The sequence below is a fragment of the Leptosomus discolor genome, chromosome 8 (genome assembly GCF_034619465.1).
Source record: "Leptosomus discolor isolate bLepDis1 chromosome 8, bLepDis1.hap2, whole genome shotgun sequence".
Taxonomy (NCBI): Eukaryota; Metazoa; Chordata; class Aves; order Leptosomiformes; family Leptosomidae; genus Leptosomus; species Leptosomus discolor.
Window position 1 is genome coordinate 30,233,403 of NC_141398.1, and position 144,179 is coordinate 30,377,581.

At 39.5% G+C, this 144,179-nt stretch overlaps 2 protein-coding genes across 4 annotated transcripts; one reads left to right on the top strand and one right to left on the bottom strand.

Annotated features, from left to right (window-relative positions):
- Positions 1 to 14,587: 14,587 nt before the first annotated feature.
- On the top strand, positions 14,588 to 15,424 carry PPP1R3G (protein phosphatase 1 regulatory subunit 3G). The gene has a single exon (XM_086469483.1). The coding sequence runs from the start codon at positions 14,588 to 14,590 to the stop codon at positions 15,422 to 15,424; it is 837 nt and encodes a 278-aa protein (XP_086325609.1).
- An 8,104-nt stretch (positions 15,425 to 23,528) lies between these two features.
- LYRM4 (LYR motif containing 4) lies at positions 23,529 to 113,230 on the bottom strand. 3 transcript variants are annotated; one of them, XM_086469139.1, is made up of 4 exons: positions 113,124 to 113,230; positions 91,501 to 91,621; positions 24,450 to 24,648; positions 23,873 to 23,906 (listed from the first exon to the last, which is right to left on the bottom strand). In XM_086469139.1, exons 1-3 carry the CDS (start codon positions 113,207 to 113,209, stop codon positions 24,478 to 24,480), a joined length of 378 nt encoding a protein of 125 aa, XP_086325265.1. In that variant the 5' UTR covers positions 113,210 to 113,230; the 3' UTR covers positions 23,873 to 23,906; positions 24,450 to 24,477. The 3 variants fall into 3 exon arrangements, with proteins under 3 accessions (XP_086325266.1, XP_086325265.1, XP_086325267.1); XM_086469140.1 differs by lacking the exon at positions 24,450 to 24,648 and having other exon boundaries at positions 23,529 to 23,906; XM_086469141.1 differs by lacking the exons at positions 23,873 to 23,906; positions 24,450 to 24,648 and adding an exon at positions 68,111 to 68,189.
- Positions 113,231 to 144,179: the final 30,949 nt, after the last annotated feature.

The window sequence follows — 144,179 nt, forward strand, 5'->3', positions numbered from 1 at the left end:
AGTGATGGATTGTAAAAAAGATCCCACTCAGACTTGTTTTTCAGGGAAATTGTGCCAAGCTGCTCCCCAAAGCAACTGTTTAAGCTAGGAAGAATAGTGAATGCTAACCATGGGCCAAGTTGCTGTATTTGGTTTAAAAAACCAAACCAACCAACCACCTGATCTGTTTCTTTTAGTTAAAACCCCCTGTGATCTGGGAAACCTCACACTCAGTCTTGTGATACTACAGCAGGAGAAGAAATGAGAAGGATGGCTCGTCTGGCAAGGTTCTGGGGAGCGGGAGTGTATTTCGTCTATGTTCAAGCAGAGCCTTCACCTCCACTTGCCTCCTGAGGATCAGACTTTGGCTGGGCCCTGCGCGATGATGGGGAATTTTCATGCGCTTTCTCTCACCCTCTAAACAGATCAATTGTCGTTTGCATTACGGCCAGTTCGAGGCACACGCGCTCTTACAAGACGCCTGTTGGGGCACACTGCTCCACAGTGTTTGAGGAAGGGTTGGGAATCTCTTCCGTGTTCGTACATCCTTGCAGAAGGTAACAGACTGTGGCCGTGTCCCCCTGGTTGCTCCTGCATCTTCTGGGAAGTGTCCTAGTGAGCACTTCCACATCCACGTCGACCTTCCATGGGCCATAAATATGTGTCCCTCTCCTTGTCCCATAACAAGATGGGAAAACAGTGCTGCCTTTCCTGTTGCTAAGGTCTCCTCCCCCAGCTCTACAGGTAACAGGCACCATTTTTCCTCAAATTGACTAACTAGTTAAGGTGATCCTGTTAAACCTGTTGTAGCCGTCTTATCCTCAACCTGTATGTAATTTGTCCAGGTATATGAATTGGTCTGCTAAAGGATATTAACTGTCGCTGCAAAAACTACCTCGATAATATCCTTACAGCATTGTATGTCTAGGAACATGAGTGCTGCTCCTGGGATTGGAGCAGATGACACTATAATGCACCATCTTTAAGATACAGAATGCAAAGCAAAGAGAAAATAAAACTAAGCATTCCTTCCTGTATGCAGCTTTAAAAAAAGAAGTAGAAATTTAATGTTCAAAGTAGGGTGCATTTTCTCTTAAGATCAGTGCAGAGTAATTCCTGTCACCATTCAAACTTCCAGTCTGCTTCAAGGAGAGGATTTGCCACTCCCACCAATAAATCAGTAACATTTCCTGTACCTGTTTTGTGCACTCCTTTGTATGTTAATGTGTATTGTTAATAAGTGTGTGGATTGCAAGACCATTTTTTCCCTGCTGAACTGTTTCTCTTACACCCCCAAATCATTAAAGGTCCCATTCACACTTCGGCAAACACACATGGGGCTGGCAGTAGGTGTTTGGACTGAGGATGGGCAGCAAAGTCTGGCCCTGCAAATTTAGTGCAGTAAAATTTCAATCATCCTTTTGCAATCCAGCATCAACGTCATGTGGTTGCTTGTTTCAAGCAGGGAGAAGCTGAAGATGGTGCCAGCAGAGGAAGAAAGCCAGAGAGAGAGGAGACTGTCCTCTCAGCCAGCTGGAAGCCTGTTTCTGTATGGCTGGATGTCGAGCTTGCCTCAGCCACCCGCCTGTTGATCAAAAAGCAGTTACTGGAGTGCCTGGATGCCTGATTTCTCTCTTTAAAGAAATCAAGCAACAGAAACTGTGCAGTAATTTAAAATAACCTAAGATTAAAAGAAAAGCTACATGTTCCCAGGTAAGAGTAGTATTTTCAGGAGGATCTAAGGATTTAGGGACCAATGTGCATTGTCAGAAGTGAAGGAGACAAGTTTAAATCTGGAATTGTACATTTCATTCATTTGAGCAAGAGTCAAATTTGTAATCTAGAAATATGCCAAAACAGTTATTCTTGAAAACCTGGTTAAGAATGATTTTTTGCACATAAGACCCTGTTTCAATACACTTATTTTTTAATAAATCCTCTTCTTCCCGTTTAACTTAATTCCTATTATTAGGATTAAGAATATTTACATACTGAGTTGTTCAGACGTGTATTTTACTATATTTGCAATTATGGACATGGACTTTAATAGCCTGCCATATTATAAATCACTTTCAAAGATACGACTTAATGTTTCAGATCACTTTCACTTAAAAACTTTAAAAAGTGTTGTTTGCTATTAGCAGGCTGTCCTTATAATTTCAGTTTATATTTTTAGTGCTCAGACTATTTTGTAGACTGCTCCTGTAATACTTGAGCATTATTTGTACATTGGCATTTTGGTGCCAAAGCATGGTATCTTCACAAGCAGCGCTGAAGTCAGCGTGTGTACTCCTGTGTCACTCAGAAAGCATTCTCACACTGAGACTTAAATGTGAATTCACACTTTTAAGTTTAGGTTTCAGTTTTTAAGTGCTGTATGTGAAGTCTTTGCAAAATTCTTTACATTAATGTTCCAAGAATCCCACAAACGCCTATTAATTGTGCATGGTATATATATTAACAGGCTTTGAGCCATTTCTCCCCTGTCACCTGGAAGTTCCAGTGTGATCAATGATTTTCATGGAGCCCTTGAAGAGAGGGGTAAGGAACAGGAGCCTGGTTACATTCATGTAAAAATCTGTAGGGTATTTATATCACTAAAATATCATCCCTGCCCCCACCCTCCAACTGTGCTTGACAGCAGCTGATACTAAACTGGATCAAGTGATGGAAGCCAGTTTTGTTCAGAAAGTATTGCAAAGACTACGTGAAGGGTAACTGTCAAATTAGTATAAATACATATATGACTATAAACACATGAGAGTATATGAGACCACAGAAGCATATATAAGAGTATAAACATGTCTCTGTGTGTGTATATATATATATATATATATATATATGAGTTGAAGCTCATAACTACAGACGTGACATGATCTTTTTCCTCTGGTCCCCATGATTTTTAAGACTGGAAGTCTCCCAAGCACCTTTTCAAGAAGGAACGCACAGTAAGATACCATGTGAGCAGACTGTTGTAGTCTGCTTTCCTTTTTTTCCTTGTTCTTCCCTGGGATGTTCATACATGTAGTGTCATTTGCCATTTGGGGTTTTTTCCCTTCTGTTTTTTTTTTTCAGAGTGACTTTAAGGCCTTCCTGTTTCTTGTTTTGAGTCCGTATTTTAAATGAAATCTTAAAAATGCCACTTTGAAAGACAAGCAATTGGTGAATTTTGGTTTAAATTTAAATTTTGGTGAACTTAACCCAATTGTTTTTCCTAGAAATGCAATTTTATCCAAACAGCTGGGGCAAATGTGAAATTTCCTCCATTATTTTTTCATGTATAAAGTGTTTGTTTAAGAAAAAAATTGAATAAAAGCTCTGCCACTACAGATCAGCTCTTTACCGGAAGTCTAAGGAGCTTCTGCATCATTTATGGTTGGACTCAATGTTCTTAAAAGTCTTTTCCAACCTGGGTGATTCTATGATTCAATACACAACCCATTCACGGCAAACCAGTTCCCAGTTGCCATGATGGGAAGGAAAATGATTTCTTTCTTTAGAGCCTGTGTCCTTGTATTCTGCCTGCTAGCAGCCAGCGTTCAGATGAACTGCTTGCCAAAGTTGCTGCTACTGCTTCTGGCCAAACATGTTGGGGAACAGACAAGCCTTTGTACAGGACTGGGATTTTGTTATAGGTGAAAAATCCAGACAAGAAACTGCACCAGCCATTAAGCAAGCAAGCAGCAAAAATTGGATCAATGTGAAGACACGGCATCTCAAATAAGCTTTTAGACTTCACTGGTTGCCTGCAGGATTAGAGCTCTCTAAAGAACATACTGAAAGGTGTCCACCTTTACTGCTTTTATCCACTGCACTTCAATGTGAAAAATAAAGAAAGCAACTTGGTTCTTGTTGCAGTTTGGTGCCAACACTTTATGGGTCTTCCTGTTCTGTAATACGAACTGAATATGACTACATGGGTTCGGTTGTAAGCCATAATGATAAGATACCCCCTAAACATATGGCAGGAAAGAGACATAGAATGTTACACAGAGTCATTAATCGTCAGATTTGAAAGTAAGACAGGCTTCACAGTTAAATAAAAATGCTCTGCATTTGGCCAAAATAAACCTTTTGTTCTTGAAGCGAGAAGGAAGGTGATTCTTTTGGGGAATGGATGCGTCCATCTTATGGAAAGAGTAAGAAATGCCATTTTTTCTTCACTTGGGGGGTAAGTAGAAAACAGTACATACAATTGAGTGAAATGAGGTGCAATCTTTAGGACAATGGGTAAAAAAGGAAAACTGAGAAAATTACTTATGAAATAGGCCTTTGAGGTTAATTTAATTTAATCACTGAATTCATTCAATATTCAGAATGAAAATCAATCCATTGCTCTTAAACTCTTGCTCAGTTCATTAGTTCATTCTTCCCCCTTGGTTGTTAAGCTGCTCTTTCTCATGATGCCAGCCTGATTAACAAATCACTCAAGATAACTAAGGGCTCCAAGTTTTGGTTCCCTAAGATTGGCCTGGCTACTCCTGATCTTGTTGCGTTATCCTCAGGTCTGCAAGGAAGATGCTCGGATGGAAAGGATCTGGGTAGGACTGCTTATATCATTAGGACATAGTGGTATGTAGGGGAGAGGTACATGAACTACCAGGAATCGATTTGTAATTGGGACTCTACAGTCTATGATTTACTGAAAGAATTCAGAGTTATATCCTGCAGTCATTTACAGCAGCGTAAGTTTGGAATTACTCCCTTAACATCAGCGAAGTTATTCATGGTATAAAACAACGAGTCCAATGTGATGAGCAGACAGTGACCTACTTACTGCTTTTTGGATCAGGATAACGTAGAGCAATTAAAACTTCCCGTTCACTTTAATTGTGCTCATGCACTTCAGTTGTTTGGATGGGAGACAGAGCAGGGTGCGAATGGCACTGCTTCTCATTCAGGAACATCTTTATTTCAAAAACAAAGTGTCTTCTTCAAACTGAATTGGTTTTGAACTCCTTACAGTGTGGCTTCTTCGTGAAATATTTTCAAACTCAAGTGAGCTGAGTCCTTCTGCTTCACCAAGTGAAAAGATAAACAACTCAGTTTTGGCACCATTAGGTTGCATTTACAGTCTATCATATCATGGAGACATTAGAAATGATATACTGAATCACGGAAGTAGCAGCCTTTAAATGTCTCATCAGTTTGGGAGTGAAAAGAAATAGGAGACATGGGATTTGTCTTGTTGTTTTAGTTGGATATGAAAATGGAGACAGAAGGAGAGTTACAGCAGATTGGTAGTCCAGACACCAGCAAAGGAAACATATTTAGCTACACTTATTGTTAAATATTTACTGTATGGTAATGTGAACTATGTATTATCTGCAGATGGCTCATAGATGGAACTGCCCTGAATGGTACCATGTCGGTACTGGGAACAAAGAGCCTAAAAGAGCTTTATTAAGGTTGCAATCCCAGTTCATGATGATATGAATCATGATACCTAATCTTTGATAAGGCTTTAGAGCCACTATCACATACTACTTACATGGCTGGAGGATTTGGACTTTATTTGGTCCAAATTGCAAAGAATGCAGGAAGGGAAAGGATGGCCCTGCCATGGAGGCGAGTGATTTCTAGCCTAAAGGGACTAAATTTTATTGCTGCTTCTGGCATAAAGCACCTCGCAATGCTGTGCAAATTGCCTAAACTAACTTGATTTCCTATTGCATGTTGCTAACTTTCTGCCCTGAGAACCCAAGCAGTCAGATTTCTGAGGTACTGAGCGCTTACAGCTCTAGCTGAAATCAAAAGGAGCGATGCTCTGAACCCATCAAAAATCTTCAGTACTGATACACAACCTCAAAAGTCAAGTTGCATGCTTCCAAAATGAGCACTTAGAATAAGTGGACACTTTTGACCTTTACCTCTCCGCAGTGGTAAAATGGTGAAATCAGGAATACTTCATCTCATTGTACTCTACCATATCTGGAGCACTTGGAAGGTACTGTGGTGCTCAGCACTATGGAGGATCCCATGAGGAAATCCGATCACATCTCCAGAGCAGGACTGGAATACTGTTCAATAAATAAGGCCTACAGCTACACATTGAGCAATGTAGAGAAAAGCAATGACACCACCATTGAGTAGCTGTCCATCTTGTGTGCTAATGAGACAGTCCCGAGGGAAAAATGGCCTAAGAATGCTTAATTAAAGGCTGTAACCTAAATGATACACTCAAAAAGGCTGCATTAAGGTTACAAAGGTAGTGTGACTTTGGGCAATTTTTAGCATATCAGTGCTCCAATCTGTATTCTCAGCATTCTTTTAACATGGATTTTTTGTGGGTAATTAATACTAAGCTCCATCTGCTTTTTAGAAAAAGGTAACGATGCATTGATTTGATGAAATGCAGCATATATCCACATCGAAATGTGAGCACTGCAAAAGTAGACAAAGTATATTTTATTTACCTGAGTTTGCAGGACAAACTTTATGTATATCTGTGTTTAAGATCATTGTTGTTTAGCACAAACTTTGGCTAGGATGCTGTCTTGAGAGAAATTGCCATGCGTTCTTCACGGAACAGTAGCAGACATGAGTTTGCACATGAAACTAGGCATAGAATTTCAGTGGCTAAACCTAGTACCATTTAGCTAATCAGCTTTATATTTTACAATGTTTATAATATTTCATAACATCAGCTTGGGGGAATATACCTCCCAATCCTGCAAAGCAGTGACTTCGCTGAAATTGCTCAGATGTTGCATCTACGTGTATGTTTGCAATTAAATACTTGCTAAAATTATTTGTAGGCTTAGGTCAAATTATCTTACTTGTCCGTCATCATCACTGCAGTTTGTTCAGCAGTTCTTTGCAAATTCCCAGTACAGGCGTTGGTCAGCCCGATCTTTATTTTTTCTAAGCTGTTCTGTGCATCAAGGTTCCTCTTGTGCATTTTCAATGCGTTCAAGAAGTCTACCATTCTCACATCTCAGGTGGTAAGACTATAGTGGAGGCAGGGAAGCAGCTTCCTAAAATATAGTCATTTTATTACACAAAAACGTGTGTTTGGTTTTCATACTAAGATGTTGCAAATCTGTTACAGCTAACAGTTGAAGATTTTTTGAAAACAGGAAGTAGCGTCTTTTCCAACAGAATTGGTCATTGAAGAAAGTTATAAAACCAGATTTGTTTCCTTACTACGAGACACAGCAATAACTTTTTTTAATACCTCTGTAAACTTTCCATAAACTTTTATGTGACAGGTTCAGCAGTGACCCAGACTTCACACGCTGCCTCCTCCATCCTCGAACCACTGATTCCTGCTGTCTCTTCTCCCCACCCCAGGCTGCAGCAGGTTACCTCCTGAAGTGTGCTAACACACCCTTTCATTTTTGTTTGATGATCTATTTCTATCCTAGATTAGCATCCTGGCAGGATCATGCATGCCTTGTATTGAAAGGCTTCAATGCTGGTTTGCTTCAAAGAGAAGAAAATCCTGATTTTAAAGTGTTAGGCAATACTGGCTCAGTTTGCAGGGCAAGTGATCATTTACACAATTTCATTTTCTCGTTTGGTTGTTGGAGAAGAATGCATTTGCAATTAAATGAAATTTAAAAGCAATTACAATCAACCACACCACCAGATGGAGCTTCTTTTCTGCCTTTCCCACTGAAGGTGCTGAAACTGGGACTGAATTCGCTGGGACTGTGGGACTTAACTGTATTTGTAGTCAGTGAAACAGAAAACTCTCTTTCTTTTACTTCCGGTGATGCAGGATTGCACATGCCCGTGTTCATATATGGCTGTTTCCATGGGTTTTATTTGTGTACTGCTAATGATAGCTATTGTGCCAGCCCTTTGCTTTTGCAGGGTTGGGCTGTATCATGCAGTCCTGTTTCTTGTTCATGCACTTGAGAGTTTTCAAGTATAGGCTTACTTGTTGGAATGGTACAGTAATATTAAAGCAGCACGTATTTCCGCTCTTTTTTTTCTACTGTAAAAACTATTAACATTCTTTAGAAATGCAAATCTCTGTGCAGACCACTACATAATCTATTTTATTCACTGAAATTCAACTCTGAAGACTTCTTTTGTGCTTTTAGCAGTATTGTATTGTGTTACAGATACCTAGTTGCTGGTATATATGTACAGCAACTGAAGTGACAATGTTCGTAACTCATGAGAAGCAATATAAACGACTGTGATAAACATTCTCTGTCTTACAAGATACACTCCATCAGGTACCTGGTTTGCTGTCTAGTATCACAGCTTAGCAATTCAGAACAAACTGTAACTGAGGCAGTCCTGGGGAACTGCAAACCTTTTTCAGCAGTTTGGAAAACTACACATTCAAGCAAACAGTTTTTAACATCACGTTTATACAGCAAGAATACTTGGAAAGCCTATTCCCGTGTTTTAATCCAAGTGAAAGAAATGAGGCTGACGTACAATTTACCCCGTTGCAACTGCTGGACTGAAAAGGCTGGCCTGCATTTGCCAGGAGCTACTAGAACAGGCTCTATTGCACAACTCCATTTTCCCAATAGACGGGGAGGTGTCTGAGCTGATGAGGTCAGGTTAGCATTCCCTTATGCCACGTCAAACACAGCTCTGAAGAGCGGCAGAGGTTTTGTCAGCTGACGTCATGAAGGTCCTTCTGACCAGCCAGCCAATTCTGTTGTCCTAGGGGAGTCCAAATGAGTTCATGCCAGTATTGATTTTGAGGGAGCTACACACCTTGCTGCTTGTGACCAAGACAAACACAGAAATACAAAATAGAATTAATGTGGGTACAAGTTCATGTCATTTTCCAGTTTCATGTCTCATTGCCAATGGGCAAAAATCTGATGCCTCAGAGGGGAAAAAAAGGGGGAAAAAAATCTAATGCCTCAGACATCTAATGTTCATGTGCTAACAACTCAAAAAGCTGGCCTAGACATGTGTTGTTTTGTCATTTATGTTTTCTGTACTTTCTAGGAGTTAATTTTGGGGTACATGTCAAGCATTTGGAATTTTGGAGTGTCCTTAGTCAAGAGGTAAACATATCTTCTGTCTGAATAAGCTTCCTTGTAGAGTTTTAAGAAGACATTTGCTTTAGTTTTTCAGAGGCAGTCTGCTAGGTGGCAGAGCAGGAGCAAAATCCAGCAATTTAAGACAGACGGCAAGAAAAAAATTTATTATTTTAATAGCCGAGCAACAGTTTTGGGGGTAGAATGCCCTTTATATCAAACTACTCTCAATAAGATGGAGCTTCTTTCTGACTGAAGTCTGAAGCAATATCCTAGCATAATGTAGGGCAAATTATACTTTTCCTAGATTGCTAAATAAAAAATATACATAGAGTGTTTACATGTGAGAACCTGGATCCTAGTGTTCATCAGAAGCCTTTGAAAGAGGTGTGGTTCTGCAGCTTTCTGGAGATCCACGTTAAAACAAACAAAACCCATAAAACAAAACCCTTTTCAATCCCTGTGCTGTGAATAGGTTTTGGAGCTGAAACCATTTTTCTCATTGATAATCTGAATTTTTCCCAGATTGTCTCTTTGGATTAAATTGTTGAAACGCAACAGTAACTCTCTCTATTAGGATGGTAGCTTGTACATAGGAGGGGTTTTTATCATAATATAATTTACTGATTAAAAGTCTGACAAATTACATAAGATTTTCAGTGTACCACATGAATATAAGAAGTTTAGATAAATATTTTGTAAATATCAAAGGTATTAAACCAAATCTTGACACCTCTAAGAATCACAAGAACCAAGCAACACTTCAGAAATCTTAGTGAATGGAAAGTTTTTGTGCAACATGCTTTTGTCATAGTTAATGCCAACTCCAGTCTGAATTTAGTGTTTGTTCAAGCACTTGGACTCTTTTTCCATACAATTTCTGTAAAACAGAAAGTAAAAAAAAAAAAAAAAAATTAATCCTTTGTGCCATGACTATATATTTGCTTGTCAATAAGAATGGGCTCAATTTTATACCAGACACAGAGAAATCTCAGATCTGCTGAAATCAATTATGAAACTCCACCCTTGAAGAAGTTAACATTTCACCCAAACGAAGGGACATTTCTTGCCTTATTGCCAAATATTCGGTATTAGTAAATGAAAAGGATATTACACATCATTACAGGAAACACAGCCATTGCTGTAATTCAGGAAAACTGAATAAATGTATTTTCATATGTTTAAAGTAATCTCTGCATCCCATAAGGAATATCAGATGCAAGTCTGCTGAAAGACAAGACAAAATATACAGCAGACATCTCTAAAAGTGATTGTCTGAGAGACTCCAAGCTCTAAAGGATTTCGCTTGCTGAGGATCCTGCAGAAATGAAGTTTAAATCTTTGTATTTAAGATTTGGAATCTAAAGTAATCACTGCCAAATACTTGTTTCCATTTCAGTACTTTTTCCATTACAGATCTAATGCATGCCTTTTTGGAGTACAGCTGCTTAGTTTTCCTGCATAAAGAAGAAAATTAGGTCTAACAATCTAACTTCTGAATAATTTCTATTCAGAATGCATAGACCCACTGAGTTTTTCATTCAGTGTTTGACCACCCTCCCAAACATAGTAAACTGAAATCCTATCCTTATTAAAAACACAGAAAAGCTAGGATTTCCCATGGGATAGGGAGCCTTTTTTTTTTTTTTTTTTTTTTTTTTTAATAATTGAGGAAGCTATTAATATCCTCCATGCTATTTTTGTACAATCAACGTGACTGTTAAAATTGTGATGAAGAACTACATGATTTTCAAAGTGAAGCAAGAAGACCATTCATAATGAATGGTGCTAGAAAATGGGAAAAGATGTTATAATTTTGTGTATGAACTGTGATAATCCCTGCATATTTCTAAATCCCTGTAAATTGTTTCATAGTGTTTAGGAGTTATTACTCATTCACGTTTTCTGATAAGCTATTGTCACAGGAGATTTTCTTTGAAAAGACTTGAGTGGGAAATTGGAGAGATTTGGCATATTTGAACTAGGTACATCCAGAAGTAGAATACTTTCCTCTTGGACTAACGGGACAATCTGCTCATTTTGGATTTGAAGCTTGAAGCTAATATTAAAAGTGCATAAAAAGAACTGATGAAGAGTGTTTGAATGGATTACATTGTGTGGTTGACTTGAATCAACCAAATATTCCAGTTTCTTGACTCCGGGTGTCTGCAAACAAGTATTTTCCTGTTCATTTTGTGTCCAAATGATGATGACTATTGATCCAAGCAGTTTACCAATTTATTAAATTGCATGTCAAGCAGAGCTCCAACCCCCAATCTCTGATCTAACGGGTCCTGAGAAATGCATACCCATGCAATCATAGTGAGAACTGAGAAAGCAGTACTGTGCATCGCTTACCAGTGATTTGTGCATTCACTGCTTTTAGGTCATTCCAGCAGCCATCTTAGGATGGAACTGCTCCTGCAAGGTGTGTGTGTTGAATGCAGGATGGGGACAAGGTGGGCAGCTGGGAGGCAAGGAAGGGGGAAAATGAAAGAAGAAGGTGCTGTGTTGATCCTGTAGTTTATGACCTTAAACATAACTGGTCAAAGCTCAGGGAATGCAAAAAGCCTCCTGACGGCGAATCTGCTGTCCCTCTTTTACTAGGAAATCCCTCTGCTTTAATCTCAATGTTTTCTTTAATAACAAATGTGGTGAATAGTACTTAGAAGCTTGAGACTCTGGTGGCCCTGTTCTTTTAGGAGAATCCATTTGGAAATACTTAAGAGGTAACACTAAATGCCTCCTTAACTAATGTCCACTGGCATAGTTTGTCATATAGTTGAACGTCTATGGTAAAGGTTTATCTGATTTTAAATTACTCCCTTTCAGAATGGTAGCAATTGATTACCACTAAAAATCCAACTTCACTTTGTATGCTGTTAATTGCCTGATTTCAGTTCTTTTCCTGCAATAAGGATTCCTGTTGCCTTTGCTTTTGCTTAATTTCTGTGAGCAGTAGTCCTTTTTGCAGGCCTGTCACCCAGAGTTATGGAATATATGAGATGTATATTAATTGCTACAATATGACTTAACTTTTATCAATATTTACAGTAAGTTCCTGCTTTTGCTGTCCCTTATTTTGTTTGAACCTTTCACATTCCTCTGTAATTTCTGGTAGTCCAAATGTTTTTGCCTTATCAGCAAATGGCACAATTTTTCCCTTTGCTGCTTAAAACATTTGTTAATGATCTGGCAAGCTGAGAAAGTATGAGTTAGTGGAATAAACACCACATGAGGAAGTAAGGCATGGTTTCTTCATTTCTGTTTTTCCTCATCATAAAATAGACATTACTTCAAGAAAGTAAAGCAGTAGTGTTGTATTTTATCTAAAGAATCTTGAACATATTGTAGGTGCTAAGCACCATTACCTACACAACATCTATACGTTTCACCTTTCCAATTGGTAATTTGAAGTGCCACAAGCCTTGGATAGAGGGGTCATGAGGTCTCATTTCCAGGCATCAGTAAGAAAGTGCCTGCATTGCAACCTGTGAATGCTAACAGGAGGGTCGCCCAACACCGTTGTCCACTGCTCTGTTACAGCCACCAGCAGGTTGGGAGCGATGGTGAAAGCAGGTGAAATGGGTGCCTTCCCTGCGAGCAGTCATCTGCAGGAAGAAGACCATCATGCTCCTTCTTCTTGCCCTGCACCACAGACCTCAGCCGAGTAACTCAGGAGCATGCTCTGTGGTTTAGTACCTTCAAGATGAGGCTGGTTAGTTCAAAGAGCTTCAGTGGTGGCACACCAGCTCACTGGGACCGGACTAGGTGAAGCAGTGCTCCCACACAGAGTTCAGCCAACAGCCTGCCGAACGTGGCTGCTTGCAGCAGAGTGGTGGTGATGAGCAGTTGACAGCAAGCTGGCGTTCGTCATGTTTTCCATTAGCACAGCTGGTGCCAGGGAGAATGTTTGTCCTTCGTTCCTCTTCTTACAATGCTCTAAACCGAATTACTAAGAAAAGTCGAGTGCACGGCCGGAAGCTGGAGGAGTCGGCTTATTTGGCACTTCTAAGTAACTGTTTGCCATTCAACAATTTGGTCAAGGTGCAGTAAGAACATCCTCACAGCAGTGTCCGCTAAGGAGAACTGTTCGCTGATGTTTCTGCTGCTTTGACATTCATTCCTCTGCGAAGCCCAGACTGCACACTCAGTTGAACTGCACTGTATTCACTCATGTTGGGAGGCTGCTTTTATGGCAACCAGACTGATGCTAAAAATAAAACAAACTATGCAAACCAAACAAAAATCCATGATAAATACATAGTGGGAATGTATTGCTTCAGAAAGTACTGTATTATTTGCATATGCTTTTTAGTGTCTCTTCCATGAAAAAAAGAATGGAGGGAAGTTTAATAATGTAGTATTTTTGCAATCCATGCAAATCACCCCCAGGCAATAGCAGTGGCACACACAGAGTATAGAATTAAGTTTGGGAAACTCTCAGATATGGATCTCACCATACTACTAAAAATATCTTGTTATGAGGATGGTGTTTACTATACATCGTGTTTAGAAAATAAAACTGAAGGGATTTTACCTCTCTTTGTTTGTTTAAAAGGTAAACCCTGTATTCTGTTTTTCCTCGATTATTTTTTTTTAAAACTGGAAACTTTGAAGGCTGGCTTCCTTGAAAAAGGGTGCATGTGCCCACGTGTGTGCCTCCTGAGCCTTTAGACTTGATTTTCCCCAAGTAGAGCCACTGCTGATACCAAGTGTGGGTAAAAAATGGTTAAAGAGATTTTCTTAAAAATATATCGCGGTTAAAAAAGTTAATGCCTTTGGTGTTCCTGTTAGCTTTGGGGGTTTGTCTTGGAGCTCAGGTCTCATCGCTTTTCTCTGCAGTTCGGATGGGTGGAAAACCATTTAAACACAAAAGCCGGGGGGGTGGGGGGTGGGTGGGTGGTGGTGGTGGGCTGTCTCCCAAACTCCTCGCTGTAGAGGATGGACAATTGGCGACGAGCACGGCACCCGGGCAGGACTCGGGGCAGGCTGCCCGCCGCCTCCCGGCCCTTGCCCCAGGGGCACGGCGGTAACTCCGCGGGGATGCCGGCGTGGTGCTGGGCCACGTCCCGCCTAATCCTGGCCCTCTGGGCTTTTCCTTCGGGCTAGCTCCGATGGGTGGAAGCCTAAATAGTGATGATGATATTGGTAATGATTCTCATAAGGATGAATCCTGCTGCAGCAGCCCGCCACTGACTCTGCGGTTGGGAGCGGGCGCGGCGCCGCGGCGGCAGCGGGGCGGGGGGACACCACACGGGGAACCCCGCCGGCACAGCCGGCCCCGCGGGTGCGCCGCTCCCGTCCCCCCGTCTGTCCCCCAAAGCCCATAAAACGCCCGACAGCGTTGCTCGCAGCTCGCTCCTCCGCACCCTGGTAACGCCGGCCGCCGCGGCGCGCTGCGGCCCGGAGGACGTGCGTTGCCGCCCGTCGCTGTTTCCGTATTGCCCGTCCCGGGAGGTCCCGCCCCCGCCCGGAGCGCCGCGGCGGCCCCAGCCCCGCGGGGAGGCTCCGGGCTTGGCGTGGGGAGGCGGGGGGGCGGGCGCGCCCCCCGCCCGGGGCCTGCGGCGGGGCCGCCGGATAAAGCGGTGTCGGCCCGTCCGCCTGCCGCCACAGGGGCGGCCGGGACGGGCCCAGTGGGGCGCCCCGCCATGGCGAGCCCCGCACGCCCACGGCAGGAGCTGGCGGCGGAGGAGCGGCGGCTTCGCGGGGCGGCCCCGACGGTGCCCCGCGACGCCAAGCGGGAGGCGGCGGGGGAGCGGCTGGTGCTGCGCCGCTGCGGGCGGCCGCCTTCCCCCGGCCCCGGCGAGCGGCGGGAGGAGGGGGAGGAGGAGGAAGAGGAGGAGGAAGCGGCGGCGGGCGAAGACTGCTGCGGCAAATGCAAGAAGCGGGTGCAGTTCGCCGACTCGCTGGGGCTGAGCCTTGCCAGCGTCAAGCACTTCAGCGACGCCGAGGAGCCGCAGGTGCCGCCCGCCGCGCTGTCCCGCCTGCAGGGCTCGCCCGGCGAGGAGCGAGACCCGCCGCCGCCCGGCGGAGAGCCCCCGTCGCCCGCCCTGCGCCTGGTGCCCGAGTTCCCCGACGGCGGGGAGCCCAGCGCCGAGCGGCTGCGGCGGCAGCGCGTCTGCCTGGAGCGGCTGGGGCGGCCTCCGGCTCCCACCGACGTGCGGGGCACGGTGCAGGTGCTGGGCTGCCCCGGCCCCAAGGAGGTGACGGTGCGCTACACCTTCAACGAGTGGCTCTCCTTCGTGGACGTCCCGGCCGTGCCCCTGCCCCCGGCGGCCGCCGGCGACCCGCCGGCCGAGCGCTACAGCTTCAGCCTGTGCGTCCCGCCGAGCCTGCGGGAGGGCTCGGCCCTCCACTTCGCCGTCCGCTACCGCAGCGCCCAGGGCGAGCACTGGGACAACAACGGCGGCCGCAACTACACGCTGCGCTGCTGCGGCTGCCCCGCCGCCGGCCCCGCGCCGCCTCCCGCCGCCCCCCGGTACTGAGCCTCGCCGGCCCGGCGGGGGGAGCCGGGAGGACACGGCCAGGCGGGGGGCGGCCGCCGCAGCCCCCGGCCCAGCTCGGGGGGGCGGCAGCCGGGCGCCGAGGCACTCGCCCCGGGAACTACCCGAAATCTGGTGGTGGGGAAGCTGGCGCCTCGGTCTTGACAGCGAAACGTGGATGGATGTGCGTAGGCTCGCGTTGCTGTGGCTTGTGGAATCGTTTTCCTTTTTTCTTCCTTTTTTTTTTTTTTTTTTTTGTTTGTTTTTGGAGAGAACAAGGAGACTGAGCAGCGTGGGCTTTGCTTTTCCTCTCTTGAAGTGAATTGTTGAGGTCTTGATTTGGGCTTGACTTCACTCACCTGATTAGTCAGAGGTGCACGGAGAACTTGTGTGACAACTTAGTGGCGTGTTTGCTGCCGACTTAACATAGGATCCCATTTTTCCCATTCTCACATCGCATTTCAGAGAGACAGTACTGCAACAGCAATGGTGTGCCCTTTTTTTTAAAAAAATATTTTTTTAGTTCCATGGACTCCGTAGCAACACGATTCACTGTTGTGAGCACCTGTCAAACTCCTGACAGGCTTGCATGCCCGTCCGGCCTTTGCCGTGCCTGTGGCAGCTCTGAACAAGAGGCTGTTTTGGGGCTGGATCTGGGGCTGGACTGGGCTGCTCTGTTTTTTGTCATTCAGCACGCTTTGGTATCACTGCCCGCCTTCCCCAGGCTTGTGCATAGATGCCCAGCCAACAGGGACTTCTGCAAAAATGTTTTTGCTTAAAATAGACTGGTGACTTCTTTTCACACAACTGACAAGTCTAAAACTTGGACAAAGGAAGAGTTAAGATATTTGCTGACGCTGAGTTTATCAGGAAAACTTCGGTAACACCTTTGAGTAATGCACTGTGAAGTAAAAGATGGTGTCTGTCTCACACACAGTTCTGTATTTTCAGATTTGGGGAGCAGTGACTGATCTGGATGACCTCACTGAGGAGCGATGCTGCGATATAGAGAGGGTGTCCTCAGCAATGAATGAAAACAAGTGCCTTAGTTCAGCTCTCCTTATGTTACATTTTGCACCACATTTCTCAAGAATTTATAATTTATTCAGCTTATTTTGCTACATATTTTTCAGTATTTGTATGTTGCTGGGAAGGGTTTGTTGTGCACACAGTTGGACTTTTTAGCGCTGGACACTTGAAATGATTTCTGTAGTCTTCCCTCTTGAATTGCAAGCCTAGAGGTTGACTACTACTGGTGTCCCAAGTCCTGAAATGAAGCAAAAAGTACCAATGAAAATGGGTTTGTAAGAATAAAAAAACTTGAAAAAAGTTAAAAAGCTCACCATTACCAATCTTTTTCTCTGCTTAGGAAAATATAACAGGGTCATTCTTAGTTTTGCAACCTGGTTGTGCCCCTGCCCAAACGTGTGTGGCGTGGAGGGGATCAAGCCGTTGGTGTGCCTCATGATAGGGGGGCATTGCCCTTCTCCCAGCAGCAATGAGGGCTGTAGCTGAAAATGACTGTCGTCCTGGCAGAGGCCAAGGCAACTAGCCCTGTCAGTCCACGACGGCCCCGTATGCTCTTGTAGTGGGCATCTTGTGCAGAGCTCTGATGTGAGGAAGTTTTACTAGCACAGGTTTTGGTCCAGTTTTGTTCTGGCTCTTTTGCAGCTTCGACTCAGTTTTCTTCTGATACAGTATCTCAAAAAAATAAGTAGATAAGACATTGTGGGAATGAAGAAAATGTTCTGACGTGGATATATGTTCTTCAGCAAGACCCTGGGAGATTGTTTTCCTTTTTAAAACAGCATCCTGTGAGTTTTCTCAGGTCTTTGTTTCCTCTGAAGGTGTGAAACACCTTAAAGCCCATTACGAGCACCTCAGAAAAATTTGCTGCTTCATGAAATTCCCCGTACTTGAGAATTTCAGATAACCCGCCTCTAGAGAGAGCTGGTAGAGCATTGGAGCTAGAAGCAGGGAGTTTATTGGGGAAAAGATGTGAAGCAGAGAGAGCTTCAGACTAAAGTTCCTGCAGTTTTGCTAACACAGGCACTGCTTCTGAAACACAGCTCACCCTCCTTCCCCTAAAAAACCCGTACGTGAACTGTAGTGTGAGAACATGGCCAAATACAAAGAGGTGTTTAATTCCTTCACAAACCATCTTGCTGTTCGACTAGTGCCAATTGCTTTGAAAATGCCTCTAGTAAAAGCTCTATGCATGCAAACAGAAGTTCTTACTGGTGTTTTCCAAGTTACATGTAAACTCTCACCAAGACCATGAAAGGTTTTAAGGGAGAATAGTGAACTCTACTTCTTCCCTGCACAAGTTTGCTTTAAAACTGTCATTACAGGATGACAGGATATCACATGGAATAACGTGGCACAAATTAGCCTTTCTTCAGATAGTTGTGTCAAAGAAATGGCATAAGCTGGTATGTGATGCTAACAGCATTGAGATTGATTCTTCATTTAAGTACCATGCAATATTTGGAGCTTCTGGAGGCCTCTCCTTATTCTGTGTTTTGTTTATTAATTGCTTCAGAGAAGAAGGAAAGTTTGCCAAAAAAGAGGAGGGAAGGGATCTCTCCTTAAGCAGGATTTAAAGGAGTAGCCACATTCTGATGGCTGTACCTTGGTAGAGGTGAGGAGCTGGTACCTCACAGAATGCCAGCTAGCTGTGCTTATTGCTGAGGGGCTAGGAACCTTCTCTGGTACGCTGTAAACTATGGGCAACGGGTGCAAAGCATCAACATCCAGAAAATGTAACATTTATGTGTTCTCTGTGCATGATCTGAAATTCAAAACACAAGAAAGTATTTGCTGAGACTAAAATGCTTTTGAGTGCTACAGAAAATTGGTGCTAATCTAAAAACCTGCAAAACATGTTAATTAAAGCACAACGTTTCTGTGCTTAGATAACAGGTAAAGTGGTTTTGTTTAGTATTGTGAATTACTTTTTGTGAAAGGGGGAACCTCTCTCAGATGAGAATCAAACACACTTTTTAATAGATGGTACATTTTTGTACTTCTTAAGATTTTATAGAAGCATCGATTTCCAAAGCATGTTTCAAGGACTGCCTACACCCAGTTCTCTGTGTTGTCATAGATGAGGTTACTGGGGGCTACAGAAATGTAAGGCCTTACCAAAGATTACACTGGGCAGCAGTGTAAAAATCAGAGTGGGACCATCATAAGAAATTGTAAAGATTTGTTAGCACACTCAGAAAAACTCTAGCTCCAAAGATTTTAATTTCATATAGATTGCTGGTTTTTTCCCCATGGATTAAGGGCTTAGGGGAGAAATAGCTGCCAAATGGTTTTATAGGTGTATATAAAATCAAACAGTTTAATATAGTTGAAACTCTATAGTGGGTAACTGTAAGGACATCAAAGTTAGAGCTTCCTTAAGCAATTTTTTGCCACTGACACCCTTAAATTCAGATTTAAGTGATTCAGAAAAGGACTGTGAAGGTAAATTTACTTTGGTGCCATGAAGAATGGCAAACTTGCATGCAAACTACTTCTGTTTTATTTAAAGCTGGGTCTTTCAGTCAGTACTTGAAAAGCCTGGCTTCTGCTCCCATTGGCTTCCCTGGGATTTGGATCCAGCCCAAAGTACTGCAGGAAGGTAGGGGAAACGATCTAGGTTTAATTGTCTATGCTGTTCAGAGTCTTGTGTTACAGGGTTAGGATAACATGGCACTGATGAATGTTCATCTGTCAGGAGTTCAGAATCTGCTGTCTATGTGTGGCAGTAATTAAATCACCTTAATTGTTTTTCATGATTCTTTTTAAGAGAGGGAAAATTACTTGCCTTGGATTAGCATATTGCCAAAGACTAGTATAAATATTTATGGGCTGCACTCTTTCAATAGAAAGCCTGTACATTCTTCACAGGTCTCCATAGTTCTCTTACTCTGGACACAGAAGAGTAGTCATTTGAATGCATTACTTACCATTGCTTCCCCCACTTGTAAAGCTTCAGTAGATATTTGGCTTAGCAGTAAAAAAGGTGAGTAGTTCAGAATGAAGCATCTCTTGCCATACATCGATATTTAATTTCCAATGTAAGTTGCAGAACTTACTTTGAAGGTGCATATGCTTGTGAAACAGGTTTGAGAGTTTGGAATTTTTTCCTCTTACAGTTGTAGAAAATACACAGTGTTGGAAGAATTGTTGGCTTCTCTCTCTCTCTTTTTTCCTGCTTCCACATTAAGGGCTCATGCACTATTCTTATATTCTAAAATACTGAAAAAAAGAAGAAGTAAGAATGTAAACTGTGAGTAAAAGAGCTACATACCGTCTTCCTTTTTTTATAAAGGTCATCAAGCAAAACATTCCTAAGAGTATGAAATAATTATGCCTGTGTTAAGAACCATGGAACAAAGCAATTGGTGTACCCCTGACTTGAATAATGCCAGGATTTCACTGTAGATCGTTATGGAAAACTCAGGAAAATGTCAGGGCACAGCTCTTTCATGGCTCTGTTTACGTGTATGTATGGTCCGTGCTGCGTATCTGGAGAGATGCATTTATGTTGCGTTACAGGAAGTAAGTTGAGGGACTGGTGGTTCTCCATCGAATTATTCTTCTACCTGTTGACGTTAGAGGGTGAAAGTAATATTTTTAATGCCTGGAAACTTGGTGAAGTTTTATATAGAAATACCTTTCTAGAAATGTGAGCAGTAAGTTAAAATCCTTCTTGGCCTATTTCAACATTGTATGTGAAGTGTTCACGTGCTACTCTCTTGGGTTGCTTTCCTCCAGGACAGCTGTACCTCTGATATATACCTTGGCATTTTGAAATATACAGTTTCTGCTTTCAATTGCAGAAAATCTCCTGAGAAGTTGTAACACACAATAGAAATGCCTGTCCTTTGAACAGTTACTAAATACTAAACAAATTATTGTGTTCCCCCCCCCCCCCCCCCCCCGCCGAGTACTGTTTCCAGATTTATAGTGTACAAGTCATGACAAACTTCAGTATATGCAGACATTCAAATTTTGGTGCATACTGCTGAGGTTAATAGTTTGCTAGAATGTTGAGATCAGGAACAGGCAAATGTTTTAAATGTAATACAAAAGCAAGCTTGTTTTGCTAAGACATTGCAGCTTTAGTACAGATATTTATTGAGCTCCCTTCTATTCTAAGGAAAAAGGATATATTTTTTGTAATAGTGGACATTGTACATAAGTCATGGGATCATTCCTTTGTGTTTTAACTATTCCTGCTGTTTACACTGCTTTGACAAAATCCAACAAAGCTCCTGACAGTGTGCCAACAGAGAGATTTAATGAGTATTGCAACGTAAACGGAACTGGTGAAGCACAGAAGGTGCAGCCATAAGAGCACAGCAACTCCGAGGCTGGACCACAGTGCTAGCTCGCCGGTTCACTGCCTCCATCAGCAGCAATGAGCATATGCCCAGGGAAAAGTAAGAACGGGGCAAGTGGATATGAACATAATACTAAAGTCATCCCAGCCTACAAATATTATTTCTGTACTGGACTTCCTAAGCCAGATGTGGGTTCTAAGTATTTTCCTTCCGTAGTTTGTAGGATTTCAACGATAGAGCATTTGGTAAGCTATGTTTTTATACAGAACTGGATATGTTATGAAAAAATTACTTAAGATGAACATTAGGCAAGGAAAAAATAATATTTCTAGGTATCCTCCAATCAGATACAACTGATATACACATAACTAACACTAGTGGAGGGTGCAATTACATGTGTGGGTAAGGAAACACAGAGATCTGTCTGAAACAGAGAGAGAATAGATATCTAAAATGCAGTGATTGTGTTGGGTTTGAGTAGTAGATGCTAATACCTTTGCTAGCTTTGCACTTCTGTAAACAAGTTAGATAGTATTACCAGGCTTTTGGTCCTTAGCAGCAGGAGTTATCTTACATTACGTTTAATAAGTAATGTATAAATACTGTATAGTAAGCTCATGGTTAATTTGGAATAAGAACTAATTTTTCCTTGACTGAAAACCATCTTAACCTCTGCACTAGAGATTGGGGAGAAAGGGAAATTACAGAGCCTGATTTTTTTTTTTTTTTTTTTTTTTTAAATTTTTCTTGATGGGTCCTCTCTGTAGAATGGATCCTGAAGGTTACTACTGCTCCTTGGCAGGTATAGACAGCTAAGGGACAGAGAATCTGAGTGGTGACCTTGAGACAGAAAGTAGGAGCATGAATTAGCAGTAGTGCTGTATCTACCACCAAAACTTAACAACAGAATTTTCAGGCGTTAATGGAGAGGTAATCTCCTTCATACTTTTGAGGGAATTAGTAAGAAATTTCACATTTTCCATGACTGCACACATGTATGACAGCATGTACCATCTACAGCTGTATTCCTGTTGGAAACAATGATAACACTTTTCTGGAAAGGTTTTGGTGTTTTGGAAGAAATAATTATGTATTGAAAGGGCTTCTATTTGAAAACAACCCCTTTTTTTTTTTGTAAACATGGTGAAACCTTAGATCTAAATGGTAAAACTTACTGATGGAGTTGTTCCTCTTTCTAAACTAGGGCTACACTATTTATAAGGGCGTTTATGTTATTTCCTAGCATTTGTTCTCAGATCTTGAAATGGTATGCAGCGCTTGATCCAGTAATTAAGCTGTTTTAAACAAGGATTTTGCATGTAGTGTTTCCAGGGACCAAGTTCCTTTGAATGTAAAACTGGCAGCCTCCCAAACCTGTGTCCTCTAAAAGTGAGATGTTATATTTCTTTGAGTTCACCGGAAGCTTAAATAGTAATCGAACCTTTCTTCCCCTACAGTTTCACCATTAAGTGCACTTAATTATCCAGTTGTGAATCTGGAGATTTAAAATACAGAATCTAATGTATTTTACCTATTAGAATAATTAAATGCCATTTTAATAAAATGCTCACTAAAAGCAATTTACATTGCAATACTTACACACCTAATAAGAGGAGAATTATTACTGTATTTGCCTTTTATTTAACAGTGAGAATGGAGGCTACATTTGTAGTCTCAGGTAGTCACAGTATCTTATTCTGTACACCATATTGTTAATGGAATGCATTACTATACATTTCACTCTAACTACACAAAATTATAAAATACCCTTTAAATGGTAGTGAGGAATGGGAGTTTGTTCTAAATTAGACACTTTGTCTATCCTCTGCTTTACTAATATTATCACACGGCATGAACAACACAAAACAACAGAAGTTCTAAACAAAGATGAATTTTGGGAAGCAAGGAAAATAAGGAGAGGTTTTTAAAGGCCACAGTGTCAACTAGTTTTGAGTTTCTGTTTCTCTTAAAAAACCCACAACAATCCCCTGAATAAAAAAGGGACGCTTTATTCTGTATGCCTTTAAAAAAGCTTTGCACCGCTTAATTTTTCTGCAGATTTCTAACAGAAAACAAATTTAAGCACAGCAATGACTTGAACTGAACCTGATGAAAATTTTTGCTTGCTTTTTTTAAAGCATATTACCTTAAAACTCTTGATTATTCTACAGATTTAATAATCACCAATAAAACGCTATCCTGAGTATTACACTTTTGCTAGGCAAAGCTTGCTTCCAATTCATGACTTACAGCACTGAGTTATTGTCGCAGGTTCTTTTTCTCCTGCAAAATCCAGGAGCTTTGTGAAAAAGGGAAACCTTGCATAAAGTGATGAGGTGCTTTCTGCACCTCAACAAATTTAGAAAAGGACTTGTGAAAATATATTTTAAAGCTTCCAAGCCTTGGTGATGCAAGTTTTACATTCTGCTATTCTGATCTGTTAATTAATTAAAAGTAGGATGAGACTGGTTATTAACTCTTGGAAACTAAAGAACTAGTGACATTTTTGTGTTGCCTCCTGAAATGTCAAGGGATGCTCTTTAAAGAAATCACACAATGCAGTTTGTAATACTTGTAAGTATCAAGGTCCAGGAGGTGAAAACTCTGTTCATCTCTGGTTTTAATATTTAAAATGAACTATATATTTAGTCATTTAATTCAGATGTATGTTTTTAAATGAAGCAGGATCAATAAGAACTTAGTAACTGGGTGAGGGGTTTTAAATCTAACATACCTTGCGTGCTCAATGAGAGACAAGGTCAGCAGCAGAATAACGTATCTGGCTACAGGTAGTTTAATGAAGTTTTATTGTCAAAGTAGGGCAGGAACTATGCCATCACATGGGACATAGAAGCACACAGATTTCAAGATTACTTTACATGCTATTATAAATCACAGCAATGTATTTTAGAACATGTGAACCATTAGAAAATAGTACTTTGGTTGCCAAAAACTGAGTCTCTCAGGCATTTCTTCTGCTGAACAGAAAAGATCAGACATGTGCAGTGTGTTTGCGCATCTGTATGTGGCACTGTAGGATGCTGAAGATGGTCCAGTGTTGCTTCAGGATCAGAGTCTTCTCATAGCTATGTGTTTTCTGGACTCTCAATAACCAATTTCTGCGTGGAATACAGTTGGCCAATAGTAACCTGAAATCAAACAAAAATATCAGAAAGCCGAAACCAGAAAGTAAACAGGTTATAATTTCAGCTTCACAAGAGAAATTAAAAAAAACCCCAATAACTAAGTAGTCCATATATTAAACTTTTTCGTAATGATGTTTTTCTTGCTATAAGCATTCTTTTGTAAATAATACTGTTATCAGGCTAGACTTTAAGAAAAATAACTGATACATAAAATACCTGCATATATAAAATCTTGAAATAATGACATCGAGGAATACTGTTCAAAGGCTCATATCAAATGTTAACATTGGAAGTTACTACAGAGGAAAAGCAAACAGGCTGTGTGTTTAGAAAAATGAAAAGATGAATATAATGAAAAAGAAAAAGGTGGATATAGTCAGCAGATATTTCTTATTATGCTTTTTGGGTAGACAGCTTAGATACAAATTGCATGGTATGGTATTGTTTTCCAGTTTCTTTGGAACCCTAATTTAATTTGTCTTACAAATGGTGAAAAAAGTTATACAGTTAGTTCAGCGGTAACATTTTACACACACTGGAACTGACCTCTTGTTGATGAGATGGTATTCACACCTCATACGTTTGTGCTTTCTAGTGCAGTGAGGAAATGAAAAATGACAAAAATGCAACAGTGATGCTTTGATTCCTCTTGTTCTTTAGTACTTTCCAGTCTGCACTGTAACACTGGTAAATTGTAGACAGAATCGCCATTGGTGGTAGTCACACACAGCTCTTTGCTTAACAGCTGGGATGTGGAAGGAAGGTTTCATGCAAGTAGGTTAATGTAAGTGGGAGAAGACATTTATTTTAAAAGTATGAATTTTGGAGTCTAATTTTTAATATCTATTATGCCCTTTCTTGCCCCTACTTTCTCCCTGAGGCCTGGGTACACAGTAGCTCTGTGTCCTTTTCACAAAAAAAAAAGTTCATATATTTAATTATGGAATTAGGACAAAAAAAAAAATCTAGATAAGTAATTACACTAAGCGCAATGTTATTTAGTAGAATTTAATACTGCACAAACTAAGCCTGAGAGCAAGCCAGGCTCTCAAAGTAGTAAAAAATTAGGGAAAGAAATTTTGGCATTTTTTGTTTACCATTTTTGAAGGAAAAAAATCCTCATGAGTCTTTAAAAATTTCTCATCTATGCCCACACTCACATAAAATGTAAATAATATTGCCTTTTAGGAAACAAACAATTTCATCTTGATAAACAGCCTTATCTGAAACTTGTAATGCATTGATTTTAATCTTGAAATATTTATTACAAGGGAGCATTTATGAGCTATTCTTAAAGGAACAGAAGTTCTCCTTGCCAGTAAGTATTCCCCTCTTATGGCACTCTGAACTAAGTTAGTAACAGCATATGAACAACTCTGATTATTTCTGAAATTACTTATGAAGTATGTTGCATACAGAATATTTAAAACAAAAGCTGTACACACTGTGGCATGTGTTGCCAACAGAAATTTTAAGCTGTCAACAAGCATTAACTTATCAAAGAGAACTCGTTGCTCTGGGTTATGTGGCAGGCTATGCACTTTAGTTGCTGCCTTACCACAAACCATGCTGTAGTACTTAATTTTTGTATACTGTGTTTTGGAGCCTAAAGAATCTTTAATCCTTTCCCACACAGTACAGCAAATTTAATGGGAGGCTCAGAGGGATTACAAAAATGCTGAAACCTGAAATGCATTTTTTTTTCTCCACCAACTGGGGAGATAGATGAGGCTGAGTACGTGACTTCTCAGTCAATCATATTCAGCTGGGGCAGATGGCTTTGTAGGAGAAAGGTACGAGCTGTTGTTTGCTGTCCCTGTGCCAACAGGTGACGTTATCTACTGCTGTACCTCTTGACTCGAACGCAGTAAAATCATAGATGTGTGTGTTCAACTGCTTCCTTAGTGAACCACAGGCATGCACACATTTCAGTGAGCGCACAGCCACCACTGCTGAGCTGTCTGCCTTTGCCGGGCTGCTGCAGCTTGCCTGCGCTGGTGCCTCCCTTCCAGAAGCTATGCCATGACATTTTAAGCTGAACTTTGAAACGTAAGGATTTTTTTAAACCATTATCCTTGAATTTCTAGCATTATGATCAAGCCTTTCCCATGCACTTTAGACAAAACAAATAGACCTTCCATTTATAGCTGGTGAAAAATTCACATCTATAAACATCCACTGCCTCAGCAGAAGGACCGCACTGGTATTTACACACCGACACTCATTAACCCTCTGAATCAAAACAGCGTTCTTACAGTGTTCTCACCGAGGCCAAGTCTAAAGAAAGCAATTAAGCAGCAAGCATTGCTGTGGATCATTGTCTCAAATTAAAGACTGGAGTGGCTATCTATTGTGTTTTTTCATCATGTATGTTTGTAGCTTGTACACCACATGCCATTTACTCTTCTGGTAGGTGGCTGGAAGCCAGTGCATAGGTCAGTGTCAGGGCATTTTCATTAATCACAGGAAGCTTTTGTGGAAAAAGGCTCTACCATTTGTGCAGCTACTTTGTTACCCACAATTTTATTTACTGCTGTAAGGTAACGCATTGCAATTAAATTCTGAAGGAAAGAATGCACAATAAAGAACCACTTTGTCATCAGAAGACAATAAATAGAAATATAAAGGAAAGGCTGCTTTTCAGGTGTTACAGAATTATTTGCTGTTCAAATTCTGCCTGCAAAATTATGTACTTTAAAAATAAGTCTGACCAATCCAACCCTCAAAACCTGACAATTTGTCCTTGTTCAAAGATTTAATACAAATCTATACAGTCAGCTTTTTCTTGTGAACTTGAAAAACTTAACCTTGCCTTCCATCTAAATCCAGGAGAAGACTTAGGGCTTCAGAATGGGATTTATCAGCAGATGTAACTGAGACAATGAATGGGGAAAAAGAAATTACTGAACAGTAAGCACCAGTTCATCCTGTAACCCAGCCATTCTCTGGTTATTAGGTGTTGGTGTGTTCATATGGAAAGAGTACTTTTCCTTGCTTGTGGCTGGCAGTAGCAATCACAGGGAGAAGCCACATCATGGAATCTTTCACCACTATTGGTGAAAAAAGCAAGTAGGAGAGGTTTTCCCCAGATAAAGGAATATCAGAGATGTGTATGGGGAGGTGCAGTAAGAATTCAATAGTAGAATTAAGTAAGAAGAATTAAAGAAGTAGAATTAAATATTGAAAAAAAATAGCCCACTGTCCTGAAGACATCAGAAGAACATGCTATCACCCTAAAAATTCAACAGATCTAGTCAGATTGCCAGCTCTGAACTCTGTCCTCTAAGTGGTCTATGGCTGGCCAATGCCTGGCTCTCAGGGACACCTGTGGCTGGTGAGCAGGTTGTGTGTAGCTTCCATGCCAAGCCACATGATAGATACAACTGCAATGGGACAGTGGTGAGCTGGCAGGTAGCCTGAATCCTAGGGGCTGCCTTCCTGTCTGACACAGCCAGTGGAGTAGATCCTGCAGACCCATTGGCACTGCTTGCAAAATACTACTAGAAGATCATCTTCAGCTTTTGAAGGTATGTGGCATATCTTGTGGTTTTTAGCCATATGAAGATTTTACTTTGCAGCTCAGAGTTGAGGTAGAAGTGACTGCTTCTATTTCTGCAGGGCTGAAAATAAGGTGACCAGCTTTTAAAAATGTTTCTAATTTGCCTCGGTCATTTTACAGTGCATGGGTCTGCTCTGAAAAGTATGACGGCATCTTTCCTTGCCAGCTCTGTATATAGTCTGTCCACTTTAATAATCACCACATTTATCCCTCTTTATTTGTTGGCTCTGCAGCACAAAGGTGGCTAGGCATCTCTTTTTCCCGTGTGCTTTACAGAATTGTAATTGCGTGATGAATAACCTGTGAGCTCTAACAAATCCTGCTGAGCCCTGATAAAGATACTTTTTCCCCTCTGTCACTGAACTACTCACCATTGTTTTCTTGCCAAACCTGACAAGCTACATGCTTGGCTGAGGTCTCACTGACAAATTTCAGTATGAACGCTCCCAAATTATTCAGGTAAGTAGCTAGGCAGCAGACCTGAGGAAAGGTGTGTCCAAAAGCAAGTGGCAATGTACAGCCAAAGCGTTCACCCGCATAGGTGGATCTGGAGAAGGATGTCCACAGCTTCAGTAAACAAATGCAAAGTCAAAATGTAGTATCTCTTAGCAGGATGGACACATGAGAAAGAGAACAATTCACATCTCAGGCATTGAAGGAATCTTAGCACCTTGCACAGCTGATGACATCTCAATTGACTTCCCCACTGCATAGAAACACCATCTTCCTAATAGCAATCAGGGTACATTCTTGTGTAAATCAATGCAATATGACTACAGACCCTCATAATGGTACTTTTACCATCGCTTTCTAAGTTAGGTCAGTATGAGAGTCGTACAGAGGAGTTTCCCTTCTCTGTCCCTTCATGTCTCACCCCATTTGTAACACAAGTAAGAAAATTAACAGGTTTTGTTTATTTAATAACTCTCCCCTAATTTAATATATAGTTCCTGAAGTAATCTCTAGGGAACAATCTTCTGCCCTCAAAGGCAAACCAACCCCCGTGCATTTTTCATGCCACTGTTTATTTTCCAATGGCAGACAAAAGCAGAAGCAGCCTAAGAGGAGGCAGTGCAACAGTCTTACTCTACGTAGAATCACCTTAGTGGCAAACACAAGGCCTAAGCACGTAGAAGTGCCACCACAGCATAGGAATATGAAAACATTCTAAGACACCAATTCCTTCAGCTCTCAATTATTCAAAAATTGATTTCCCAAGAGAGGCATCACAGGAGAAGTAAAAAATGTTTGTTTTTCTTAAAGAAATGCAGATGATGGCTAAAGTTGATGCACTACAGATAGTTTATAGATACACACTAATATATATATATTAAAAAGCCACAGCCATCTTCTCTCATTTGTTGCAAATTGACTTGCAGGGTTTGAAATGGTTACCTTATTACAGCCAGGGATCATGTATAAATATATCTATACCACACACATACACATATATATTTTAAATCAGATTGGTTTGTCCTGTTGCACCTGAAAAGCTGACAGGTCTACCTCACAGGCACATTGCTGAATCTTAACTAGAAAGAAAAATCCCTGGTGACACCGCAGTCATATCACATATACTGCTGCTAATCTTGGCCTGTAACACCACACGAATAAGTTGCTCATTCCTATTTTCTTGCACTATGATTATAAAATGCATATTAAGTGAATGCTAACAAGAACAGAAATGTACAAGAATAATGATTAATTTTAAGAGCCGTCAACAGTGTTACAAGTTGATTACCTACTATCTTTCCTGTTGGATGATGCCAACCAATTTGCAACCCTATTGCAAATGTAAGTGAAGTGGTTATTATTTTTAAGAAGCATTATCTTTCCTCCCCACACCACACAGATATGCTATACGCAGCACACTATCATAAATATTTTTCCTATTAACTAAGGCCAGTGTAATGTTTTTTAAATTAATATGGACAGCAATTTTTGAAATGATCTTGTATTGCAATAATAAACACACCAATGTGATACATAGTAATTAAAAAAAAAAAATAAAATCAAACTGAACCAAACACTCATCAGTAACTTCAGTGCTTTGCCAAATCTTTGCATTGGTATTAAATGCTGTAGCAGCAGCTTTATTTATTTTTGCTTAGGAAAGAATTTGAAAAACTGCACCTGGCTCCTTAAATACACAGCTTACTCTAGTTCTTCAGAGCTGGAATCAACATGGAAAAAACTGTATGATTTTGCATTATTTTCAGTGATTCCGTTTGTCTACATGGGAATGGGAAAGGAAGTGAAGGAAAGCACAGAACTGAGAAGTTAGAACTATCACATATTTTACTTCTGCCTGTGTTTTGCAAATGCTGTTTTCTTTGTTCCTTAGCGCCAAAACATCATCTACAGCCACTGCTACATGAAGCTTTTGAAAAGGCAGGCAAAATTAATTTATAGCTAACATTCCTCTGGCTGTCACTAAATAGGAAGGTGTGAAGTAAAGTAAAGCAGCTAATAAGAGGGAATTTACCTGGAAGTTATTTCTCCTAATAAAGATAAATTATGTAATTTCGTTAGAACCATAGGCACTCTATCTTGGTACACCTTTATTCAGCCTATCAGAAACAGGATGACGTATTTATTTAATGCTTTTATTAATTTGTTCTGTGGGTCTCCCTCAAGAGATACTCTTCAGTGAAAATAGCAGAGAATCGTATCTAACCCAGCAATGATTAACGCAAAGTACCCTAAGCATATATGCTCATATGTATCTGTATATGATGATCTACAATAGCAAGGCATTCTTCTTTTTAAATGCTGGTTATTTCTCAGTTAAAAGAGCCTTAGAGCTTTTTTTTTAAACCACAAAAACATGCTACTATCCTTACAGACAATATGGGCATGACAGACATGGCCTTTGCTCCAAATAGCTATACACTTGCTATAGCTTGAAATAACAAGTAAGGGTCCTCAACAGAGAAAGAAAAACATTGGAAAGCCAAGTGGACAAGATCATGTGGTCCTTCAGTAGAGTCACACTGTTTCATTTCTTTCATTTCCTGCAAGCCTCTAAAGAAAAAAAAAAAAAAAAAGTATGGCAAAGAAAATGCCATCTTAAAAGTACATAGGGCCCAAAAGCAGACGGTATGGGCAGCAGCCTGCTGCAAAAGGGAAGAAGCATTCCTCCGCTGCTGCAAAGGTAATCTTACAGAGATGTCTGACAGTGGGTCACGGGAAAGCAAGCAGTGACTGATTTTGGGTTTAAACAGTCAGGTGAAAGTTTGATACAATACACATCCAAGGAAGAAGCAGATCTGTAGAGGTAACACTCTGACCTGGTGTGATCTTTGCACACTTTCAGCATCCTAGCAATCTCCTGGCTCCCACCAGGCTCTCTTCCTAATTGCTACCTGCTAACATATTTCAACATCTTGCCTTTTCTCTCTCCTTTACATATAAAAACTCCACCTCCACAGGGCAGCTCAAACTCTTCAGAAAGCCAAATACAGAAGAAGAAGGTCTTCTAAAGAGTCAGTCCTGTGTGGGTAAAGGGGAGAAACTTAATACGGGCTGATCTCAACACAGCATGCAGACGAGAAAAATCACTCAGTTAAGATTTCGAGCGTGGCAAGGAAAGGAATACAAAACATTAGTACTTGAAAATACAGAGACAAAGACCTGGATAACATTGTGCTGAGTGTGTATAACAGGTACTCTAGTAATGCTGAGACATTTGGTATGTAAATGCCCACACCATTCACAGAGGACCCTATGTTTTGTAGCAACTACATAAGCAGAATTCATGAAAGCCAGTGGGAGCGCCTGCCTTACTTTTGTCAGTAGTATAATACAACAGCCACTGTCACAAAACACACATTCTGCACTATGTCCAGGAAAATACTGTAATGTTTGTGTATCACACATACCTCCAAAATACATACAAAGAAAAAATGGTCATTATAAAAGGAAAGTATTTCACTGTCCTCTTGGATCACTAACTGAGACTTTTGGAATGAAACACTGAAGAAAATTTAGTCCTTATAAACAGGTATGAACAAATAATAAATATGCTTACTGAGAACTGTGATAAAATAATTTCGTTAACACTAATAAGCATTCATCCTGTGAACTACTGCAGAACTAAAAGAAGCTGTTTACGCTCAACAACAGTTACAATTTAAAGACCACGTTGTCACAACATTTGTATTTGAAGTCAAATGCTAGAAACGCAACACACAAAGAATCAACTTTAGCCTTACTTGTCATGTAAACTGGGGAACGTAGCTGCTGGGAAGAGCTGCAAACCAGTTACACAAGGATGTATATGGCATGTTTGTAGGTTCGTGTCACTCAAAGTTACTTACCCACCTGTGCCCCCCCTGCCTTTTTTTAATACAGCACATCACCTCCTACATTTATCCTCCCGCCTAGTTCCAGAAAATTTCTGCAAAATGTCTGATTTTGTCCCAAACCACTGGAACTTAGAAAGTTCCAGAGACAGCGAATGGCACATGGACTTTTAATTAAGATATGCCTGTCTCAATGATGATTGTTTAAAGCCTTGAAAATCTTGCATGCTTTATCTTCAGCGTATATTTAAGTGAACGATATATAAATTAAGTGCAAGGCATCAAAGCACACACATAGGGAAAGGCTGAACAGGTACCAAGGTACTAAGGACTGAAAAGCAAGACTGGTTGGCTGTAGTTTTGGGAAAATGCATCTGAGGGTCTTTGTACAAGAAACTTGCCACAGAAAACGTCACCCAAATCAAAAGTAGTTCAGGAGTGTTTATGCCCAGCGTGGTGAGAACAGCCAAAGTCGATGATTCTTCAGAGAAGGAAATGCTGCCAGTGTAGTGGCACAAGGCAATACAGATTGCTCTAGAAAATGCGTTTGGTTTGGCAGCATGGAAAACCTTGGTCACCTGCTGCCTTTGAAGGCAGTAGCTATTCTGACCCCAGCTGGGCCTGTACCTGCTTCCATTCAAAGTTCATTCCTGTAGTATCTCACATAGCTCAACAGTCACCCATGCACATTTGCTACACCTCCACTCTGATTTTTATAAATAAGAAGTTTTCACAGTATCTGCAGTACCAAAGCATGTGACTGCACATACACCTGCAATAATAACTCAGTAGGACAAATGGTACATGACGTGTTATGCTTGAGGACTCTCCAGTGGGAGCTGAGGGGACACTGCTCCTTGCAGGATCCTGCCCAATATTTTACAGAAAATATATACAGGTAACAGAACTAGAGAGGTTTAATTACTCTCAGAGCTCAGATCTTAGATTACCTACTTAAATGAATTAACTATAACTAGTAGGAAAACTGCAGCAATTAAGACAGGTTGGTATAAACACCTACGACAGAAAGATGCACCAAATAAGGCAAATATTTTTTTCTTCCAAGCAGAACATACTCTGTACATCTGGCAAGGCAATACAGTATTTTAACTAAAGAAACTTAGATTTATGTTTTTATTTATTCTGAATCTTATACAAAACACCAAACATAAAGGGGAAATCTTCAGGTGACTCAGAAGTGTAACACTTTTTAACCTAGCAATTTAAATTTTCTGTTTTGTTAATGGCCTTTGAGCCCCAAGAATATTTAAAAAATGCATTTTTATCCACTACTGAAGCTTTATTTTAGGAGATGAAAGACATAGTGAGCTGCTAGATTTTTACATGAATGGATGCTAGCCACAGTTTAATTATCTGGTGGCAATATGCCTGGTTCCAGACTCCAGACTGTCCTAGTGCTGGTTACAGGATGGCATCAGGTACACTGCATTTTGTAAAACTGCCAGGTGCTTTAATACGATTTTAAAGTAACAAGGCCTCTCAGCGTATTGGAAAAAAAAAGTCAATCCTTTAACATATACACTTTTCCAACACATAAGACACAGAGGAACGCCTTTTTTTCCTGTCCTTCAAGAAGGCTAAACCCAAGGATTAAACTTAATTTTACATGAGGAACAATTTACTTTAAGGTTCCAATATATCTCTTCCACTGCACTGATGTTACCTTAAACACGCCTCAGATGTCATTACAGGCTGAGCTTTTCTCTGTAGACATTCAAACTACAAAATTAAATTTGAAAGAGCAGAAATAACTAACTGAATTTATCTTTGGAAATACACATATATTTTCTAAAGATAAATTTTGTTATTGGATGATTTTGATTCAGTCTGTATCTTCACCCAGAAAGAAGCACCCAATCTATGTAAATATTTACATGTCAAGTGTCTATTGCAGTGTTTAGCTGATCTGTAAGTGTATAATGAAAGGCACAAGTTTTTATTTTTCTGCATTAACAAGACTTCCTTTTTTTGGCAAAATTCTAACATTACTAAACTACAGTCATCTGTTCCTGACAGAATCACAAAGATAATTTCCTTGTTTATCTGCCTTTCTCTGATGGAGCATATCCAAGGATTTCTTTTCTTCTTGCTCAGCCATCATTCTTGGTTTAGTATCTCCAAATCCCATACCTGAAAGTGACCCAAGCTTCAAAAAGCTTTTTTCTTCCCCCCCCCCCCCCCCCCCCCCCCCCGCCCTTTTCAAAGAGTTCCAGTGAAAACAACCCAAAACACACAACACCCTTGTTCTCACACCCTCAGGGTGTCCCTTTAGCTTTTTGGGAATCAAAGGCATCAGCATTTGGAATTTCATCTGGAAAAAAGCATTGCCTGGACTGTCTACAATCTTCAAAAGTGGAGTAGGGAGCAGATGAGAAGAAAGGCCATTGATGTTTTAGGACTGAGGATGGATTTGTTGAATTTCAGTCCAGGTTTGTTACTGTGAGTTGTCACTTGCTGTCCATTGTACCACGGACACCCCGAGATCAATTCTCTGGTTCAGCTCAGTTTCTAAACTGACACCCCAGCCAAAACCCATGACTTTGATCTACTTTATTAAGCAGTCTCCACAGAGCTGTAACCACAGTGAACCACTTTGTCCCTCCTGAAGACATTCCAGGTGAAGGCAGGTGGATTTCTGTCTTCCTACAGCCTCTCCCACAGGGCAGGAATCACTACCCCTGCCTCTCAGCACTGAGGCAAACACGCTTGCAGCACCACACAGAGCCGAACCCAAGCTCTTGTGCTTGAACCTGCCCAAGTTTAGGCCAGTGTCCTGCTGTCAAACTGCTCTCCAGCCAGCGAGTTCATGCTTAGCCAGTTCCATACACAAATAAGTTACTTTCCCAGTGCTCCTCAGCCCAGCCCTTTTTACAAACACTAAGAAGAATTAACAAGGGAGAAAATAATTATTTGCAAACCCTCCAGCTTTTGAGCAGGAGGTATCTGTATTTGTGTGGATATAGGGTATAGTTTACATTAACTTTTTTAATTGGATTAAACTATAGCAACACTTTTTTTTTTTTTTTGGGCAAAGAAATTACTGGGTTTAGCACAGCTGGTAAGAGCTAATTCTGTACAAAGAGTTCTTTTCAGTAGTGTGGGTGGCAAAACACTTTCAGCCACTGGCTTAATTAGTTTTTCCTTCTTTGCAATAGCACAGGACAGTTTGCAGAAGAAAAATAAAAAGAGATTGTAACAGGAGATGTGGTATAAAATAATCTTGCTCGCTCTTCTGGCTTTGCCAATTCTGCCTTATTTAATGTCACACTAAATGGAGGCTTGCCCTGGTATTTCCCAGCACAAGTAACAATTAGGATTGAGAGGTTAGTACTTATTCCAAATATAGGCAAGGGAGCAACCTCTCTTCCTCTGCACAGGACATAGTAGAGCATTCCTCAAATCCCTGGCCAAAAGCAAAGAGCACAGCAATGGGAGTGCCACAGAGGGCTTTCCCCTCAGCAGAGCTACCATAGGGCTTGTGGGTGGCTTGTTTAGCAAGGACTGGGAAGCCTGAGCTGCTAACGAGACCCTCTCCCCAGCGCAACCTCTCTGACACGGATCATTCATATGACAAAAAACAACACGGGTGCCAAGTACAATCATTTCAGCTTCACTGCTCCCAGCGTACAGCACTCCCACTGCAGTGTAATAACCCACTGCCACAAACAAGCACTAACTTTAACACACAAATACGTTCCTTTCCATATGAGCTAGCCAAAAGCACTCGGGCTCTTCCACCAGCACACACATCGACATGCAAATGCTCTGCAGCTGTCAGCGAGACACAGCTCCTACCAGACAAAAACTGGGCTTGCAAGATCCATGTGACCTTCTGAATGTCAGTGAGACAGAGGGTGAAAAGCCAGGAAGGGCACAGATGTTTGTATTTACCTTCATTATAGGCTATGTAGGAAACAGCTGGAAATTTTTTCTAGCTGTTTTGTTTTGAATGATGTCTCCAGAGCTGTACCTGAGTAAGTTACAAATCTATTTAAAAAACAATCCAATGTTTCTCCTAACTAGCCTGAAGAAAGGCAGGATTATGAAAAATTTGTTAGGAAAAACTGAACGTGCAGGGGAAAAACAAATTAAAACTGAAGGCATGTTTTATGCAGACAAACAAAATAATCAATAAATGAAGAAACTCTCCAGATATCATCAAGCAAAAGCAGGCAGTGAAACTGCAAATAACAGTGTTTACCTGTATCTACAATTCCTGTTTTTTCAGGAAGTTATTTTTGTATTTGCTCATTCATTTCTTTTGGCAGTAAGGGGAAGACAGAGGGTTACTCCTACAGATAATATTAGGCAGACTGATTAAAAACAATAAAAACTTCTTGTAACGGCCCACTGCTCATTTATGATATGAGCAGCCTGATACTGAGAATAATACTTTCTAATACATGCCTCTCCGTAACAGTTGTTAGAAAGCCTATGGAGTTTTAGCCCTTGGAAGGCTGTTGATAAATCTTGAAAAGATTGTTTAAACATAACTAGCCAGTTAAGGGGAATATATTGAATCTAGGAATTTGTCAGTGAAGAATCCTAACAGAAATATTTCTAATAGAACACTTCCAGTTTTTGTGACTTGACAGGTTATAGATTTCATCATTTTTCTTTCAATTTATCTGTATAAAAACCACTGAAACAGAAAGGGAAACTGACTATAGACAGAAAACAGTGAAGCTACTTGCACAAAAGCTACTATGAGGGACAAACAGAAAGCAGAGATTCCTCTATTACCTTTCAGTACTAATAATCTCAGAGTTACTTTTAACAAAAGAAGAGCAAGATTAACTGGCAAGAGATTAGAAGTGATTCTTTAATCTATATAATGTATTATGTCCTTTAACGTACATATGCATCCAAAAAATATCTTGTTCATTCTATGCTAGCTTGTTTATATTGCTATTAAAAAATACCAAATAAACCTTACATATAAGCCTGTGTACAAAAGAAACCCCCCCATTTGGGAAAAAACAGAAAAGTGAGCCAGTAGATGGCATTGTGGAACTTCAAAAGAGATTCCAGAAAATTCCACTTAAACATGCAAGCCTAAGTACGTTTAACCATTTACTGCTTAACCAATGCAATATTTTGCTCCTGATCAATGCTACACATGCACAACTGAACAAACGAAACCACACAATGTATCTGCACTGTCATACTAGCCCTGAAACAAATCTTTTATGCTCTGGTTCCCAAATCCAATTAGCTCTGTATGCTATATTTACAATCCAGACCTGAAAAGATGACCCTTATTTTATAACTAATGTCCCATAAGCCACAGCCATCAAGGGGATACCAGAAAGGATGTGATTAGTTGAAAAATATTTCCTAAAAAGTAATCATATACAAGATCTTATCATCAGTGCAGATGACATTATTTCCTACCATACAGAAACTACAGCAGAATAGATATTATCCCTTAAAAACAAATTTCTGGAGTATTTTATGAATACTCCCATTTTCTTTCAATTAAACTGTTGATACGCCCTCATAGCTAGGGATGAGAAGACTGTAGCAACCCACCAGTTTCTTGTGCAACACAGCAGTCCTCTGTATTGCTAAAACCACTAAAAATTGAAGCCATTTTGCAGAACCCAATGTACACAAAAACTCAGGAATTTACTTCAAGAATTATATTCCCTACACAGGCAAACTTATTTCAACTGAAGTTAGAGTTGCAATTACCAGTAGTTTATCTGCACGCTACTTTATAGACACACCTGCTTTACCTTGACCAGCTCTGAGTAGCGTGTGGGACAATAGACCTCCGGAGGCCTCTTCCAGTCTCAGGTATTCTACAAGGCTTATATATCAATGCTCCTCATGATATTAGTCGTTAGGAAAAGGTCTAGTTTCACTGTGGTATTCATTTTGTCAGCAATTTCTAAAAATCCTTGTATCATAACAAAAAACTTACAAGATAGTGTAAGTGAATCTGCCTACCTTAAGGGCTTTTAATTAAATTCAGTAGTGCACTTTAAGTGTCCAGTTGTATGTATTTGTATTTTTTCCATGCCACTTCTACTGGAGCAAACTAAAGTAGTCTAGTTTTCCTGATGGAGAATTTCAACTTCAGGTCTCCATTGCCTGATAGACTAATATTTGGATTAAGAAACAAACAAGCAACCAAAACTTTGTCTACAAATTACAATAATAGCTCAAATATTTTTCCAAATTTAATATGTGCAAAAACATCATGCTCACTTCAACAAAGCTGGTTTTTATATGTGGAAATTCCCTTCTTTTAATTATAAGTAGCTTTTAAAGACAGAAGAATACAAGAAAAATGTTTCTTTCATCCCCTTATGAAGTTACAAGCATTACTGTGACTATTTACAAGATGAACACCTCCTTTCTGGAACGGAGGTGGTCAGGTTGGACTACAGCACCCAGGAGAATAGGGGAAACAGTTCCTTCCTCTTACCATCACTTCTTTCTAAGTGATCCCATCTGTAGGTGTAGATGACAAGTGTCATAAACCCCAAAGCGTTTCAAAGAGAAAAGAATGGCATAAGAGAAAAGAGAACATAAGCACTGTGGTACTGGACCAATTCAAGGATCCATCTTTTCCAGTACGTCCCCACCACCCACTAGAAGTTCCTCAGGGAAAGCGAGCATGAATATGACACATGCATATATCCTTCTGCTGGAATGCCTTCTCCGCTTCCAGCGACCACAACTTTTTGGCAACTTCAAGGACGTGTAGCTACAACCATAGCACCATTTTAACAGACTTGGTTAATTTGTTTGATCCCTGCTTGAACTCATCTACCTGATGGCCTCCCCAGCATGCTGTGGCAATGAGTTCCGCCTATAAATGTGCACCTTGCACTTCTTTCAAACTCTCAAGCTTGATGGCTGACCATATTCCTTAGACCTTGTCAGACAGCAAAACAGTAAAAAAAAAAAAGTCACTCTATTTTTATTTTCCTCAGAAATATTTTTCTCTTGGGAGAGCTTTCATGTTAAGTTCCTCATGGAAAGATTCTGTCCTTTCTGTTCAAATATTCAGATACCAGGAAGGAGGATAACAGCCTGCTCAACCAGCTAACATCCACATGGTCAGGAGCAGAGAAAGTAGGACTGATAACTGACATCATTTCTGAACAGGCTGGGAGAGCACCTTGACACCTGCAACCGATCTGACAGTAGAAACCCATTCAAGTAGGAAAAGGTGACCTGACTACTCTTACTATTATTAAGGCAGAGTCTTTCAGAGTGCCCAGCCATGTCTAGTTACCACACTCTGGTTCAGAAAGTCTGCTGTATTGGAGTGGACCGTTGGAACAAATACAGCGTGACCTTGCAAGGTGAACTCCAGAGTGCAGTGGCTCACAGGCAAAGGAAAGCATCCTTCACTATCTTATTTATGATGTGTATTTGGTCTTGGATCCTGTGAGGTTCAGTGCTGGGGACTGCCACAGAACCAACAGGAAAATGATACTGAGTCACCCAATGGTTTTGCCTTCCAGGAAATTCACATGCAACTTAAAATTGTTACAGGCCTGTCTGGCCTGCACTGAACTGTGATTTGCAGGGGCGCTACTTACATGCCAGTGAGAAAGAAATTTGGGTATTTTCTTGTGCTCATCGATTACCCTCTGCTATCACGAGAGTGCTTGATGAGGAAGGCAGCCTGACCCATACAAGACAGACACTTTTTGTGGCAAGATTTGGCTGTTTCGCGCTTGCAACTGAATCCACAGAATCCAATTTCCTCTCAAACACATACAAGTGTTTAAACTTTTTGTCCTTTGGCATACTTACAAGTGTCAATTCTTCTTGTGCAGCCAGCGCTTCAACAGAATCAGAGTTGGAGCATATGCAAAAGTATTCATACTCTGATCGTGCCAGGTGGTATTTCTTCAACCCATTCAGTGGTTCCTGGTATAGCGTCCAGCCGCTACTAAACAATCATGCTGTATCTAGTATTTGTTTGGTTTAGGGAATGGCAATTATAGCTAACCCCAAAGACGAGAAATTTTTTGAAAATTTCAAAATCCACATTGTAAACAATTGGTATAAATTACTTTTGAAATTTTTTTAAATGGGCTTGGTGCTGATTCACGAGAGCTGAGGCTATTGTTTAACCCAGCACCAGTCAAAGGGGATTTTCTCAGACACTAAAAAAACAGTGAAAACTGTGGTTGTGCCACAGGCTTTCATTGCTCTTCCAGACCAAAATTATAGTCAGGAAAAATAATATCTGCCCTTACTTGCACAGACATAGGGAAAATTTGTGGTGGACTTCACACTAACATAGTCTCTGAAGTTTTCTGCTGTTGTTCCACTTCTTATAGGACTAGCAACTGCTTGTGAAAGAGCAATTTCCTAAACCATATCCACCTACAACCACAGAGCATCTGGACCCAGCGGGGAGCTCAGTCTTATGGTTCCCTCAGGTTGGAGGCTCCCCACTGACAACATCTGTCCAGAAGAAGAAACAGATGGCCAACTTCTCCAGACTTTGCCCACCTGACCTTATGTTCTTTACACCAGTCACTTCGGCAGATTTAAAACAGGCTGATAAAATCCCTTGGGTAAATGAAAGAGTTAATTATGTGACAATACCTCTTGGTCCTAAACACTGGGCTTAATCACTGGGCTTCTCTATGCACTTTTACTAAAAAAGCAGACCAACAGAAAATGTATTGTCCTCAAGATACTACATTTGCTAATTAGCTGTACAGTTCCACAGTTAACTGGCAGCTTCTTGCCATTTCTGAAAGCAGTCTGACAGATTTTTCCAGGCACTCTGACACTGCCTACAGCAAATCTATGTGAGGTACAATGATATCTACTACTCACAAGTAAAAGAAAAAGCTCTCAACTTAGCAAGAACTATGTTTCTTAAAAAAAAACAAAAACAAAACACAAACTGGTGCCCATGATCTTCTGTACAAATCAGCATTTATGGACTAATATTTCTCACTTGGTTGTGAGCTCACAATCCAGTCAGTAGTTACATTAGAATATACCAGCAAGTAGAAAATACAAAGAAGTAGTTGGCCAGTTAGCAATTTCTTTAAACTGCAAGCATGCAAATCAAATTTAACCAATAATTCAAAATTTTCTAATCTTGATTTTTGAGCATGTATATTCTTCCCTCTGTAAACTCATTCTTTAACTGCATAATTAGTTATAGTAAAATTCTTTCAAGTGACGTTTAAACTATTTACCTAAGCCTAGTAAGTTTTTATGGTTATATTGTGCTGGTATTAGCTTCTGAAGCTGTCTTTACTTTTACCGCAAAGTAAAGATATTAAGTTCTCAGTTCCAAGAGATACCCAGCAATCACTTACATGAGAAAACCAAATTAATCACTTCTCTGGAAAGCTGTAGAGCTTAAGTGCATGTCTCTCTGTTTAGCCACCAGAGAATCAATTCAGGAGAGGAAAGTTGTAAATGTTTCAACTACAGGATAAGCTTACACAAGATGTTTTAAGTGATGAGAGAACCATGATAATCAAACCATGAGACCCAACCACACAGTAAAGCAGTTTTCCTAAATTCACATGTCCACAAGCTGTCTTTTTAAAGTTCAGACAGGACAGACCAGCAAGCTACCACAAAATAAGGGAAGGTGTATTGAGTCATGACTGACTCCCAGGTGTTCCTCCCCATGCAGTGGCTAGGTACCTCATCACCTACCTTTCATTACTGGCCTCCACTTTCCAGTGCCAGCTAAAACTACCTTCTGCTGAACACAGGGCAAAAGCCACGCAATGCAACGGTCACAAACTGAGGTCACTCCTTTTCTTCACAGTCACACTGTAGCTTGTCCCACGGGGTAGCAAATACCTGACCATCTCTCTCTAGTTTAGATACAAATCCTCTAACATCTATAAATTTGAAGCACCTGCCACAAAAGCTTATACCTCACTGTGTGACTTTGTCCCAGCTGATGTTAAGGGACATAAATTCACTTTTTTTTTCAGTCACAGAGGGAAACATTGGATTGTTAAAGGTTATTGTAAGAGACAGACTAAAATTCGCCCTAATTACTACAGCCTGCCTGAGTCAATATGCAAGTGTTACAAAACTCCCTGTGCAAATTGAGGAAGGATGATAAATACTGTGCTTCCATCAAAAAATACTTTTCCTTTGAACTTCTGATTAGGCAATAATAATGTATTAACCATTTTAGGGAGAAGCTTTCTCAGGAAATAGAGTGAGAACACATCTGTTGCTCAGATTATATTTGACAATTTCTCCTTAGGTCCGCCTTCCCACCACCCAGCTAAACTCTGATGCCTTAGATCTACAGCGATGTCAAGTTTCCTTTCATTAAAATGGCTACAAAGAACTACAGAACAACTTCTTAAGTCATGGTCTAGTTAAAAAAGCACAGAGCAAAATAATCTGAGCAGATGCAACATTTAGCTTGGCTCATGTTAGATCAATGAGTTTTCTACTTTATGTTTTGGATACCTGGAAAGGGTATTCTTCATGTTACTCTGCTTTTCTTAGAAAAACAGGTGCAGCCCCTGCAGACGATACAGCTTTGAGTAACCCTGCCAAAGAGGTATCACTCTTATATAAAGGACCGTGAGTAGTTTGTTCATGCCAGAATCTGGTCCAGGCGGAAAGAAAAGTTGGGTCACTCTGGATCTGACAGCCGACTTGAGGTTCTCGAGTACAGGTTTCTACGGCAAAACTCAGTCAAACACACAGAATAAAATGATGGTGTTCAACAGCATCCAGTGTCCCACCTACAGTCACTAGTTTCATGGTAAGGAACTGGGAGAAGGGAAGATATTTCCTAATGTGATAGCAAATTATCTCTTACAGGTCTGTTCATTTCACCCATTGAGAAGGCCAGAAGCAAGTACTAGTAGGCCACAGCTAATGCAAACAAATAAACCAAACCCAAACCCAAACATCAGTCAACATAACACAAGAAGAAACCATCTTTTGGAAGGTAAAAAGTTACTAGCAAAAAAAAGCAATAAATTAGAAATGATCCATTATTTTCATAGGAGGCAGGAGCTTTCCATGTATTTCAAAACACAGTAAGACCCCTTGAAGTCAGACACCATTTACTGCTAAGTTAAGTGATGGGAAAGAAAATGCTACATATGAGTGTCCAGAATTTTAACACACTGCATTTGCTTTTATATGCATAAAGGACCATCTCTACACTAAAGTGCTGAGAACATCAATTTTTACTGAATGTGTTTTGCTTCTGCTGTAAAAACATAAGGAGGAAAAAAGTCCCTGGCATAGAGATTTGGTCTCTTTGTGCCAATAATGCTAGTCAATATTAGCATGTAAGTTTTTAATGATTCGCTATACTGCTTGATTATTCACTCCCCAAAAACACCTTAATTAGCAGAACTATTGATTTTACAATGTTCAGTCCTACAAGCTTAAGAAATATGAGCCGATAAACCTAGTCCTGAATAATAAAAAATTAAACTGATACAGTAATAAAATTGTAAAAAAAGGAAAATGTCCTCCTGCATGCAAATTGAGTTGCAGTAGATAATGTTTTAAATAATTTTAGTTTGAATCCTGCTGAGGCAATCATTTACGGAGTGGTGACTTGCTTGGCTCCTTTTGAGAGGACATGATTGTACTGTTGCCACAACATACTGTCCGGTTCAAAATATTCTCCCCGAAGTATAATAGAGTCAGAGCACAAAGCAAATGGTGTCAAAGGTCTAGCTGACAAGCTTTTCCTATAAAGCAGAAAAGCCACCTAGTCCAAATTCATTTTTAAGAAGGACTGAAAGATAGTGCTTTTTTATTCAGCATAGACAAAAAACCCGTCAACAATATTTTCCAGATTTCTACCTGTCCTGGGTTACAGTGTAAAATGTGCCAAAAGGAAAAAATATTCTATTACCATCTTCAGGAGCTGTTGAGACCAGGTGGGGCGGTGCTCCCTGCCTCCCCCCTCTGGACTATCTCCTGTCAATGGGCACAACAATGCCTTATCGCCTGACCCATCGGTAACTCGCTCCTGGGCTATCTCCTGTTAATGGCCCATCAAGGAATTGCCTCACGACTCCCCATCCCATTGTGAGATGCTCCGCCCGGGGAGGGGGGGGAAGGAGCCAAGTAGTCCATGCCAAATAAAAACGGAGATTTTGAACACCCTAGCAGCCTTCTTCCACTGGATTCCCAGAGGAGCTTTTCCCCCCACTGGAGTTCCAGAGGACAAGAGCTACCTACCTACCACTGGACCTTCGGAGGAAGACCAGACTCTTTTCCCTGATAGCTACTTCAACAGAACTACACCCATCACTTCAGGAGGACTGCAGCCAGCATCTTATCGGACTGCTACTGCCACCCTAACAGGGTGTCAGGTTGTATTCCTGACTCTGTCAGTGTAAACCAGTGGGTTGTTTGTTTTTCCCTGCCTTGTGTTATATATATATATATTAGTAAAGAACTGTTATTCCTATTCCCCATATCTTTGCCTGAAGGCCCGTTAATTTCAAAATTATAATAATTTGGAGGGAAGGGGGTTGCACTTTCCATTTCAAGGGAGGCTCCTGCCTTCCTCCACAGACACCTGTCTTTTCAAACCAAGACACTACCTAATAAAAGTAAACTTTCTCCTTCTTTTTTATATGAAAAGGAAATTCTAAGCATCTTTTCAAGTCTTAGAAACCACAGCATACTTACAGTCAATAGACATATGTTTAAAATAGCAAAGAGAACTCCACTCTTCGTAACTAACTCTAACAGACAGACTCTGAAGTCTGAAGGGACAAGCATAATATGTCAATGTTACCTTCTGTTTTAGAGCAGCCACGGCATTACCAGTAATTCCTGAGATAAAGCTGTAACTATTTAAGCTGCAGAACCTTAATTTCTTTTAAATTCTCTATTTGCACAAGCATATTTGAAATAAAATGTTAGCCACCTTCTATAATAAAAAATTAAACACTCATTAAGTGCCCAGAATGATCATTTAGTGGAAGATACTTGTCACTGCATTTGTTTTAGTAAAAAAAAACCCAACAATAAACACACTCCCACCTCAAACACCTCCCATCTTCCTCATTTCTTTAAAGGCCCAACCTACATCGCTAGGTCAGCACTCATAGAAAAGGAGGGAGCAAATGTTTTTAAAGTAAAAATAACACATTTTAATCCATTCTTCCTAGAAAGTAAATGTATCTTTCAGAAGAGATAAAAAGCATGTCTTAGCTGTAAGTCCTTATGTAAAGAACTAAAGTAAATAACTAAATCCTAGCTAATATTTGACAGTTGCTGCCTTATGGAAATACTGAGGTCTGCAAGGATAGTGGCAGAATGATTAAATGGTAAAACAGTATGTCAGCTGTTGAGGAGATTAAAAACCAACAACCTGTATAACAGCAACAACAAAAAAGATCAACAGGACAACATCAAGTGGTAGCATCAGCATTACCAGAAAAGTGCGTAGAAGAGTCTTTAGTTTCTATTTCAGCATCTAAGCGAGTACCTTAATTCTCAAGTGTCCTGAGGTGTGAAAGGCAGCGAGATCTAGTAAGGTTCAGCCCATTTAACAATTAACGTTTGTCTAAACATCAACTTGGGAACTGGGTTTTTTTTTTCTCCTCCTGTTATTTTTAAAGAGAATTTTGGCACTGCTGGTGTTAGCAGCTGGTTCTGAGTGTCAGGTGCTGGAGGATGCCCCCTCCCCGCTGCTGGAGAGTGGCAGTCCTGGAGCTTGGGGCATCACTGCTGGGAGAGAGCTCCTGTGGAGCAGCCCCACGCCTGCTGCTCCCCAACACTAAGGGTTATCAGCTGGCACTGCAGGTGCATTGACACGTCCATAATGCTTTTTATGAGTCATACACACAATGTAACACAGTCAGGACTCTAAAACAGTGCGGCAGGGCATACACTGGCACATTACCTTCCCACTTGCAAGAACCAAACTCTGGTTCTTGACTCCTTTGCTTCTCCAGAAAAATGTCTCACACGGTCAAAACCAACTAGTGGAGCAGGCTACGGAAGGTATTAAACCCCTCCTTAACTGCATATGTACAAGAGACAGTTTAAGTGAGTTTTCTTATTGCTGCCCATGCCCCTTCAGTTCCACCTCCATCAGAACAGCTGTTCTAAGTCCCAGTGCAAGAGGTAAACTAGGGGGACCATCAGTATAAGCACAACCCCGAGCAGACCTGCCCTAAAAGATGTTTGATAAAGAGCTGTATGGACTATCAGCATCAGTCAAGAGCTGATACATGCTCAGTCTTTCCCTGTTGTCAACAACAGGCAACTGTGAGAATGGTTGCCAGAGAGCAGCTGATTTTGGGAGTTTCTGCATGATGGCTCTAGGCTAGGCTAAGAACTCAACTACAGCCACCCATGGGCTTCCCATGGATGCTGGCTAGTGCTGGGTTGCAAGCAAGCAACATTGTAGCAGCTCAAGCTTTCAACAAGCTGTTTCAGTTTTTCTTCAGACTTTTAGCTTCAGGTATGTTTTTGTTTTCCTTTCATTGACTTTACATCATTAACCTTCTCAATATTGGAACTTGCTTCTGTATGTGAATGGTACCTTCAAAGTTCATCTAGCACCTGGCAACAGCGTCCTCAAGGCTGCTAATAAAACTCCTAAATGCTTTATTTGAATGGATGCAGCATGCTGCTTGTACCGATCTTTTTTTAGCTATTTATCAGAAAAACCTTGACTTGTGTTCCTTAATTAGTAGAATTTACTGAGAAATTAATACACAGGACAGGTAGATGCATAGACTTAATTAATAAGGCAGCAAATAATGTAAACAGAAATAAAATATTACCTGCTTAAAAATAATTAGGTAAATAGATTCCTATGGAGAAAGCAGTTTTTAGGTCATAATCGGTGCAATTGTAACAACTGAAATGGACTGGGTACTGATTTGCACCTGTTACTACAGCTTCCAATTCACACTTTTTTAGTGTCTCGCACTAAACATTATGTAGTGTTTCCAGCACTACAATCTTTTTTCTTAAATCAGTAATTTGGAAAAAATATGTTCAGTTCTGTGAAGCACGTTTCATTATAGGTAATTCAAAACATTCTGCCAAATGGATCAGTTAAATTTCACAAGTTTGCTGTGATGTAATGCAATAACACCACCTTTTTTTAACCCCTACCTTTACAACTTATAACTTTCCAGTACAAAACTCGACTATTTGCATGTAAACAAAAAATGATTTTTCAGCTGTCAGGTCCACTTGACATCGAGAAGAATGTCATCAGCACTCACAAGCTACTGTTAGTTCCTGCTGATCAGATCTATGCTGCTGTCTCTGAGTCAGGATACACAGGGTAAACTGACAAAATTTCAGGAAAGTGAATCAGAGGACCCAAGCGGTGCACAAATGAAGGTGAAATGTTGCTATTTTGTCCAAAACATTCATCACCAATTATAACTTTTGCCCTTACAGATTTTTCTGTTGATGTAAGTTCCTGATCCAAAAAGAGCAAAAGAACAAGGCAGAGGCTGATCATTTCTAATCTGGTTGATGATTTACCACTGAACATTTTAAGACAGTGATCTGGTCAGGTCACTACTCCATTATCATTGTCCTGTTACTGAATGTTGTAAGAAGATGGGTATACTAAGGAGAGCTTTCAAGAAGGCCAGCAAGAAGCTTCCTAAACATTATTTTCTAGCAGCTGCAGAACAACTTAGAAATGTGCTCTTCTATTACAACCATGACCGCAATAACATGAATACAAAGGCCTTGCAAAAAGCACCAAGTAAAAATGACCGGTGGTGTCTGCAGGAAGGAAGCAGCTTAGGCACTGACCTTCCAGGCACACAGTCCTGTCAGAGCTCCTCTTCTAATCATGAAAAAAGTTAAAACATGCAAAATAAAACTAACATCTCCAGATTTGTCTCAAGACTTCAAGCATTGCTGCCAAGTTACACACCTGCACTGGCAGCTAAGAATTCCCAAATTTTGAACACTTCCAGTTCCTGTAGAAGATGAGAGGTTGTGGATGAATAATGCCAGAGGCTATGCATGTATGAGGAGACCACGTACCTCACCGATTTCTACAAACTGCAGCTATTAAAGGATGATATATTGTGGACAGGAAATGGGGAAATGACTGCATTTGTTATTAGAAATCTCTGTCCTCACAAAGCATGCATTGTTCCATATGGTATTATCCCAGGTGAGCAGGTAGGTATCTAATGACTAGATTTCCTTGCAAGCTCAGGTTCTTGAGTATGAGATTGATGGTTCAAAAACACAACGTAGAGCCACGTGGAACTACTGTCATTTTTCATAAAAAACAAAATCTGTTTCTCTAAGTTATAATGTACTGATACAACCTTCCAGCAGTCTCTCAGGTTGAGACAGACAAAAAGAGAACACACTTTTAAAGTGTTACTTCCCCGAAAATCTTTGGTGTTTGAATGTGTACTCTTAACACATTGATCCATGTCAGGAATGTAACCAACAGGCAGCAGAATAAACCCCTGCTGCCTTGGCTAGTTCTTGCAGTGCCAACTCACTGCATGGCTCAAGTGGCTCAAATGGGTCCCCTGTTCTTAATCTTCATGAAAATCATGAAAAATATGCTGGAGGACAGGGATGTGTGAAGTGTTCTACGCTCCTGGTCTACAGATTCACTTTAGGCTTTTCTGTTACCCAGCATCAATCCACATTATGATGAAGTGGACATGCAGTTATTTATTCAGAAAATTCAAACCTGACAATATGCAAACATTTATTAAAGACAAGGGTGTGGAAACAAAAGAAAAACCACTCTCTCAAAAGGCACCCCCCCCCTTCATCTCACCTTTTCCTTTCCTTACAAGGCGACAGACAGGTTTCCAGCCTTTGTCCATATCCCTCCCTTCCTGACAAAGGACCTTAGTTTTTACAACTGGTTCATGACTGGGAATACATCCGCTCACCCCACCTCCGTGCAATGAATGATATCCAATCTTTCTCTTCAGCAACGCATAACTTATATTACTTTTAACTTTCATATTGTGTGTCAAATGTATGACAAATGTTGGTGTCCTGAAATCTAGCAGCATTTTATTATGCAAAACTAAACAAAATTTACCCTGTAAAATACCAGTATTTTATGTCAAATATATTAAGAATAATGTCATACTGACAAATACACTAATCTTCTTAGCCTTTGTAAAGGAAATGCAGGGTGTTCCGACTCCATTAGGTCCCCTCACCTTTCTGACCTTCTGTGTTAGCCATAAGACCGCAGCTGCAGAAAGTACAAACCTCTGTACAGGTAATTCTCTGCTCACATAAACTAAGATGCAAAATAGTACAACCAATCTGCTTCTTATATATGTTAATTGAGTAGCTTAAACCAGGTTACATTTAATAGGTGATTATTAACACACACCTCAAATTCCCTAGGTTATTTTCCCACTTTATTTTGAGTAAGCATAAAGTGGCCTTGAAATAAAAGAAAAACACCCCACAGCAAAGCAATAAAACACAGAACCATACAGCACATCTGATAAAAGAATTCTAGTTCAGCATGGAAGGAGAAGCAAAGAACAACCAAACAACTTTATTTCAGAAAAATCAAATTCACAACTTAGAGCAGAACTTGGGCAGGTCTAAATTGACATTTTCTGCAGCAGAAATATTGCCTAAGCTCTTTTAGAACTTGCTTGTGTGCCAGAGGAAATATTTTCATTTCATTGAACTTGCTAGGCAATTCCCCAACACAAAGTGCATGGTAAAAACACTCTCCAGCAAAATCAAGCCTAGAATATTTATTAAAAACCATTTGCAATCCATGAAAACAAACTAATTCTGCATGCATTCAAACTCTGAGCTCCACTTCGTGTATTAAACAGCACAACAGAACCTCATCTAAAATAGGTTTTCATATGGGAGAAGAAGAGGTGGTGGTGAGTGGGTGCTCTTCTTTACATTATTGCTGAGATTTGATCTGAGCCACCACTGACTAAAATTAACACACTTCATTTCAAGCTTGTTTGGATGCACACTGTGCTATGTTCCACTCTCTACGGTAGAATTAGCAGCAGGACTTAGAAGCATTATAAGGTATTTTCTTATGAGAAAATAAAGGACATTAGGAGATAAGTTGTGATTCTGTCTGTACTTTTCTCTCTGATATACCTAACATTGTGCAGGCCTAAATGACTACAACTTTCCCTCCGCACCACCCAAAATTAGGGTATATATACTTACCTACCACTGTAGCCTCTAAATAATTTCAGTATGGAAGAGGATCTGTTGTTGTGGTGGTCTTATACAGGACAGCTTATGTAATAATACCATTACGTTCCAGGTCCTGCTACTTTGTAATACCCAGTCAATTTAGAAAAAAACCTTGTTCTTACATTACAGTTAACAATTCTTTAAGATCCATCAAGATCACATCCTGTTCTTCTCTGACTCTGTGGCTGACTCTATTCTGTTAAGTAGAGGGAACAGGAAGCTTTTACATGACTGAACAAAGAATTATTATCATCCAGTTTCACACCATGGTTGAACGTAATGTTCAACAGTATTTATTTAAGAAATACTTTTCTGAAATGAACTGAAATCATAGTGACTGCTGTTCTTTAGTTTGCTGACAATGAATTTCACTCATTCTTGAGAGATATGTAGACAAAATAGGAGGTTTCCTACCATACACAAATCCAGAAGCAACATTTATTAGCGCTAACAATGGAAGACAGCACAAATCATGCCTGCCTTTTGGAGGCTCTTTTCTAGGATTTTTGGTGCTGAGCCTTTGTATCACACACAAAATTAATAGCAAAATGGCTATTACTGTCTTCATGGTTAAAGCCTGGTTCTTACAAAACCAGAAAGCTTGTTTATATGCTTGCAAATACTATGGAGTTCAAAAAGACAGGCTTCTCCACCTCTGCTCCTCCAAAAGTTTATTGCTTAGTCTAGAGTGTTTACAGCGTGAATTGGCTGTGCAAGGTGTTTTTCCTCTTGTTTTGACTACCCAGAAAATGTGGATACAACTAGTGAAATGAAATTATAAACTATTTATTTATAAGTGGACCAAAACTTTCACTTAAGAATACTGAAAAGAAGATAGTGAGGAGACAGTAGTGCAGAAGAAGGTACTTGGCAAATCTACAACTGAATCAATATAAAAACTACAAGTACCATTTTTAAGCTCTTCACTTACAATGTAAATCCCTTATCCAGAACCAAATTAAAGTAAAAAGAGTTGCTGGACAATGATGCACAGATTCTGCTAGAATTCGACACTCCTGAAACAGCAACGTTGCAGTTACTGATTGCCAGTGTATACCTGTAAAGCATCAGCTTCAATAGTGTACAAAAGGCAGCAACTTAAACAAAACATCGAAGCATCTCCCATGGATCTGCTCTTCGAAAAGATTTAAAGCCGCTGATTTGCAAAATGCAACACAGTATTTTAACTATGGGGAAAAAAAGCTAAGGCTTGTTTGAACTTGTACTAGTTAGCAAATAGGAATCTAATCCCCCAGGATGATTTGAATAAATATATATATTTTTTGCAAAGGCAACATAACTGTAGTAAAAAATTACTTCATACCAGAGGATGAACATAAATATTTCTGAAAAATGAGTAACTGTAAAACAGTATCATTATAAGAAAGTGCATTCCTCAACAATGATACTGATGACACTTTCCAAACCATGTGTGTGTAAGGTATCCAGGCCCAACTAGTGATGATGCTTTCCAAAACATCTAGTAATATTAGAGGTTTGCTGCTTGCTGAGATAAATGGCAGTAAGTGAAAGGGACAGCAGAGCTTTTCAGGTACAATAATTTTGAAATTCAGATGCTCATCTCTCAACACATTGCTTATTTAAAATTCCCAAGAATCAATATGCAAGTGTACTTTGGAGCACTGTAAAAATTCAAAAACTGTTTGAGCTTCAGTCTGCCTTTACTACTACTACAAACTCCTGAGACTATGCGAGAAAACTGCCGACTCACATTTGCATCCAATAGAAACAGACTGAAATTCACGCCAAATAGATACACCTTTGACTGAAACTCAGCAGGTATTTTACACAAGGCCTATACAGAGGCACTAACATAGACATCTTTCCAGGAGCTCTTATTTTTCTTTCTCCTAGCATGCTCTTAACAAAACAAGCAGCACACAATGCATTCAGCTAAACTGAGGAAAACCACAGTATTTCTGTCCTAGAAGGTACAAGGCGCAGCATTAGTTCAGTTTATTTCTAGTTACCAAGGTCTCATCACACAGCCGCTGGTGCTGAAACGTGCCAGATACAATATATAAATGGAGCTGTGGTTGCACAGCCAAAATTCCAGCATGCTCATCATGGGCAAAAATAACAGCAGTACAGCTTAGCAGGAAAAGCACGTGGGGAATCAACATTTTATAGGACAAATAAGAACAGTTAACAGCGGTGGTTCAGCCCTACTGAAACTCGCGTTCATGGATCTGTACATTCATTATTATAAAGGATGTACTTTTCAAGAAGAGCCTTGTTCTACAGACTTAGTGGGGGAAAAGATGGAAGTTAAATCCATTAGCAAAATTCCCATGTTCTTTATGTGGGATCAAGTTTTCTTTATCGGATAATCTTTTAATTTGGTTGTATACTTTTTTGATTAAATTTGAGAGATAAAAGAAATTTAAAAAGAGATAATTCAAACTGTTCTTAGATTTTCTAGAAACACAGAGGCTGCTTCAGCTCAAGACAAACTGACTGCCTCAGCAAGCTCAAAAGTATCCATGTCTCCAGAAAATAAATTTAATGAGAAATTTTCAGATTTACAAGCTTTCCTATTCACACCCATTTACCTCTCTGCCACTGAAGAACGAGGAAACACATCTATAAACCAAAGAGAAACTACCAAACTGTACCAATAAAAAGGAGTTTTAAGAGCAAGACAGAGGCCTTTAAACGGTAGATGAATCAGTAAGACTGTGGTACTTCATGAAGACTAAAGATCAATAAATGACCCTGTATTATTCCAGCAATGCTTGTAAAGGATTTTGCTAGCATTCCAGAGAAGATGCAATTACAGGGCCGATCAGTGCTGTGGAACTTTGTCACACACTGTGATAAAGCCATGCTTTTTAACTCTGCAGCCAAAAAACTTGAGAGATTTTTGCCTTATTCCTTGCAGTAACGTAAGAAGCATTCAGCACCCATGATAAAATGTCGGCTAATCATATGTACTGTGCTCTAAAAAGAGTCTTGATCAAAGCATTGTACAGCCCAGAGTCTTCCTAAGTTCCGCAGAAAGTTTCAAAGGTTCACTTACTACGAAAGTTAAGCTGGTTCTGTGTTATAACATGTCATTAGTAGGTCACATTTTGATCTTCTGATTTACCATATAAAAATTGTCATCTTCATTTACTGTCAGCAGGAAATCGGCATGCTACTTTTGTGATAACTCCATAAGCCTGACAAGACTGAATTTTGGCAATGGTGGGCAGAAAACGACAGCCATGCTACTGCTTGCTTACTGTGCTGAGCTGGCAGAAGTAAAACAGAAGCCACTGAGAGAATCTGCATCTTCTTTGCTGTCGATAAATCCATTTCATGCAGAAATGCACATCTGCATTTGGCAAGGGCTCTACTTAAAAACAAAACCATAAGTGTCATTGTTTCAGTGGACATTACAGAAATGTAACTCCCCAAGTGAATCTGACGCATTAATAACACCTCTAACTGCTGTCTAATGATTTCTGCAGACATGAAATTGAATATTTTAGTACTATTTTCAGTCATCTGTGCTGCTTTTTCTTTCAGCTCAGGTTTGCCAAAACATAATGAAAGTCCCTGCGTTTTATGCCATCACATGCTTCTTAGTATCAATACGCCAATTAAACGTATCACTGGTGTCAGAAGTACTAACTGCTGAACTCTCACACTGGCAAAAGCACAATTCAGTTGTGTATACAGGTAGAGCCTGCTAATTATTAAGCCATCCTCCTACTCTACTTTAAGGTTTCTCTCAATAATAAAGGGAATTTGGAAGAAGTTTGCCTAGAAGTTATAATATGATGATAGGACTCAGAAGGCCATCGCTAGTTCCTTGTTCGACCATATGCTCTTGTCACTGTGGACAAGTAAGTCTTTTGGATTGCATCTACACTGAGGTTTCTGAGGTTTTACTTTGCACATGGAGTGCACTTGTAAAATGAATTTCTTCATCCTCCATTGTGGCCCAGCATCTTGGAGAGCCTGGGCTGGATTCTGCTTCGACTAAATCACCTGGGAGATCCTCTCCAGAAGTACGCCGAGTGTGCTCCAGCAGTGACAGAGCATTAAACCGTCAGAATTAGACAAGAGCTAGTTCACAGTAAAAACCCAAACCCAAAGCATGTAAAATGCAGTCATCAGGTTCTTGACACAAAATATTTTGCTTTCCTGATATATTTCTACAGATCTGTTGTGTGCATTAATACTGACATTGTCTCAATTTTTTCAGCTCCCCTGATAGCCTGTATCTTTTGGGGATGGCGATGTTTGAGCCCACACCTATTTGTGCTGCTGGTACCAACTTCAGCAGGTCCTTCCATCACCACCTGTTACTCCTTAATTACTACGATAAATACTTTCATGACCATGAGGTGAGCAAGGTAACTTTCTGCCAAATAGTAAAAAAATAGACTGGTGACTGAATGATACCTCTCCTCCTCCACAATGATAAAACAAGTTACTTTTCAGCTGGATCAGCTTTATTGATCTAGATCACTGTTTTGGCTTCACAAATTGAGACACTATCACAAAAAAGGTGAGGAGCTGCTTATTTTGACACTGAAAACATGCTAACCAAACTATGGCCTGAAGCATAGACATAAATGTGCCACAAAACCTTCCAAAACAGACAGGAAAGTTACATTTATAATACTTACAATATTTAATCTATTCACATTAGAGATTATTCTAATTACTAGCACAAAAAGCAGTGACACAATATACAACCTGCAAGTTCAGAGTGAAAAGCAAGAGTTCAACCAGCAATGCTTTCAGAAAGATTCACCAAACCTGCAGAGGTTTCTCTTTGGAACAGGTCCTTGTGAACAAAAATTATTATTCTCTGTTAATACGTAACCAGCCGTCAACTCTTGTTCTCCTTAGTGATATACTATTATTTTCCCTCCCTTCCCTGCATTCCTCGCCAGTTGAGCAAAATGAATAGCATGTAAACTAAATAAGGGAAAAATTAGTAAACAAACATCTTTATGCAGATAAGCAGTATTACCTGAGGTAGTGCACCCAAATTTATTTGCATACATAATTACAGTAAGGCTGCTGCAAACTGACAAGTCAAAAGAAGGCTAACTCACAGGCAGCAGCAACGGGATTGACAATTTATTCACTGAAGTAGAAAAGGATTACTTAGAAGGAAAAGACTTAAAAGATACATATGGAAAATAAAGTGATTTGTTCTTCCCTTTTATGTTGTTCCTTCAAAGAATGGCAGATAAAACCAGAACTAATACATACAGCTGAAGGGCAATTCTGTACGATGCAACTGTCACACACAAATGGTGTATTTCATTGCTTTGGTAGAGATGCATTTGTGAGCTGCAATGGTGCTGAGCGAGCCTGCAGCTCTCCTCACAATTTCCTGGATGTGTACTTTTTTTTCCCTGCCCTAGGGCAATCACTTTCCCCACCCATGCTTTGCCACTGACGACTTTTCCCAAAGCTAATTTACAAGCTGTTTTTCACACACTCATTCACAATGCATATTTCTATCACAACACAAACTGTAGGTATACATCAGAGTGGAGTAAGAAGCTCTAACCTTTCAGCTAAGGTACAGCAGCTGACTGCTCCTAGTCTACCATGATGCAAAATAAAGCAAGCTTACTTAGGTACCAGAAGTTTTTATTTGCCCTGCAGCAGGCCAGAGGTGTACCCGCAGCTGGTTACTGCACCTCAGCTGGGCTAGCAGCAACTTTCAGCAGAAGGATGGGCTTCACCAAAGAGCTCAGCTGTTCTCCTTTGTCTATACCCTTAAAGTTCTTCCCCAGCCCCACCTCTCATTCAGTACAGCAAAGTTTAAATATTTGTACAGTGCCTTCTGTAACTAAGCAAGCTAAAACTACCAAACATAAAAAAAAGAACAATTTATAGTAAGTGAAATGAGGATCTGGGGAAGGAGGAAGACGGAACAAAGACAAGTACAAAAAATGAGGAAGACAACTGGGTTCAAAAATATTCCATTATGTCAGGAAAATATACGTCTCTATTAAGTGACATGGTCAAAATTTGCAAATTCATCAAATATCACTCAAGCAAATAAAGACAAAAATCTGTGCCTAATAGAATTTTTTACTGAACATGGAAAAGTTAGACTAAAGCATAATTGTAGGTTCAGCAGACTGTGATCTATGGTATTGGGCTATTGGCTTGTAGGGGCAGATTAAAAAGAAATTTCACACAGTATTCCAATACCTATGCTAATATCATTGACAAAGAGAAACATTTTTGCAGCATCTGGCACTAACTAAACTGAAGCTGCTGATACATTTTTAATATGCAATGTTATCTCCTTTCAAGCTATGGCCCAGCTGAAAACGGTCAGCAGGAGAGGAAAATCTTAGTGCTGCAAGAAAGGTTTCTAACAATTTAATATGTGGCACCGCTTATTTCAAGTTAGTCCTGGCAGAATTATTACTTCAAAGCAACTCCCTGTTGCTGTCTTTAAACCCTGAGAAGCGACAGCCCTGAAGCTGTCCCCACTCTCGTGGCCTGGCTGACGTTTCTCTCTGTAGCAGTGAAGTCTACCATGGGCTCCCCCTCTGCCGCTTGACTCTCTGCCATGAGCCGCTTGTAAGTGATTGACCCTCCAGTCTGGGGGCTGCACAGACACCTGCACTGAGAAACTGACCTCCTGTTTCTCTAAGGTGGAACTGTTTATACCAGCACTATCACTGAAAGATGCTCTTTGTGTACTTTTGATTAAGCTTCAGTTGCATCTCAGAAGATGAGGGATGTTATTCCACAGCTTATAAAAATCAGCAGCTGTCATTTGATACACATTTTATCCTGTTACTGGCTACTAGTGTCATTCAAAAAAAGCAGTCATGCCCCTTCCTGCATTTTCCCCTCCCCACTCTGCTCCTGCTGACACCAACATCCATACAGCTGTTTGGTGATGTGACTGGGAAAGTGGCCAGGCTAACCACCACCACCACTCTGGCATCTGCCTGGAAAAAGCTGCTTCCTAGACAGCCTGATCCCCTCTTCCCAACACCAACTACTTAACACAAGGGACCAGGCAGGACTGTCATTTCCAGAGATAGTGCCAACTTAAAGCTCTTCTTCAACTACAGAGCAACGGTTGCAGTCTATCCCCATGAAATTCTTCTTTGGTTTGAAACACATATCCTGCATTTTCTCCCCCAAGCTGCTGAGTGACTTGGCTTAATCCTACATCACAGGCATGTCTCAGTCAGGCAGCTAATTGATCTCCCTTAAGTGTTCAAGTTTCCGTTTGAGAGCCAACAAAATTCTTCAGAATACCTCAATACCAAATGTACTACACAAGATCTCATTTTTAACTGTGTTCAAACAGCAAGAAGAAAATGTGCCAAAAGAAACAGTTTAAAGCTATGGAGAAAGCAATTAAAGCAACAGCTACACTACCAAACAAGTTATTTCTACTACAACAAAGATGCTTTTAAGGAAAAAAGTGCAGCAGTTCTATATGAAGTATAGCCAGCATGTTTTGCAAACATCAATAAAGCAAGCAAAATTTGTGCTCTTGGTGACAGCTGTCTGTCTGACAGTAGCAGGAGCCTTTTCATTTCCCAATATACTGGGTACTACTTTACATTAAACATTTTTATTAGAACAGCCACAGCTATCTTCTATGTCTGACCCGAGAAAAAGTATGTGGAAAGCACTATTGTGTAACAACATTAGATCCTTGCTGTGCATTTTTGTAGAGGTTTCTTCAGATCACTACAGGCCATTAACCTTTCACTTCAGGTAAGTAATGAACAATGACTTTTCCAACAAAGGAAGTCAGCTGTTACCAATGGCAACTCCACTTTTAAATACATGCACCAACCCCCTGTGCATGCACTTGTTATTTTTTAAAAAATCAATTCTGGTATGAAATAAGAAAGGTTCCCTTCGGCTTCGCCTTGAGCAGATAATGAACAAACCCTCAGTGAAGCCTACTCCCAAGGAAGTCTTCCTTAATAGCACTGATTAAAAATAAAATGAAGTTTTCTACTTAGGAAGCAAGATGTATTGCTTCCCGCTTTCCTTCACCAGGGTATCTTGTAACTGGACCAGTGCTAATTGGACACTTCAGCCAAACAATTTAATTTAAAAAGAAAAAAAAAAAAAACCTCTAATTTCCCTTGGTTTCTGACAGAGTTAGCGTCATTGACCAATACCAATATGCTGAACTGTGAAATCAACACAAGACCTTAATTACACCAGTAGAAAGCACAGGAAAACCCTGATGGGGTCTTTTTCACTTTACTATGTACTAGATTATTGCACATCTTCAAACAGACACACAAAAGCGTCTCTTAAAGAGCCTGCTCTGATTTAATACGTCTTGTACAATGGCAGGATGGGCTGAATAGGTGCAACTACTACAGGTTGAAAAATGTCTCTGACATTGGTGTGATTCTGTATCTATATCAAATCAACCATAAAACAGGTTAAAATTTTTTGCCTGACATCAGAGCATATAATTTACAAAAGAGGTGGTGAAATCTGACAGATTCAGGACAGCAAGCTAGAAGAAATAGACACATAATTAAAAAAGTAGGTTATTTCTTAGGCAGACACTAATTGGGAAAGACTTGCACCTCTCTGGTTTTTGTTTATACCTAATGGGGGTCAAACCCACATAAATAACACCAGGCAGCTGAAAATCTTAAGTAGCTGTGGGAATGCAGTAGCAACTTATTTTTCCTTTCCCACCCTGCTTCATTCTACCTGTTAATTCATCCTTAACACTTGTGCCCTTAAGTCTTCTCTTCCTTTCATTATTCCTCCTCTTAACAGGGCTTCCTCTTCTCCAAAAGCAGCAGCTGGGCACTACCTTTCAACATCTCATTTCCAATACGAACTCCCTCCATGAAGCTGGCATGCACCAGCCTGTCTCAGCAGAACATGTAAGAGCCTTGGAGAGCTGTTGGAGAACAAAGGAGAGAGAGGGGAGACTCTGCCTTGCATCTTCTAATGCTGCCTTTCCCTTTGTACTTTTTGTGTGGCAAAACCACTAAAAAGGTACTGAAAAACTGCATCCTACTACTTCTTTCCGTTAATTCCATATATTTGCCTTCATAATTAGATTTTGTTTATGAATTTTAAGACATTTTATTTCATGTTAATAGGATGATAGTCTTTAATCTTCTACAAAATACTTGTAATATTTTTGTGGCAGCAATATGTAGTTGCATAATGCCTCGATGTATTTTATTAAGCTTCAATCATACTTCCTCAATATTCTGCATGCAGAAACTGGTACCCAGCAAACTACTGATTGACTGCATTTCTAGATTCTGTATTGCCTCAAATACAAGCTCAGTAAAGACTTTAAAAAAATCATAATTAGAAGCCCCAAGAGATCAGAGAGACTGCTATTCTAATCTGTTATGGAAAGACAGATTCAGGAGAGATTTCTGATTCTAGCAGTATAAAAATCACAAGCACAGAAAGCTCCTCTTTTCTTTTTTTTCCCCCCATAGAATAAAGTACATAATGCCAACATATTAAAAAAATGTTAAAAATGCATAACCGCAGATACAAAAAATGACTTGACATTTATCTGCCAAATTAAACAGGGCTTACAGCACATTTTGTAGTTTTAGACCTTCTGTCATATAATTTAGTTTCAATCAATCACTTCTGTATACCTGTAAAAGAAACAGTTCCACAGTGAACCTCTGGATTCCACATTCATCATTGCTCTGAAAGACCATTTAATTACAGCAAGTATTAAATACATCACAATACTCCCCCAAAATTCCTCTGCATTCTCCCCAGAATTTTCTGCCATGTTCTGTTTTTGTATGAGACCCCTTGTTCCCTACTAACATTTTTTAAATCCTAATTTTCAATCTAATATTTTTGCTAGCATCATGGTAACATCAACTAATACAATGAAATCTCATATTAAAGATAATGAGGAGTAAGTCAAGTTCTTATAAATCAACTGTTCCTTATGTGAACTTTGTTTTAGCAGTAAACATACAATCTCAAAAAAGAAGAAAAACCTCTTTCTACTTTGGCATGTCTTTAACAAAAGACATTGCTTTGCTTCGGAATTTTAAAAAAAGTACATGTAATTACTGAATACTGTCTCTGTTAGTATGGGTACAATCCCATGAAATGAAATGTTATATTGGTTTCTCGCTTTACATAACAGGGATGTTAAAATAATTTGTTGTCATGCAGAAAACAAAACAATGGTATCAGGTTGGGTTTTATGTTACCCACATTGCCCGGTAATGATTAGATTGAGTCTTTCTTTTAACACTACTTCTCTGCCTATTTCCTTGGTCCTCAGAGATGCCTTTCCAGACTGAAACCATGAAGTAGTCATATAGCACTGATTGACAGAGCGCTGTTAAACAGTTTCATTTGTTCAGGGCATTTTGATTGGATTGCTCAGCTGTAATGATCCTCTTGATGTAACATTATGGTTCTTAAAAACCACAATTCACTGCCACAGCAGCACTGCTATGCCAACGTGATGACCATTACTGTGAAGAATTCTCCGTTAATTAAGAATCAGAAACAATCACAGGTTTCACTGTAAGCATCTTATAATGCCACACTGGATCTCTGAATTTATTCCCATTCAAGTTTGAAGCATTTTGTTTCAGCCTGCAGAAACCTTTTAGCATCGGTTGCCAAGAGCCACATTATAGCACCATTAACAGACATTTTCTCAGGTATTATTAAGGGTTAATACAACTCTACTGCATAAGGTAAAGCAGACTTGAAACAGCATGTATGTATTCATTGGGCTACGATGCATTCAAATTTTGTTCATAATAATAAAGAGAAATGGGTAGACTGGGAGGCTTTATGGAAAACTGCTCTTTACTTCCAGGCACACTCTATAAACCAGAAAGCCACTGTTACCAAATGTAGAGGATGCAGGAGATTCTCTAAGCAAAATTGAGATCTAAACACAGTAGATATAGGCTTAGCAACCTGTGAGGTGAAACACAGATGTTCTTACAGTATTACAAAACCAAATGCACACACACACAATAACCAACTCCAAAACATACAAATATTTTTGTGGAGAAAGTGACCCTACTTCTATAAGGGTCACTGGAGATATAAGTGGTGCTGGCAGCAGACAATGCAATGTCAATACCTGTGGTGTGATAACTGTAGATGGCTTGCACACCTATCAAAAACCCGGGTGATCATCAGCTAGTAGTTCAGTGTTGCCAATAGTTTCAACGGATGCCAGATAATAGCAATGAACGAGAGGTTGGTGAAGGAACACAGAGCTCTCCCCATTCTTCAAAGCATCTGCCACCCAGTAGGTGATGTAACAGCCTGGGCATCATCAGGAATACCTGCCTGCGTGGACATGACTCATGTGACAGTCATACCACGGAGGAGAGTAAATACCACAGGGTTTCTCTTATACACACATCATCACAAGGGCAGCAGGCATTTGTCACGACTCACTGAAAGAACTATATAGAACCTGTGGTATCTTGCTTATTCTACATCAAAGCTTTCTGAAGAGGTGTGCAGAACTAGCTAACTTCCTTGTGTACTAGAACAGTTATGCTTTTCACATACACGAGGAACAGTATTTTGCTTCTTTGCAGAAGTGCAAAAATTGACTCAAAGTGAACATTCAGGGAATTGCCTAACGTGGAGGCGGCACCCTTCAAACCCATTTTTAGAAAACCAAACCATGGCTGTGATTACTTTCCTCACATGGTAAGAATGACACCCTCTTTTCTTCATTTTGCCCCTCTACATATTGATTTTGGAATATTATTTTTTTGTTCCCAGTTTAGCGTTTAATGCTTCCTAAGTGACAAACAGGGTGCTATGGGGAAAGGAGCTTTACGTTAGACTAATATTCTCAGCCAGCTTTGCCCTTCCCTGCCTGGCTATATTTACAGCCACACCTTACACTACCGAGTTTTAAGCAAGCACAAAGTGCCTGCAACCATTTGCTGCTGATGCAGAACTCTTCCCCTACAGTAACACAGCCTGTTACACCCACTTCAAACAGGGGTGGGTGTCCATGCAAGAGGTATAACAGGGTAACAGCTACATGTAATGTACACACATGACCTCTGCGTTAATTCTTGGTTTTGCTTTGAGAATTATTATTTTTTTTTTTTAAATTTAGAAGAACAGAACATTAAAAAGCCAAAAGCTCTTCCCTTACCCACAAGAAAAGACTTTCAAATCATATACAGTATTACTCACTTGAATCAAACATAATGTTCCAACATGTCCTTCCCTAACTGAAGTGTCATCTATACTACATACTTTATAACTGAGCATAACGAGTGAGAGGAATTTTTGTACGGCATTAAGGAAAATGTGACCAAGATTAAAAGGGAAGCAATGAAATTCTGACGGCCCTTCCTGAGCTGAGCACTGGCAAAACACTGTAACTTCCAGGGACATTGCTCTTCCACCTACATACAAGATTGTAAAGGTATGAATGATGACTGATGCTTCCTCACCAGCTTGAAAGATTCTGGAGTGAGGATGCAATCAGAGGTTTCTGTGACGGAGCAAGAAAAAAAGTGACATAAAATGCTTGATGATGCTCTGGCAAAAGAGAGGCAACAGCCAGATGCCACTCCCTCTGCAGGCAGGCATGGGAGTATAACTAGTATTGAATATAGAGTATGTTAGTTTGTCCTTTCTTCCTTCCCATTGTAAGCAGCCATGTTCTGCTCTGCTACAGATATCTAGAGCTTCAGAAGACTCAGGAAATTAAATATTCTGCATTTAATAGTCTATAACTATTTCTGCTGAATGGATTGTCTCCCCTACACAGTATAATGCAGCTGAACTCCTGCACAGCACAGATTCTAAATGCTTGATGGAAACTTGGAACAGAACAACACTGAAGGATAAAGGGTTACCTTACAAGCTCTAATATCTGTTGTCATTAGAATTATCAGTATGGTATTTGATGTTTGACTCTCAGAGAATATTAAAAGCCATAAAATATTTGAGTGGAAAACTGAACATCTAAATATGCAAAGAAGAAAGCAAAACCATGCAATGAATTAGAAGCCAAAACACGACTGAGAATGTTAAGCCTGTACTGAGAATGTAAAGTTTTTACTCTTTCACCTTCTGAGTTTGGAGGTAATGGAGTATTTTTAAAAATGTAAAAATACCAGACAAGTGCATTTATATGGCTATTTATAAGGTTTAAAAACAAACCAAAACCCATCCTTATAATAAATCATATGGGCACAGTATTATATTAACTCCATTAGAGTCACATGTGAAACAAATCACCTCTCAATACATCTGAAAATAATATCCACACACTTTGTGAAATGTGTGACACTTGGCTTTTCAGATTAAGAGGTGTAAAATTACTTCAGTTGCATCTACCTATAAATAATTTGTTTTTAAAAGCATTTTAAATAACACCACACTTCATAGAGCTAACGTCTATTTTCTCAGTTGAGAGAACTATCTGAAATAACTGGAAAGTTTAGTCCTTTGAAGAGATGATCGGTTTTACGATATGACTGAAATGTATGCTACAGGTTCTCTAATGAACAGAGGAATGAGAGCAGGCTATGAATGGTTTTTATGGACACCACATCTCTACAAACACCAAAGAGCAATAAACAATCTTTTTCTTTTCAGTAACTTACCCTACACGCATTTGCAGTGGGCACCCTGAGGAAGTAGCTTACATGGAAGGGGGATCTTGGTTTCCAGGCATCTGTAGGACAAGTTTGATAAATGTGGCATCACCCACAGACAGCTCTGTGATGCTGTAGAGGTTTGATGTCTGTGATCTCTGGACAAGGAACCAACACATCCTGCGCATGCTTTGGAAATTCCCAGCAAGCAATAAGGCAATCTTGCCTATTACAAGCAGCAGAGGAAAGTCTCATGATGGGCCCCAGGGAGGAAGGGGAGAAGTCACTGTAGGCCACAAGTCACAATGCCAGAAGAGGACCACATTTTGAGCACTGACAGAGAAGTGATCTGTGAAATGAAAAAAGCTGGAGCAAACTGCTGCAGCTGCAACAGGGCTGATCAACATTTTGTGCACTGATGGTGTGAGGGATTGTGCTAATAGAAAGTCTAGCGGGACTGACTGACAGAAGTGTGAAGTACTCTAGCTCCATCTCCTCTGGGCATGGCAGAGTTATCCAGCACCTGCTGGCAGGAACAAAGGAAAGAACAGTGCTGACAGATGGAAGAAAGAAACAAGATCCTGCAGTGTTTGTGGTCCTGCTCATCAAGCTGGAAGTGAGCTGGAAAAGTGACAAGACCCCTGGTCCTTAAAGTTCCTTAGTAGAACTGACTCAGCTTAAGTAAGATCTCAATTTGCCTCAAGGCTTACAAGCCTTATGAGGCAACTTGCAGGGCCACTAAGTCTCAAAGCAAGGCCAGGAAGGAATGCATCTCAGCAGACCAAGACTCACTCCAGCACAGGAGGATGCAAGGTCACTTCAGAAAACACCAAACCTGTCGTCTTGGACACCAGCATGAACACATCCAAGAACGAGGCTGCAGGAGATACCTCTGGCAAGGGAGTGGTGCTTGAGCAGAGGCCTAACGTCAGATACACAGCATGTGTAAAGAGGAGAGAATTGCTCCTAGACTACAAGAAATGGCTGAAAAGGAATAGAGACTGAAAGATCATAGCAGAAAAAAAATCAAAGCAGAATGAAAACAGGAGCCCCCTGCCCCCAAACTCTAGCTCCAGCCCAGGGCACTTGAGAGGAACTGCAATGCCCATCACAGAAGTTTTGCTTTGTACAAACTGCATCTGTTTATTATTATAGTTACCAACAGGACATTGCTGGGGAATACTTCCCATGGCTGATTGCACTTTTAATGGTACACATAACAGAATATCTAGAATGCCAAGTTTGGTAATGACCACAACAAATGTTTTATGCAAAAAACGGAAGAGTAAAAAATAGTTCCTGTAACTGCTAACAGCCTCACACACCACAGACAACAGATCAGTGAGAAAGCTTCAAGTTTGGAAAGAAACAACATCAATGGGAGAAAATAAGTGTAAAAAGATGTCCTCTTGCTTTTTTTTCCCCTTCACTGCTTTGGATGTACACATTGTCAGTGTTTAAGTGTGCACGTGAGAGTGTGAACATAGGGTGAAATTCAGTAGCTATGCAAACAAGTTAATAGGACTTTTAAACCACTGAACTATTCCTCAGCTTCTACTGTTTCAATTTCACATTCCTTAAAATTGAATAAATCCAATACCAAACCATTAAGTAATTCTGTACCTGCCTCAATAAACAACACTTGATTAATGTTAAGAAGAATGACATGGGATGGTATTACCTAGAATACTCATGCAGTGCAATATATTTTATCCATCCTACTGGAAAAAAAAAAATACAGTTTTACTGAGAACAGCACAGTCTAGCAACGGTAGACCCTCAGACTGGAAACTGGAGGATGAACTACGGTACTTGTGACCTGTGTGAGGGCTCCACAGATCTGCTGGTTTGTATCTCCCCCAAGTGGTCAAACGAGTTCCTAAGTCTGCCTTAGAGAAGCAGCTTCCTCCCTATCTGGGGCATCTTCCACAGTCAGATGAAAAGGCTAGTGGTGGACTAGGAAAACTTCAAAGCCGAACAAAAATTTTATTATGAGGATAGAAAGCACAGGAAATGCTCAGTCTCAAAAGTAACTCACTTACTCCACATATTTCCATATAACCCCTAAATTTAATTCCTAACTCACTTTCTAGCATACAAGTGACTAAACTACAACTTGAAATAGTACCCATGTTTGACAGTTTACAAGTGGGTTTAATCACCTTGGTACAGATTTACTAATAATTTATAATACAATTTACCTTTGAAATAACTAATATTTCAAGCACCTGACATGAGAGGTCTGAACTAGTATAATCCGATTGCAATTAATAGCCTCAAACCACTCAATTGCAACCTATCACCACTACTCAATCAGCACTGATTACAGTTATTTTCAATTTTTCTTTAATGTTTCCTTATTAGTAAATAAGCAGATAGCCTTCACCCTTTTAGTTACATGTATGTTTAAAAAGTGGTGAAAAGGGTGTGGAAAAAGAAGAGGAAATCCGTACTGTTATTTCAGCTGTACTCTAAATCTGTTAAAAGCACTAATGTGGCTGTAGGACAGTTTAGACAGGATATAGACTGTCCTCCACTTTGGTCTTTTCTTCAATCATTAAAGTTTACTTAATATTAATGAAAAATACTTTGTATACCTGGAAGCTAAAAGCCTCTATTCACAGAATAATTACACCTCTGGCTGTATCATAAATTACTTACATTGTCAGGGCAATATGCTTATAACCTTATCTGGAAGACCAATCCTAGATATGAGAGATTTGTTTTCATGCCTAATAATTAGTAAAAATGTTTTACTGTTTATTTAAGTTATAAAGAGTGCTTTTTATTTATGGTTGTCAAATATTACCAGGATCACTAGGAAATCTTTCAAAGTCAGTGAAAAATTTGAAGTAGGAAATTTCCACTGGTGTTTGTGCTTACTGCTCATACACACTGAATTTCCCAAGAGATATGTATGTAATTTTGTGATTGATCTTCCCAAAGAAAGGTCTAGGTGGAGGCAGCTGGCTTGGGCTGGGAAAAAGCAGTCACCAAACAGGCATCTTTCTCATTATGACAGGCGAGGGTGGCATTGAAGGTGATACTAAACACTGTTCTTGCCTTGTCAAAGCTGTCCCTGCAACTGGGATGAAACATGCACATCTTTCCACAAACTGAAGTTGCAAAGTACATCTTAACTTCTACTTCCATTGGAAAAAAACCCCACCAACCAACCAACCAAACAAGCAGAGTTTTGTGGAAACGACTTCTGAATTACAACTTTAACTTTAGGTGTAACCTTATGGATCCACTGCTGTTTTATGCCCACAACTTTATTTTTGATTTCTTATGGCAAGTGCTGGATTCTACAACAGCTAAGACTAAGGAGCTGTTTTAGTTAAATTTCCATTCTCACTCTACAAGTTTTCAGAAAAATTCATAATGTTTTCAGAAAAATTCATGATGTTTTTTGAAATTCCAGTGTTTATCTGTTCCCAAAGCAGTATTTTCTCCCGCAAACATGAGCAAGATCCTTCCTACATCTAGTTGGGAATACAGTAAAAGGCCCATAAACAAAAACATCCTTTTGATTTTAAAAAAGATTTTAAATATTTTGATGTCAAGAAATAAGGCTAAAACAAATATGCTTAAAATCTGAAAGCTGACATGGACAGAAATCTCTCCTTAAGTACTACTAAAATGCCACTTTATACACCGAGAACAATCTGTAGCACATACACCAGAGAGCAGTCATACGATTACTTTTAAGAGGGAACAACGGAAACCACAGGTTTGACAAGCATACACTGTAATCAAATTAAACATTGCTTTTCTGCTTTGTATAATTTACATATACAGAATTTGCTTTTTAAACAATATTGGCATTTGGAATTTGTGTATATAACAACAAAAATACGCAACATTATTCCTGCTCAAGTTCCCTAGCTCTTTGTGTATCTATACAACAACGTTACCCTTATGTCACTGCAGTTGTTGTAAAGTTTCTTTGTAACCAGTTCCTGTGTAAAGGAATTGAGTGTACAGGTAAAAGAACAAAACCAAAAATAAAGTCCTTAATGCAGTACAGTTAAGGGTAGCTTTTAGTTCTGTAAACCGAATCAATGCTGATGCTTGTTAATGTGGTAGTAGAAAATAGTATTAGCACCAGCAATGCAGTGATTTCCAACCTACGTCAACTGCCCTTCAACCTTAAGAAAAAACAAATTTGAACAGACCACCAAAGAGAACGACAACTGGATCTCACTTTGTTCTCATTGCTCATAAGCTGAGTAACAGCTGCCCTTTGTGTTTGTCCTTTCGTGTATCAGGTACACAAAATAAAGACAGACCTAATTCTTAACCAACAGCATGCCCCAGTACACACTGTACAGGGGACTTCATGCCACCATACAATGAATACTGGGCCATGGAATTGGCTGCACAAACTGTAAGGTGGGTAAGTGGCTTTTTAATATTATTATATTGCGCATTTCTCCTACATAAGTTTTACAATGTGTCTGTATATTAACCTAAAAGCTGTGCAATATAATAAAGAAAAATGCCACTTACCTGACTTTTGATAATTTGGTCTACAAGAACTCAGAGTCTCACTAGTATGCTAAATATTGGGGTGTCATAGGAGAGCAAAGAGTCAGCCTTTTGACAATGAAGAATGTCGTTTAGCCTAAAAAAAAAAAAAAATTCAAAGGTTTTTGCTTCTCTAAAGGCCATATTAATTTTTCTGTTAAGCAAATCATTTAAGTTTTACTTCCAATGAAACAGAAAGTGTTTCTGTCACTTTCTGCTGCTCTTTCACAGGTGTTTATGCCACATACCATTTCTATATTTCTTCAAAAGAGATCCACTAATTTTTCCTAAACGTAATTTTTCTGCTGAAAAAAGATACCTCCAATACATACACCACCTTTTAAATATATTTAAACCATGTTCAGGGGCAGGAACAAGGTTAAGAAAGTTGGAAGAATTTCAGTCAGACACAGAAAATTACTGTCAGTAACCAAAATAATTGTTTCTAAAACTACAGAAAATTTACTGTGGCTTTATAACACGAAGTGTTCAGACAGGCTCATATAGGAAGAATAAAAAACCCCCCTGGATTTAGAGAATGCATCAGGCCTGCAGGTGTCTTGACACAGTATGATAAATAAAATTAATGAAAACACGACTTATAAAGGGCAGGACAAAAAAAAAAACCCAAACAAACAACAAAACCAACACCCTAACAGAAGAAAACAAAACCAAAACAACATACCAAATTCCAGAAGACTGAACTGTGGTGTGCTGTCAATAAAATTTACACATCAAATTTTGTTTAAAATAAAAATCACTTACCCTTTACATACACACATTACAAAGAGATTTACTGAAATACTGATATATTAAATAACAGCAAGCGCTCTTCAGATCCTCTTAGTGCAATGAAAGCTGAATTCGTGGGGAAAAGTCAGTTCAATTTTCTGCAGAGGTATAACATACTTTACTTGTACTCAATAATGAGGCTAGACAGACATCTAACACCCAAGTCTTCATCATCCTTTGATAAGGCATAAAGAAACCTCAGGTATAGGACATTGTATGGAGACAAAATTCAGCCACTTTTTGACTGAGGTCAACTGAAAGCTGCCTTTCCACATGAGATCAATACAAAAATGATTAACATTTCTAGTCTGACGTTATCTGTGATTGTGGTGATTGTATGATACTGTTTATTCTTCCAAAATAACAGTATGGTTTACAATGCTTTAACTTCATTCTTATTCCAAATATCTCCAATTCAAATAAACAGACCTCTATCATATAAAATTGGGTTAGTTGTTTTTTGGGGTAGACTATCATATACAGTTCCACACAAATTCACAACAGAAGAAAGAATAAAATATTACTCAATGCTAAACATCCAGAAAACACCCACTGGGCCTCTGTAACGTCTGGCCAAAATCTTCCTGCATTTGGTGCCTTTCAACAATAGTCAGAAAATTAACTACCAGTGCTCACAAGTTTTTAGAATAATTTGCTGGGTGTCTATTGCTTATTAGGGTTTCTATCCCCAGAAGCTTAATGGAAGCATAACTCAAAATTGAGGAAGAACAAAGTAACCTTGAATTTCTTCACAGATTACATAGGAACTAAACCAAACTCTTTAGGATTCTTGAGAACAAATTCAAAACACAAATGACGTTTAGAACCAAACCACTGTAAGCTCTCTAAAGCAAAGCTGAAAATGTAAAAGACATCTCCTAAAAGAAAAACATACTCATAGCATCCAACACCAAAAAGCATCTCCACATTAAGCGAGCCTTAAACCATCTTTGTCATATATATAACTGAAGGATTACTTGTATTAAAAAGGGAGAACCCAAGACAACAGGTAAAGATAAAAAGGATAAATGATATTCTACACCACCAAAGTTTGTGGCAGAACCAGAATTAAAAGGTGATTCTTCTGAACTTCTGTTCCTTGAAACTAAACACTTGATTATCTCACAGCCCTTGCAAGTTTCTTAGATATCCAAAAATGAACATGCATAAATACACACAACTTTCCCAATTCAGCTATAGGGCAAAGGGATTACATTATTTTACCCTTACATCTACTACTTAAACATTTTCTTTTGTCTCAGGAGAGACCTTCTTTCCAGTTCTTCATATTCATTCTTTAGCCATAGCATTGCTCTCCATGCATCCTCTTTTTGGTGACCACCATTTAGTACAGGTTACTGCAGAAACATCTATAATTAATCTAAAGTTGTGTCACAGGAGCATGGTCCTTACACAGGGGTTTCAGTCTTCCAGATGAAAAGACTATGCCAACAACTATTTATACCACAGGGGAAAAAATCTCAGATTGTATATTAAGAGGCATGTTACAACAGCACCTTTTTGTTGCCTTGTAGTAAGTGCTCAAAGACAACTTTGAAAGAAACGTGTTCCCATGAGAAAGGGCTATACACCAAATACATAACTCTCACAATGCCTTTGAAAATTCTGAGGCGAAGAATGCATTACATGCCTTAGTCATTGTTTTCCAAAACACTTCTGATTAAAAGAAAGTCTGAGTTTAGCCAATGGTTAAAACCATCAAATACTAGCACTAATAATTTGTAAAGATCTTACAAAAAAATTCCCAAGCAAAGCAACCTACAAAAGACTGAAAACTACAACAAACCTTGCCACACAGTTTTAATGGAAAAGATCACCCAATTCTTCCACAATACTACAAAAAAAAACCCCTATCACAAAATCTCTAAACACTACAGGACTATTAAGTATTTTGGGCTTATGGTTCTAGGTCTCAAGGAGGTTGCGAGGTGTGGCTATCATGAAGGGGAATTTCCTTCATCCCTCTGATGTGATCCCTGTGGGAACCAGAAGTTCATCTCACAGGGAGTCAAGGAAAAGCAGTCCATCTGCAAAACACAAGTTGGTACTGGCATCCTTTTCATCCTTCCCACCTGTGCATGGTACAGGACTTCCTCATTCCATGCCCAAGCCCTGGGATACATGGACCCTCACTGGCTCCAACTGTGGAGTAAGTCCTTGCTGGAGAGGGCAGGTGTGGGACCAGGACAGGCATGCAGCCTCCTGCAGGGCAGGGAAGCAGAAACACTGTCAAGGTGGGCTGAGTAGCACCCTGAATTGTGTAGAGTCGCTGCCTTGTAACTTTGGTATAACTCAGTGTCACATAAAGTTGGAACTGGTTTGGCGCCTTAGTAGTCTTACCATCTGCTACATAACTGTAAGCTTCTCGCATTTTAGTTCAGTTAGTAATGAATGGTAGAAACAAGCCAAAATAACTGTGTATTGGTACCTACAGCACAGGAGGACAGCCTGCTGACAAGAACAGACTAAATGTTCCTAGAAACCAGAAGCATAGTGCATTTTTGTACTTACTACAACAGCAATGAAATGCTTAATTCTAAATATATATTACCACAACCCAAACAAATCTTGGAAAAGTGATCTTTCCGTTCCTGCCATCTCAAAATCTTCTGATGCTTTCACAACCACAGATAAATAACAGTAGTGAATTTTCAAAGAGGCCAATACCTCCAAAACCTGAATCTCAGCTAAAACCCAGTGGAAAATTTTTGCAATAAACGTGTTTCTAAAAAATGGTCCAATATATCAACATACTATTGCGCAGATTTTTACTAATGGTGTTTTTCTCAATGGGATATCAGAAACAGCATTTCAGCATCATTGTAGTCACAGTTTCCCGAATGTGGTAACAGAGAAAAGGAACGTTAATGCAAGAAACATCATCAACTCTTTCTTTCTCCTCTTCTCAGGTTTTCTGGCACTTCAAGTGTGTTGTTACCTTACTTGATCCAAAACCAATATAAACGTGACCTGGAGACACAGATTGGCAGAAAGCCGGTTGGATCAGGGCAGATGTGGCTTCACATGGCTTCAGATTTCAGGATTTACAGCCCTGCCTCTTACAGAAACCTTCTTTTGACCACAAGCTACTTTCTTTTTTTTCCTTTTCTTTTAAAGCTAGGATTGAATCATAGAATCATCAGGATAATAAGGTTTAAGGTTAAGGTTTACAATTATCTGGAGGTGGATGAGCACACACATGGAGCACCCAAAAGAAAAGAGAACGCAGTACCTAATTGAGGACAGACTACCCAAGGCATTTAAGATATGAGGAGAATTGCAAGAGCTACTCCATGGAGGTAAAATCTCTGCATACAGTCTTCTCCATGATGAGCACTGAGCGCACAAAAAGCATGTGAAATGTTTACAGCTTTGTTTGCTTTTTAACTTCTGACTGATCCTGGGATTAACAATCACACCACGAAACCAAAGCTTTTAGTCCCGTTGATCCTATGATGCAGGACTTCATAGTCATCCCATATCTGCTCCAAACCCTAGCATTTCCAAATCAGAAATATCAGCAATTAATAATTCTATATTGAAAGAATCTCCAGAATAAACATTGCTTAAACGGATCTCAATAACATCATAGAATTTACGTTGTCCCCCTCAATGTGATTTCTACCAACTACCCCACTTATCCAATACTATAAAAAAAAAAAAAAGAAACAAATAAAAATGCCCTCATTATGTTGAAGAAATGGCACTGAAAGATTCTTTGTGTTCAATCAGAAGATCAAGCTCTCAGTTCTTCCAAAAGTTTTAGATGGGACTGGAATGTATTTAATGTTTTTTACTACAAAGGCATTCTGACCTGATGGGTTCACAGTAGTAAGCTGTTCAACACCGTTCTTAAGAGATAGAGACCAGTGAAGAGAGGAACATTTATAAGTAAGTGTAACCATACCACAGGTTAAAATGTAGGGTTGAAACACAAAGTCTTTGAAACACCAAATTCAAATCTATTCAACTCAACTTTCTGTGCAAGAAGGAGATGAAACTGTCTATTACTTAGCGCAATAAGGGACATTCTGCCTAGAAATAAAAAACCCTGCGAAATTTCTGTCTCCATATTCCCAAACCCACCAGATGTCAACTTCAGTGAGTTTGCTTAACTACTGCATCCAAACGCCATGCTGGGATATCCCATATCCCACGTTGCGTAGTTTGATGTGCGATTGTAATAGCTAGGGTAAAATTGTTATGTGGAATTGAAATTTTTTGCAAGAGTGGCAGGGTTTTAAAATGTTGTGTCTAGGCTAGTAAGTGTTAAATACATGCCATTTGACAGATCTGAAAGCAGACTGATTCACAAGTACTGTTACAATTTGTACAACACTTCAGAAGCTTCAGACAAATGGCAGTTGATACATACACATCGCCAAGAATTGATAAGAATTCTAGGTTTTATTTTTGCTGCTTTACAAAAATCCATTAAAGAGACTTAGCACTACTTCACAGCTGAGATCTACAGGAGAACCAAGGGAAAGGTCATCTCAACCACAGAGGTTTTTATCTAAATAATTCAAGCCAGATTAGTAGTTTAGTTGAAACAAATCATGCTACCCAAAGGGCTATTTATTATTCACTCATGTTTCCATTTCAAAATCCAAATCAAACCTGGATTTTGGAAGACTTCATATCTCTATGACTGAAAGTCAAGTTTGGAAAACTAATTCCAGCTTCTACCATCATGTGATGTAGATTCTGATCTTTTCAAAGCACAGTCTAACTACTAATTATAGTAGGAACTCTCATGCACAAATGCCTCATTATTTAATGTACAAAGCAACAATCTGATCATGTCTTACAATGATTCAGAGCAATGTCTATCCTATCTCAGAAACCGCAAGCTCAAACCACAGTAGGCTTCAGAATCAAACTTTCTGAAGTGTTTCAGGTCAGTAACATCATTTCATCTCAGGACCATTCTGCTTTAAAGTAGCTGCGTCGCATTTCTGGTGCTGGAAATTAGTTCCCTCTGCCAGTAGCAGGAAATATAAATTAAAATGTGTATGTCATAAGTAAAAAGCACTGAGCAGTTATTGATCAGGAGTGACCTTCCACCACATGCCTGCATGTTGGCTAGGAGAAATTCCACGCACTGCAGAAGTGATGGTTTTTATCACTGAAGTTTGTCAAATGTGCTGGCACTGCGATATACATCCTACCAGCACCATATGATGCATGGCTGAGTAGATTATCAAGAGTAATTAAAAAAAGAAGACATGATAATCAATAAGAAAGTGGGTGAAATGTTATGACTGAAGATCATCATCTGTTGTTTTTTAATTATTGAAGCAGATTGAGCACAGGTATGCAAGCAACACTATGCAATATCAAAACTCCCTGCATGCTGTGGGGTAGCCCTGATCAATTCTGCTTGCCATGGAGGCTGAAGTGGGGCAGAATCCAGCTGCACGCGTTTCAGAACTGGAATTGCCTTTTTAAAACATCTTTTGTTGCTCCTCATTTCCAATCAATTGCACATGGGCAAGAAGACATATCCAACTGTACATATGTTGGCTGAGTATGCAAATAAGCAGCTGAATGTCCATGTCAGTAATTTCCTTCTGCGCAGAGACTGGCTTGCTTGGCAGCAATAAATGCCATGGGCAGAGAACTGTAAATGTCTGCATGTGGCTGGAGATAACACAAAAAATACTGTGTGCATGACACTTTAGGTAAAAAACTCTAGGCCCCAGGGAAAGACAGAGCACAAGGGGAAGATGATAGACCAGGAGGGTCAAGATGGGCAAGTGTAAGCCAGCTAGGGTGTGGGAAGCCAGATGTGGATACCAGGCAGCAGCATTCAGCTATGGCCAGGTTGGTCCTTTGAAATTGCAAAGGTCTGAGCTACTAGAGATGCTGAAGTAGGGGAACGCGAATTATTATTTTATGTCCACAATGAAGAAAAACATCTAGCCCCATACCTAAAGACACCTAAAAAGCCCCATACCCCAAAATACTAATCGTGATCTAGTTACAAGATTTTAAAATACCTTTACATTTGTTAAAAAGGACCAGTGATGATGTACACAGCTCCTAACATGCCACCACCACTTACAGAAACTAGACATTCTAGACAGCAAGCCTGATTAGAAAAAGGAGGAAGTTGCATCTAGAAACTTAGTGTACAGCAAGTGCAGCTCACAGAGATGATACTGAAGCTGCACTGAGTCTCTCACAGTCACACAGACTTATAAGGAGAAACACAATCAGAGATCTGCATTTGCATTTACTTATCGTACTGATCTCGCTCCAACAAAGTAGTAACAGATCTACCAGTAGCATACTAAGCATAAATTTACATTCATACAAGAAATGTCACATTAACAACGCTGTTCTGAAAGTCACGTTGAAAAAGAAGATGTGGCATTAATCTACAAGTGCAAGACCCCAAATACATATGCCTCACTATGATGGGCTGCAATTTGTCATTTTTTTTTAATGAAACATAGGACAGTGGGTATTCAGTGTCTCTCCCCACACACTTAAGAGAAAGTCCTTTAGCTGTACATCTATTCCAAAACCCTAAAAGCTCCAAGTCAAAATGAACTAAATATCACATGTTTAGGAATATCAACTTCTAAGAACTTAAGAGGCTGAATCTAATGCATACAGGTTGGATAAGAATTAAGGAAAGGAAAACCAAGTCCCAAATCATTCTGCGATAAGAGAGGCTATGCTTTTATTCCCTTTGTTGAAGGGACTCAGGAAAGCATTGCTATAAGAACACATTAAAATGAGAAGCAAATGGCATTTAAAACAGCTTCACTTCCTACTTAGGACAGACCTGAGAGCAAAGGGAGCAAGCATGTAGGAAGGAGAGTGCTTGAAGAAAGAAATAAAAAGCACAGTAGCTGGCACTTCTCTGCAATAATATTATCACCCCGCTGAGAGCAATTACAATAGCACAGACAGCCCTTGCTTTATTGTGACCTTATTGAATTAAATCTGAGGAAAAAACCTCCGAGATTCAGCAGGGAATTTATTAGAAAATTTCAATGCCAACTTAAATTTGATCCAAAGGCCTCAATATTAAAGGTCATATCCATTACTATACGATGGGAAACCTTGGATCTCTCTGTTCTATGTTCCACCCTTTCTCAGTTTTGTTTTGTAAGAGTAGGTCAGACTCTCCTTCTCTCAGCTTCGCAGCACTCTGTATTACAGGTACAGCACTGCTATTCACATTTTAAAAAGCCTTAGCCAGCAAGTTAAAGAACTCCAGTCTTACCTTAAAAGAAAAGTTGGAAACAAAACCAAAAAACAAGCAGCACTGATGAACCTAATGTGCTGTAATACAGCTGGATTTTACCATCTTACGTGGATATACAAAACGTGTAACGTGATCTTCACTGAATTATCTGCCAGTACTTCTAGATCAACGGTCATTATGACAGGAGTCAGGTATGAACTGACTACTGACTTTCACAGAATGGTAAGAGCTGTGTAGTGCTTTTAAAAACTAAATTTTGCACTACAGATCATCACAAACCTTTGAAATCAGAAGTACCATCACTGAAGTCTGATCAGCTGAGCTTCAAAGGCTCCAGCAAGCACAACAGTGGTAAAGGTTACTTGGTACTTCTTCAAGCCAAATCATTCCCCTGCCCAGAGCTTTCAGCTTTACAACAGGCGATGCACATGCTAAGCACCTGTGAAAAATATAAAGTGCACTGTGTAGCTCATGAATTACTCCGCAATGGAAGTATTCCCCACAGATCTGCAGGATAGCTATGTGAAGTTACTCTTCATTTAGCTAAACATTTTGGAAAGAAATAGAAACAAAAATGGCCTGTACTTTACCAAAAGATGAAAAAGGCTACAAGTTCTACTTTTACACTGTATTGATTTTTTTCAAATATATAACTGTATTAGAGGGAAAAAGCTCATGTTGTCAAATGTCTATGTAATTTTGGAGCTTACATTCTAGTGACTTCAAGAGTACACTGAGCGCTTAAGCGCCCATATTAGTCAGCATGTAAACACAAGTATGGAACCTCACTATCAATCTGCTCTGATACCTTCTGAACGAAAGAGCCATCCTTTCATTTCAGCCTATTTGAGTATACATTATTGATACTCATTACACTCCTTTCTCAGCAGCCTCAGTATTCTCTCAATGTAGGATGTCTGAGGAAAGGAAAAAGGTTAAAAGACAAGTTTCTTGCACCAGGCTCACTTGGGTTTCAAAATATATCTCACCTGATGACCTGGTAGCAGCAATTTCAGTCTTGCTCAAAAGTACTGGAAAATCTGGCAATTGAACTAGTTTAACCCACCATTCAGGCTATGCTGGCATTAAATATGTATTTGGAGGACACTGCATGAAAATATTTTTTTCTGAACTTAATTCACACAAGATTTTACATTCTTCACGCTAGCAGCCAAACTAAATTTAGTTTCGTGCACATCTCTGGTATCTTAGCAGGTTTAAAACCAAAGGGGCAAATACAACTTGAATGTCACTGAAAGGTCACCACTTCTTAAAGACTTGTGTTCACATGTTCATACACCAGTCCAAGTTTAGTCTTCTAGTCACGGATGGAAATGACCTCTAGCTCAGAGCCTGTGCAGCAGTATCTGGGCTGACATGCCATACCAGCTGCACCCCAGGATGTCTGCTTTTGAAACTAAATACAACTTATCCACACCAGCACCCTACTGCAAAGCCGTCTACATGCAACATGAATGTACTTAATCTGCCATGCTAAAGAAAGTGTTGATGGTTTTGTCTTCTGAATTGCTTTACCCTTCACAAAGAGATTGATTACACATCCTTGCTTTAATGCTATTTGAGTTGGTAATGACTGTAATCTTGTTCGTTAGATAGCTGCATCTAATCAGTCTTGTCTCATTCAAAAAAGGAGGTAGAGGCTTAATTTATTACTTTTAACATTTGCAAGAAGTCAACAAAATGGCTGCTACACTAAAACCGAAACATTTAATATTTTTAATTTGTCTTTTCATATAAAAGCTACCCTTGATGTTAGAATACAGACATCTTAGTTTTGTATATGGACAACAAAATCTCTGGGTCTGATTTATTTTTATTTTTAGGATCTGGGCAATGCATGATTTCTTCAGTTAGTAAGAGAAGGACTGAAATTACAGAAATAGAAATTTCAGTCATGACAATGGGTAGGATGACAACAGGCTTCACGACAACGTTTAACTCACCTGTTTGTAGGCCATTTTTCTCTCATACAAGTTCAAAGAAGTGAAATAAAAACTATCAATCTATTAACAATAATTCTCAACTAACAGTATCTTATTCGAAACAGAAAAATATAGTATTTTAGAGTACTAAGCTAGAGTACTATGTGAGGATGGAGCTGGGATGGAACAAGAAAGGCCAGAGGAACAGGAATGTGGACATGTCTGATCTTGAATTGTTGAAATGACAGGGAACTTTGCTACCTGCGTCAAGATTTGGATGTTTAAATCAGTCCTTTTGTCTCCTAGGACTGAGACCCTGGTGAATTTTTTACTCACCCCTTGATAAAGGGGGTTTGTTACCCTCAGGTATATAAATATTCTTTTCCTACTGTTTCAACTGATGGAAGAGGTTAGTCATATTCATTCTCCAGCTCTCCCAACTCCTCACCAGTTGTTCTTTCCCAAAATAAGCATTTATTTTTCTAATCTCATTTTCAACTGGCTTTCACTTAACTAGAAAATAGCAGCATTAACTATTAAGTCTTTCTTCACCGCTCATCAGCCAAGGTTTTTAATTCTTACATTGTCTTCGGTGTGGCACATAAAACACGGTAAGACTAACACAAACAATGTGGTCAGCATTCTGCCAGCTTTCTAAGCAGATTTTCTTCTCCAGTTTACTGCTACTTGGATCTAATGGGGACAGAGAACAGATGGGTAGATGATAAAAGGATACTTCAGATAGACAGTGTCGTAAGACTAGGAATATCATGATTTAATTCCTGCTATAAGCATATTTTGGGAACCTAGGAAAATTATTTAGTTCCCTATGTACCAATGTCTTTAAATAGCTGCTTAAACAGAAGTAGCATTCTTCATTTCCACCTCAATATACTAAGGACAGGTATGTGGTAAAACACACAGTTAAAATCAGGCTGCCTTGATCTCCCAGAGCTCACTGCTACTTCTGTAAAGGAGCAGCAATAACTCTCTCTGCCGTCTGCCTTGCTTGAGTGGCTGAGAGAAGGGAAACAGCCCCAGCCCCGACAAGTTCCTTGGGATGGCACAACAAATGTACGTGTATTGTCATACTCACAAAATTATTAGTAATAAAACTAGCAATTTGAAAAGACTTGCTTCCCTTTTTTACCCATACCATACATGTGGTAAATGTATTTTACTGTCAATGGGTTAGTTCTTCAGTTTAATTCTACAGCATGACTTTGCATACCAATTTTTCCTTCTCCTCCTCCATGAGCATACATACAAGTAATTTAAAAGCAATTTACAACATGTCAAACTGCTTAAGGAGACACTTAAAAATCTAATGTATGAAGTTAACCATTGACATGATTTATTATTGAAGTTCCACTGTTATAACTTGACAATTAAGAAATATTGATAAATGTAAACACATTATTGATGTCAATTAAAAAGCACAAGATTGATTAACCTCCCAGAGGTATACTGGCACAAGCAGTTACAGAGTAATCACCCCCAATAAGTATTCACTACTGACAAAAGTTCATAGAAATTAGACTGCTGTGAGACAAAAAGTACTTTCAATTAAAATTAAGATCATTTTAACACATAACCAAAGCATCGGGTCAACAACAAAATTAACAGAATTACAAACAAGATCTGTATTAATGTGAAAGGCTAAGCGATTAGGTCACATAATGCTCTCATTAACCATGTACTCTGATGAAAATATAGCTAAAAATTACCAAAGCAACTGCTCAGCAAGGGATTTACGCTCATAGGAGGAAGACTACGAATGTACTATTTAGCCACTACACTACAACATTCATAACTGCCCTAGTGAAGGACAAGACCTTGTTTACAGGGTGAACAGCAGATCTTTGTTTCAAAGTACGTATTTACCTACATTCTACAGGTGACCAAATTATCAAGGTGAACTTAAAACTCTGCTTAGTAATGGTTCACTTCCTGCAAAGCCAACAGCCTAGGAAGGACGTTCAGGCAGTCCATACCTTGAAGGAGGGAAGCATACATCTGACACACCCCAGAGAGAATAACAACGGGAATCAGTCAATTTGTGATTTAAATATGACTGGAAGAGTTTGGGCTCCTTTTTTCATCATCTTTTTACTTGCTTTCAGAATTAATGTACTGGCATAATGCCTGTCACCAAGATGAAGGGCACTGCAGCTACAGCTTTTAATGGCCAAAAAAACTCCAGCTCACCTCAGAAAGCACAGAGCTAAAGACAGCAGCAATGCACCAGTACCAAGGAGACTGCGTAAACACTAATTAAACTTCTCTCTGCACTCTTGTCTAGCAAACAGTTTTCCCTGCTTAAACTTCCAAGGGCTGGATCAGACATGCTGATATTGGAGTCTAGCAACTTTCTTCCCTAAAGCTTGGCTTTCATCACAACTTCATGGATCAAACATTTCCCTCAAGTACAAACAGCTCACTACAGAGACACTAGACAGAATCCAAATTACTGCAAAAAAAGGATAAAATTAAAACATAACACATCAATGATAAACCTTCTTCGTTTGAAAGAGCTTTATGTGAAGGCCACACATATGTTTATGTTTATTGGCAAAATAAAAGCAGATCACTGTGAATTTACCTAGCTGCAAATTCAGTCAAATGGTATTAGTGATGGAGAACATGATTGGTGCTATGCTAAATCACAGGGGTATTCTAGGGACCCCCAGAAGATTACAATACACGCAGACATACCAGACACTGGGGACCATGAAGAAGGCTTCATTTTTTTCTCTCTCTCTTTTCTTTTTTTAATTAACTGTTTGGTTTGTTCTTTTTTTCCATATTTTTATTAAATGACAGTTAACATTGGCGGAGTTTATAAACAGGTTTCATTTTCACAAGTAATTTTAAAATAAGAAAACAACCGGCACCTTTGCAACTGGGATAACGCAAGAGTTTTAGTGACTGAACCAACAGAGGCAGCATGAAGATAATAAGATGGGGAAATAAAAAGTGCTTGTGAAGTCAGACTCTTGGACTAAATAGGACAAATAGAGTTCTTTGCAGGCTGGCCTTATACAGAGAATGAAGACAAGAATAAATTCTTTAGACTTCACAAACTATCTGTGGAAGAAACAAAAAAATGCATCTGATTTAGAGTGGCAGGGGAAAGAATTTATATATTGTATTTTCAGTTTGCTGAGAGCAGTGCCATGGCCACCTGAAAGGCCAGAAAAGAACGTGAGTAGCTTAAAAAGGAGCTAAAACGCTCCCTCTTCCCTTCATTAGCTGAAGGGAAAAACTGTAACTATATATGCTGAGAGAGTGATGACTGAGCACGGGCGGAGAAAACGTCGTTATGAAAACATTCTACCACAGCTACAGGACTAGATGACTTCACAGATAGCGAGGGCATCAACACCAACATCATCATCCTGAATTACAGACCGCAGTTCAAGGGCAGCAGAACACAGTCCTGGGGATCTGAGGCACCAGACAAATGTGCCAAAGCTCCTCCTAGAGGGAAGTGTGCCTGCTCAGTTGCAGTGCCATTGAACCTGACACTCTCTCATTTCAATAAGCAGTACAAAACCAGGAATAAAAGTTTTCTCAGCGAGGAAAGCAAAATAAACCAACAACAGAATGAAAAGTAACGAACAAACCGTGGGAGATAAAACAGAGATCACTGTTGTAATAACAGCACTGTTATTTCTTACTTTTTTCAGAAGTCCTCAAAATAGCAATCCCTTCATTTCCTCAAGGTCTAGCTGTAGTTAAAACTGCTTTACCCCATGATAACACCACTTTTGAAAAGGGATGCTCAAGGGAGATCTACGTTCTGATGCAAATCTAAGTCACAACGCTTATGCAAGGCTTTTACGGGGTTATACATGTCATAAATAACACAAAGCTGCCATAATTCTCTTTTTCCTATTCAGTAAAACAGATCCTCCACAAAAGTTCTGCTCTGCAGCAGATGCCACACAGCAAGAAAGACAGAAAGCAGCTCAAAGGTTAATATATTTTAATGCTAGAAACTCAATCTTCAAACCCTTCCTCAACCAGCATCACTACAAATCAGATCGGCAGGCATCAACTCAAGATCACACAGTCAGATTAGAAACACGGCAGAAGTCATTTGAGCTGTGATTAACACTACTAGCACTTAATTTCTACCTTCCCTCTCTTGGCAATATTTTATATTTATACTAGGACACACATGCACTTGCTGTTACTCACCTCATTTGGAAGAGGCCCCCTTGAAGTTCTGTTCAACAGCCACCTGTATGAACCGTATTTACTCACTGGGCAGAAGCCTTTGAGACACCCAAAAGCAGAAAGCATGAGGGACAAGTGGCAAATGAAAACATCTCCTTGAAAATGTGAGCTTTCCTTGCTTCTAGAGCTTTCTTCAGCACAAGCTGGTTCAATCAGTGCTGTTACCTGTTTCAAGAAGCTACAGCCTACCCAGGCTGATGAAACTTACTCTTTTCCATGTGGAAGTTTACACCTAGCATTTACTTGTTCAGATGTGACATACTGCCATACCAAGCTACTCACTAGAAAGTATGTCCTTCTCCTGTCCTTCAGACAGCCCTCCTCTGTGCATAGCATCAGATGCTCAGAGCTCTGGACGCATTATATAACTACTCATTATGATAAGGCTCCAACCTCACTGGATTAGCCACTAAATACATGTAACAAAAATAATGACAGCTCTTTATGACAGATAATTGAAGTATTTTAAAAGCAGCTGCCAACACTCAACAGTTGTTTCTTTAGGAAAGGTTATTGCATACATCAAATGCTGTGTTTTACACTAAGTCTCTTCGATCAGAAAGACAAAGTCTCATTCTATCTCTGAATTGCCTTGCTTGTAGCCTAAAGGTTACTTTCAATGCAGGGTCTACTTTGGTATCTAATATGGCAGGCAGAACCTGTCACTTGTAATTTAGTCAGCAGGGCAAACAGCAGCAAATCACTAGTGAAAAAATAATCTTGCTCTCCATCAGGAGAGTTAAATGAAAGCCTAAGGAGTAACACCACTCTGGAGACTCACACAGGTGTAACCTGGAGAGCCATGTCACCTTAAGAGGGGTAAAATGTCTGTTATACCTCGCACACGCACGTGCTAGAAATTAAGCTGACAGGACAGCTCTTGGCTTTTGGCATCTGTTACAGTATTGCATATCTCCTACATGCTATGATGAAAAAGCTATTCGAAAGGGCTGGCTGAAGTGGACCTCACTGCTAACATCTCCTGTGAAGGGCCGAGTTCTGACTCACCTGGGTTTCTGTTCAAATTTACCAAACGTTTTTCAAAGTCACTCCTCATATATTTGTCTTTGTTCCTCCTCCCCCCCAAACCTTATGGATATTTACTAGACATAAAATGCATTTACTTTCATACTGGAATACAAAACCAGTATAACCTCTGAATTTAATGCCTCCCTATTTCAATTTCAATTTCAAGCTTTCTCTTGTTTACTAAAAGACAGGTATTATCCATCCTATGTTATATCCTCCTCCACTTGCATCTGTGCCTCTTTCCAAGTGAAAAGCACTGAAATTTAACATTTGTTAAGGATTTCTGTGCTTTCTTGATCATATTCTTCCTTGTAGGCTACCGTTATAAAAGAAGAAATATACAACTGTATACTTCTTCGGTTATGTTTTCAAATCACACAGAAAGCAAACGCAACCTGAACATAATAAATAGGATCTAATGACCTTGGGAGGAAAAAAAAAATTCTCAAAATACACCCTGAAAAGCTTTGGAATTAAAACAAAAAATCCCCCTAATGCCTTCTAAAAACCAAAGTCAGCTGATTTAAATTCAGTGTTTGGCTTTGCCACAAGCTTCCAACATAATTTTGGTAAATGCACGTAGGGAATCAATCAAGCGAGAGCTCACGATCTACTAAAGCAATTAAAAACTGACTACCAGTATTGCAACAGGCTAGGAGCAAGAAAAGTGCAACAGGCTCGCACTGACCATTTCCTAAATTGTAGATGCCATTGCAAGTATTTAGAAGTGTATAGATGCTTGATTACCTTCAAAAACTGATACAGTGCAGTCATTTGATAAAACTGTTTTAATAGGATTTTTGTTCATTGTTTGATTATGCCATTCACCTCCTGTTCTTCTTCTGTGAATGAGGCATTTGAAAACTCTTTCCTGCATCTACACTTGCTTTAATAAAGCTTTAACTAAATGGCTCGAGAGGTAGGAATAGTTCTCTCTGTGCATAATGTTGGCTCTATCTTGGTTGGAACGCACAGATGCAACTGTAATAAACAGAAACATATGACACTAGTAAAAAAGCGGCAAAATTCCAAGGATGCTCCTCTTAGGTAAGAGCTGTAAGTCTATAAACTTTTGTAAAAAACCAGCTATTTGCCATTGTGAAGCTGAAAAAAAGCAAATCAAATTCAAGGAGCTTCTCAAGAAAAGCACTAAATTAATCTGTGATTTTAAAACTTACTTGTAGTGCTGAACTTGACAAGAGGAAACCATATTAGTGCTCCAACACAACTGATTGCCAGCAGGAAAACATGACTTGCCAATATCATACGCATTCCTCAACAGTAGGTGTGGGTGCTCCACCCTGTACTCAGAGCGCTTCAAAGAGCTTTTCCAGCTATTCTTTCCTCTTGGCTTCAAAACTGCTGCTAACATAATCAATTACATTATACAGCATTTTGCAACTTTCTTATATATTCATAAAAATTAGACAGAAATAGGACTCGTAGCCTGAAACTAAAACTACTAATAAGAATTTTCATAATGAACCTTCTTCTGCTAAGGGCATCCAGTCCACAGTGCTTTGCAGTATAAACACAGGTATCTTCAGATACACAGAGTATTCTTGAAGGTTGAGAAGTTCCTTGAGAGAGTCAATTCCAACGTCACTCACAACTGTGTAAACTGGTACCAGTCCCCTGAATGCTCAACAGTATGTTTTCAGTCCAGAACTACATACACCTTGGCATTTACTATTTTACCTGCTATTGCTGCAAATCAATCACAGGATTACTAGAATCGAACTATGGAAAACAATGGGAGTATTTGCTGATAAAGGCAGAAAGGAGGAACAATAAAATCCAAAGCAGGTGCAATAAACTAAGGTACTTCTACCTTTTGGTTTTTTAGAGTACCTATTGAAATTGCTTGTCTTGCTAATATTTAATAAAAGTGCTTTAATATTTATACTATTTTGATTAACAGAAATACGCTTCCTTATGCTGTGGCTATACTATTACCAGTTTATAATAACACAAGTGATGTATTACATTCATTCAGCATCATCTCAACTTCCATTCAACTGTTACTTGAATCTATGATATTGCCAGGGTGAGACACTACTACTGAATGCCTCAAGGAAGTGCAGTACTTGGCTACAGACAGCTGCACTGGCAACTTGGCTTGCTAACAGAAAAGACCCAGAACTGTTCATCTGTTCTAATTTTACACAAATTTCAAAACAAGACCTTACTAATCATTTTTACTAGAATGGCAAATACAGAGAAACACAAGAACACGAGACCGAAATCTCACACTAAGTATGACATGGGCTTTTATCCAGGCACAGTCATGAAGCATTTCATTAAAAGAAGTGGAGGTAAAGTTACTACAATCAATGAATATTGCAAGGATTAGAATGTACTTACAACATGCTGCAAACATGAAAAATGCTGCAAGTATTCAATATTTATCATTATCAGTGGAAACAGAGTTCTCATGCTTCAAAACCATGTTCCTTCATTCTTCTACACATCTGAAGGGAACAGTAAGAGAGCTCAAGACTGAGCAAGAACAACTCAAAAAAAAGTTCATCTGTTCCCTTTGAAAATGCCAATGACCAGTCTGTATAGGAAACAGATCCACACATCCTAACTGTCTAACCATTCAGGGTGCATCTCTTGTCTTCCTGCTAAAGGTTTGTGCAATCATGATTCTCACCACTTTGGATTATTTAAAGGGACAAAGGCTGCAAAATATCAAAACTGTTTTACTGAAGAGTACTGTGCTTGTGTGATGTCAAAAATAGTACAATTGATACTTCAGAGCCTGCCAGGAAAATACTCATTCGTAGCTGGACAACAAGATGACTGGTAGTTTCCAGCTACAATCTAAAACTGAGGAGAAAGTACTGTGGAGGAATATGTAAGAATGAGATGTCCTATAAATTAAATCAGGGTTTTAATCAGAGCACACAGATCTAATATAGCTTTTGAATTTCACTTTTATATTTTCAGTTCAAAACTTAAGGCACATCACACCACAAAAAAAAAACTAGTGAATACTTCAAAACACTCAAAATTAGCCTGTCTTCAAAGTGGCTTATATAAATCTTGAATCTCAGCAACAGTAGCAACATTTCACGGCAAATTCTCCTACCACTAACATATTCCAATAGTGATGTAAACTCACAAATGAAGTTATATTAGCGTGGCTTGAGAATGGCTGTTAGGATAATCCTCAAAGGACCTTAAGTCTAAACCTCAAAACTTTTTAAAACCCTCTATTTCAAACTTACTTGTAACAATGCATTTCTGATAATGCCCTTCTTTACAGGGAAGATACCAAAAATTGTGTTGTTTACACAGTATACACATAAAAAGAATCTTCACAAACAGCGTTGAGAAAAGAATCAGTTGTTCCTTACTTTAGCCAGACTATTTTTAAATCAAAACCAATAACAAGCAGAGGAGGACTACGGCAGAGATTAATGTTCCTCCATGCTTTTCAGCTTTATAAAGCTACTTTTATAACATTCAAGCAAATTGTACAGTGACTGACATGAACAAAATGACAGTAATCTGTCACTATTTCACATTTCCCACTAGGCTGATTCGAATAGTTATTTATGAACCTTACACTTCAATGGTCACTTTGATGACTGTACCATAAATTAGAATGCAAAGTGAATATAAATTTGATTTTAGAGTAACAACAAATTGTCAGCAAAGTGGGGTATTATTTAATTTCTATCGACACGCTATGAAAAAGTCAGCAATACCAAGATGCACTACATCATAATAAACCCCAAACTTAGCAAAAAAAAAAAAGTATGCTAGATCACATGTTTGCTTCAGTGCTTCTGCATTTAGAAATAAAACCGCTTTGTATTATGCTTGGTTAGTTTTAAATAGAAAGTCTTAATAATGTCAGATGACTTAATTACTTAGATCTTCAATTAAACAGGGAGCAAGAATGAATTTTTTGCTACAGAGCATGACTAAATTTGACAGCAAGTAAATATTAATATGAATTTAGATACTAAGGTTTTTAATAGGCCTGATGAAATGCTTACTTTTAAGACAGGGTTCCTACTTTTCCAATATTTATCTCTTGTTTTACAGCTGAAAGTGAGATGATGCTGAAACATAATAGAAATTCTTCAAAGAACAACAGTTCTCAATTTTTTACAAAAATTTTTTTTTGGAGGGGGGTGGAGGGGGTGCACAGGAAATGACTCAAAAAAAGTAATCCCTATTACCCAAGCATCAAGTCTTACAGAAACTCATGTGTCAAGAGATCATCTTGCTAAACTCATTTTATCAGACTATTTTCTGTCGAAAACTTCCATTGCCTATTATGTTACTACATATATTACTGTCTGTTACTCCCACAAACACGTAAGATAAACAAGTACACCCTTCCAAACCGGAATGTAGCACGATTATACTTTGTCTGGAAAATTTCTAGAAGTGTGACATATGAGATACTTGAACGTAAGTTGCACTGTTTTAGCAGTGTTAAAAATGGAAAGTTGTGTCACTCTTGAATATTGCTTACTTTTCAAGTATATTTTTCCTGAAATTCTTACACAGAATCATACCAAAATGTGATCCAATTTAAAACTACTTTAGCTTTAGCAGACTGGCTTTGCATGTCGGAGAAACCTCTTAAATAGCTGAGATTTGAAATAGCAAACAAGGAAGCAAACCCCTGTAGGTTTAGCGATAACTTGAGTCCATTCCGCATTATTCTGGTATGTCCCAGTGACAAAGATATCCTCCAAGTAGCAAACACGTAACAGAAAGACAGGTACTTAATGTTGTTTGCTTGACAACAGTTCAATTAAAATGTATTTAAGATATCTGTATTAAACATCAGTTTTCTACGTTTGCAAAACTAAAGCGTATGTGGAGAGATCTTCATATTCTGAAAATTCAAGCAGTGCTATTGCAGGAAACTAGAACCCTACACACCCGTTTTGCTTCTGAACATCTTCCTGGCTGAAACATTCACACCTGCATGTAAAACATTCTAAAGCAAGATTTATGTATTATGTGGTGGTGTGAAATGTGCTTCTCTACAACTTCTCTCAATCTTGCCTCAAGAAAGGTATCTTATAAAAGTTTCTTTGCCATTACTACAAAGTAGCAAAATAGGGAAAAAGAAGTAGCAGATTAAAATGCTTCTGCTGGTGTAATGAAAAAAACAGAATGCAGGCCATGAGAAAACGGCAGAACTTGTCTAACCTTCTATTGCTGTCATTTTCTTGAATGAAGAATTAAATGCACCACGTTTTTACCAGTGCAAAATACAGGATGATATATGTTCATGTACAGGCTTGTTAGAGATACTCAGGTATGTACAGGCACATATATATGTTTATGTATGATCAAAATGTTCACTAGCAACCAATGAACACAAAACGTCCTTAAACCTGACTGCTCCTTTACAAAGGACAGTGAGTTGGTGTACCAGTCGGAGATTAACCAAGCCTGCCTGCTCTTCCTGCTCTTCCCAAGGCAGCTGAGAGACTTTTATGCTGAGGGACAATCTTCGGGATAAAAGAAAAGTTCATAAAAGGTGCAAGACAAGACACACACCCTAGAAGTGAAAGAATCTGACCTGTCAAGAGTTTGTTTCAGAGAAATGGTATCTTTTTGTGGGTCTACAGTAACAAGGTTATCTGTGGGTTCACAGGACTCAGACAGGAGAGAGGAGTTTTATTTTAAAATCTGTCCCAGACCTATGGTGGCTCAGATGAGTAAACATAACCATGTTTTGTCAAAAGAAAAGCTGTAAAGTTTTTATTTTAGCAAGACTTACCCACTATCTGACTTGGAACTCCCTTTTCTCATTTAGACATAGAATCAGCAAGAGTCAAATCCTATGCACATCAAATCAGGGTACCCTGCACATTAAGGTACTACAAATCAGCGTCCTCATTTCAGCATCCCAGATACCTACCTATAAAGCGGGAACAATATTTCCCGCTTATTTCAAGTAGTTTGATACCTTGAAATTGAACTCTTTTCACAAAAAGGAAGTACGTGCTATTATAAAAGAGTCATGCCAAGTAGGTCCTAGTTAAGATATTTTAAAACAAAATAAATGTAGTACACTTTTGTCATCCATTTCAGGGCAAAACAGTATATAAAATGTTTATATTCTTACTTACAACCATCACAGAACACTTTCTGACATGCTGACAGGAATTTAATCTCATCTAGATCGTGGCTGTAGCATTTTACTATGGAAGATCCCACATCCACCAATTGTTACTTCTTTGATGCTGGTTTCTCTAAGTGGCAGAATTTGACCCTATGCATTCTTATCTTTTGCCACCCCCTGTGAGGGATGCACTCCTGTTCGAACTAACTGAACTTTGATCCAGGCAGACATTCAGCAAGTAGACCTAATGGAAATTAATCCTACTGTGTGACGCTATCAGCAAGAACTCAGCACCAAACCAAAAAAACCCAAAAACCGGTTTGGCTGGAGACTGGGCTAATAAGCAGCTGAAACTACATTAACACAGCAGAAAATCTGACTATGAATCAACCACTTTATGCTGTCAGGGTCTGTTGAGCTCTCCCTCCATAGCAGCTGGCTGCAGGGCAGTAATCTCCCCTTGAGTAGGGACACCTCTCAAGGTTACCCCTCAAGGCTGAGATACCTTACCCGACACCAAACATTAATGGGTTGGTAAGTGACATTTTTTGAATGCAACATTTCAGATACGTATAGTAAGCTTAAGCATAACCCTTGCATCCCATACTAGCTTCAGATGTAGTAAATAGTATTGACCACCAACCCATCTGTACTTATTAAATATTTTACATACCTAAATTTACTGATTAGAACCCAATAAACTAACTACTAGTTCAGATCTGCAGAGTGGTCTCTGACTCTCCTCCTGTGACACCCCCCCCCCCCCTCATTGTGTCCTCTAGCCTCTAATACTTCCCTGGAGAATACTGGATATCAAGGCTTTCCAAGATAAAACCTCAAAAAGAAGATCTGAAAACGCTACTCATCACCTACAGATATGAGAAAAAACATCCCAAAGTTTAAATATAAGTGCATCGAAGCAATCCAATCTGAATTGCTTGTTTGAGAAACACTTTTAAAATACAAAAATAGCAGTGTTTGGGTTAAGAAAATGATAGCAAAGCTACGAGAGCACAAAACACCACCTGTTCCTCAGAGGAGAAATTCCAAAGAAATAATTTAACTTGCACCAAAATAGTCATACTTAATTGCCAAATCAAAGGACCCAGCTCCCTACGGAAATAAGAATCCAGCTAACTGACCTGCTGGTTGTTAAAAGAATCATATTAAAACAGAGCATGGAAGAAAAGATGCACATATTCATTCAATATTTAATAAAAGTACTACTGAGCTCTGACTGGTGTCAGTAAGGGCAGATTTTACAAGGAGGGACAGCTTAAGCATTCCAAGTGCCCCTAGAGAGCTCAGGCATAGAAGCTTCCTTTCTTCATATTGCCAGTGGTCACTGTAGACAGTCAGTGGGTATGTATGAGAAGTAATAAACTATCTAAAGTTCAGCGAAGTACAATTCATGTCTAAATAATACAGTACATAGGTGAAAGGAACAGAGATTCTATAAATGCTACTCAGACAAGGTCAGAGAAGAATATTGCCAGTGACTCAAATTTTTCCAAAGAAAAATCTATCACCCTGTTCGGACACATTTAGCCAGCATTTACTTAATTCACTTCAGGATTTTCTTGTTCTGCTACTGTTCTAACACTGTATCTGGAGGTGGGGAAAAGCAAACACAGAAGGCAAGACTATACGGAGTGAATGTCACAGCCACTCTTCTAAACCTACAATGGAAGGAGGAAAGCATGAGGAAAGGAATCTCATACACATGAGGAAACAGATTCAAAGGAAAATTAGGGCAGATCAGAGAAGTAGAGTGATGAGATAGTAAAATAAACAGAAAAAAAGGTAACAGAAGAACGTAGAAATTTTTGACAGCAAGGCCTGTTCCGGTTAATTGAATAAACACCCCTAAATCCTCTATTGCAACCATCATGGGTAAACAGATGTTTCCCACCCTCTCAGACACAGACATACAAAAACTACTGTTCATCTAGAGATGTTTTGAGCAGAGATCTATTTTTTCCATCTGTAGTGGCATAAAACAGTTAACTGAGGAGTATACAACTCTCAGACAAAATGAGAGAAATATACATACCTGCCGATGAATAACCTCTAGGTTTGCTTTGGCTTTATTCACTAGTTCTTCTATTTTTTCAGAATCCTTTATATTCTTGTTTTCTCTGAAGGCATCTCTTATCCTTCTGATGGCATATGTTCTAAACACAAACAATAAGATGACATGTTCATAGATGTGCCATGGTTTATGACATTTCAACATTCTCTAAAACATGCTATTTTTTTAAAATAAAAATACACACACACATATTTTGCCCAGTTTTATACATACATCTTTTTATTCAGGGTTTTGTCTTGCCTGAATTGAAACAGTGACCAGATTCTTTCATTAAAAAAGTGCTTTTACTGGAAGCTATTGTAGAAAAATTTCATATTTCACCTATCAGTTCAGTCCTTACAGCTTGTTATTGCTGTAAACGTACTGTTGGATGTCCAGCATGGATACTGCAAAGCTCAAGAACACAACAAAAAGCCTAAGAACCAAAAAATCATCCCCCAAATTATTCTGAATCAGTGTGACTATTCTTATTCTGCATGCTCTAAAGGTCACTGAGCTAATGACTAAATACGTCTTAAGTTACTAACAGTTCTGACTTTGCAATCTAGTAGTCAAAGGTAGACTAATGGACCAACCACAACAAAAAGGGCTCCTTCCATGTCACTCCTTTCCTCTCCTGACAAACTATATTTCACCCCTCAGTCCAGCACCTCCTCATCCAATTTCCTCACTAAGAAGCAGTAACAGGACACAATCTCTGCAAGTAGGAAGAAGTTATGATCTCTGCTTTCAGAGAGGAAGGTCCAAAGCTGCAGCTATCTCCAAAACTCTCCCCTTTCTTTTCAACCCAGTAAAGATCCTTTATGCAGGCTGTAGTGTATACTGCTCAATAAAAAAATAGGGTCAATTTCAATATTTAAATAAAATTTTCAGACTAAGCAGTAGATACTTTCATTACACACATGCTTGGGAGGGGCAGGAGAAATGGCAGTAAACTGATCCTGCTCAGCCATCTTGATAATGTCCCACTTCTCTATCACCACATCATATCAGTATCATTTTTACTACAGAAAGTAAAACCCTCTGTGCCGCACTGGAAGGAAAACAAAGGCTGCTGCAAACACCACAAATAGTGTCATATTTCAACAACTGTTTTCAATCTTGTATAAAAGTGAAACACAAGGCACAAAATTGTCTGAAACAGGATCATAAAAAACTCCAAAGACTATGTTGAAAAACAAAAATATTGGGGGAGGAGACTGAGGAGGGGAGAGGAAGAAGAAGAGGGATGAACGAATAGCCAGCAGCACTCCATACCGTTAGATGGTGCTATCCAGCTCTTCATGCAGCCTCCACCAGCCAAGCAGAATATTTTCTCTTTAAGCTCATAAATAATACATTTCAGCCTTGGGAATCAGGATGGTTATGGAGTGCCACCATGCTGCCGCACACTGGCAGATGGTGCGTGCTTTTAATTAGGGCCTGTTCACCTATAATGTGACACTGGGATGCGTGAGTGAGTGAGTGTGTGTTTGCATGTGTGAAGTTAATAGAATATATTAAATATGGAAGCACATTGTTATCTGCAGCTGCTGTCCTAGCAAGATTTGAAGGGGAAGCTGTTTATTTCTTCTAGAAAAGAAACAACCCTAAATCATTAAGATGAAGTGTAATTTTGTTGCTTGATAATGGATGGATTTCAAATCACCCCATATACATATGAGGGGTTAAACAGTGCAGAAACATGTAATATTTTCTGCAAGAAAGGGAAGGTTTCCAAATGATACAAAGACCTTAAAGATTTTTAAATTTTTTTTTTAGCTTAAAAAAAAAAAAAATCACAACAACAACAAACAGCAAGTATCCATTACTGGGTACAAGTCTTTCAAAACGCAATACAAATGAGTAAATGCTTTCTACATAAAAAAAGATAGGTGGGACTAAACCAAATTCTTTTTCAGTGTAACACCTACAAACTGGTGGGGGTTTTTTTGTTTTGTACATATGGTGCACTAATTGTTCCATTTTCTCTCTTCCTCTCATTACACCCAACAGTTGTTCAGAAAGAAAAGCTACGTACTTAGAAGACATCATCAGACCAGATTTTATCTACAGTCAGAAAGTTGTATTATTTTTTCCTTTTACTATTTGTTTAAACCTTTATGAACATTGATACCCAAATGAAATTACTTTACATAGGTTTTAACACAATCTTAGTTCTACAGCTAAATCAATACATCTCCAGTATTCTCTAAACACATTTCAAAGTCTGGTACTACTCTTTACTAAGGTTACACTGAGATTCAATATATCACTTAAAATCACGATGAGCTGAACTCAAAGCTCAAACCCAATACTATAATGACTGTAAAACATCCTTTCTTCCATATTGAGAGGTGCCAGGGCAACGTTGCACCAACCCTCAAAATCTTTCAAAATTACATAAAAATTGTTAAGTCAAGATATAAACAAACTGGCAGTTTTGGGGCGGCTTTTTTTTTTTTTAAAAAAAACCAACAGCTTTTCATATGGAACAACAGTTGTGAGCAGTGTCAATACCAAAACTCAGTATTCTCTACGCTTCAGGAGTATGCACCAAAAGCTAGTACTAAAATCGGGGCTGCGATATTGCTGCAAGTCTACGAACAACCAAGTTCTTTTGGAAGTACATGTAATAAAGATATCCATGAAAAGAAAAGAACTTGTTCATTCAGACATATATCTGTCGGTTTTTTTGAAGAGCACTACTTCAGAGATCTTCCGGTTGATGAACAGGCTGATCAGCTGATCAGCTACTCTAATGGTGTGTATTTTCAGTTCAATAAGCATAAACTCCAAAACTAATTATGTACAATTTACAGGCACAGCTCAAAATGCCAGTGGCAGAGAATATAGGGCTGTCTTCACAAAACCTCCCAACATTAAACTAAAAGAAGCACTATTTGAAGACAGTGGCAGATGAAAAGAATACCAGCAAGTGAAACGGTTGCTGTACCCCATGGATAATTATTTACCCAAGCTGGCACAAAAAAACCAAGGGCATACAGCATTGCAACAAGTTTAAGCCAATGTGAGTGAAGGAGAGCTGGTGCCATTTTGCCATCCTCCCTGGTAGGCACAAACCCTCCCTCTACCCCCTTCAGATCAAGACAGCCAGTCTGATATTTGGCCCTGAGGTGAGCCAGTCCAACTTGGTAATGTGACAGAGGGCCAACCTACTAAAAGAGTTAACTTTTTTTTGTTGTTGTTTTGGCTTTTTCAGGATTAGCGAGCTCTATCGACTCTGAATGAGACCGGATGAGCATTCGTGCTGAGGAGGTGGGATACAGCAGTACTGATTTAGACTGGTACAGTTTGCAATAGATCCCACTCAGAGGCTAAGCAAGCTGCTTAACAAAAGGGACTCCTCAGTGAGAAGGTACCATGCAAGCTCTCCAGAGAAATAGAATGGGAATGCAATTCTGCACACAGTACACTCAAATTCTCCTACAGACCTTTGGAAAAGGTCCTAGGAATGCAAGCGTCCTCTCTACGAAACATTATTGCAATCAAAGACTCTAACTGCATTTGACAACCTACTATTTTTTTCACCATTCTCTGGTGAAAAATGGCTGAAAGATACAACAAAGCATTTTCTTTTCTTTCTGTCATCCAAGCACACTGAAATTTTAATAGAGAACACCTTTGATTTTTCCCTTCTGTGAAGATCTTCTAGCAAGCTAGTGACACAGCAGAACCCAAGCAAGAATGTACAGCTGAACATATTCACTCAGCACTCTCTTACATATGCACACTTAAAACACTTTTCGTGATGCCTACTTACGTGCATCTGTCACACAATTAACTCTCAATTAAATGAAAAGTATGTACTCAATGGGTAACAGACTCAGTGCGATGGCTTCAGACCAAAGCCGCCGCAGGCGGATGGCTACACAAGGTAACAGATGCACATCAGTAGAAAATAGCAAGTAGTTGAGGGTTAATGAGAGAACAATGCCAGGGCCAAAACACTACCACAGACTCACAGTGAATGGGCACTACCTGCTAATGTTAAGAAGCAACAATGCCCCCAAATAATAGTAAACCCCACAGAGTTATGGTTACAAAACAGTCTTTTTCCTAATACTCAGTCATTCACCTCTACCTTTGAAGAGTTCATCTTTTTCCTTCCCCGAAGCACAATCAAAAACCTAACATGTGTCCTCATAAAAATGAAGCCTACAAGAAGCAAAGTCTGAAACAATGGCTATTAAGGAAAAATGAAATTGCAACAGAGGTACTTCAGAAAATCATAGCTGCTTGGGGGGTTAGATATTTTTATTTCAAAATGTTTACTTATGTCATGCCTGACCAGAAAATAATAAAAAAATGTTTTCCTTTTCAATTCTTCACTCTCATATCTTTGTGCTCTGCTAAACTACAGTGGAAGAAAAGAAGCTGAAACACCATGCAGATATACTTGCTTCTAAGTACACAGTAGTATGCTTTCAAAATAAACCTGCCCAAGCAACGTTTTTCTCAGCACCACTTTGCATTTACCAGTATCGCAACATGCCAAAGGTTTAAGTTATCTTTCCAGGACAACTTCACAAATATGTTGACATCTTGTCTTTGTGATTGTGAACAAATATAATGTATTAACGGATCACATCGCAGTTACAGGCTACATACTGCAAAACATAACTCCTATTACAAATGTTAAGTCATTGAGCACACACGCAAAGACAGAAGAGAAGGATTGTGCTATGCAACCTATGCAAGCAAAACAGATCACAAGGGCAGAGGCCAGCAGGTTAGAATATTCAAGACCAAAAAAGGTATAAAGTAAAATGTATTTTTCCTTACTAGCTTAAGTTGTATTTAATCAATTAAGGCAAGCGATCTGTAGCCAACCTTAGGAAGCCCACCGTGGCTTATAATTCTGAAATGAAATATATGATACTTTTATTCAAGAACACAATGTGCAAAAGTGAGATACTGACCATACAGTAACGTTATATCAAGTGGAGGATCCTTTTTATAGGTCATTGTTCCCTTTCAGTAACACTATTTTCTTACCACTTCTCCCTTCCAATTAACATCTATTAACTTAGAGTAGCAACAGCATGAATTTTCACAATTTCCCACTACTACTAGCAAAATGTACACCACATGAGATTTGCCTAACTGAATTTTTCAGAATTACATGTAATCTAAAAATGAAAAATTTTTATAATTAAAAACCTGCAGAAAAAATCATTTTAGCTTACCTTAAACTTTCATTCATATTAGCAATGATGTCTCCATGTACAGAACTACTTCAGAGAGAATGATTATTTTCATATACATGTGTACACATACATACTTCCATATATATGTATGTATTTACATTCTTTTTTCCTCTATAGAGGTCTCATCGAAAGACATCAATAAAGGTGAGGCAAAAGCTGCATGCAGTTACCATTTAATACTAAAAAAAGGAACATTTGACAACAGATGTGTGTTTGAGACTGCGAGGTAAGTACTTCATAGGGAAGTAGTTGTGACTTGTCTAATTAAACACAGGATGAACAGAAGGGTGTGGATGCAGTGTTTTATCAGCAAGGTGTTCCTCACACTCCATCACTAAGCACGTTTTCAGCACTGTCACTTCAGGTTACAGCACAACAACGACACCTGCCTGTTTTCTAAAATCAGAGCCAAGCCTGTTCCTGGAGCAAGGATTTGCTTGGGGGAGTGGGAGTGGTGGCTGGCAGCGGAGAAAAGAAACAGAAAAATCAGACTGTTGGTTAACCCAGTATTACTTCCTTGAATTTTCTCATCAGAGGCCCTAGACAGTCTTCACAAAAAGCCCATAGAATGAAACCTACAAGCCACTACTTGTTTTCTGTGCTAATATAAAAAATATGAGTTCCAATGGCATTGCAAAGAAATATATCCGGAAGAGAACAGCCCTAGATATACTTTATGAGAGAGGATTACCCCAAATGAGCAGAGGAGAGGGATAAAAATTCATGCACATTAGAAAACACACTTGAGCGCCAGTGACTGCAAACCAGTGCATATGACACATGCTGTACGGTTGGATACAACAATGTGTAACTTATTTCTAAAGCAAACCTTGCTACTTTGTGTCCCATATCTCAAAACTTTCAATAAAAACTGCAACCTTCTCCTTGCAAGTTCTCCTAGATCAGAAAAAGTTTCTAATATGCATGCCTATTTCAAAAGGGTTTCCTTTCATTTTCTTTAATCTAAAACCTGAAAGTGCCTGACCATTCTTATATAGAGAGACTGACTTATGGCTGGTTTTAGGACTCCTTTTGCTGACTGTATCCTTTCATCAGTTTGTACCTGCACCCATTTCAAAGAAGAGAGCATGGATGACCAGCCGATCAGCAGGATCACAGAACCATTCATGTGGGAAAGAGCTCAGGAGGTCTCTAGCTCCACCTCCTGCTGAAAGAAGGGTCAGTGATGGGATCAGACCAGGCTACTCACAGCTTTGTCCAGTCAGGTCTCGAAAACCAGGACGGTGACCAGACCCCCACTCTGGGAAACACGCTCAATTGCTTGGCTGTCCTTGTGGGGAAAAAGCTTTTCCTTAAAGCCAGTCTGAAAATCTCTCCTCCTTCACTTCACATCTGCTGTCTCTTGTTCCCGTCAGGCACCTCTGGATACTTTGAGGTACTGGCTGCTACGAGGTTCCGTCAACATTATTTCTTCTCCACGCTGAAACAGCCCAGCTCCCTCAGCCTTTTCTTATGGGGCAAGTGCTCCAGCCTCCAACCACCTTGGTGATTTCTGCTGAGCTTGCTTCAGGTTACCTGTGTCCTTCCTGTATGGGGGTGGGGTGGAGGCAAGACCGGACTCCAAATATGGTCTAACAAGCACTGAGTAGAGGGGGATAATCACTCCCCTCGATCTGCTGGCTGAGCAACTTTTGATACATCTCAGGATGCTCTTGGCCTTCCTTGCTACCAGGGCACACAGCTGTCTGTCTGCTGGGATCCCTAATCCCTGCTCCCTGGCCAGTCAGTCCCCAGCCTGTTCTGCAGCTGAGGCATCTCCTTCCCAAGTGTAGGACATTGCACTTGTCCTTACCCAATTCCATAAGGTTGCTGCTGGCCTTTTCCTTCAGGCTTCTGAGGTCCATCTGGACAGTAGCCTTGCCCTTGAGCATGCTGGCTCCCCAACTTGGTGTCATCTGCAAACTTAATGAGCAAGCACCGTTACTTCCTCTGGGTCATTGATAAAGATATGAAACAAGATGAATCCCAGCATCAACCCCCAAAGACCCGTTAACTACCATCCTCTAAGCCCCAGCAGCCAACCAGTCTTAAAGGTGCATGGTCCTCCACCCATCCAGACCACAACACCCTAACTAGGATACAAGAATGTGGCAGGAGTCAGTGTTACAAGCCTCCCTAAAGCTAGAGGTAAACGACATGCACTGCGCTTCCCCGGTTCACAAAGCCAGGCAATCATGATGGTCAGGCATGATTTACCCTCAGTTCCCAAACATCTCCTTCTTCATGGTCCCAGAATGCTATCAGTACTAATCATAGTTAACTGTGATTATTTTTGCAGTTCTTTGAAACATATATTTTTGTTGCTATACTTCTAAAAATAAAAACAGTTATTAGCTTAATTCTAAGTGTGAAAAACCTCTGCAGAACAGAGTGCTTTTCAGAAAGTCAGGGTTAAAAGAGGAAAGATGTCCAAATGAAAGCATTTTTTTAATCTTAACTGGAGTTGCAACTGCAAAGTTATATCGCAGAAGAGGTTAAAAAAGAGGGTTACCAGTGAAGGACCCAATCAAACAAGTTGTTTGGTTAACGAGGCACTGGGCAAGGATGTGCTGCAGGAACTATGAAAGGAATTTGCCACAGATGAAGTGTCCTGATGGCCTGAAATGACTAATAGCTCTCTGCTAAGTTTTCACTGCCAAGACCCTGCCAACTGCTCACCATCCTGTAGCTCACACTCAGGTAGCTCAGCAGTCCAATTACCAGGCGGGGAATGCCTTGAAACCACATGTTCAAATCCTGACAAGGCTGATTTCTCTCTTCTTGCTTTTGAGACAGATATATATAATTCCATTTGCTGTTCTACTACTTCTGAATAGTTCTTTAAAAAGTGCTGTCCCGCTGTGAATTGCCGTTACAAATTCCATTACAATTTTCTGGAAAGATTAGTGTTGCAGTCCAACGCTGTGGCCAAAATGTCTCTCTTCAGCATGGCTAGGAGTTACCTTCCACTCTAAGAAGAGATGTTGTTTAGCTTGTGACTTGGGTGCCCTGAAAAGGGCTAACCATATTGCACCCCTTGGTGACTGTAACTGTTCATTTAGAAACCTACTGGGTGCTAAGCAGCCTTGCTGGATGCAAGTATTTCCCTCTTGTCAGTGGAAAATTATTTGTCTTTGATGAAGCAATAGTGGTTAAGGCTTTTTTTTTAATTAAGCAACAAGGCATAAAGCCTTGGGATATTCTAGCTACTTGGACTGCAGTGTGGTTGGCCTGGATGATGATGAGAGTTTGATAAGACATTTCTGAAGCACAGCATTATTACTGAAACTAAAGATTTAGTAATTATCTAGTTACAGTACTCATGTTATTCTTTTAATATGGAAATGATAAAAATGCCAATTCCTGAGAAAAGGGATCAAGTATTAGAAATACATTGACAGCATTACATTATTTATTATTATTTATCACTTTTAAAATAATAACAGAGATATTTTGACTTATAAAAGACTAAGAAACAGTTCTCTGAAGGTTATCTGTCCTGCAGCTTTGTTGGTCATTTTGACAGGCCTAGTGATTTTGAGTGTACAGAGAGACTCCTAACAAAGTTTTTATACTTTGAAAAAGTATAACTTGGATTCTAGTAACAAAGGTGATTAATTTTGCTTCTTGATTTTTGCTTGAGTAAACCTGTGCTTTTTAAGAAAGAAGAATTTAAGCATCATAGGTCCAAAATGAATCTATTAGAAGAAATTACACTGAAATTAGATAGGATCCAGTCATCTCATGACAAAGTCAACAATAAACCATAAATATAATTTATTAAACAATACATATGAAATAACACATCACCTGTTCTGTCTGCTTATAGACAACACATTAGAAGTTACAGGATTTGGAACATTTGCGTTATTATCCAAATTTTATCCTCTCATCCATTTCTATCAGCTTTACAGCTTATCCAAAACCCTTTGTTTCTTATAACTCAGTCAGCAGTGACAAACATCCCCCACTGGACCGCCCATCACCATATGGCTCAGTGACCTTCCCTCATTTATAGCAAAGCACTGCATGTTTAGTTTAGCAAATTTGCAACATCAATTTTGACAACAATGATGGATATTTGAAATTACAATGTAATACTTAGCAGCATAGAAAATTCTAATATATGCAAAGCTTATTAGTCAAATCTAGAGCCTAAAAAAAAAAAAATCACTTCGGAATGCATAACACAAAATCACTGTCCTACTTTGTGCATACCACAGAGTACTGAATATTGTTTTTAGACATTTGGGACTGTAAATGTAGTGCCTTTGGACAAGACATGAAATGTTTCAGGAAGCTCAGATACAAGCTACTGTGATTATGTTACCAGAGGCTCAGAAAAAAATAAATGCAGGTTGTTTTGTACACTATGAATGTTACCTAAGGCACTGAAAGTCAAATGAACTAGATCTTTCCTTCTGTAGTTTTTCTATTTAATTTGTTACAGGCTATGGAAGTCTTCACAAGCCTTACAGATGATAACACTAGCACAAAAGAAATGGGGGCTGAAAACCCCAGCCTCAGCCAAGAGTGTAACAGTAACCCAGAAACGCAATGCGTACGAACTCTTGGCGGCACTTAATCCCCACAGGAAATCAGATGCAGCATCTTACAGGAGTAGAAGGAGCCATGGGTAAACAGAGGAAAGGTTTGAAGGAAAAAAATATTCTCCTCAGCAAAGCCCAGTGACTGGTCCACACACAGACCAGGTCAGAGAAGCAAATCTGAGGTTTTCAGACAGGCACAGCTGATTTTCAACCACATACATTACGTTAGCAGCTCTACACACCAGGCATAACATGCCAGAACTATCCACACCGGCTTTCCGCACTGTACACCTTTCCACTCCTTGTACCTTCCAGGTGCTATCAGCACAATCATTGAAAAAAACCAGACCCTTTGTAGGCTAGTTATGGAACAACATGCCCACAGCTCTTGATCTTTGAAGCATGATCATGATCAGCTAAGACAACTGAGACCTCCACTAGCTCCAGCAAAATAAATTTGGCTTCTCAGGACCTATATAACCCACATATCTTTATGGAGTCCAGAAGTAACATACAAATCAAAGTAATACTAAATCCTAAGTGAAGTTAATACAACACTCCTGAAAGTTACTTCACATAAAAGAAACAAAAGGCTTACACCCATTTTCCTATTATTTTTTCTAAAAGACAATGTAGGACGGATGATCTATCTGCCAATTATGAAGCTAAGAGCATCTACCAGCCAAAGTGTTTCTTCTGGGCTATGTATGGCCCGCACCACTAAAACTGTGGTGCATACACTTTTACTCTCCAAACTGTAGATCCCAGCAGACAACGCAATACTTCGATCTAAGCAGAAAACATATAATTCAATATTGGACAGAAAAATGAGATCAAATTTAAGACTTAAGCTATGCTAGTCCAGTGAACAGAAGTAATTCAATAGACCTGCCAACAGATCTTCTGTGCATTGAAGCATTTTAATCTAACCACTGTAACAGAAAGGGAGATCAGAAATATTCTGGAAGACAAAGAGAGAGATCAATTTTCTTTCTCTGTGAAGAGAAAGATTGACAAAGTATTGACTTTTAATCTAGCAAGCCTAAGACGTTAAATTCAGATGTTAATATTTAAAGGTGAAGATAAAGCTAAGGGAAACGTTGGCAATTTTTTTTTTTTTTTTTAAGTTTTCCAGTCAACCTCTTACCACTCTCTCTTAGAGGCTTACACTATGAAGAGAAAAAAAAACCCACCTTTTTCTATTTCCATAATATATCTCTCTCTCTCTCTATATATATTCTATTGAATAAGAGTAAGTTCAGACAGGTACATTTATATATCACAAAAGGTTCTGCATTCTAAGCCAAAAATGTGTTACAAAACCCTCCAGAAAGTACTTAATAGGTAATTAAAAGTCACAAGAAAATATTCACTCATGTGAGTGATCGTAGCACATCTTGTCCTCTATCTGTGAGTAAGAAAAAAATGACATACAGCAAACACCAACTCCTTTCCCTCCCATAAGCACATGGCTGTAAGAAGTTCTCAGACAGCAATTACTTTAAATGTGGAATCAACATCTGGCTCAAAACTCAATAACACAGATGAGTACTGGCTAAGGTTACTGCATGAGACATTGGGAGAGGAAAAGTGGTATGAAGAGTGGTCTATTTACCATAACAATGTTTCCAGTATAACATTTTATGACCAGGACAGACTACCTTCCCTTTGACATTCGACATGACCTTCTGTTCCCCAGGGTAGCAGAAAAGGATTCCAATCTCAGAACAAATTACCCACAGAAGTTGCATAAGCATCAGGTCCCTAGCTAATGGTAGCAATAACTCGCACTGACAGAGAATTTGTCCTTCAAGAATTCCAACAAATTGTTGGGAAATAAAAACCCACAATCAAGCCTCGAAATCCATAAAGGTTAGCAAGTACAGCCACTAGTTCACAGAATGAGGAGTTCTGTGTAAGTATATAAGTATAGTATACTTATTTGCCCAACACTGTATCGCTGTAGCTGGTAGGACTATGTTCATCCTATGTTCCCACTGCTTTTGGAGGTGACTGTAAAGATGCCACCACCAGTTTGACAAAGTCATCTTCGCATTCAAAATCTGCAAATAATAGGCAGCAATTTTTGGTATAAATCACAAACTGAAAATAATAAATTAACAAATTTAGTATAATAAATTAAGAAATTTAGTAAACAATGTGCTCAATAGCTCTGGAAATCAGGAAACCTATTTAGAGATCTGCACAAAATACATTTACTATTGTTCTGTAAACAAAACACTTCAACATATATTTTAATATTGTAAATTAGTTAGGTCAGGGAAAAAGCGTTAAGAGTGAGACATTTAATTTACTTTGGACAGTGATAAAACTACTTCAATCAATAAATGTTCCTCCCTTCACAACTAGTTTACATACAAAGAACATTAACTTGAAAACCTATTTGCTAATTTATTGGACTAGAAAAATGCTGTGATATTTTATGAGTCAAAGATGTTTCCTGGAACTTAGTAGCAGGTTAGTTTCAAGGCAACACAACACGCTTCTATTTGACATACAGAACATAATTCAAGCTATGAACCTCTAGGATGTACTGCAGCTTGTACAATGTCTTAAGCACTTCATTTCAGCTGTATTGACTTTAAAACATCTTCCTGAGAAGGAAGCAGTCTGATGTTATTTAACTAAATAAAAACACTGATTACGAGGGGAAGTGCATTTTGATGACTGACTGACTGTTTCACAAAGAATTCCATTAGTGATTCAATCCAAAATTTGACCAAATGTGAAGGCCTGTACCTAGGCTCTTCCACTCTCACTTATCCTATTCTTAACTGTGATTAACAATGCAAATAAATGATGGCTTCTAAATGCCCCCTGCTACAGTTAATTCTTTCACTGCTATTCTAACATCATCTGCAGAAAAGTGTTTAACATTCACCAAATGCGTAACCATCAGCAGTGGCTATCCACAAGATAAACTGATTTTCTCCAACACCAAGGCTTTGAGGAAACCCGTGTCCACATTTCTTCTGCTTACGCAAACGATGAACAGATGTTTACATCTGCCTGTGACTGCAAGTGAACATTGTCATAATCTGTATGTTTGTTGGAGAAACAAATAATGCTAGTAAATAATACTACCAAGCAAAAGTACCATGAATCTTGCAAGCAAATACTAGTTAACAGAAACCACATACTGTGCAAGAGAAAGATGGAGACAACTCTGTAAAGACACGCTACAATAAATTATTCTCATAAGCACTTAAAGTCACAGAACTTAAGTTAGATTATATAAGCTTCAATACCATAATGGATTAGTGATTATTGCCAATATACTAGAACTGATTACAGTTTCAGGAAAAGATTTTTTTTTTTTTTTTTAACACATACTTCCTCTGGCAGCTAAATATGACAATCTTACTTTCTAGACCAGGATATGCCAGACAAGCAGACTCAGAAGGTCTGTCAAGACCTGGCAATGAAATTTGTGGAGAATCTGACTGCAGACATATTCAGAATCCCACAAGACATTCTGAATCTCATGCTGATTTGATATAAAACGTTCATGGAGCTCTATTTATTGAAATACAGTTTCCTGCAAAGTATATATAAAAAATAGTTAACTATGTCAACTTAAAAATCAACATTTTCTAAATGTAAGTCAAACATCTTTTGATCTAAATGCTATAAAGTTCAAGAAAAAAAAAAAAAGGGAAAGCACTGCAATTCAATGGAGATTCATTTCTAATAAGTTAATGAATTAGTCTTTTGAGGAAGCCTCCACTCATTTGTCTTCCAACTATAAAATATTAATTTTTCCAGAACTCTGTATGCCATGTATGAGCTCCAAACTCTCCCTTGAAGTTATTACTATTCAAAAACTCTCCTCTGTCAAAAAAAAAAAGAAAAAGGAAGCCAAGGAAATTACATCAAAACTGATGCATATATATCCTTTATTGTTTAGGAAGAGCATGATTTTACAAGTGAACAACTTTGGAAAGTGACAATCACTGTTGTACCTTTAAATCCAAGAAAGCAACTTTTAATAAACACTATCAACAGAACTTTGATGGAATGATTTTCTGTTGGGAAATCCTACTATCAAAAAATCAAAACATTTGGCAAAAATCATTAACATTTGGTTTAAAATTTCTTTCCAGAGAAATAAGTTCTGATGGTATCTAGTGGTTAAGTTTTGACATTTTTTGGAACCGAATGCTTTAGTTGTCTTCTCAAAATAATTTATATACAGAATACTGAAGTTAAATGGAAATATGTCAATACTGTCAGACCTAAAGTCTGACCATCCAAAATCATGTTCTTACACCTCTAGATTTTTCCCCAAATGTGCATGCATTTCCACATTCTATTACAATTCAGTGTAATCATCTCAGTCCTTTTCACAGTTTCCATTGTAAACAGCAGATTGAGCATCATCAAGAGCTCTTATAATACAGACATCTCTATGCAAGCATACACAATTCTGATAGAATAAGGTATTATACATAAAAGACCCTAAAATAACATAATAGCCAAATATCTGCATGGTATGTGGTCACTGAAATACTGGCAAAAATTTAACTCCTCAAAGAAAGAGATATTAATAAGGCCAACCACAAATCTGTGTGAATGCTCTACAAAACTGATCTGCAAATATGCAGTGCCCATTTGCTCATGATTTTGGGTCATGCAGCTGCTAGGCCAAAACAAGTGTCTGCAACAGCCAGTATGGAAACCACCCTGCATGCCAGGCTCAGGGATACTGCAGATGCTTGCAGCCCTGACTTTTTTATACTTGTCAAGTAGATTTCAGAGACGGCCACATACTCACCATGTGGGAAATTAACCAAAAAACTCCTAAAGTTTATTATCACTCAGAACACAGCAGCAATTACATAGAGAGAAGGAAAAACATGTTATCTGCTTTCTTTGTGCAGCCAAGAGAAAAACAGATATTGTAAAGCTGCAGTTCAGTCACCTTACTCCTACAAAGAAGTCAGACGGTTCTGCTGGACAGAACTGACAATTCCCCCTCCCCCCACGCCGCATTTCTTATCTCAGCTACAAACTACCACTTTGGATAGAACACAGTACTTTATGACATGGCATGTCTCCGTTTTCTCATCACTGTTTCGGATTTTTTGTTTAATCACCATTTAGTCTTTTTTTCCTCCCCAAGACACAGAACATGACACCAAGAGCTGAAAATCTGTTGGCAGATCTCATCAATCTGGAACTTCGTTAGGAGAACCAACAACAAAAAGGCTTATTCAGCTTGGATAACTGTCACATGTATAACTTTAAAGTGGTGGTTAAATTACCTGAGTAATAAAAGTTCAAAAAGAACCAGTGACCAGATTCTGTATACCAGGGACTACAAGCAACGTGAGATTTTTCTTCAAAGTGACCCAATAAGGTATGTTGGAAGGAAAAGAAAGAAACCCATTTTTGAAAAAGCGTATTTTTTTTTTAATTTTATTTGGTGTGAACTACGTTGTTGAAAGAGTTGTTAGCAGAATCTTAAAAGCTTTATGCCTTCTTGAAGAACAGGTCAACCCAACCTATACTTGGGCACAAGTCCAGCTGCTCTCATGAACACTCTGAACTGGCGTGCATATCTGACTCTTTCCACAGCCTGCTCCTGCCCCAGCTTGAGGAATGAGACACGGACAGCCTGAATCGGTATTGGCAGTAACAACTTACTTCTGGACATCCTCTTTCCTCCAGCAGTAGAAGACACCTTCTGAGCAGCTCCCCTCCTTTGCCTGGACTCATTTGGCCAGAAGAAGCCTTTGCTGAAATCCAAGAGCAGAAACCCCTGGCAGCTGCCAAGCCGACCTACTTGATCAGCTCTTAGCAGCCCACCTTCCCATAGGCTAGGCTGCCATGTGTAGCAACATGATAAAAGTTAGTCTATTAAATGGATTACACGAAATTTCATCTAAGGATAATGATTTTACCTCATATAACCATTTGTACCAGTTTCTACATCAGGTACACTGCAAGAGGACCCACAAAGGTCCTATATATTGAACTGAGGTGCAACCTGTAAGAAAGCTTCCAGGTCCTATACGTAAGAATGGAATCAAGGAACAACCGCAATATTCTGATTGTGCATTCATGCTCCACCAAAAGTAAATTTCATTTCAAGTGACACAAGGTATTAAGGGGCTAGATGCAGCATCTGTGCCCAGCTGCCAAAGAGGAAGAAAAAAAGTCACATTCATTCTCAAACAACTAATAGCAACTCTCAAATAACTCTGACATTACAGACAGCAATGAAATGAGCTTGTAAGAAAAACATAAACACCTGGAAGACAGATAAAAACAAAGAAGGCAGAAAGCTGAGGCAGGATTTAATATAGACATAAAATGATTTTTCATGTTGCTTCTTAAAAAATAAAATCTGGGAAATGAGAGGATGAACACATTTAGATTTTTTTTAATCCCATGTCAAATTTATGTTCAAAGAGTATCCTACAGGATTTTCACATCTTTCTCTAGAGCACAGTATCTAAGAATCTTGCCATTAAGCATGCAGAAAAATTAACAAAGCATATGCCAATATACTTTCATGTCCCAGTTCCTCGCCTTAGCCTAAAAAGTTGATCGGTATACTCACTATTTGAGCAGGACTTTAATTTGGGTAACAATTAGCAAGAAGTCCAAAATGGAAAAGACTGACATTAGCGGAACAGCAACAGAAACAATGAGAAATGGTGTACTGCTAAATCAGACCCCTTGTCCAAATATTCGACGATGGCTCTTTGTTTACTTTCGTGTTTAATGAGGAATCAACAACCAATCTTTACATAACAGCAGCTGGCATCTGACATTGTTCCTTTTTCCATTTCCCTACTTGCAAAAAGCAGACTAAATCTTGCATACACAACAATGACCATCAGCTGAAATATTTTCTTAAACACAGATAAGCTTATTTTTTTATGTATATCAGTAAGAGTTACCACCTCTACAAATACAGAATACCTGGCCATCTGTGCCAAATTTAATGACCTGTCTATGAACATGAGGCTTTTTTTTTTCAGACCCATGTGGACTTACACAAGTAGCAACTCATTGCCACAAAGAAAGAATAAGTAAGCACTTTATTTTAGCGATTATCATTGTTCTTTACTCTGATTTCATGCACACAGAAGACCTCAAACTGTAGAAATGTAAGTTTCAACGTTAAAACTTTGTCTCCCCAAACTTTTACATTAAATTCAGATATTAAGCTTAGTGCAAAAACACAGGAATCACAAACATTTTTTCAGAAGAACAGATTTAATGCCAAAAGACTAAACACACTGAATTTTTACTTCCTAAACTTTCATTCAAAACAAAAAAGCCACATTTATCATAAGCACCTTGAGATTTTTAAAATGAAGATTTTCTATATGTTAATAAAACCTTTCAGAGAAAGACTAAATCAAAATCTATATGAAGTTTAACTAAGACAAGTGGAAGGTCTTGCACCTGGGAGGACATAGAAGAGAGCTCAGCGCAGGCTAGGATCTGTGTGGCTGGGGATTAGCTTCATCAAAAAAGACCTGAGGCTCCTGGTAGACACCAACAAGCTGAACAGGAGTCAGCAGTGTGCCACTGCAGCAACAAAAGGAAACTGGATCCTGGGCTGCATCCACAAGGCCACTGCTCACAGAGACACAGACCATCCCACTCCACTCAGTGCTTGTCAGGCTGCACTGGGAGTACTGTGACCAGTTCTGGTCCCCACAATTCAAGAAAGATGTGACAGACTGGAGAGGTCCAAGGAGGGCCACAAAGATAATCAAAGGCTGGAGAACCTGCCCTATCAGGAAAGGCTGAAGGAGTTAGATCTCTTCTATGTGGAGAAGAGGAGGGCTCAGGGAGGATTCTCATCACAGCTTTCCAGTACTTAAAGGGCAGCTACAAAGAGGGTGGAAGATCTCTCTTCGCCAGGAGCCACACAGAGAAGACAAGGAGCAATGGGTACAAGTTGCACTGGGAGATGTTTCATCTGGACATGAAGAAATTTTTACAGTAAGAACAACCAATCACTGGAACAACCTCCCCAAGGCCATGGTAGAGTCCCAATCACTGGAAGTTTTCAAGACGCAACCGGACAGGATGCTAGATAATCTCACCTAGGCTCCCTTTCCCACGAAAGGTTGAACCAGATGATATTTGGAGGTCTCTTTCAACCTGGGCTATTCTATGGTTGCATGACTCCCTAAAATCAGATCAACAACTATGTTGTTCAAAGCGGGGAAAAACGAGTTGGCACCAAAAAAACAGTACAACTTATTTTGCTCCATTTTGTTCTTAGGTTAGCAGAGATTTGCAAAAATCAGATTTACTAGTTTTAAATTGAAGGACATGTCTCAGATGAAACCACATGCATTCAATTAACCTGTTTCCAATGCAAAACCTGTTTTAACACATTTTCTTCCCTGATTCTTCTATATTCTAGGTAGTTTTATTAATTAATCAAATAACATTGCACATGCTAATAGAAAAATCAGATTCAATTAAAATGCAATTCACACAGACGAGAAAAAAAATCCTTAAATAAAAATGCAACATCAAACAATTAACAGAGAACATAATGGATAACTGAAATAAATATACAATAAATCAAGAAATACCTTTAAAAAACCCAAATTATTTGCAGAAAAATTCCAAAAGAGAAACATAAAGCTTCTGACATTGCTCATAACTACAAGAAATTAAAGAATTAGAAAGGTGACCAGCCAGAATTGTGTCATATAATGTCTCCCAGAACTTATTAGCCAGTGTTAGTATCTTTATAGGCCAAGGAAGGCGGCAGATCTGAAAAATCATAGTAATGTTGGTTAGCTAGAATCTCTGGAGCTTATCCAAGCCAAACTCCCACTTGAAGTAGGCCTACTCACAACAAGGTCAGGTCAGCCACAGTGCTGTTTGGTTAAATCTGTCGTGAAAGCCTTCAAAAACAAAGATATCAAAATCTCTCAGGGCAACCTGCTCTAGTCCTGTGCTAACCTTTGACAGAAAGCTCTCTTCCACTAGATTCCCCCATGTTTTGACCACTGAGCTTCAGTCATGTTAAACAAACAAGAAAATCTAAAATTCAGATTATCCTCATTTGCAAGCAAATGTTCTAACAGCTTTCACATGTTCATAAATTCTTTTGTTTTCTGTACCAAAAGAGAGACACAACATAAAGCTATTATTTAAATCACAATTTAAATTCTATTCAGACATTATCCCTTAAATCAATTCAGTTGAGACTGTAATCCAACATGTTATAAACCATGAGAGGATCTACTTTTTGTCAACCAAGCAGAAGAAAACACTATGCTTGTTAAGGACCATCTTTTTGACTGAAAACCTAACACCTTCCCTCTTCGCATATTGATTTTCCTCCAATCACTCTTCCTTCCTCAGGCTGTCTGCATGGGTAGTAGGGCAGACATGAAATTACTTACAGTCTACTAAATTCTCTCTCCCTGCGGTTAAAGCCTGGCCTACACATCTAGGCCTCCAAATACTCCATGACATTTACTGCAGGACTCTGGAGATGCTTCTGTGTGTTGCTATCCTGAAGGCTGTCAGTGGTGACCTCGGTTAGTTTAAGACACGAACATTATTCTTCACAGTTACAGCACTAAAAAGTTCTTCTTGGGTGGCAGAAGAAAATTTGGCAGTACCAGATGACATACAGAATATATTTACTAGGAAATTCACAAAACAGAAATATTGAATTTTCCATCACTATCTGTATGTACACTTCTAAAGGAAAAAGCACAGTAAACAAATAAGGAGACAATAACCAGCTGACCGTACTGCAGAGGTACACTTACAAACATGCACTGTTTGCAAGAATAAAATATTCTGAAATTCTCTAACTGAAATCATGAAACACTAAGATTAATCTTTAACACTTTCTACTTTGCTACAAGTTGGTTCCTTTACAAAGTCCTTAGGTTTACTCCAGGGTATTACCATATCACATTACAGCAGCCCTGAGGACACGGCAGGAGTGCTTATCTTGTCAGAGAAGCTGCTAGTGGGGTGTCCGTTTTAGCTATGGGTGTGGCATAAAGACCAAGGCAGAATTGTTGTGGTCCCAGCAGATCTCTACATACAATAGCTGCTGATTGTTTCTTGCTAGAAACTGCTGTTGCTCTTAGTGCTCACAAAAGTGTATACACCACAAGACTTTATACAGCTACTGATTTTGTAGTACCTAAGAACAGGCCCATCAAAAACTGTGATCTTTCATTTAAGGAAAGGGAAAACTTGCACCACAATACAGTGTCAAAAATCAGATATCCAAGGTAAACACATAGTTTATGATTTCTATCTTCTCGAATCTGCTAGTATAAAAACACTAAAAGAAACAGAACAAAAAGCTTTTCATTGCATTAAGCAGAATACTCATTGGTGCACCTGTTGTTGCATGATAGTTAGCCTTGCCTTTGAGCTGCATGCCAAAACTTCCATACAGCCAAGACCTCTCAGGCACATACTTCATTTTCAAAGGGTGTGAGGAGGGGGGCTGGGCTCCAGGTATGGTTCATAGAAAAGAGACGGCAATTTTGCAAGTCCCCAGTGCCCCATCAGCAAAGGTCTGGGCAGAGGGGGGTGCACACGTGGTCTGTGAGGCTGGTGCCACCACTATGAGGTGGTGCTGGCTTCCTTCCTCCCACTGCCATGGACTTGGCTTCCTCACTGATCACTCCCCAGCACAAACCCATTGCTGTAGCCCAGACAGGAGCTACATTCAACTGATCACCAACTACACATCTCATGGGTCTCAAGTCATCACCATTAGATATAATCCTCTCTTTGTTAGCCAGAATAACAACAAGCTGGGATACTCAGGATAGCTAAGAGCAGGGGGAAGCCTTGATAGCAAAGGAACTAAAGAAGAGGAGGGGAACATGAGGCGAATACATGCTGCTGTATGGAGATGGCAATGAAGGTTTATTATCTCCAGCTCAGTTTCAGCCCCACGGCCCTTCTTCTCAGGGCACTCCCTCACACATGAGATTTGGGGAATACTGATGCCTTGAAGAATGCAGAGCTCATCATGGCTATGCATGTTCAAAGGCTTCCATTCCCAATTCTTGCCAGGCTGGAGATGAATCACAGCAAAGGTAGCTCATGTGTGTCTGCCTGTGGTTCAACTGAATGGTAAGGTGAATAAAGTACTAGTGGGTAATTCAACTTTGCCAGTGCTGATGGGAGGCACCCCCTGTGAAAGCAACAGATCTAACAGAGACCAGGCCTATGTCTGTAGCATGCAGGTAGGCAGGCATACCCTTGGCCATGTCTTTCATCAACAGTCAGAGAAAACAGCCAGCGTGGCGTCCTGTCTGGCAGAACGAGTGAACCCTGCTCCCTCATCGCACACAGCACATGGTGTCAGGGTTTGGCAGGGGAGCCATCCTCCTCCAGAACAAACAGGGCTGCAATCTGGCCCCAGCTCTCCCATACCAGCAGAAAGACTACATCCAGACCAGACACGAGCTTTTTCAGGCTGGGACAATCTCTGTCCTGTCCATTCCTCATACAACAGGGAGGGGCCACAACCTACTGCCCGGGGCCAGACAGAGACCGGGGGCTGACCCTCCCCTGCGCCCCGAGTCGGGCCCCGGCCCAGGGCACAGCTCGGCCTCGGCGGCCGCCCGCTCCTCCGCGGGTTCCTCGGAGGTCACAGCTCCCCTGCGCCCGCCAAAACCGAGCCCCTCACGCAGCCCCTGCCCAGCCCCAAACACCGCCGGCAGTCCCCCCCCCCCCCCCCCCCCCCGTTACCCCCACGCCTCTGCGGGTAGAAGCGGGGCCGGGGCCGCTGCCCGCCCCAGAGCCCGTCCCCCCCGGGCCGGGAGCGCACCTGTAGTTGTAGCCGCTGAAACATTGGCTCTCCCGCAGCAGGGCCCGGTACAGCCGCAGCACCTGGGCCCGGCTGGACGCTGCCATGTTCCCGACACCAAGCGGGTCCTCCCGCGGCGAGGCCCCTTTCCCCGCCTGCAGCGCCTGGGGCCGCGCCGGTTCCCAGAGTCGCCTCCCGCCAGCTGCGCCGGCCTCTCTGCACGCCTCCACGGCGGGCAGGCAGGGGCGGGGGCAGCCGCTGCGGCAGGAGCAGGAACGCGGTGAGCGGCAGATCGGTGAGGCAGCAGCCGCGGCTCGGCCGGGGCCCAGTGCAAGGCCCTGGGCGGGCGGGGACAAGGCCGCGGCCCGAGGCAGCCCCGGTGTCGGCGGGCGTTTTTCCCAGCGGAGGACTCGGGGCGGGTCTCAGCCCCGCCGAGTCGGCCCTGGCCGGCGCCGCAGGTGTGGTGGCTCTGCGCGGTGTTGCCGCTTGAGCCTCGGCCTGCCCTGAAGCGCTACCACTGGTTCCCTGCTTCAGGCTCGGTCGGTGCGGCTGCGAACGACCCCAGTGCTAGTAGAAGGAGGCGGGGAGGGGGAGGCCTAAGCAACGGAGAAGGGGAAGGCCCAAACGATAGAGAAAGGGAAACTAGCGTTCAGACAAACTGGTCAGTAATGGCTGTGTGCACCCACCCTGGTTTTGTTGGTGCGTTGCTTGGGAAGGTGGGTGTGGGCAAGGTAGGATTGGTGTGGGGCCTGGGAAGGGGCAACAGGTGACGTGTGTTTGGTGATTGCGTTGCAGTCGCTATAAAATAGCAGTGACTGTTCACTGGCCCTGTGACACTAGAGTTTCATGTGTTGTAGTGATGTGTGGGTTATTCCTCTCTTAAGATCCTGTTTTAAATTGAATTCTGTTGTTTAAATTAACTTGACTTGTGTAGCTATAGTTCAGGTACTGGTCAGGTTAAACAATGAATGTTTCTGAAGAAGCTTAGCAAGGCTTTCTCATCTTTGCCTTTATTTTTAATAGGAAATCTCTATTTACCTTTTTTTTTGCTTTTTCTGTAGTCTTGAGAAGTGGTCACACTGGTTTTATCAGTACTCTCCCCTAAGGTTCCCCATTTATGCAGGTTTTCAGGAAGTGAATAGCTGTGATGAACTTTAGTAAATTTTAATACACAGGCCCACATGTGTTGAAACAGGCCTTGAAGAGGGTAATACCCAGGCAGGAATTGTGTGCAGTGCCTGTGTATCTTGTGGCCCACAGAACAATAGGTTACCTGAACTGTTTAAGTTCTGCTTGTTTATTTACTAAACTTTGGGATTTATTCTTCTCTGCTGTGATTCTAGGGCTCTTTTTCTGCTTAAGCACTTCTTTTATTGTTTATACCTTTTGTTGCTGGAAACAGTACACACCTAACATCCTCTTCTGCTGAAAGTTTTTCCAATACAGGATAAATTGACTTTGTAACTTACATGTATGATATTCCAGCTGTGTTTAATGCTGTTCTGCATCTCTTGAGATAAATTTAAATACTAACAGTGATATAATTTGTTTATAATTATTACATGGTTCCTGCTTTCTTCACAGTATGTTCTGTATGTTGTAGATGCTTACGTTATGCATGTCTCTGGCAAGAATGCTTAAATTCCCGCTGCTATTTGAACTCGTGTTTTATTGTATATATTACCTGTTAGTTGTGCATCTGTAATTTATGGTTTATTGTAAATTTCTGTGTGTAACTAATACAGGCATGTGTGGAGTTATGTCAAATTTATCTTTGTAAGTGTGCCTCTTGGGTTTCTGGAAACAGAGATTTTCCATGTGTAGCAAATTTCTTGGATATTCCTAGAACCGGAACTAGGAATGTTAGAAGAAATGTTACAGTTTTGTAGAAAAATGCAAGCAACTGAGACACTATGAGAAGTATCATGTTTCTGAGGCCCTCCCTTGTAAATTATAAAACAATGTGTTTTGGGCTAGTGTTGAGGAAACCCAAGCAGGAAAATAGAAAGCAAGCATGCTCTTCAGTTGCCTGTGGGACCAACTGAATTTTCCTTGTAACCCAAGCCATGTTGTTGACACAGATGGCTATGCCAGAAGTGGAGTCTGTCTGAGGTGCTGGTGCTCCCCCATCTTTACAGCTGTTGGTGGCTGGAGCACTTAATACATGGTAAAGCAGAACTCTTGCTTTCTGTCTGCAGATTTATCATCTTCTCTGAAAGCAGCAGTGGTAACCCTGCCCTTTGTTTAGTTTGTGGGCTTCAGACAGCTTACAAGATATGGATCTGCTATGTATAGGACAAAACCTAGCTGTGAGAGTTCAGCAAGGTTATGTGAAATACTTTTGTAGATGAGTGTGGCTGTTATTCCATCTAATTTTACAGCAACTATCCTTGTTACTGTGAGAGAGAAAGTTTTGATGCTACAGTCCTCAGCTCTAAAAGATGAGAGTAATTGGGAAGAAAGCAAAACACGTTAAGTAAATTTTGTTTACAAGAACAGTATTGATTTAATGTTTGTAAAGTAATTATAAATTATTTTGAAACAGGATTAGCACCTGAGGCTGTTCCTGAAATCTGCCTGACAGTTCTTGTGATTTATTTTAAAATTTTTTTTAGATAACCATATTTTTCTCTTAAAGAAGCATGAAAACCTTGTGTGTCTGGAATAAGCAATAAGCACATGCAATGTCCTATCTAATGTACAGTAAACACACCAAAGGATAAATAGACTTTCGTCTTGTCTCCCTTTCCTGGCTTAAACTTTATTACATTCAAGGAGGGAAGAACAAATTTTTTCAGGAATGTGTTATCTTTGTGCAGTTGGATTGGTGCTATTGACTGGAAAAAATAGTTATTTTATTATGTATTTTACTGTTGTGTTTTCTGGGAAGCAATGGATTATGGTCTCAGAAGCCCTGTCATTCGGTGGTAGGTGGGCATTGCCTCTGCTGTGACTGGGGTACATGCGTTTCTGCTAGCCGCCTGTGTACGTGCAAGTCTGTAGAGAATCTGAAGGACAAACAGAGCCCAAATGACCACTGTTATGTCCTGTCACACTGCAGTCTAGGTGTGGGGAAGCAGTAATAATCATTTCATTAACTGCCCCTCATTCTCTAGGGGTATCCACACCTGAATTTAATCTAGACACCAAGCCAGGACCAATCAAGACATGGGCAGATGATATTTTTTACCCCCAAGCTTCTCTGGTTTAACACTCAGTGCTGTTTTGTTGTTACATTTTATGAGGATGGGGCTAGAGATATGCTTTTCTTAATTGCAGTGATTCATATAATCATTGTTGAACGGGATTGGCGAGTGTTCATTTGTACAGAAGTCTTTGCTTTTGGCATTTGGCATGAGGAAGGAAGGGGGCCTGTGCCTTGCCTTTCTGCATCTCTTGAGATAAATAAGACTTTGAGAATGATATAATAGTATCAGTATCTGGGATAGTTACTAATATTTTAAATAAGTAGCTGCAAAAAAAAAAGCAAGGAGTGGAGTAGATTTTGGATTAAATATCTGCAGAGACTGTGGACTGGTGAGAAAGGAAACAGCTGTTATATTCTCCACTACATATTGATGTTTTGTCATATGTTGCCAAATTATTCCTTGTGGTACACTATTTCACCTTTATGAAATGGCCATCAATGCTTTAACACAGCGTGTGCTTTACTGGTGCGCTGCTGGTCGTGTTCATTATTTTTCTTTGGGTGTCAATGATAAATGATTGTTGTGATATATCATCTCTTAATTGTTTTTCTGTTTGTGAAAGCGTGCTAACCTTTCTCTGCTGCTGTGGTGTGGTTTCTTTCTCTTCTTCCCTGCTTTTAGTTCTTGACGGACAGTGTTGTGCACAGGGAGATCCTAGCCAGGGTAGCATAGGATCTTTAAAATAAGGACTATAAATCATAAGACTTTAGAGATTTGAGTCACAAATGTAACTCTGATTTAATAATTCCCTATAGTGAGTAAGACTTCTACGGTATCAAAAGGAGGCCTTGAATAACTCTGCTTTTTTAAAAAATATATATTTATTTGGTTGCCCTATAGAAAAGAACATTTTTAGTCAGGAGGAGAAACTTCCATGTTTGTATTTGTATGTTTTGGAAAATTCTACGTAAGAGTACAGAGGGAAGAAAAATCTGGGACAAAATCCTTCTCTGTGACACTTATGTGTTGCCCCATCTCTTTCCAAACTGAATTGCAGAATCTTGTGTATTGTTTAAAGTAAGGCTGTAATAATAATAATAATAATAAAAAAACCCCACAAATCAGTAGTGGGTTTTCTGTTGTAATAATTGGTCGTGTAGGGGAATACCTGTTTTACCACTGCTCCTAAACCTTTGCTGGTTCATGATCTCTTGTGCTGCAGACATTGAACTGAAAGAAGCACTGAATTTTGTTTTCTTTGTTGACTTCAGTTTTAATCTTCTAATTTCCTGTGGCCATGTGCCACACCAGAGCATTTCATGGGCATCGTGTTGCCTGGTAGTTATGTACCATGTTAAGCAGCTGGACAGTTCAGCAATCGTGGGCTAACTTCTGGATCAATGACATACAGTGTTTGTATATACCGTGCTGATTTCGAAAGATGTTGATAGTGGACATGTGTTGGTAAAGTACTTTGAAATATCTGAAATAAGAATGCTATAGAAGTCCAGAATTAAAAGGATAACTTTGTGTTACAGCAATAGGCAAGAGAGTAAGTAATAGGGGGTTAAAATTGCAAATAAGGCTTAAATAGTTCAGTGTGTAATAGTTGTGTTAAATGTGAATGGCACTTCTAACCTTAATGCTGATGAAGTCCAAGGCGTTTTTGAAGACTAGAACCCAACAAGAAATGAACATATTTTTGCTGTGTGGCTGTTTGTTATACTGAAATCTTACTGAGAAACCTAATTGTGATAAGAAGGAAGGACAGGATTTACTAAGTGTACTCATCCATGACCTCATCAATTCAGAAATGCTTTCTTTGCTGTGCTTTCCAGTGTTTTATCTGATTTAGTCTTAAGTAATTTCCCTTTCTGTGGGGCAAGATATTCTACTTTGTAATGTATCTTGCTGTTAAATGTTTTCTAATGCTCAGCCTATGCCACCCTCTTAAGTTCATCCCACTCTTTCATTTATGCCCCTTAGAGTCACGCTGTATAATTCCTTTCCTTCCTCAGATTTATGCATCATACTTCCCAATAGCTGTCATCTAGCCAGGCTAACTAACTTATTTTGTTTTTTTTTTCTTTTTTCAGTGGATATTAAATTCTTAGTTTAGGAAGCAAACTTAGCTGAAAACAAGGACTGATTTTTTTTTTAAAATTTTTTTTTTTTTAGAGCAGCTGCAAATCTTTGTAGCCACCCCTGTATCATTTTTGCTGACTTATGATTTCCAGTTGGCTACAAATGGCACTGCCAACCTTTTAATTGAAGATTGTGATTGCATACCAGATGTCTTGTTAGAGCGAGTTCTTTCTTCTTTTGAGTTTATTTTAGTCATATACAGATGTGTGTGTGAATATCTATAAAAGCATGTGCACAGTCAGGCCATAGAATCATAGAATGTGTTGGGTTAGAAGGCACCTCTAAGGCCATCTAGTCCAGCCCCCCTACAATAAGCAGGGACATCTCTAACTAGGTCAGGTTGCTCAGAGCCCCATCAAGCCTGACCTTGAATGTGTCTAGGGATGGGGCTTCTACCTCTCTGGGCGACCTGTTCCAGTGATCAACCACCATCCTATTAAAGAACATTTTTCCTAATGTTCAACCTAAATTTACCGTTTTCTAGCTTAAAACTGTTACCCCTTGTCCTATTGCTACAAACCCCTGTGAATGGTTCTCTCCCTGCTTTCTTATAGGCTTCTTTCAGGTACTGGAAGGCTGCTCTAAGGTCTCCCCAGAGCCTTCTCTTCTCCAGGCTGAACAACCCCAACTCTCTCAGCCTGTCCTCATGGAGAGGTGCTCCAGCCCCCTGATCATTTTTGTGGCCCTCCTCTGGACATACTCCGACAGGTCCACATCCTTCTTGTGGTGGGGGCTCCAGAGCTGGGTGCAGTGCTCCAGACAAGGTCTCACCAGGGCAGAGTAGAGGGGCAGAATCACCTCTCTTGATCTACTGGCTACACTTCTTTTGATGCAGCCCAGGATGCGATTTGCCTTCTGGGCTGCAATTACACACTGGTGGCTCATGTCCAGCTTTTCATCCACCAGTACCCCCAAGTCTGTTTCCACAGGGCTGTTCTCTAATGTGTCTTCTCTCAGCCTGTGTTGATACCGGCAGTTGCTGTGGCCTATGTGCAGGATGCTGTACTTGGCCTTGTTGAACCTCATGAGGTTCACCTGGGCCCACCTCTCCAGCCTGTCCAGGCCCCTCTGGATGGCATCCTGTCCCTCTGGCATATTGACTGCTGCACCCAGCTTTGTGTCATCAGCAGAGTTGCTGAGGGTGCACTCAATACCACTGTCAGTATCATTAATGATGATATTAAACAACCCTGGTCCCAGTACAGACCCCTGAGGGATACCACTGGTCACTGTTTTCCATCTGGACATTGAGCCATTGACAACTACTCTCTGGATGCAACCATCCAGCCAATTCCTTATCCACTGAACAGTCCACCCATTGAACCTGTATTTCTCCGACTTAGAAGGATGTTGTGGGGGACTGTGTCAAACGCCTTGCAGAAGTCCAGATAGATGACATCCATAGATCTTCCCTTGTCCACTGATGCAGTCACTCCATTGTAGAAAGCCACTAGGTTGGTCAAGCAGGACTTGCCTTTGATGAAGTTTTGCTGACTGTCTTCGATCACCTCCCTGTCTTCCATGTGTGTATGTTCTAGGAGGAACTGTTCCATGATCTTCCCATGCACAGAGGTGAGGTTGACAGGTCGGTAGTTCGCTTTCTGCTTTTTTTAAAAATGGGTGTAACGTTTCCCTTCTTCCAGTCACCTGGGACTTCACCTGACTGCCATGACTTTTCAAATATGATGGTAAAGGTCTTGCTGTTCATCTCAGATTCTTCATACTGCAGTGTTGGGGATTCATGCACAGCTAACACAATGCTATGTGGTTTTTTTCTGGTTACCCAGTCCTATGTCCCAAGTATGAGAAATCAGACAATCTGCTGCTTGGGTGCATCCCAGCTCTTCTGCTCTCTGCATTGTGGGCATAGGCCCTCTTGTCAGATGATGCTAGGGGCTAGCTGAACTCAAGTCACAGGCTATTGCTTCAGTCCTTCCCTGAAAATCCACTGCACTAAGCATTTTCTTATAAATACTTCTTGTGTGATTATTTCCTGGAAGCAATTCCTAGAGCAAAGTGTCAGTGGGGGTAGAAGTATCACATTGCTATAAGGTAGAGGGGAGCTAATATAAGAAAACACGTTGTCCAAGGTAAAATAAAAATGGGAAGTTCTTGTATAATATGTTGAAAATATGTGACCTCTGAGAGTGGGATGTATTGAAGACGCTAATATTTTTATTTTTTTTAGGGAAAGTTAAACAAAACTGTGTTTTACAGTGGGTGTGTAAAGCAGCAAGGATTGAGTGAATTCTAAGTAGGCTATCTAGTTTTCTGACTGTGATGAGGGGAGGGGGAGTATGACTTTCTGCTTGTAATGCTTTTTCGTTTTATGTGATGCTATGCATCCATATGACTTTTTGTTCTGGTAGCTTGGACTTTTGATACAGAAAAAAACCACTTTTAAATATGAAGTTGAAGCAAAGAAATCTAGAGAGACTATTTCTGGAGAAGAAAGGAAGCTATGAGGCAATGATCTCATAAATGAGGAAAACAATATACCCATATTGGTGCATTGTAGTCGTGGTAGTGATTAAGATAACTTAATTTTGCATGATCCTTGACTTTTTTGTCTTTCATCTTGTGTCACTATCAGCTTTATGTCCCTAGAGCTCTGGCCAGCATTCATGATAGTGCATTAGGGACATGTTTCTAAATATATCGTGCTTCTGATGCATTTGTAAGATAAGATGAATTGTAAATATTTCCATACATGCTTTCACACTTCTAGACAGAATTTTATTTTATTTCTGTTTCAGTTTCTTCTGTCTGGGATGATTGTGCCAAACTTTGTCTTTCAGCCAGTCCCTGAAGAGGAGAAACAAAGCACTGACAAAAGCTAACAGGCAAAGGAAGCAGAGCTGAGGAAAGATTATCTCTGCTTGCAGGTAAGTAATTACAAATAAATTACAAATAGTTTTCTGAATCTACCTTTGACACCAGTGCTGCCAGCGTTTTTAGGTTAGTAACAAGTTTTCAGTCCTTCTCAATTTTAATTAATAATAAAAAAAATCTTTATTAATATTGATCATTAAAGACAGGTATGCTAACTAGGTGTGCTAACTAGGTGTGCTAACTATCTAACCTTTGCTTTCCATATAGAATTAATGTGTTTCCTTGCTCCTAACACAAAGAAAATAATGAGACTTGAGATATAAAGATATGTAGATAGCAATAATAAGTAGATAGGTAGAAAGCGATAATCTTCTGAAGGATGAATTCTATCATCTTGATACTGGAATATGTCCATGTCCTTGAATATAATGCCTTTGAAATCTATCTGGCTACCTAAGCAATAAATTGCTGTTCAGTGTGAGGACAGGTGTCAGAATTGGGTTCTCCTTACTTTACAAACTGTGTGTAATTGATGCCAGTTAGAACCCAGCATAGGATGTCTGGTGAATGGGGAATGAGCTCAGGGACCTGTTGGGAGAGGCAATAGTTAAGGCCTTACAAATCCCTTCCAGACTGTTATGTTCCTGTCCTGGTAGCAGAGTAAGCTAAAAGCAATGCATGTCTGTGTCTTTTCATAAAGTTTTATGTCTTAGCTCAAACTGGGGGTGAGTGTGGATTTAGGTGGGGATGCAGACTGATGAAATGGAGCTGCCAGTTTCCCTATAGGGGTAGATTTAATATTCTGCAGAAAGGCAGGAAAGGAATGGGGGAAGAAATAGTTTGAAGTACCATTCTTGGAAGATGTATGAGAGTTCATCTGTCTGGAATCCTGAATTTAGTATCTCCCTCTTCTAAAATTTCTGTGATAAGCTTTTTCAGGTATGCTTTATAGCCTAGGATCAGTTTTGCCCAAGTTCAGGGTTTTTGTGTTTGTTTTTTTTTAAATTTTGTTTGGGTTGGGTTTTTTTTGCTGACGCTACATGTGCTTTGTTTCCTTGTGGTGGGTAGACCCTGGCCAAAATGCCAGGTGCCCACCAAAGCCGCTCTGTCACTCACCCTCCTTAACTGGACAGGAGAGAGGAGAGGAAAAAAAATAACAACAGGCTTGTGGGGTTGAGATAAGGACAGGGAGATCACTCAGCATTTACTGTCACAGGCAAAACAGACTCAACTGAAAGGAAATGTGATTTATTACCAATTAACTCAGAGAGGAGTAATGAGAAATAAAAACAAATCTTAGAACACCTTCCCCCCACCCCTCCCTCCTTTCCCGGGCGTAACTTTGATCCCGATTTTCCTCCCTCCTCCCCCCCAGCGGCACAGGGGGAAAACAGGGAATGGGGGTTGGGGTCAGTTCATCACACTGTTGTTTTCTGCCACTTCTTCCTCCTCAGGGGGAGGATTCCTCACACGTTTCCCCTGCTCCAATGTGGGGTCCCCCTCATGGGAGAAAGTCCTCCATGACTTCTCCAACGTGAGTCTTCCCACGGGTTCAGTCCTTCATGAACTGCTCCAGCGTGGGTCTCCTCCATGGTGTGCAGTCCTTCAGGAACCGACTGCTCCAGCATGAGCCCCCCTCATGGGGTCTCTGGCAGCAAACCTGCTCCAGCGCGGGCTTCTCTCTCTCCACGGGCCACAGGTCCTGCCAGGAGCCTGCTCCACTGCAGGCTTGACACAGGGTCACAGCTTCCCTCAGGTATCCACCTACTCCAGCGTGGGGGCCCTCCACGGGGTGTAGGCAGTCATCTGCTCCACCGCCCATGGGCCGCAGGGGGACAGCCTGCCTCACCATGGTCTTCACCACAGGCTGCAGGGGAATTGCCGCTCTGGCGCCTGGAGCATCTCCTCCCCCTCCGTCTTCACTGACCTTGGTGTCTGCAGGATGTTTCTCTCCCGTATTCTCACTCCTCTCACTCGCTGCAATTCCTGCTGCGCAACAGCTTTTTCACTCTCTTAAATACGTTATCACAGAGGCAAAAAACGCTGTTGCTGGTTGGCTCGGCCTTGGCCAGCGGTGGGTCCGTCTTAAAGCCGGCTGGCATTGGCTGCATCTGACATAGGGGAAACTTCTAGCAGCTTCGTACAGAAGCCACCCCTGTAACCCCCCTGCTACCAAAACCTTGCCATGCAGACCTGTTACATTCCTTTAATTTATTTTTATGCAGATGATTTTCATAGTTGTTTAACTTACTTTTTTGGAAATCATTCCTTGTAAAGTATGTGTACTGCATCTAAAATGGAGAAAAACGGATAAACAGAGCAAACTATCAGGGCCCTTACAGAGATGTAATGGTGCATCTTAAAATATTTTTCAAAATTGGTTTGACTTCAGGACAGCGTTCAAGTCCATTGAGAATGTTCTTGGTTTTGAGAGTATTAGCATAATCTTTTTATTATTTGTTTTGGCTGCAAACATGGCTTTTTTCTTTCTGCAACATTTAAGTTTCATTCTATTATAGTAATTACTACACAATGTTTCACCCTAAAAGTGCATTATGCTAGCTCTTCCCTTGGGAAGATAATATTCTAAAATGCATGGATATGGTATTGCAGATGTAAAATTATCAGATATTGAAGAGGTAATTAAATATCAATTCCATACAGGTTTGTTGAACTTAGAAAAGCTACTTGCGTTTATGTTGGCACACTAGCTTTTTCAAGTTTTATGGAAGAAAGTTGTTCTAAACAGAGAGATGTTACTCAATAAAGCTTAGCTTTTTTTTTTTTGCTTCTGCCCCTCTCCCTCCCTGCACAGATTGGGAGTGGAAGGGTCGGGAAATAAGAAACAAAATATATCTTATTCTGATGCTGCTGGGTTGTCACCATTTTCTTGTGATGGGATATATTCTTAATATAATAATCATTCTACAAACAAATTCTGCGGGATAGATGAAGACTTGAATGTATGTGGCAACACCATGCTTATTCTAGTTTCTTTTATCAGACTCCATGTGTTATTTTTAAATTATTTTTTTACAAACACCAGTTAAGAGATACTGCAGGTTCTACCAAATCCTATTTCCTCACCTGATATTAGGAGTTCATTTGCCCCCAGTGGCCCTGACTGCTCTCATTCCAGACTCTGAGTGACAGAGCCTGCTGGGCCTGTGTGCAACTTGATCTTTCAGCATGTTGCAAATTGCAATTCTAAAAATGGTTTTAAAGAAAAAAAATAAGAACGACTATTATATTTTAATTTTGATTCTCTTGGTATGTGATGGACATGGCATTTATTCAAGATTGCTTTGTCATATGTGACCTTGAGCTATAATAACACCTTATTCTTCATTAATAATAAAGATTTGATTCTTTCATGTTATTATTTTCTTTTTTCCTCTAACTTGTATAGCTTCTTCCACCCAGTCAATGTGTATATCTTGACTCAAAATGCAAGATGAGGAGGTGTTGCCTTTGTTATCTAAAGACTGGATGGAGAGTACTTCTGTGTGCCATAGTTTGAGGTGTGTATCCTGAGCTCTGTCTCAGTTTTCTTTCATTGAGGCTTGCTTAGAAGGGAAGTGTGACTTCCAAGTATCTGGTGCCACAGAAGGGTTCTCTGACATAATTAAAATATACGTCTTTCTCAAGGCCTGCTCTTTGTGCTCTGCTTTATTTGGAGTAGGTGTATCAGTATTAGCAAGCCTTACAGGAGATGTTACCTGGTAACATTAATAAAGCACGAAACTGCTTGTGAGCCTATTATCCTAGGGTGCTGTGAGCCATGGACTCAAATATATCTTGTTTTCTGTCAGTAATAACAAAGAAAGAAGTTAGTGATACTAGTCTTGTGGTTTTTACTGTAACACTCTTGAACTTTTTTTTTATCCTGTGGTAGCTGGAATGGGTGGAGACGCAATTTAAACCTGTATTTTTAAGTCATATTTTGCTTGCTACGGAGTACCTTGGAACTAGTCCTTTAGCAAGTTATAGGAGATGTCACCACCTTTACAGTGTTCAAGAGGTGCTAGTATTCAGACGTAATCAAATATGGTGTTACAAGGTAGATGTGCCTGAATACATAGGAATTAATCCTAGCCATAATTAACAGAACCAGAGCACAGTTGTTTATCAGGAAATTAGAGCAGGATTAAGCAAATCCATTTTAAATTTTGACTTGTATTTATTTGAATAGGTAGACCTTTAAATTGAAGGATTTTATTTTGAAATATTTGTGAGAGAATTTTCAGCAGCATTATCTATAATTCTGTATCACTTCTTGCAGTTAAAGTATTTTTAAGGAAGACTACAGTTTTGGGGTTTTTTTTTACCCTTAGGTCTTAATCATAATTAATGCATCTCTTTAGCTACAGTTACAGAAAATGTTTCATAATATAAGTAGAATATTTCCAAATTGGGTTTTCTTTCTTTTGGTAACACATACGTTTAGAACTTTAGAACATACAAAGTAAAATTTTTAAGCTTATAATGAAGGTTGGCTAGGGAGTTAATTCTTGTGAGTCTTCTTGAGTACACTTGTCCTTAAAAGAGCAAAATCAGTCTTTCATCTTGCAGCCCAGCAATATGTTGGAAGACTGATGAGGGAGCACACAGCCTTGATATAGTCATGTGGGATTTTGAAGAAATACATTATCCATCTACCTGTGGTAAATTTTAGTGCTGGAATCAAGGAAATAACACCAGAGTAGTTAAAAGAATAAATACATATGTATAGTAAATGAGTTTGCTAAAAAGACCGGGGTAAAGGGGACCAAACTGAAAATGCTTAGCAGTGCAATCTTACTTCATTTTGGGTTTACTTTCTGAAATTTGTATTGCTGTGAGACCAACTGTATTGAGATAGATAACTGTGATTGTGTGAGACTTGCTGGCAGAGCTGTCTGTATTGTTTGCAAATCCTGCTGTTCATGTGCATCCAACATTTTGTGTAGGTTAAACGGGTTGGAATGAACTGTGTCATTTAAACTTATGTGATGGGTTGTTTTTTTTCCTTTTACAACATTCCAGTCCATACTGTGCTCTGTGTAGGCTAGCTGCTTTTTCCTATACTTTTTTTTTTTTCCTGCTTTACTTAGTATTTGCAACCCATGTGATTTGGGATTGAATGTAAGTGATGATACAGAGTTTCTAAACAGATTTTGTTTGCTGTAACATAGTATATATTTGCAATTCTAGCCTAAGACTTTGTGTTAATAGTTCCTGAGATGAAGGGGTCTTCTGCTTCTAAACGCCATTAACAGTAAGAGAACTTACAGCCTAAATCACTAGCATATAAATGGAAGAATAAAGAAAACCCCTCATCATTGGTTTCTGTTTCACTAAGTCAGCAGGAAAGAGCTTCAGTGATAGGGAATCATTCCAGAGCAATAAAGGCTTTTGCATTATGTAAAAGAAAAAATGTCTCAGTAAATAGAATTTACTTCTTAATATGACTTGTAGGTCCCACTTATACATTTTGGAGCTAATGGATCCTTATTAGGTTGAGTAAGCCAACAGTGGTGTTAAAGTAGAAGAAAGTCTCTCAAGTGTTTTTCAAGAGTGATATTAGCATGTGGGTGAATTTATAGGAATCAATTTTTACTCATTGGATCTTAAACTGTTATAGTTTGTTATCCTGCAGCTATGTCCATACACGGTCAAAAGATGGGTTTAAAACCATTTCTTACGTGTCTAGACCCTGTCTGGCAAAAGAAAGACGGTAGAAATTTCGGTCATCATTTTCTGACACTTCTCTCTTTAATCTTGGATAGGGGTTGAGTGAGAAGGGGCAAGCAGACTGGGAGATCATTTCACATGCCAGTTCTGGATTTCAGGACTCCATGAGGGATGTTTTTGCTCTGCATGGGAATAAAATCCTGTTGCTCTGACTCCCTGGTCACTAGGTTCCCAGTGGTGTGGCACAGCCATCCGGGGCTTCTGAATAGCTACAGCAAAGTACATCTGTGGTTTGGTAATAAAGGTTGTAGTAACACTATTCCACTTCCATTGTTTTTAATGTGGTTCTCTAACATGAAGTAGAAGGAGGTGCTAAGAGCAGACTGCTTTGGTTACACTTGCAAAACTTTTTGAACTTGGATGTGATGGATTTGATCAAAGAAAATGCCCTTTCCAACCAGAAATGCTTGAAATCTCTCTTAAAGTAGGAAGGATGCAAAATGGCTGACTAGGCATCATTGCATAGACAAGTGTTATTGAAACTGTCTAAACACTATTTTTCATTTCAGCTTGTGTCCCTGTATGGCTGGAATGTGGAGTTTTAGGCATAGACACAGTTTTCCCTGTTGAAAGCTGACAACTTCATTTTTCGTTTAACTGACTCTTGATTCTTGACCAGAAAAGATTATTATTTAGTTTCCTGTGCAGTGCTCACTAGATCTGAGACATTAGGCAATGGCTAATGCCAGTGACACATATATTGGATTCCCAAATAAAGATTTTAAAGCAACTTCTGTCCAGCTCTGCTTTAAGCGAATGAGAGCCTTAGGCTGATCTGAATGGACATCTGCTGAATCCCTGACTACAAAGAGAAAGAACTAAGCATCTGTGCAGCACTGGGAGCTGAGTTTTGAGGTGCTGAAATTATATTCTTATTTTTAACATAAACATTTAGTTAAAAATAGGATGTGAAAAAGCATTGTTAAGAATTGACTGAAGGGCTATTCAGGTAGATTTCATAAATGTAATGTCCAGTTTATTCAAGTTGTTCAACAATTGTGACATTGCGTTTCAAATTTAATTAAAAATAGATCGTTATTTGAGCAGAACATTCATTTTTTTATTTCTTTGACTTTGAATTACTTTAGATTATTTTTCTGTTCAATCTTAGGAAGCCTTATAAATTTAGTACTCTATTTCCAGTACATTGGACTGACATTTTCCATACTCAGATAAGGCAATATATTGCTGCAGAGGTGAACAGTATGGCACATAAATAAATTTGTACTGACAGTAAACCTGTATATTAAAAGAAAGCTATTGATGTAATGATAATGGTAGTAGTCTGTTTTCCTTCAAAACCTGGAGTAGCCTCTAATATAGCTTTATGAAAATGATTACTTAATTGTATCTAATGTAGTCAACTGTCAAATAATTAATTTAAAATTCACATCTGAGGGGAGATACAAAATCTGTAGACTCATTTGGAGTCCTCTTCACTTTAGCACTGTTGGAGTGCTTTTGATAAAGAAGAAAGAGGATGGAGTAGCAGCTAGGTGTCTGGAACTGATCCACAGCTCATTGAATTAAATGGGAATTTTTTTCATTAACTTTGATCATCCTCGGATTGAACCTGTATGCATATGATTTAATTAGTAGCAAGCTTGGGAAATGCTGGTATGTTGGCTTTTCTAGAATCTTACCTACTGAGATGGTAATTGCATAAACCAATATATTTGTATATCTATGACATGGCAAGTGCAGAAGTACCTGCAGTTGGCTTTCCTAGTGCTGGTCCTTCATTTAAAAGCCAGACATTTTGCTGCTAAACCTCTTTCTTGCCAATTGTAGCATCATATGTGATCATCTTACATTACATGTAAAATGGATGTATTACTATGTCATTGAAAGTATTTTTATGCTGAAAAAGGGAGCAGATTGTAACTTTATTCTATGTCTACTTTTTAACCATATCCAAAAAGCCCATTAAGTTATATTTCACATTAAGGGCTAAAAAAAGGAACCTTTTCCTAGGGTGTCTATGCCTGAGAGCAAAAAGGAGGTTCTCTAATATCAAATGTTTAGTTGTCCAATAAAGTATGTTTTCATCATGGATTGTGTTGAAGGTATCTCTAGTAAGGCTGTCATTTCGGTTTTGGTGGTGGGTTTTTTTTTTTAATTGTTTCAAGTGGTCTAGTTTAGTCTCGGGAGGTGCCTTTACATTTTATGTGAGTTTGAGGGGCAACGAGAAGAAACCTCTCTTCATAAAGGCAAGTCTGCAGCAGGTAAGTTTGTAGGCAAGGCTTCTGCACAGTCATGGTTTGGAATGGCCAAATGTCTCATCTGAGCATTTGAAACACTTGTAACCTCATATTAATCCACTCTGTGGTGTACCGTAGGTGAGCTGCTCCAATGCCTTAGCTGTAGCAATTAATGAAGTTAAGATACTGTTTGAGGTGAGGGATGAAGGGTGGTGGGAGCTGGCTGTAGGTATTGACACTGGACACAGATTCTGTGTAGATGTGTCCTGTGTTTGCTCTGCAAATACTGGCAGACCCTGTTGTGAGTCTGAATGATTTACAGTCTAAGAGTTTATGAAAGCTACCACACTTCTTATGCATTAGTAGCATAAATAGGAATAGTAGGTATAAATACCAAGGTAGGAAGTGGGGTGTTAGCTTATAGGCTTTCTCTATTTAGCAGTTGTGTAACAAGCCAAAAATCTGTCACTTGCGTTTGCTTATATTTTTGGTAGTTTGCACACAGGTTTTTTTAGCACAATAAATAGGGATTCTCTAAGATGTGAGTTGCATACCTGTCAATGAAAACTAACCTAAAAAAATCAGGTCTGTGTCAGTCACAAAAATATTAAAAGGAACATCGATTTTCTTCACAGGGGCATTTAAGAGTTACTGAAGCAATGTTAAATACTATACTGACAAGATGTTGAGGTTTTAGTTGGTGTTTTCTCTGTTGCTTTACAGGAAAAAAGTTTCTGTAGCGACTGCAACATAGGACAGAACATGTGCTACTTTTGAGGCAGACATTGCCTTCTTAAATAAGCATAGCATATGCTCAGGCCATGCTGATGTGTGATTGTGTATCATCTACAACGATTTTTGGGGGGACATGTATTACAAGAATATCTCTGTATTTTGGGGGTGATCGAGACCTTGAAAAAGGAGTGGAGTAGGTGATCTAAGTAGTTACTTTTTTTTATCTTTAGCTTCTGATTGAGCTTATATTGCTACTTCTGCATTTGCATTTGAGAAGGGACAAAGGTAAGCAAATAACTTTTAGAAGGAAAACTGTTTTTAAGGTACAAATCTGAGAAACAGGAGAATAAAAATGTATACATGGCCTACTTTTTTCATGTCAAATGGGAATAAAAGCAGAAAAATATTTTTTAATGTATTTAATGTCTTGTGAAGCCAGATGTATCTTGTTATATATCTTGAGAAACAGCATAGGTAAATGATCAGGGTATTATTGCACAAGTTAAGAAAACTTCTCTTGCTCTGTCAGAAACATGCTGTTCAATGACTGCCTCAAGATTTTCAAGGATGGAATTAGAGAATAGTTATCTGACCTCTACTGCGGTCTGCTGATTAGGAATTGGAATTTGGTTTCTTGCGTTTAAATACATCAGTTCAACTTTTCTGGCTCTGATGCAGCTTATTGTCTCCATGTAATCTGCTGTTTCAAAAAATTACCATCATTGCTGTCGTACCTCCCATACCTTTAAAAAAAGCAAACCTTTAAAAAGCAGTGCCTCTGTCTTCTGCCCAGGATCACCCACAGAGAAACGTGTGGTTTGTTGCATAGCCCCTCTATGCCTGCTTTGACTCTACAAAGTCTCTCCAGTAATCCCTTTCCATCTACAATGAAATGCAACGGCAGCTTGTTTCAGATTTCTGGATGTTAATCACAGAATGGTAAGTCTTGGAAGTGACCTCTGGAGATCTAGTCCAACCCCCCTGCAAAAGCAGGCTCACCTACAGCAGGTTGCCCAGGATCGTGTCCAGGCAGGTTTTGAGTATCTCTAGAGAAGGAGACTCCACAATCTCCCTGGGCAGCCTGTTCCAGTGCTCTGCCACCCTTAATGTAAAGAAATTTTTCCTAATGTTCTGATGGAACTTTCTGTGCTCTGGTTTGTGCCTGTTGCCCCTTGTGCTGTGGCTGAGCACCACTGAAAAGAGCCTCCATCCTCTTGACACCTGCCTCTTAGATATTTATAATCATTGATAAATCCCCTCTGTTTTCTCTTCTCCAGGCTAAAGAGCCCCAGGTCTCCCAGCCTTTCCTCATAAGAGAAGTGCTCCAGTCCCCTCGCCATTTTCGTAGCCCTCTGCTGGACTCTCTCTGGTAGTTCCTTGTCTCTTGAACTGGAGAGCCCAGAACTGCACACAGCACTCCAGGTGTGGCCTCACCAGCGCGGAGTAGAGGGGGAGGAGAACCTCCCTTGACCTGCTGGCCACACTCTTCTTAATGGACCCCAGGGTACCATCGGCCTTCCTGGCCACAAGGGCACATTGCTGGCTCATGGTCAACTTGCTGTCTACCACAACTCCCAGGTCCTTCTCTGGAGAGCTGCTCTCCAACAGGTCAACCCCCAGCAACAAGCTGGTGCTTGGGGTTATTCCTCCCCAGGTGTAGGACACTACACTTGCCTTTGCTGAACTTCATTATGTTCCTCTCCACCCAGCTCTCTGGCCTGTCCAGGTCTTGCTGAATGGCAGCACAGCCTTCCGGTGTGTCAGCCACATGTAATCAATCTGTTCACACTTAAATATGGTGCAGCCCTGTGAAAGAAGGGAATATACTGGATAAATGATATGAAAGAGGTGAAATGGAGGTATATAAATGTAATCTGGCCCCAGAGTGGTAGATTTCCTGTGTATTCTTTAGCAATGACCTTTATCAATGAAAATAAACTAAAGCTCTATAATTTTTGAGAACCAGATTGCTAATTTCCCTTAAGGTGGTGTTGGGTGTTATGCTTTCCCATCACTTTTTGAAGACTATGTTGGGTTGTTTAATATTGGTTCTTAAACTCCAGTTTTTAAGCCTAAATTCCTAAGAAAATGATGACTGTGAGATAGCATTTGCACATCTGCTGTAAGACCTTTTTTTTCCACTTCAGTCAAATTTCACAAGGTGTCCAGATCACCAGAGACAGCAAGTTACAGGTGGTGTGTGAGAATAAAGGGCTTAATAGAGAAGAGAGACCCTAGTAATGCCTCAGCTAAAGCAGAGGTAGCAGGATGAATTTGTTGCTTACCACTGAATCTGCAAACAAGCTTTGCCTCCAGACAGAGTAAAGTTTTGCTGGTTCTGCTGCTTGCAAAAAAAGCTTACTGTAAACTCCTTACCCTGAGGGTGAATTATGTTCTGTTGGCTGACACATCTTACAGAAGTGGGGAAGAGAATGGTGCTGTCTGCAATATTTTAAAAGAATAGAGAATGGATGCTCGATGAACATGAAGTGCATGTCTTGTCTTTCAGGCTATTTTGGAAGAATAGTGTGTCTACAGGAAAGGGCTTGAGACGGAAGACACTACTTTTCCCATTCTTGGACAACATTAGCAAATGTTGGAATTTTATAGAGATGATAATCAGCTGTATATGTAAACTGTTAGATTGCTGCAGAGGGAGAAGGCTGCTTAGACAATAAAACTTACAGCAACACGTCTACTTCTTTAAAGCTGTCAGTGTGTTGCCATCACCTAGAAAAGTACACAATAGCTTGTCATAAACCTACCAGCTTTCCTGCTCAGAGGAATATGTCTGTTGGTGATGTATGAGATCTTAAATGAAATATTTTTAAATGAAAGCTGTTCTCACTTTGTGGTTTTAACCTTGCGTTGCCACAACTAAATTCTGAAGTAGAAATATTCTAGATGTTTGGAATATAAATCCAAAACTAAGAAAAATCATTTTATGAACAGAAGTCCAAGAAGTCAATTCATCACTTTTTTATTCCGGTTGTTTGCTTCACTATAGAAATCTTCCAGCATATTTTGGTTTTTTCCCAGTGCTGTGGATAAGCAGCTCTGCAGGAGAATTCTGTTGTCCTCACCTTATAGAGTTACGAAGTCCATCTGTATGTTGTGTTTGTAGCTAGATGCAGAAAGAAAAGGTAGGGCATTTGTAGGATGTTTTGTACTTCAGGTCAGGCGCAGACAAGGTTGATGGGTTGGACTAGATGATCCTTCAAGATCCTTTCCGAACCCCTAGCATTCTATGATTCTGTGATAGTAAATGGGGTTTCTAAGACCCGAGAGGTAGATGTATAAATGTGAGATTTCTCTTTGTGTGACTTGTCGAGATACCTGAGCACCTTTGACTCTTTCCCAAATTTTGCATGTATAGTCTCTGCCCATTCTTTCTTTTTGAAAATATGAGTTAGCTCAACTGTAAGTTTGGTTTTGTGTATTAGCAAGCAAATGTATTTTGTGGGTCTTTGTGTGAGGAACTCATGGGTGGAGAATATTAAATTCAAATTAGCTATAGTTAGGTTGCCTAGAGAGATTGTGGAAACTCTGTCCCTGAAGACGTTCCAACCCAACTAGACAGGTCCCTGAGCAACCTGCTTTGAACAGAGTGTTGGACCATACCACCTCCAGGGGTCTCTCTGCATCTAAATTATGATCTCTAATTCATAGAATTACAGAAGCAAAGTTTTTACTCACTTCTAAAGGAGGCTGGGGTTATTGTTATCTTCAACGAGTGTTAAGTCCTGTCATCCTTAAGCCCAGCTCTGTGACTGTCCGTCTCTTGCTGTCATTAGGCTTTGCTTTCCTTGTGGGCAGTTTTGCTTTTCAGGAAACTGTAACTAGCATGAGTAGTTAGAAAGTGGGAGACAGACCTTCACTATGACTGATGCATTAGTGCTGTAGAGGACTTTTGTAACTGAAGTTTTAAACAAAGGTGTGCATGCTGTGAGCAACTGGGATGTGGAAGAGAATTCCAGTTGCTAAACCACTGGGTTCTTTGTATCTGGATCATGTTATCTTGGAGCTCAAACTTCTTTCTGGAATGGGCTAAGTTGGAGTGACTGAACCCAAAGTGAGGGGCTCATGTATCCTGGGAGCAAGGCTCAACACAAGCTCTTTTTTCTTGTACTGCTCATCTGCTTAGCCCTGCAGTTTTGGAAGGGTATTGAAAACTCCATTTCTCTAATATTCCACTTGCACTAAGCAAGCTCCTCCTTTGTGGAACCCATCACCAGTGAGAGGAAGCCACAGTAACAGCAGTAGTTAATTACCCATTTTGACAATTGGACATTTTTTTGGACATCCATTTTTCCTGTTCCGGGGAAATTACTGCAATTCCAAAATGTGGTGGAGGAATGCAATTCTCACTGTATTTTCTGTATCCTTTTCCCATTGCTTCTACTGAAGTTTTTTGGAGCAGTGGCAATATCCCAATGTATGCTTGAACAATTAGTACAGTGGTCCATCTGATGCCAGTTTGCTTGTTTCAGCAACATAGTACATGGGAAGGTCCTCTATGGAACTTCAAGTGGTTTGACAAAGGAGGATGTATCTTTCCAGCCCCTGTTCCCCATGTGTATACATGCAGAAACACACACTCCTCACTGCAACCAAACAGCCTGCCTTTTGGAGATCATGCCTCAGGTGTGCATGATCAAGCCAGAATCTGGACTTAGGTGACTTTATTCTGTTACTAGAAATATTCAAAGTAATTTGTTTCTTTAAATCAATGCTAGTGATTTAAAATTGAATTGCTTTCCATTGCTTGAAATATGAGGTGCTGTATAAAAAGCAAGACAAGTTAGTAGTATTTTTAGAGGCTTTCGTTCAAGATGCTGGTCTGCCAAGCATATATTGGGTAATATATTTACATCGTGAAATGATGTCTTATTATGCATCACTCTTAATATGTAATATCACATAGTACCTAAGATTTGCAGGTGTCAAACTGTGCCCACTCAGAGCATCACTGATGGTATTATATGAAGATCTCCTCACCAGATGTGAATACAAAATTCTTAGAAAACTGTGGTGATATTTCCTACTGATGGTTGCTAATAGAGGTTCCCTTCTGATGTCCTGTCCAGCAGCTTTTGATATTCATAACTGCAGTCTGTGTTTGGAGCTAGGCTCTCTAGCTTTTAGCCTCATAGGAAGCCAGAGCATAAACAGAGCGAGATGTGAAGCATCCTTTCTGTCGAAAGCTGTTTATGGTAATTCTTGGGGGTTCTCTGTTGATCCTGAGCTAAAACCCTGTATACAAATAAACCACACTCTGGGGAATGAATGTGCACCAGGCACTGACAACTGCTATGTTATATAAGCGATCTTTGCATCTTCTGGTCATCATCATCATCTCTTCTTATATGAAGTAATAAATAATACAAATAATCAAGAATCAGCTTTTTAAAATTATTCAGGGTATAGGCTCTGGGCTGACCATTGCAGCTAATACAGCTCTCTGCCATTGCTTAGTAGCAACAGAATGTCTTGCAAGTGGTATAAAAACACTGAAAACTTCACTTTCTTGGCTTCTCTAGATGCTATAGAAAAAGATATTGTTAGGTTCACTCCATGCCTTTACTCACTTTGTGATTGTTGAAAGAAAAAAAAGTGCTATTTGTTTTCTCAATGAAATGCTGAGTGCTCCAAGATCAGATTAACTCAACAGGGGAATGCAAAACCTTTAGTACAACAAAGAACTTTACCCAGATGACTTATTTGCTGAATATAATTAAGGATGTCTGGGTAGCTGAAAACTTTCATCTACTGTGCACCAGAAGGAGCATCTGGTTTGTTTTGCTCATTTGTTTGCTTTGCTGATAGAAGTTTCCTCATTTTCCAAGCCAGCTAGGAAAACCAGAAGAATTGTTTAAACAAAACTCCCCCTAACGCACTATGATAAGGCCAAATAATTAGATTCATACCCTTAGAGTGGATACACAGAACAGCTTAAAAACAAAAACAACCCCCCCTAATTTATCTGACACAAGTTGTGTTCTGGTGTAAGTGAAGAGAGATCAGAGTTAACCTGTCTGATAGTAGGCTGGTTGCATTTTGCCAGCATTAGGATTGTTGTCCTAGAAAGACCCTGATGGTCCTGAAGTTGAGCGGGAGCTGAAATAACCTGGTGCTAGCATCAGCAAAGATTTCATGCATTTAATTAGTTATTCCAATGTGGCTAAAATAATTCCTTTTCAGATCTTCTTTCTCTTTAAGCAGGTGAACGTTGTGCTTCTAAAGCAGTTTCCACAAAATACATGTGTTTGTGAGGAGAAATAAGCCAAAATGAGTTTATTAAAAAGTTTCAGTGGTACATGACAAAACTGAGATTTTTATACTTACTGTGTCATTTGATTACCCATTGATTGTTCTGTTTATATGGAAGTAATACCTTTTTCAAACTCCTGGTCCTTCGGGCTCTGATTCAGGCATTTAAACTGGAAGGGATCCTTTTGCTGATTATACTTCTATAAATGATGGTTTCCGGAAGTATAATTGTTATGGGTGGACTAGTTACCAAGTTCTTTATTTTCAGGGAGGCTGGCACTGGCTGTTAAGTCTGGTAACCTGGATGGAAAGGAAGGGGAATAGAAACCCGGCTTTTGCATTGGGATGAGCAGATAAGATACTGAATAATTCTTGATACATTGAAGAAAAGGATCTGTTGAACAAAGCTGTAAGAATTTATGCTTGCTATGTAGGGTAAAATTTCACCTGGAAGAGGAATCATAAGAGATCAAAACCAGAACCTGCTTCTACTGAGACAGATAGAAATGTTTCTTCCTAGGAAGGTTTTTCATCCTAAATTCAAAAATGCTGAAATATTTTCAGGTCTAGGTAGAGTAATTCTTGCTAGCTGATTTAATCAAATGTGAATGCAAGATTAGAAAAGTAAAATGCAGTGTGAAATTCAGACCTGGAGAATTGAGCAAATTTTAGTTGTTATCATGCACATCTGCTTATTAAAAAAAATGCTGAAATTTCGTTGTAGGTTTTTTTGAGCAAGTTTTTAGCAAAGTGAAATGGTTTTGAAGGTTAAAGTTTAGGAATATATCTGCTTAGGTGATTACAGTTTCTTCTTAAGTATTAGACACACTAGAGGCAGCTCTGGGATGAGTTCTGTTCCCACAAGACCATTATAAAAGGATACGGAATGATTTCAGTGGACTATAGTGTGACTATAGTTATCAGTGATACTGCTTGTGGGCATGCTTTTTTCCTTTTCATAACAAGAACAGTTTAATGCTTGATAAAATAAGAAAATGTGTTCTATTTTAAAATAATTTTTGGTTTGTACTGTTCTCAGAGATATGAGGAGAAGCCTTCAACAGCGGGTGCAAAGCCATATCCAAGGCCTTTTAAAGACTGTGGGCACTAGCTGCCTCTGTTCTTGTAGCATGGGCAAGACCTATCTGCCAGAGCAATGCACCTTATTATTTGAAACACAGATGTTTTAAAAATAAGATGCAGTAAACTAAAGGAGGGAATAGGAGGAATATTTTGCTACTAACATGGAATGATTAACATTATAGGAACTGTAAATCTCCTCTTGGTGCATTCTTACAATAGAAGTTAAAAATTAAGGATGTCTGTTTTGCTTCAAGTTTTCAGTGATGCAGGCTTTGTTCCAACTGTTTCATAAAAATATTTTTTAAAAAACAAACAGCTGATTTCATTGGACTAGAAAGGGGATGTCATGCGAATACTATTGTTAAAATCCTATAACTTGACATTCAGAGTTTATTTGCTTTGGTGAAAGGCTTTGCTTGTTTGGATTTAATCAGTCTTCTGTTTGGCATTGTATCCAAGAGTTCCCACTTTTAACCCGCATTATTTCAAAAAGTATGGGCCAGTTCATGGATGAACCAAATCATGTTAGCCTTTTTTTATTACTTGACTGTGGGTTCATGCTAATGGAGGGAATACAAAACAGTGACAATAATGTGCGTGGCTACACTGTTGTCTTTTGTGCTTCAGCTGGAAGAGCCAGGTTTTGCAACTGGTACTTGGTAAAGGTGCTTGAGATTTCAGGAACAGGTCAGACTTTTTGTAGCTTTTGTAGATATAAAATTTTGACAACAAGCAAGTTTAAAGGAATTTACACAATCAAAATAACTTTAGTTTTGAAGAACTGAGTTTCCCAAATATTGAATTCAACAGGGAAATAAGCTTTTCTGTGTTGCACTCAGTGCAGTACCTGTTTGATTTCTTTTAATATGGGCAGTTTTATAAACTGCTGTTTAGAAGTTTTTAAAAATCCGTTATAGTACCTATGAAGGAACTCTGGCCTCGTGTGTACAGACATTTACGGAACTCTGGCCTATGTGGATACATGTTTGTTCCCATTTTGTGATTCGTATCTCCTCAAAAATGCTTTTTGTTGTGTTCTCCTTTCTCTTCATATGCATTTATATATGCATATTTTAAATTTAATTCTGTCACACTTTTGCCATATGAAGGCAAAATTTAGTGCAAAACATTTATGCACGAGTAGTATGATAACTTTGTATATGCGGAGATGGTGGTTAATGTATAAAAGCCTGTCCTGTTCTGGATAACTCTGTGAATCCAGACAGTTTTCTGTGATTGAATTGCCTTTATTGAGGTGGTAGAATTGATGATGTTAAACGGAACAGGCCAGTTTGGAAGTATCTTGGTCTTGGCAAGTTTGAATTTCTGCACCAAACTGTGCCTTTGTTCACTGCAAAAACAATGGAAATGATGAACATTAGTGCTAAAGAAGAGGCATTTTGCTTTCACGCTCATGAAGGCAGTACTTTGAGACCCGAGCGTTCCTCATTTTACCTTCTGTCAGCTCTGACCTCCTTTCTCAAGCCACATTTAAATCGGCAGAAGGATGGCACCTATCACCATTTGACAGGCCAGCAAAGGGGGTAAACTGAGCTTGTACCGTGGTTCTTATACTTCTTTTTTGAGTGGAGATTCTTTTTGAATTTTGAACTGACCCTCTCATTTGGGATTTTGCTATTAGTCCATTCAGTTGGCCAGAGATATGTTTCTGAAGACATTTTGAAGGCAGTGATAATTACAGAGCTTTCTACTTATTTAACAGGAAGTTGATGGAGCTTGTGCTGTCACAAATTCTTAAAGCTACTGACTTGCCAAATATTCCCAAGGGTCATCTTAAAGCATTATTTTGTTCACAGCAAGTAGTTGTTAAGTCAAGTAGTTGTTAAGCCATGTAAGACCCAAATAAATATTTTAAACAAACAGGTCTGCTGGAAGTATGTGAGTAGTGCTAAGGGAATTGTATTATTTTATATTTTTTCTGGTGAGGGATATTTATTAGGTTGAGCAGATGGCACTACTCATTTTGGCATTCATTGATAAGCCTGCTACCTCTCCAGGTGGCTTAACAAAAATGATAATGCTGTGGCACTGCTCCTCTTTTATTTTTATTTCTCTCCGATTAGTTAGTCACCTGTCTCTGTTCTCCTCATTTAGAGCCATCTGCTGGATATTTTTTTGCTTCTGTTTTTTTGGTTGTTCCCTATCCTAAAGTCACCAAGGGATCTCCAATAGGGGCTGATACAAAGTCTGTATGTTTGCTGAGTATTGGACTCAAGGATGCCTTCTTTTTGTCATCTTCTGTGTAGCAAGCTTATGAGTTTTATTTTCCCTAGCCTGTCCTTATAAAGTAATCCATGCAAGACTGAATCATGCTTGTCCTTAGTGGCCTGTTTTATCACTCTTCATTATGAATATAGCAGTTCTCCTACTTTTTTATGTTGAAATATTAAAAGAATGAAGAGCAATTTGGAATCCATACTCTGTAGCATTTGTTCTCATCACTAGAGAGCAGAAGAACAGAAATTTGTCACATGGAAGTGATTAAAACACAAGCTTTATCTAAATAAAAAAATATTTTAAAAAGTTTAAACAAGAATTTGTTTCTTCTCTGAGGAGGTGAGATAGAGAATATGCTTCTAAAATGGAAAACCTTTTCTCGTGAGTGTGTGACTGGCTAGACTGTGTATAGAGCTGCGTAGGACTGACCCACACTTATCACGAGCGTGCATCTCTGAAGTAGGCCAGTAGCTGCTTTGCTTGCTCACTATTCAGGTTGAAGTCTCCTCACTTGGATATTCTCATTATGATAAATGTGCTCCATTTTCTTAGCAAATCTTTTGGATATATGCAGTTTTCCTGCATATTAGTTTAAGATATGTCACCTGGTTGGATTTAAGAGTGGGATCAACAAAAGGTATATATTTGATACCAGACCAAACAAGTTCTCTGGCTGAAGGGCCAGGCTACTGTTTCATGGCTCTATTTCCCTGTGCTTTCCTATGCTTTCCTTCTTCCTTGCAAACTCATCCTCCTTCTCTTGCCTTGGAGGGCAAAGCTGCTTTGGTGTGGATTGGGAGTGGGAAGTCAGAAGTCACCTGTACTCTTGCCCCCGAGAGACCCTGGAGGTTAATGTTGTACATGCAGACCATGAATTCTCTGCTGTCTTTTGTTGAACATGTATTCAGTATTGGGCACAGAGCCATTCTCTTCCACCCCTCTTTCTGTTGAGTCCGTCCTTATTCCTTGGCAGATCCTATTGAAACCACTGGACCTGCTTGTGGAGTGAGGAGCTGTTGTTTGGTGTGTGTAAAACTGCTCTGGTGGGAACCACAGAGATAAACTCATAAGCAGTACTTGTAAACAGCTTCTGAGAGAGCTCAGCTTCCCTATCCCTTTGGAGAGCCAGTACTAAGCTATTGGATCTTGTTCGCAGGTTTCCATTTGTGGTTGCAAATTTTATTCTCTAAGATTGTTAAAACTGATACAGGCAATGCTAGAAGAAAAGTCAATATAGATGAACATACAGTTTAATATGTACTTAAACATTTAAAGTGGCCACAGGTATAGGAAAAACTGAGAAATTTGATCCTATTGAACTCAGAAATACTTGCTAATTAAGATTATTATGTCATGTTGCTTTTCAGGTTTGGGAGCACTTGTATAACTGATCTTACTGCCTAGTGGCAGTACCATGAAAAGTATGCAGTTTGAGTTTAGTTCCAAGTCCTCTTTCTTGAATATGTTTGAGAAAACAATAGAAATGTTTTTCCTTGCAGACATCGGGGATGTCTTTTCCTCCTTTCCCCTTCAGGTATTGTACTGTCAGTGCAACCTTTTGCACCTCCTGTTCCCAGCTGCTTCTGCTGGGACACGGGATATTACCAGATCTTTATCACTTCCTGGTTTGCCCCTAACCTTTTTTCCCACCCACCTATTAGTTTTATGATTCCCCCTACCCTGTACTGTATTTTGTTGTGTTTAGCTGTTGAAAGAGTTTCTTTTGCCACTAGCTATCTATTTAAGCAAATGTCTGAGCACTCCATTATCCTCATTATGGTTACTGCATTATTTTCTCATTACCTACCCTTACACTTGTTCTTGCTCTGCTGTTTTAATAAATAGCCATTGTCAGTGGTACAGAAAGAACAGAGATAAATGACAGTTAATAGATTTGACAAGGTAAACAGTGAAGTTCTACAGATTAGGTTTTTTGTTTTGTTTGTGTAAGGTTTTATAGGGTTTTTTTTCCTGAGTGGTAATGTAATATCTATTATAGGTTTTATACCAATAATAGATTATTATAATCAGTTCGGTCAGCTTGAGACCACTAAGAACTGATGTAATCCACAGTGATAAAGCTACTGGGTAATCAAGAGTGGAATTTATAGATATTTACATATATTCCAATTTTTAGAGTCTTACTGTGTTCTTGCAACTTTTCTGCATGCCAGTTTGCCTTTAGTGAATGACATATTTTATCCATGGCTTTGAACTCTTAGTAACTGTTTTCTTCTCTGCACAATTATTCTGTTTGACTTTGCATTTCTGTAATATTGATCTTTAAACTACAGTAAACAGACTGAAGTGATGATAGCAGTGGTTTGTCATTTGTATCGGAGGAACATGTCAACATAGTTGAGTTTAGTTTGACCTCAGTGATTTCCCCCCTGCCTAAATGTCAGTACAAAAAAAATTATCTTGTTTTCAGGAGGGATTTCTATACAAAAGGGAGTCAACCTAGGTATCTGGATTTTAACATTGATGATCTTGACCTGTGATATGTATTCCATCTGTTGTCAGTCAGAACTGCTTGAGGGAGAACCTATATATGTTTTCAACACTGGAGTCCAGGTTGTTTTTATTCCAGTAGTTTAACTCCTCCATCTGTAGTTTTGAGGTATACTGCTGATATGGAAAGGTTTGGAGTCCCTTTCTGTGGCTTTCCACTAACCTCTGAAATGAGGCAGCACTTGAGTCACAGAATGGATTGTTAAAGAATGATTAGTTGTTAATGCAAAAAAAAAAAAACTTCTAAATAAACGTGACAGCTGAGGACCATGTGTGTTTCTCATCCTACTTAATTTCTTGCAATTTATTTTCTATTCTAACTCAAACCTGTAGAGAAACCTGCCTAGTGGACATAAAATAGTCTGTCTTTTGGAAGAAAATTGAAAAGATAGACACCAAAACAATGATGCATAACAGGTGTGTCCTTTCCATTTTAAGTCACGGTACAAATGGCCCAGTACCTAATGCAAGGCATATATAACTAATGATTTCCTTGAATCAAGGCTGACATATGTAGCTAATAACACTGAGGCATTACTACATTGATTTATTTAATAACATAGAAATAGAAGTTTTTTAAGAGTAATAAATAAGGTCAATATGTGGTATTAACCAAAATGCTTTGTGAGTGAGCTTTTTTAACAGGGGTTGTGGCGAAACTTGCTTGTTTGCCTCATTTGATACAAATGAGCCCTTTAAATTGAGGCAAGTTTGAAAGATAGTGTCTGTTGTATCTAGATCTCTCTTGCTGCTGTTGCACATCTTTACTTGAAGTGTTCTTTACCAGTGATCATCTACTTGGTGCTTTTTTAAGCCACTGGGCTCGATCCTACTGTCAGTTATACGAGTACAGCTACATGAAGCATCTGACTCATAGGTCAGTGTTGTCTTTTGCTCTCATAAAGGACTGAGGTAATGATATCATCTACAGAAGAATTGCGGTGTGGTGGAGAGGGGATGGTGTGCTAATGTGGGAGATCTTTCAATAAACTCATGTCTTTTTGAAAAGGAGAGGTGAAAATAATAATAATAAAAAGGATGACTACTAAATATTTTGGAACTTCACCCTGCTTGGAAATTCAGCTTAAGGAGTGTCATTCATCTAGAGAAGAGATAGGTAGAGGGAAATACACATGAACCTTAAGTTCTATAGGTCCTTAAAATATGTGGGTTTTGTCTTCCTTGTTTTTAATGTAAAATAGCAAAGCTCAGCCTTTACTGATGTGGAAGTAGAAAGGAACATTATATTATCTAGACAGTGTAAGTGGGATGGTCAGAGGGATTTGATCTATATTTTTCCAACAACTTTTGGCTAGGGTAGGACGTATCTTTCAGAGAGATGTTCAGTCTCAGTGTAAAGACCTCAGTTGATGGACATTGTATCACATATGTTCCCAGGTAATTTCAAAGAGGAAGAGAGGTTGGATAATAGTGTTCCTCAATCAGCCAGAGAAAAAAATAAATAACAGCTTGTAATCATATATATAAAAATAAAATTTGTGTGTGCATGTGCACATGTACACACACATATGTAAATGGCACTGGCATGAATAATTATCCACTGCAGCAAATTTGTTACCAGCTCCTGGACTGGATCTATCCCGAATCAAGGCCTGTTGATAGACTGGGGAACAACTGTATTTTGACCCTGTTCCCTACCCCAACTTTATCCAAGGTACTGTTTTTCCTTTCCATGTGTGTTGCTTGCCACAGTATGTGTGGCTTGGGCTTTTCTCACCTTTTCTTCTTTCCTCACAGATGTTGAAAGGGATCAGAGTGCTTTTGTATATTCAAACCAAGATTACAAACCATACATGCTTCATTTTCAAGAAACGTACACAGAATTTAATTGTGCTTCCTCTTGTCAGAGCTTGCGCTTTAATTCATGTGTGCTAAAGCTAATTAAGTGATATACTGATAGTTTCAAACCATGATTTATTTTTCTGTGTATTTGAAACAAAGTCTTTATGTTGGTGGTTGCAGTTGTCAGCCACCTTTGTTGTTCTGGGCTTGGAAAATTACAAATTCACATTTCTAAGCTTCTTCCATAAGGAAAGTATGCTTATAAAATTAAAAAGCTTGGTTTCTGCTCTCATCCTCCCATTCCAGAAGCTGCAGACATTAAGTAGAACATGAAGTGATTAGAAATGCTCTATAAAAATATGGTAATGAAAGGGCAG

Excerpts from the sequence above, each read along its gene's own strand:
- LYRM4 (XM_086469139.1), bottom strand. The coding sequence starts at position 113,209 with ATGGCAGCGTCCAGCCGGGCCCAGGTGCTGCGGCTGTACCGGGCCCTG. Across the intron at positions 91,622-113,123 it reads TTCAGCGGCTACAACTACAG|AACATATGCCATCAGAAGGA; the intron begins GTGCGCTCCCGG and ends GTTTGTGTTTAG. Across the intron at positions 24,649-91,500 it reads TAGAGGTTATTCATCGGCAG|CTGTTAAGCAAAGAGCTGTG; the intron begins GTATGTATATTT and ends TCCACATCCCAG.
- PPP1R3G (XM_086469483.1), top strand. The coding sequence starts at position 14,588 with ATGGCGAGCCCCGCACGCCCACGGCAGGAGCTGGCGGCGGAGGAGCGG.